Source organism: Urocitellus parryii, chromosome 6, assembly GCF_045843805.1.
Source record: "Urocitellus parryii isolate mUroPar1 chromosome 6, mUroPar1.hap1, whole genome shotgun sequence".
NCBI lineage: Eukaryota > Metazoa > Chordata > Mammalia > Rodentia > Sciuridae > Urocitellus > Urocitellus parryii.
In genome coordinates, this window is record NC_135536.1 from 198,141,473 (window position 1) to 198,281,043 (window position 139,571).

Genomic DNA, 139,571 nt, shown 5'->3' on the forward strand with positions numbered 1-139,571 from the left:
ACCCCCATCTCAGTGGTATAGGAATTAGGACATTTAGAGGCCTGGGACCACGCAAGCTCTGAATCTTGCGCTCATGCAATCACAGTTTGGAGTGCTTTTTTTTTTTTTAAACCGTCCCCTTTTTTTGTGTGGTACCAGGGATTGAACTCAGGGGCACACCGCCACTGAGCCACACCCCCAATCCTATTTTGTATTTAATTTAGAGACAGGGGCTCGTAGAGTTGCTTAGCATCTCGCCTTTGCTGAGGCTGGCTTTGAACTCGGATCCTCCTGCCTCAGCCTCCTGAGCCGCTGGGATTACAGGCCTGCCCACAGAGCCCAGCTCAGTCCCTTTTTTTTTTTTTTTAAATAAATGTAACATTATACTACACTTGAAGTTTTATAATTTGCTTTTCTTTTTTTCCCACCTAACATATCCCCAGTGGGAAAATGATGGACTCCCAATAAAGGCTATCAGGACAACTGGTCACTCATTTTCAAAACTTTTAGATTATTCTTGTTTGTTTGCGGTACTGGGGTTCAAACCCTAGGCCTCATGTACGCTAAGTACTTTACCACTGAGCTATATTACTCAGCCCTTTTTATTTTTTGAGACAAGGCCTTATTAACTTGCCCAGGCTGGCCTGGAACTTGTGATTCCCCTGCCTCAGTACCCACCAAATAGCTGGGATTAAAGGCATGTGCCAGTACTCATCCCCCTTAGTTTAGAGCATATACTTCACACCTAACATAAAAATTGGTTTCAGATGATTGCAGTAACAACTTTTTCAATCAGAATTATGAAATCATTAGCTATACAGCATGATATTTTAAATTCTTTGAGGCAGAAGATTGTACGCATGACACCAACGGGGACCACGCATGCACAGACACGCCCTGGGGATCTTGTTACAAAGCAGATTCTGATTCTGGGTTGGACCCTTAACCCTGTGTTTTTAGCTGGTGCTGGTATGCTCAGAAGAGGGAAAATTGGGCTGGGTTTGTGGCTCAGAGGTAGAGTATTTGCCTAGCATATGTGAGGCCCCGGGTTCAATCCGCAGCCACACATATAAGTAAATAAAGGTATTATGTCCATCTACAACTAAAAAAATTTTTTTTAAAAAAAAGAAGAGAAAAATATCGAGGTCAGTTCCAATTTGGCTTTCATTTATTGGAAAAAAGCACTACGGACTCCTACAGATTCTGTTTCTTGTTTTGGGATGGGAGTTGTGAAAGCTCTCTTATTTAGACATAAAACATGAGAACAATCTGGATTTACTGGAGTTTGCCTAGAAATAAAATATAGAGAAGGCTGGGGTTGTGGCTCATTGGCAGAACGCTCGCCTAGCACGTGCAAAACTCTAGGTTCGATCCTCAGCACCACATAAAAATAAATAAAATAAACGTATTGTGTCCAACTACAACTAAAAAATATATATTAAAACAATATATAAAGAGAATACTGAACATGCTTGTATAAACCCCAATATGGCTCTGCCTTTGGGAAGGTAGCCCTCTGGAGATAAGAACCCTACTTGAGCTGGCCAAGGATTTGAGCAGAATACAAGCAAACAGGGGAAAGACCCCTTTGGTCAAAAAGCAGTCCCCTGCTCCCAAATATGCAAGGGGGAAAGAAAAAAAGGAGGCAACTATGGACCATTGTAAAATCCAACAGGGCCAATAAAGAAAGGAACCAACCTTCAAAGACAGGAAAACCAGGCTCTGGGTGGGGAGGTCATCTAGGTGGAGGCTCACAGTGGGTCAGAAAATCAGATTAGTGGCTCAGGACCAACTTTAAAATCAAAAGCCAAGCCAGGTGCGGTGGCCCATGCTTATAATTCTAGTGACTCAGGAGGCTGAGGCAGGAGGATTGCATGTTTAAGACCAGCCTGGGCAACTTAGTGAGTCCCTGTCCCAAACAAAATGAAAAAAGTGCTGGGGGTGTTAGCTCAAGGGTAGAGCATGCCTGGGTTCAATCCCAAGTACCAGAAGGAAACAAAAAAGCAAAACCTTCAAGTGAACTGTGTGCAAGAGGACCAGTTCTGAGCAGGAAGATACGGTGCGAATACGTGTGTGCACCCCGGTCACTGTGTACCTAATGCCTCTTGTGTTTCGCAGCTACCCGCTGGTTGGATGTTGGAATAGTAGGAAGTCCCAGTTGTGGATGAAACCCAAGGTTGCAGGAAAGTTAGTTACAACAGAATGGCATGCTGACTTGCAAAAAGTGAACTCCTGACCTCCTGACCCTAAAAAGATGTCCCTCTCCTCTTCCGTCACAATATACTTCTTCCCATGCACTCTGGGAAAATGCCCACTTCCATGTCTTAGAAGAGGAAAAGTCAGGGTGGAGCTGGAACATCAGATGTTGGCCAGAAGCAAGGCTACTTTTGAAGACACCAAGGGACGAGGACTCCCAATGGCCAGAAATGAGGCAATCTGCTCCCCAACTAGAAAATAATTAGGTGCTTGTGAAAGATCAGGGTCTATATTAATTCACAAAAGAGACAAATATGATCTCTAGCAAGACCTCTGTAAAGGATAACTACAGGTTATGTCTCTCTGAAGTGGGAACGACCCCAAGATTAGGAAAGACCAAAGGAGCATGCCGTCGCAAGAGCAGAGTGGTGAATAGTAGACACAGAGCAGTCCAAGCTGAATTAGCCCAAGGCAGGAAAAGAGAAAACCCCTCTGAGAGGTGACCCTTGAGCCCCAGGGCATATGTTCACATGACGGACAACAAGGTGTCGCCAAGTCTTAAAGGTGTCCAGTGACATCGACCCCGGACCAGTCCATCCCAGTGATTCCACAGTGGGTCACGGAATGTCAGCCATGCAGAGCTGGAGTCATGAAAAGTGAACTACTGCACAGGGTAACATATCAGGGTTCAGAAGCAAAAACCAGTGAGGAAGGCAGACTTGAAAGAACTGGGGAAATGGCAGCAGCAGTCACCCAAAGTCACAGCGAGAGGAGAGCCAGTGAACGGAGCACAGAGAGCTGCAGGATGACCTCTCACCACGGGGACTGCAGCCTGGGCCAGGGGGCCAGGAGGAGCACAGTCCAAGAAGTAATGACCGACTACAGACCCACAGAGCCCAGAGGCTTGACAACCTCGAACAAGAAAAGGATGACTAGACCCCTAATCAAATGACTGAAAGTCAGTGAAAAGCACTCAAGGGAACTAGCGAAAAAGACGTGATGTTCAGAGGAAGTCAGGCACAGGTTGGGTTAGGCAGAGCAGTGCAGGTGGGGACTCATGGAGTGACATCTGGAGAGTGTGAAAGGAAGACCGCACCTCATGTTCTGTTCCCAGCAAGACATTTTTCAAGAACAAGGCAAAATAAATACTTTTTTGAACATGCAAAAACTAAGTGAGCCTGGGGGTGCAGCGCAGTGCTGAAGGGCTGCCGGGCATGCACAAGGCCCCGGGTCCATGCCCAGCCTGGCCTATCCCCAGCCCTTCATAGTCCATCCTAGTGGACTTGTACCCTGGACACGTTACGGAGGTCCTCCAGGACCAGAAAGGCAGTGCTGGATAGGAATCTGGACAACAGAGCAAGGGGCTGGGAAAGTTACCGGCACTCAGCACGGCCCTAAAGCCCCCTGTGAACTGACAGAGACCCTGTGACCATGAACACAGGAGGCAGGAAAAACGGAGAAAATGGAACAAGGAACAACCAGGAAAAGTGAAAACTAAGTAGCTCATTGGAAGGTTTAAAATCCGCAAAATCACATAAAGTGTCAGTGGCGTAAGTATGAAAAAGTAGGAATGACCAGAGGGGACCAGGGGCCGATGGCAGGACATCGACGAGAAGGGCAAGGAGAGGGAAAGTGAGAGGGTAGGAAAGGCACCTCGAGCTTGCACTGACACAGAAAACTGCAGGGATGGTATGATTCACCACAGTAGGTGTCACAGCCAAGCGCCCTGCGCAAGATGAGGGTCCTTTTGGTACTGCAGCAGGCCCGTTCATCCAGGTGGGGGAACACTTTCCTCATTAGAATGCACTCAACTATGTGCAGTGGCCACAGCCATCATCCCAGCAACTGAGGAGGCTGAGGCAGGAGGATCCCAAACTCAAGGCCAGCCTCAGCAACTTAGCAAAGCCCTGTTTCAAAAATAAAAAAGGTCAAGGGTAGGGCTCAGTAAAATGCACTCAACCAGAAGCATGAGAGCATCGGGAGCAGGGAGAAGTGGACAACCCTCAGGGAGAGTTGGAGGTGCCAACACCCGCCTCAGTGACGGACGGGACAAGCAGTAGCCAGCAGGCTCCTCCGGTGCTATTCCAATGAGGCACCTTTTGCTTAACATTTGAAATTCAACTAATGTAATTTATTATATTAATAGATTGAAAAATAAAAGCCATGTGATCATCTAAAACGTGGGGGACAATGTATTTGATAAACCTAACATCTGTTTCTGATCAAAACTTTGCAAATAAGGGCCAGATGTGGTGGTCACACCTGTCATCCTGGTGGCTTAGGAGGCCAAGGTAGGAGGATCGCATGTTCAAAGCCAACCTTAGCAATTCAGTGAGGCCCCAAACAACTTAGTGAGACCCTGTGTCTAAATAAAATATAAAAAGGGCTGGGGATGTAGTTCAGGAGCTGTTTCCCTGGGTTCAATCCCTGATAGTGAGGCTGGGGGCTCTATACACAAGGAATGGAAGGTGGCACCCTCAACCTCGTAAAACACATGTAGGAAGTAACTGCTACCAATGTGGTCTTGAACTTCCAGTCTGCTGACTGTCTTTTACCCTCGAGGTGAGGCACAAAGCAAGGTAGCCACCATCACCACTTTCATTGGACATGGTACTGAAAGTTCTACTCGGTGAAACAAGGCAAGAGAAAGGAAAAGCATTAAGATTAGGAAAAAAAAAAAAAAGCACAAAACATCTTTCCTTGCAAACAGCATGATGACCTATGTAGAAGATCATGTGAAATTGTAAAAAAAGCAGGCTGGGGGCTGGGACTAGGGCTCAGTAGCAGAGTGCTTGCCTAGCATGTGTGAGGCACTGGGTTCGATCCTTAGAACTGCATCAAAATAAGCAAATAAAATAAAGGCATGCTGTCCATCTTCAACTATAAATTTTTTTTTTTAAGAAAAAGCTAATAAGTTCAGATTTTACATGTTCTATTCTTGAAGAATACAAGAACATGGAAATATCAATATATTTCTATGTGCTAACAATAATCATGTGGACACTGAAATTAAACACAATAACATTTACAATCGCTCAAAAGTATGGTTTGGTATTAATCTAACAAAACGTGTTAGGACACACACACTGGAAGCTACAGAACACTCATGGGCAAAAATCAAAGAAGATCTAATAACAGACACAGGGATTGGAAAACCCATTCATCCAGGTGGGGGAACACTTTCCTCATTAGAATGCAAATAGATTTGTAAATATAAATGTAAATACATAAAATCCCCCCCAAAGGATATACAAGTCTAATGAAATCCCTATCAAAATCTAGCAATATTTTGTTCTAGATACAGACATGATAGCAACAGCCAGATTCATTTTTTTTTAAAATCGATGAACCGGACTTTATCAAAAGTAAAACCTTTGGCTCTGAGAAATGAGCCTATTAAGATAATGAAAAGAAAACTCAGACTAGGAGAAAATCTCTGCAAACCACATTTCTGACAAAGGACTCCTATCTGGAATCAGTGACCATTAAGGACTGAGTCATCGAGGTTACATGAGGTCATCAGGACTGATGTGATACAGCAATCTGTATACGGGGTAAAAGTGGGAGTTCATAACCCACTTGAATCAAACCGTGTAATATGATGTATTAAGAACTATGTAATGTTTTGAACGACCAATAATAAAAAAAAAAAAAGAGAGACTCAGGGGAGGCGCGTGCAACCCTAGCAAAGCAACACCGTGTGATTTCGTTTACGTTGAAACAAAGAACTCAGAGAGATGTGTGACACACAGGTGGTGGCCAGGGGTAGGCCCAGCAGGGCGAGCATGGGGGACACCTCTGGGGTGACAGGCAGCTCTTTGTGCTGCTGGTGATGGTGGTGGCTGTGTGAACCCACAGGTGATAGATGGCATAGTCCCCAGGTGGGACTGTGCTGTTGTGATGAAGATGTCACCACTGGGGAAACGGGGAGAGGTGCAGGGGACTCACTTCCTGGGAACCTATGGTATCTCCAAATTTTAAACTTTAAAAATCCAATTGCATTTTTATAAAGTAGCAAATTCCAAAATTGAATTCTTTAATATATATATATATTTTAGTTGTATATGACACAATACCCTTATTTTATTTATTTTTATGTGGTGCTGAGGATTGAACTCAGTGCCTCACACATGCTAGGCAAGTGCTCTACCGTTGAGCTACCAGCCCAGCCCCCAAAACTGAATTTTTAAAATATGTCACTTACCATAAAGAATATGAAATTTGGGAGGCTGGGATTGTGGCTCAAGTGGTAGAGCGCTTGCCTAGCACGTGTGAAGCACTGGGTTCGATCCTCAGCACCACATAAAAAAAAAAAATAAAGATATTGTATCCACCTAAGACTGACTAAATAAATAAATAAATATTTTAAAAAAAAAGAATATGAAATTTGGGACTGGGGTTGTGGCTCAGTGGTATAACACTTGCCTCGTACTTGTGAGGCCCTGAGTTTGATCTTCAGCACCATATATAAATAATCAAATAAAATAAAGGTATTGTGTCCATCTACAACCATAAAAAACCCATGAAATTCAATCATGCATTGCCTAATGAAGGAGTAGATTATGAGAAATGCATCAATAGGCAACTTGGTCCTTTTATGAACATTAGAGAGTGGAACCACACAGACCTGCGTGGAGGGGCTGGGGCTGGGGCTGGGGCTCAGCAGGAGAGCGCCCACCTAGCAGGTGAGAGACGCTGGGTTCCATCATAAAAATAAATAAATAAAAGAGGTGTTGTGTCCAACTGCAACTAAAATATATTTATATAAAACCCTAAATGGTGCAGGTCAGCCCCTGTTTGTGGTCTTTTCATGCACTGAAGGGACACAGTAAACACAAGGTATGCCAGGCCTGCTGTCATTGTCACGCATCACTCTTCATTGTAAGTGTAAGGAGGACACTCTAAAACAGTGGTAAGGCCCAGCACGCGGCACCCGTCCTAGCTGCCCAGGCGTCTCGGAGACAGGAATTGTCCAGCTCTGTTATGATTCTTAGGGAACCACCATGACACATGCACCCATCGCTGACTGCAATGACATTACACAGCACATGAGTGTACGTAAGGATGAATCTGACAAAAGATGTGAAAGACCTGTACAATGAAAACTACAAAATATTGTTGAGAGAAATAGAAAGATACACAAAGGTAGAGCTATACCATATTCATGGTTTCGAAAGTTTAATAGCATTAATATGTCTGTTCTCCCTGAAATAGATGTATTCAATTTCTTTGGGATTTTTTGTTTGTTTTTTGGGTACCAGGGATTGAACTCAGGCACTCGGCCACTGAGCCACATCCCCAGCTCTATTTTGTATTTGATGTAGAGACAGAGTCTCACTGAGTTGCTTAGTGCTTCACTTTTGCTGAGGCTGGCTTTGAACTTGTGATCCTCCTGCCTCAGCCTCCTGAGCTGCAGGGATTATAGGCGTGTGGCACCATGTTGGGCTGTGCCCAATTTCAACAAGACATTCACAGTGCCTTAGTCTATTCAGGCTGCTATGACAAAATAGGTTAAACTGAGCAACTTAGAAACGACACTTCATTGCCTGCAGGTCCAGAGGTGGGGCACGGGCAGCCCACGGTCAAGGCTCCAGCAGGGTTGGCGTCTGGTGAGGGCCTGTCCCTGTGCTGCACCCTCCCATGGCATAAGGGGTCCCTGTCCCCTCAGTGAGGGCACTGATCCCACATATGAGGGCAGAGCTCTCTTGGTCTCCCCTCCAAAGTCTCCACCTCGTAGTACCACCACTTAACCCACCAAGGGGATTTGGTGTGGACCTCTCTGTCTTTTGAAAGACAGGCCGACTGTACCAACAGGGTCTGGTCTGGTACCCGTGGCAGGTCGTTGCAGTCGCGCTGCTGGTGGCTTATCTGTTGCTGCCCTCACTGGTGTGGAGCAGCAGCCAGCCCAGCAGCAGCTCCCCCTGCTCCTTCAACCTGGGTCCAGTGGGCGGGCCCTGGAAGGTGGGGTGGTGTTCTGTGGGGCAGAGGCTTACTCTGGACCCAGCTTTGTCTTGCTTCCTGCAGCCCTTCTCTCAAAACCACAGTCCACGGGGCCACAGGATGCTGCACCCACCATGGTGGCACTCAGCAGAGCAGTGCTCTGACCTAGCAACCAACTGCAGAGCAAATCAAAGGCAGCGGCAGCCCTGCTCACGGAACTCACTGGATTTCCCACGTTCTCCGTCTTGTGGCGGTCACGGTGAGTGGCGGGGCCTTGCTGGCCGAGGCAAGTCTCTGGGCGCTGCGGGTGCTCCCAGCCAGCAGCCGGCACAGCACTCCTCCTGCAGCCAGCACCCGTGGGCCTGGGGCCGAGGGGGTGATGGAGGGCTCCTCTCACTACTTCTCTCTTGCATCTTAGTTCCTGGGGGAAGAGGTTTGCTGCAGAGGATGCAGGAGCTGGCCACTGGGAGGTCCTTGTGCCAGTGGACGGGTGGCAAGGAAGGGGTCACTGAACTGGCGAGGGCGCCTGACTTTCAGGGGTGAGTTGGGTCCTCAGTAGAGGATGCAGGAGAGCCCCTGGGGACCTCTGAATACTCCCAGATCCTGTGAGTAAAGTCAATAAAAACGGAAAACAATGCAGTCTGGGCTGGGCTGCTATGCCCCAAAGGTTGGGGCCACCTTCCAGGTGAGGAACCATGACCAGCTGAGGGGCCCTCAGGAGCGGAGGGTACAGGATGAGCGTGGTGGAACTCTTTGAGGAAGCAGGTCATCAGGCCTGTTCTGGAAGGGTGTTTGTCTTGGGTCCTTCCCTCCCATCTCTGCCGACCGGCTGCAATGCTCTGCTCCTCTGTGTGCTGCCACCATGACGCTCTGCCTCGAGTCAGCCCAGAGACCGCAGGGCCAAGTGACCATGGGCTGAAGCCTCTGAAACTGAGCCTAATCAGTCTGTCTCCTCTAAGCTGTTTATTTCAGGTACTTTTCACTGTGACGGAAAGCTAACACAGTACCCTTCCTTCGAGATTTAATTTATACACAGTAAAATCTCCCTTTCAGGGCACAGGACAGTAACTTCTAGCACATGTAGACTCACTTATCAACACTACAACCAAGGTGTTCAGCTGGGCACCATGGTTCACTATGCAATCCCAGAGGCTCAAGAGGCTGAGATAGGAGAATCACAAGTTCAAGGCCAGCCTCAGCCTCTAAGTGAGGCTCTAAACAACTTAGTGGAACCGCGTCTCAAAATGAAAAAGAAAAGTGGCTGGGGATGAGGCTCAGTGGTTGAGTGCCCCTGGGTTCAATCCGCAGCACTAAAACAAACCAACACATAAATATTACAGATAAAATTTAAAAATGTCCAAACTGTGTGCAGTGGTGCACCTTTCATCCCAGAGACTCAGGAGGCTGAGACAGGAGGATCACAAGTTCCAGGCCAGCCTGGGCAACTTCACGAGGTCCTGTCTCAAAGTAAGAAATATAAAAGGGATAGCCATATATAGCTCAGAGAGTGCCCCTGGTTCTATCTCCAGTACTGGAGAAAAAGAGATGAACTTTTCAAAAGTGAAAAAATGTAAATTCTCCTTTTTTAAACACCTGATAATCAATTTATTAAAATAGCTGATAATGGCATCTGCAGTGGTGACTTCAGACTTCATTCCTGGATCAGTACTGATGGAAGCAATCTGCTCAGCAGCCTTAGGAAGGCTCAGCATGAGGTTTCTCTGGTCTTGATCCCAGAGCCTCAGCAGGCTTGTGAGGAGTCCCCTCACTTGGAAATTCTGCAGTTCTAGTTCCAGGAACTGCCACCTCTGTTTCCACAGGTGTCTTGCAGCTCTGCCTGAGCTCTGCCTGCCTGACTCGCTCCTCAGCAAGAGAGGACCTGGAGAGCCAGAGCAGGAGCGGGGGCAGGGGAACAGAGCCCGGCTGCACCCACAACCACAGGGTCCTGGAAAGACGGCGAAGGACACTCTGATGAACACTTACTCGGTGCCTTCAGGAATTACTCAGGATGTGACAAATGAATGAAAATCCCAAGAAGTACGCAACCGAGTAAAAGGAAAAATCAGTTGCAGAGAGGGAAAGGGCTTGGGGGAAACATCTAGAGCATCAGCAGGAGTTACTGCTGGGCTGGTTTTGGCCTTGTCCTCTGTTGCAAGTGTCCCAAAGGAGGCAGGTGCTGCTGTTGGAAGTAGGCATGGACCACTGCCCACCTGGCCCTTGCCACCTGCTGCAGGAACCCATGCTCATGGCCTGGCTCCTTCTCTCCCCTTCTGTCAGGCCCCCCCCAGAGCTCAGCCACAACCAGGGTCCCGACTGCTGCCCCTCCCCAGGGCATGGCCACCGTTGTTGCTGATGCTGTGGGGTCAGTATGGCCAGGGGCCGGGTGCGCAGTGGAGAGGCAGGAAGGGTACCCTGCCTCCTTGGCATTCCCCTCTGTTGACAGAGGCCTCAACCTTTGAGGTTTCCAAATGGCTTTTGCCATTTTCCCCAAAAGCTGCTTCTGCAGACATGCACACATCCAAGTGACCCTGTCTACCAGTGGTCAAGACTCTCGGGCCCCGGCATGTCTGTCTCATGTTGTGGGCAGGCTGGAGCTGGGCCTGTCAGTCGGGTTTCTGAAGCCCAGGGGAGCGCGGCACACCTGCCTGTACTGGGCAATGTCGGCTGACGGGCCAGGGCTGGGGCAGTGGGGCTGGTCCGCGAGGTTAAGGGTGTGCAGGAAGACCGCGGAGCCTGAGGCTGAACAGCCTGCAGGCCAGACAGGGCTCACTCACTCTGTAGTCGGGCTCTGTGCTGAGATGGCTTGGCAGAAATCTCGACTTTTCCTACTGGGCAGCCCCTCGGCTGTCCTGGGGTCATCTGACCTTCCTGGAGTGAGGGGCCATCACAGGGGCAGTTCCCAGGGCCACAAAAGTGGCCTGCCAATGGCGTGGGGCTGCTGGCCAACACAGATGCCCTGGATTGCCCCTCCTTTTTGAGTCTGTTTTCAGACTTGCTTGTCAGCACAGGGTGCCACCAAATACCCCACCAAGCAGGTGCTACAGGTGCTGCCTGCACTTTGGGTCTTGCCCTGGAACGCCCCCACTGTGCTTAGCAGAGCTGTTGGATGCCTGTGCCTGCTGAGCACGTTACCAGCAGATGACATCTGTGGGCAGGCACTCAGGCCAACTGCCCAGCCAGCTGTGTTTTGGCCAGTGTGGAGGCCATAGCTGCTTTAATAGGGAGCCACGGGCCAGGACTGGGCTTGGGGGGAAACTCCTACCCAAGCAGCACCCGCTCCGACAGACCACGGGCCTTAAGCCCTTGCAGAGGCCTCAACTAACTCCAGTAACTGCCTGCTTTATGAGCAGGGCCAGCAACAGGTGGAGGGAGGGCCCAGATCCGCTGAGGGGGCCTGGGGGCCAAGGCCAAGTGAAGACCCCGAGACAAGAACTCTCCGTAGATGTTTATTCTACTTCAAGTAACAAAACCTATGAAGTCCTGTGTTTTAATATACAGTGATATAACACTCTGCAATACAAAATACGATTTACAGAAATTTCTATCAAGTAAACCTAAAGAAACACACTTGATTTTTACATTTGTGTATTTAAATTAGAAAAATTTGCTTTATATGTAAAAAAACCCCTTCACATCCTATTAGATGTTGGAACTTGACACCTACTTTAATGTAATTTAACATACTGACACTTGGTTCATAAACATCTCAGACTGCTAAGTTCTTGATGTTTTCTCAACTTAAAAATTTGTGCTATAAAGTGAAAAATCTGTAGTGATGTACAATGGAATAAAAGACTCCAAAGAACAAATGGAAGTCTCTAATTTTATATCTGCAAAAGTAAGCTTATGAAAATATAAAAAGAATTATCAAAGTGTATTTGTACAGTCGAACAGGCTGCCAGGCTCCTCCACTGCCTACTGAGCGCTGCCCAGAAGCGCCTGACGAGCAGCACCACACTGCGTTCCGGGGCGGAAACCCTGTCTTGCTCCACTAAGAGCCACTCTTCTGCTCCCTTCATACAAAGACCCTCCATTCCTGTAACAAACTTCCAAACTGACACCCGACTCATGGCAGCTGGGCCCGCTGGCCCAGCGCACGTCCCTGGGATCTTAGGATATGAGAGTGCTGCTCAGAGGCAGAATTTGATACCGCATTCCTGATTGTGCATATCGAAGAGACCCCCACCCCCTTAGGTATACTTAATTGGTTTATTTTTTCTTTCTTTAGGCTGGTAAAACGTAAACATTTTTCATTAGATTGTTATTTAAAATGCAACAATTTCTGCTAGGATAGAAGCTGCTTTTAATTTTTTTTTTTGAAAAAAAAAAAAAAGGTGATATATAAAAACTGAGAGAAACTAAGAAACATGTTTGGCTTCTGGGTTTAAACTTGAAACTCAATCCCTTTATGACTAAAGAAAGATGTATTTGCAAGTTCTGGGCTTCTCGACTCCCCAGGGGAGCTGCTAAGACTGTCCTCCACAACCCACCCTCAGCTCCCAGACAGCAGCGGAGGGCCCTGTGCACAGCCTGGGAAAGGGAGACCGATGAGACGCCAGCTAAGGTATGGCTCTAAGGTCCACTGAAATTCCCTTAAAATTTACAAGTCGAGTTATTGGAAAAGATAACTTTATAATCTGAAAAAGCAATATGCTTTTGTAGACACCTTCCCATTTATCTAAGTTAAATGGAAATACTAAGAGTTCTTAGGTTTTTTAAAAAAGCATCAGAATTGTAAAGATGTGAAATCTTGTTAAGAAACCATTATACACAAAATTACAGTAATTTTTGAAGTCCAGAATATTCTATCCTGCATCAAGTTCATAGCTATTTCAAAAACCGTTTGCTCGATACATTTTATGAACTTGGCTTTTAAAAAGGATTTCTGCCAGGCCCACACGTGCCTGTGCCGCGCAGCCTGGGGGCAGGGCCCTAGGCCTGAGCAGAAGTGCCATCTGTGTCGGGGGCCCTGGTGGCCTCGGGCTTTGCGTCCCGGGAGCTCTCTGCGCTCTTGCTGCGATCTTTGCGGTCCCGGCCTCGCTCACGCAGCTCCCGGTCTTTGTCACGGGCCCTGTCTCGGTCGCGGTCCCTGCTCCGGGACCTGTCTCGGTCCCGCCTGCGGTCCCGGTCTCGGTTTCGGCTCCTCTCCCGGCTCCGGTCCCACTCCCTGGCCCGCTCGGCCTCTCTCTCCTTGTCCCTGTTGGTGCCCCTCTCGCGGCTCTTGTCCCACTCCCGGCTGCAGTCTTTCTCCCGGTGTCTCTCCCACTCGCGGCTCCTCTCCCAGTCTCTCTCCCGACTCCAGTTTCTGCCACGCTCCCGCTCCCGCCTCCGGTCCTCAAAGACGCGGCCAGGCCGACTCTCTTGCACTTGGGCTTCTGGCTCATCTGGTGGTTTTTCTTTGGGCCCAGATTCAAACCGCTCTCTCTGCCTCGCTTCAAAAGTCTGGTTCCTATACTCATGGCCTTTGCCCTCACGGAACTCAGACACCCACTGGCCCTCGGCCTCAGGGCCGGGTCCTGATGCTGTACTGGAGGGCACAGCTGTGGTGGGACCTGCCTCGTCCCACCTGTCCTTCCTGAGCTGCGGGGGGTGGCTCGGAAGCTCCAGCAGGGGTCTGGGGGGTGGCTTCATCGCTTGCGGGGACGGGCCTTGGAAGTGAAACCGGGTAGGTGTCTGTTCATTTTTTTCAGTAAAGGGAGCAGAGCCCCTTGGTCCCCCAAATGGCAGAGGTGCTGGTGCCCTCTGATTTGCAAACCTGGGTGGGGAGTTTACCCTCTGCTCTTCAAACTGCTGAGGCTGAATGCCTCTGGGGCCTGGCATGAAACTCGGTGCCTGGCCTCTGGGGCCTTCAAACTGACTGGGGTGGGGGCCCCGGGCAGTTTCAAACTGGCTGGGATGGGGCCCTCTTGGGCCCACAAAGTGGCCAGGGGGTGGTCCCCTCTGACCTCCAAACTGAGCAGGTGGGGGGCCTCCTCGGGGTCCTTTCAGCTGAGTCAGTAGAGGCCGCCTCTGGCCTCCAAACTGGAAAGGCGGGGCACCCCTGCCCCCCATGAACTGGGCCTGCTCAGGTCCTTCACACTGGGCAGGGGCGCCAGCCGTGTCACTGTACGGGGCCTCCTGGAACTCTCTTTTCTCCCCAGGGAGGTCCTTGCGCTCTTCAAATTGTGCTGGGGCTCCTCCTCTGGGCCCACCAAGGTAGGAGGGCGAGGGGCCCCTGGTGTCCCCGTAAGGAGGTGGCCCATGCTGCCCTGAGAATAAGGAAGGGATGGGCCCCTTCTGGACTCCAAATCTGGTGGGTGGAGGTCCCCTTGGACCATCACTGTTAGGAACAACATTTTCCTCTGAAAATGGAGGGACTGGCCCCCTTGGTCCCGGGAAGCTGGGGCCATGAAGTCCTGACATCCCAAAAGTGCGAGGTGCAGGTTCGCGCTGTCCAGGAAACTGGGGCAGAGGGGCCCCTGCTTTCTGCCCAGGTGGGGGGAATAGGGCACTGGGCTGTGGCTCTCTGCCTGCCTCCGAGTCACCTGCTGGGGGGTCGCTCTTCCCAGCAGGTTGGGCGTTTCTTGGGTCCTCAAAAGGGGAGGAGCCGAGAGGCTTTTCCTGAGGTGTAAACACTGGCCCTGAGAAAGGCTCTCTCCCTCCTGAGGGGTTAAAACTCTGCAGCTCATTCTGTGGAGGGAAGCCAGGCTGAAAGGCTGTGCTCGGGGGTGTGGGCAGCAGCACTCTGCGGGCAGGTCTGGCCACGCTGTCTCCAGCTGCCTGGGGCTGGACACTCTCTAGGGCCTGCTGGACAGAGTTTCCAGGGTGCTCACACCTCTGGCCATCCTGCTCAGATAACAGAGGAGCAGTCTTTTCCCCCACTGCCCATGAAGCAGCTGATGACTCCTTGGCTTCCTGGGTGGGCACAGGCACCTGGCCAGCTGGAGGCGCTTCCCTGGGGGGCAGGGTGCCCTGTGGGACTCGCAGGCCTCCCGCTGGGGCCCTGGGGAGGGCTTCACTCTCACAGTTCTCAGCAGCCAGCCGCCTGGCCTGCCGCGGATCTCGGCTCTGCCTGGCCTCTGAGCTCTGGCTTGCCCCAGAGGCTCCCTGACTCTGGTCTGGGACCTGCTGCTCCTGTGGGAACAGCTCGGCCTTGCCCAGGGAGGACTTGGGAGGTGGCGACATCAGTGCATCTGAAACAGAGAAGTGGGCCATGGAGACCCCGACAGCCGCCCTCTGCTGCCTCAGCGCCTCCTCCTGCTCCTCCAGCTGCCTCTTCTGCTCCTCAATTTGTTTGTTCAGTTCTTCCAACATCCGCTGTTGTTCAACCAAGGAGGGAGCGGGGCCAGCGGTGGAGAACTCCACAGGCCTCTCTGCAGAGCTGCTTCTCACATCCACGCACATTCTGTTGGGGAGGTCATCAATGGTCACTTTGGCTTCTTCCAAAATTGTTTCATCTTCGGGGTCATAGGCCACCTCTTCCCTCTCTGCTGTGTCAGGAGCTTTTTCCCCGTCATGGTGACCCCCTCGCTCAGCCAGGGGGGCGTCAAAGGCTCGCTCTGGGTCATACTCTTCCTCCGGGTCATAGGGCCTGTCATCTTCTTCCTCCTCCAAGGCCTTATCTTTTGAGAACTGACCAAACTGCTGAACAATTGGATCTAACAAAGGAGCCGCTGACACTCCGTCCTCGCCCTTGGCTCTGGGATCCTGCTGGACAGCTTGAGACGGCCCAGCAGACTCTTTCACTGGGGGCTCAAATGATTTCTTCTTTCCAAAGAGAGTCTGCAGGATGTGCTCCAGGGGCGAAGCTGTTTTTGCGGTGGATGAAGTGATGGGGGAGGCTGCCCTGGGAGCTGCTGCTGCCGCTGCAGGTGCTGAGGTGCTGCTGGTGGCTCCTGGCTTGAGGGATGACAATATTTTCAACACTGGGGGTTCAGGAAGAGGGGGTGGGGGTGGAGGGGACCCAGGGGGTGTGGTGCTGATGGCCGTGTCTGCAGAGTAGAGTTGGTACTTGGGGGCTTTCTTCTCGGGTTGTGGGGCTGCAGTTACCCTGGGGTAGATGGAAACATCCATTTCTTCTTGCTGAAGTCGGGCTCGCTTCTCATCCATCTTGTCTAGCTCTCCAGCATTTGAAGGACGTTTTATTTTTTGACAGATTACTAACCCAAGGATCATATTTGGACGTGGGGACTCAAGACCTGAAAAACAAAATATTCGTATAAACTTTAGAATCTGAATCCAGCTTTCATCCTTCAGAGACAAAGTGTGTTAAGGTTTTTTGGGGGGGCATGTTTATTAGCTAGAAGAAGAGCTTCTGTGACAAAATAAAACCAAGAGTTTGATTATTATGGCAAAATACCAGCAGCTTTAGTCCCTGAACACACCAGTGTGCCTGCCCGGTCCTGATAGCTGCTGTCCTAAAGGGAAGAACGATTAACTCACTAGTCACAAATTACAGACCCAGGGCCCAACTCCTGAGCACATTCATCCCATTTTCAGAACTCAGCTCCATTTTAAAAAGTCTGATGCTGGGACTGGGGATGTGGCTCAAGCGGTAGCGTGCTTGCTCGCCTGGCATGCGTGCAGCCCGGGTTCGATCCTCAGCACCACATACCAACAAAGATGTTGTGTCTGCCGAAAACTAAGAAATAAACATCAAAACTCTCTCTCTCTTTAAAAAAATAATCTTAAAAAAAAAAATAAAATAAATAAATAAATAAATAAATAAAAAGTCTGATGCTATAGCATCCAGAAGGAGGTGGTGGAAAGGCCCTCTGCAAGCTTATGCTGGCTGAGCCACAGGGACCAGAGGTCCCAGGATGAACACCAAAGCTTTGCTGTGCTTTTGCTTGCCCCTGCTGCATGTCAGAATAACCCTTTGTCTTTAGTGTATGAGGTGAACTCAAAGGCTACACATGCTAGCAGTAAATGTCAGGGGACCAATTCAACTCCATTAATAATGACCAGCGAAGCACAAGCTGTCAATGAGATCCTTAGTCTCTGGTGTCAGGTTTGCAATTAATGAGAAAAATGAAGTTGCATGAAATGGCTGATTACCTTAAAGTTAGAACAGAACCCAGTGAGCAGTGTGTCAAGGAGTACCTGGTGCTCAAGAGAAGCACCCAAGCAGCCAGCTCTGGGCTCCGTGGGGAGAAAACAAGTCCATGGCACAGTGTTTCTAAAAAGAGTTATTTCTTGAAAAGGGGCCATTCCAAAAATTAAATTGTGGCAACTTAAATTAGATCAGAATGCTAAGGGCTGGGGCTGTAGCTCAGTGGTAGATGCTTGCTTAGCATGTGTGAGGCAATGGGTTCACTTATCAGCACCATATAAGAATAAATAAAATAAAGGTATTATGTTCATCCACAACTGAAAAAAAAAAAAAAAAAAGAAATGCTGGGCTGAGGTTGTGGTTCAGTGGCACTGCACTTGCTTAGCACACGAGGGGCCCTGGGTTCGATCCTCAGCACCACATAAAAATAAACAAAACAAAGGTATTTGGCCATCTACAACTAAAAAAAAAAAAAAAAAAAAAAAAAAGCCAATATTCTAGTAAGCACCCCTCCCTGACATAAAAAGTCAAGAGTAACAAAAAGAGGAACAAAAAGTCCAAGTCATAAGACAGTAACTTATGGGGGAAATAACACACAAAGGTCAAAATATTGTTTCATAAACATATTTGAAATTAATCTATTTGTATATTTGATTTATCTAACTGAATATTACTGAGGTACACGAGAGGTATTCATTGTATTTTTCTTATAATTAAAACCAGTGGGCTGGGGATGTGGCTCAAGCGGTAGCGCGCTCGCCTGGCATGCGTGTGGCCCAGGTTCGATCCTCAGCACCACATACCAACAAAGATGTTGTGTCCGCCGAGAACTAAAAAATAAATAAATAAATATTTTTAAAAAAATAATTAAAACCAGTACCAAAGATTCTTATTTTTGTGATTTTACAGACAACCATAAATCATTTCAAGTAGCTGTTTTTGAATACTATTATGCTGTTCTCACGGGAGTTAGCAGCTTTCTAAGTACCAGGAAGGAGGTCCACCAGCAGGCTGAGCACAAGGGGATGCCTCTCCCTCCTCCCAGGCTGAGAGCTCCTGCCTCCCTGGCTGGTATGCAAGAGCTGGGGGCCACAACTGAAACCAGTCCTGGGCCTTGCCACCATCCTTTCACCAGAGAAATGGCCCAGTGGGCACCAGAAGAGACAGGCAGAGGGGACAGAAACCGGAAAGTCAGGAAGGACACAATGAACATCACACTCAATTTTCTACAGTCAGCAAATGTGAAAGGCAATCTTCACATTTCCTATGAAAAATGAAGTAAAGATACCTTAACTTGAAATAGTACTATTTTCACCATAATTGCCATTAATTTACTGAATATAACATACTGGAATCCATGGTGTTGGGATAGGGTCAACTGTTAAACTGGCTATCACGGCCTTTCTGTTTCGAACGTTTGTCGAGGCTGGGGGGTTGGGGGTGTAGCTCTGGGAGTAGTGATTGCCTAGCACGTGCAAGATGCTAGGTTCAATCCCCAGCACCCTGGTGTCAGGGGAGGGTTGCCTGCTGAGCACCTGTGGGGCATTTCCCTGGAGCAGCTCTGCAAGACGGGCTCATTCTGGAACCTGACACCAAGAGCACAGGTGGGAACGGGATCTGCAAGCTGTGAGGGTGAGGGTCCTTGGTGCGGAGAAGTGGAGGAGGTCAGCTCAGTGCTGACCCCTTGTCCTCAACATGGAGGGGCTACGCTGCCTCACTGTGGGAAAGTCCAAGTTCTAAAAAAGGGCCTGTGGTACAGATCAATCTCAGGTCAATAAAGGGTGTATGATGGGCACATCACCACTCCGACTAAAGCCTGGAGGGCTCAACAGACTTGCACCAGATTGACCTCTGCTGCCACAGTCCTCCCAGTGAATTGAGTACTATTTGTGCTGGTTGTGCGCAGCAGGCATCTCCAGGTTGACCAGCTGCTGGTACTCTAAAATACTGTCAACTCCTGACCATCCTATTTACACACCATGGGAGGCCAATCAAGCTTCACACAGGTCAGTGTGCACTCAGTTTCCCTCTCATCTCCTCCAGGAATCGATTTTAATCCAAACGGGGCTGTCCCAAGATGCTGACTCCTCTTCTGAAACAGACCACCTCACCACCTGCCTTGTGTCTCGATGCTGCTACAGACACATGGACATCTGACATTCAGCTAGCCCTGGGAAGCAGCTCCTGCCTGTGTAAGAATGCATGCATTCACTTTGGGCCTGGAAACATGCTCACTGAAAGGCACACCCCTAATTTGAATTTAACTGTGCTCTACTGATAAAGTAAAAGGGTCCTGAGTGCCTCCAGGTGTGCCCCATGCACGAGGACCAGCTCTCTTCAGCCTGCCCCACCCTAGTAGCTGCCATGTTAAGGGGTGGGGTGTGTCCTGAGAAGCAGTGGCCACCAAGATGCTTACCCACCCACCTCCCCGAGGAGGGCTACTGTGGGATATGATATGCAATTGATACAGTAGGTAATAACAAGCAGTTAGGTGGTGGGATGCTGAATACCAGCTGCAGTTGAAACATGCTGTCCTCCATTTCTACAAAGGTCAAGGGTGCCAACGTTTTCTTTCACAGTGTAGCACATTGAAAACAAGCACTTTGTGAGTCTCCAGTGTGTTGTCAAGGTGCAAGGGTCTAGCCTCATATACAGTGGTATCAGACCTCACTGACAGGAGAGAGGCAAACCAAGGACAAGTGTGTGGTTGAAAAGTGTGTGCCAATTAATCTCCTTAGACAAGACCAAAACCAGGACCCGCCTCCAGGTGTGTCAGCAATGGGGACTGTGAGATGATGTGGCTGTGCCTCCACAGGTGCTGGGCCGCAGCACTTCTGTGACTGCCCCCACGTTGTCCCTGATGTGTCACAGGTTGGTGCTGTTTATTATAGAAAACTACCTGAAAGCTGACTCCTGCTAACCCCACAGCTATCAAAATCCTTAATCTACCTGGCACATTCAACTATTCATTACTTAACAATGAAAACCCTGTCATGGGTCTGAATCTGCCAAAACACATGTTGGAATAGCAATTGTGTGGAAGTTAATAAACAACAGTTCTCAGACATAGCTTGGATAGAGACCTTGCGGACTTTGGGGAAACACTGCACTCTTCCTGACCGAGAGTGTGCATGCACACTCAGAACCTCCCCCTCTTTTGCACTCTGAATCCCTAAAGCTGATAGGAAGCCTCTGGGCCATGCATGTTTCGGGCAAGAGGAGGTGCTGCTGTCCATCTTCTTCCAGGTGCTTGGGTGTGGGCGACGCCCTGGAGCAGCACTAGCCCACATGCCCTCTGCTGCTCAACTAACTGCCTGGTAAGCCCCTGGGAGCTGCCTGCATGGACAAGTAGCAAAGGTGGACCTACATCAGGTAGCCAGGAGCTACCAAACAGTTCCAAGTCAAACAAACAATGACCAGTTTCCATGAAATATTTTTATTGATTTAGAAAGAGAAAGCAGTACATTCCATTCAATACTGCACATGACTTTCATTACAATTTCTGTGCAAAGCCACTGATACAAACACATGAAAACTAAAGAACTGCTTACCTGCCAATGTTTCAAGGCATAGAACTTCCCTGCTAAATGAGACGCAGTAAAATACAAAAAAAAGATATGGTGGAGTTTGCTGCTCCTCTAATGCTTCCCTGTGGACAGGGAAGGTGGCTCAGGGAGGACTGTACCAGCCTGAGGTGGGCTGGGCTGCACAGCAGGCACCGCATCAAGACCAAGCCAGGTTCTCTGACCTGGTGGTGGCCCTGGTGAGTACCATGGGGACATCCTGGTTTCAGGCCCAGCACTGCCAGGGCCACACAGATAAGCAAGATGAACTTCCCCTGACTAGTTTTGCTCCTGTTACTGAGACCCAGACCTGCACTGTGACTCCAAGTCCTCCCAAAAAGTCCTGCAGAGCTAATGTCCAAGTGGAGAGGGCGCACAGATGGATTAAGCATCCCAGGCATTCCAGCTGTTCTTGACACTACAAGACCACCTACATCTTTGTGGAGAGGATCATTAAAATGCACCAGGACAAAAGTGTCCTACAGAAAGCGAGTGGGCTCTGGGAATGCACTGAGCTCCCATGGTCTGTATGTGGTTGAGCCCTATGGGAGCAGCTCCATAGGGGACCAAATGCTGGATGGCGGGCCAGCCAGAGCCTTGGTACCTCTGGGGTCTCAGCTTGCTTTCCAAGTGTGAAAAGCAGAGCTTGTGAGGGACCTCCAGTGATTCTCTGTGGTGTAAACTGGGGCAGAGGGACAAGTCGGTCACTTTCCTGCAATCACCTCACCTCCTCACCCACTTCATGCCATCTGAGCATACTGGGCACAGAACCGACCATCTGCTCACACTACCCCTGCCTGCAGAGAGCAGCTCAATGCTGGGGTGCCACAGTCTCCTTCAGGCCTAGGCTTCATATGCTGCACAGACCGTGGAAGGGCGGCAACCATGATACTGAGCAAGGATCTGGGGCAAGGGGGCCTGTGGAGACCCCAGCCTCAACACTTCCTAGGCAAGGGACGGCAGGAAGTGCAGGGACCACTGTTTGCCATATGGCAGATGTTCAGACGGGACTGTGGGTCTGCTGGGGAGACACTGTCACCAGATTCACATGGGGTCTGAACTTTCAAAGGCTTCTGCAGAGACTAGATTTGGTGAGGACAGGGACAGAGGCCAGAGTCCTTCTCCTGCTAGGCCTTCCACACACACTGCACCACAGACCAGGACACACTTACACACACACCCCTACTTCTAGAAAATGCCAAGCCAAGCCGTCTGCATAGGGCCAGGTCCAACAAGCCCAGCCCAGGCCAAGGTGCTGCTGCCCGTGTGCAGGCGCCACGCGCATGCTGACAGTGGGCCAGAGAATGGAGAGCAGCTTGTCAAAGCCCGCGGGCTAAAGTCTTCACAAGTTAACAGGCAATACTTCATTGGTTACTTTACTAAAACCCTCCTTTCTATTTCAACAGAACACAGTTGTTCTTTATTGTGGATGGACATATGCCTATCTTTTCGAGTGTCCCCTCCAGTCAATGTCATGCAGTGGTGAGTGTGATATCCACTGAGTCACTGAGCAGAGAGGCTGGGTGCTCGGCACCCAGTCACATTCAGTGGCGGACCCCTCCTGCCCCTACGTCGTGGAAGTGCTCTCCTACAGCACTGCACCATGTGAGTGGCTGCTGCAGCTCACAATGGAGGCGCTGCTTGGTTTTCTGGTGGCCTCCCTTGACCCTTTCACTGTCTGCTGTTGGACCCTCCTTTAATTCCTGTGCTTGGTAGGGACTGTTGAGGGCCCCATGTACCCCAGCCCACACTAACTCCAGGTGGCTCCACGTCCCTGATAATCAGTCCTCATCTGGCACGGCCAAGCTGGAGATGAGGCAGAGTGCAAATAAGGGTGGAACCTTCATTTTTTAGCAAGGGATCCAACTCACATTTCTCTAATAAAAAAGGCTTGTGGCAGCACAGCTCTGCGTCACAGAGAGTCACGTGGACTCCAACTCCCACACGTGTAACTGACCGGATGCTCTCCATAGGTGTCTGAGGGTCAGCTTCTGGATCTTCACTCCCAGGAGGACTGGACACCTCTTTCCCCTGGTCACGATGGCACTGGCCAGTGCTCTTCACATGGCTGCCACCAATCACCTTCAGGGCTCTTTCTGCCACCCAGGTCATATTTCTTTACCCAAGTAGGATTTGACAGGACATGCTAAAGCACTCAGCTTTTAAAACATGCTTGGCATTAAAATGACTTCATGTACCCTGCCAGTTAAATTTTACTCTGGAATTACTGATACTAATCAATACCTTTATGGGCATATAATTCCAGAAAGCAGGTCCAGGCTGAGCCCAAGCTGGGACTAGGGGCAGCTCATTGGGACGAGCCGTGCTTGGGCAATGACTCTGGCCCCCCCCAGGACCCAGCTACCTCGGGCACATGGGTTGAGTGTGCCACATGGATTGAGCAGCAGGAACACTGTTCCAAGGCCTGGATGGCACAAGGAGGCAGGGTCTAGACTGCAGCTGGAAGTGCTCGCGGCATCCAGTGGCTGCCTCTACAACAAAGCACTCAAAGAGCCATTGAGCATGAGATATAGACACATCAGATTTTAGGTAAGACCAGCCTCAGGGGACTTCGTAGTCCAAATGTGGGCATCTGGTGACACTCCCCTTCTTCAAAGGGACTAAGAAGAACTGGACACTACTGGACCAGCCCCCCTTTAGAATAAACCTCATCTTGGAACAAACCTGGAACACTTTCCAGGTTAATTTATAAATAATCCTTTAGATACCACATTTTCTAAGGAAGGAGTAAGCACAAAGCAGTTGACGAAGGATGAAAGGACTTATTAAAATTACAGGAGTATTCACTGGGAGGAATGTTCTTGCAAGTCAATGCTAACCGTCACACCCCAGGAATCATCCCTTTGGAGAATCCATACTGATCACTCCAGAGGTGAGCAACAGTGACGAGCCTCCCGGGGTGGGGGGGTGGGGGAGAAGGAGGACACAGGAGCGCTGCCTTTCACTCCCCCCAAGGCTGGCCCTTGGCGTCACCAACCCGAGACTCCGAGACTCCAACAGGCAGTTGGAAGTGGTGGGCTTCTCCCTCTTCTTGAACCTCTGAGACAATGTCTACACTAATGGGGTCCTTCCAGGGCCATGTCTGTGTCACAGAGGATGGGCTCCCAGGCCAGACAATGCTTTGTTTGCTCCTCTAACTCCAGCTCCTGGGAAGACCCAGTGTGGGGGAAGTGGCAGGTCCACCATGTCACAACTCTGTGGGACTGTGTGTTGGGGGAGAGGGTTGTGTGGGGACTGGACATGCCTAATGACCTCCCAGAAGGCAGTGCTTACCTGGTCCCTCAAAAGGCAAGAGTTTGGGTGGCACTGGGTCCTTAGCACTCAGTGGGATCAAGTAGAGGTCCTTGACATGCCTGTTGTTATTCGCTACAACACCAAAGCGGCCACGGCTGCTAAAATAGGAGTAGAGAGAAATGTAGGCAACCTCTTCCTCCTCTGTTGCAGGGTGAAAGCGGATCAGACAAAGCTCCTGCAAAGCAAATAGCACAGGGCAAAACAGTCACTTGTGGCTGCCCTCAAACAAGCATGCCCTTTATATCTAAAGTCTGAGCCTAAGTCTCACAGATTCTAAAACAGAGGGTTAGGAATTCTTACTTTCACAGTCCTGTGGTCCACATAAAGAAAATAAAGGTTCGAGTTTTAGCCTACTGGACTGAACTCTTCAGCACAAAATCCTTTAAACCACTGCACTCGGCCTTGACCTCTTAGTGAGCCCTCTGGGTGCAGGTCAGTTCAGCCGTGTCCTACACAGCAGGCTTGCCCACGGATGACAGAGGTCATGCTGAACAGGGTGTAGGAGTTGCAAGAGTTGCCTAGTCATCTCCCCCTAGGAGGGTTGCCTGGATCAGAGGGTTTAGCCTTTCTGTGAGTCTGATGACATACAGACCCCCCCACCCCACCCCAGGAAGCTGCGCAGAGGACAAGCAACTACAGATAAATCTCAGGGGCTCTCAGGAAATTGAAGCCGACTCAAGCTTAGGCTAAGTGTATGGAACAGGCCAGGCCACCTCTAGTTCCCACCTCTTCTTCTCCTTCAGCCATGAAAACACGAGAAAACAAAATTCACACATTTCTTACTAAAATCTAAGTGCACATACAACAAATCAGAAACCCCTATTACCGTACAACTTAAATACATCTTCACATAATAATACAACTATAAATTTAGACATGTTAAATAGCTAGGAAGAACACAGACAACACCTTCTCCACCAGCAGAGATCATACTATAAATGGATACCTTAGACACGGAAGACTTGAGCTTGCCGACATAATCCCAGACCGTCTTTGGAGCGATTCTCCCACCAATGTGAATTGTATCAGGCAAGTCCTAAACAGGAAGTGCTGGGAGTCAACAGCTAGTGCGGCTGTGGTACTCAGAGGCTAAGACAGGGGTCAAGTACCCAACCACCCAGGGTGCAAAAACAGCAGGACCAAGGACTCAAGGGAAATGCTAGTGGCTAAAAGGTGACTGGGAACCACTGATCCCACCAGTGGTACGATAACTGTCTCCGCCCAAAGAGACTTCACTGTTCCACGCTTCTAGCTTCAGCTTTTTGGTGCTGGGGGCTGCATCCAGGGTCTCACGCCTCCTAAGTGAGCTATATTCTACTCCTTTTTTATGGTGGTGGCGGTGTGTGTGTGGGGGGCACCAGGGATAGAACTCAGGGGCACTCGACCACTGAGCCACATCACCGGCCCTATTTGGCATTTTTTATTTAGAGACAGGGTCTCACTGAGTTGTTTAGTGCCTAGCCATTGCTGATGCTAGCTTTAAACTTGGCAATCCTCCTGCCTCAGCCTCCCAAGCTACTGGGATTACAGGCATGTGCCACGGTGCCCAGCCACCAGTTCTTTTTGAGACAGGATCTCCATAAGTTGCCCAGGGTAGCCTTGTGATGGATTCTCCTGCCTCAGCCTCCTGAGTAGCTAGGACACAGGTGTGGTCACCATACCAAGTGGTTCCAAGTTTTTATGACTCTTTCACATACAGTTAAATTATAAACACTAGTCAGGAAGACTGACTGGCAACTCCTTATTAAGGTCGTAATTGCCAACCAATGCTGTGTGTGTTCAACTGCACCAACAGAAGACCTACTACACGGTCATTCATGCCACCCACCCATGCTGAGTCTGGGCACCTCATACCCTTGGCACTGCTCTGGGTTACAAGTCAACCACTTGGTCATCTCTGTCCAAGCACACTGGTTGACCTGATGCCCTGTCAGGACAGTCTGGTAGGAGACAGACAGACAGACACACACACTCTCTCTCTCTCTCTCTTGGTTCTAACCTCGCTGAGATAATCGAAACACCCAGAGACAGGATACGCCTTGGTGACAAATTTTGCCACACTCTGCATGTTAATAAATCCTTTCCAAATGGTGCTGAGCCGAGACAAAAAGAGAGTTGTGTCTCCTTCTGGAGGAGACCGTGATTCTGAGACGCTGTAAAACAAAACCATAAGGAATATGTAAATCTTTTTGCACAGTGGGAATTCCGAAAGTGTGGTGGACACTTTGAGAAGTAAAAGTGGACTTTCCAAGGTTGGCAGCTTGCTTTGGCCAATTAACCACATAAATTGTAATGATTTAAACAGACATTTGGGCCAAAGAAAATAAGGTGGATAGACAATAAATCTGAATGATTTTAAGTTCAAATTTCACCCTTCAAGATCTGTACCTCCCCAAATGACAATCAGGCACCCTAAGAAATTGAGCCTTTTTAGGACATGAAGGTACAAAGCTGATTCCTGGATAAATTTGGGAGTTTAAGTATTTGATTCCTTTTTAATGTAAAAGAAACAAGTGTCTTGGCTTGTTCAGGCCCTAGCTTGAGTACGCACCTGGTGTTTGGTGATGGTGGAACTGACAAGTACCTTGGGTCTGGAGAAGAGGATGGCTTAGCCAATATGGACTTGGGCACCGTCACAGAGGTTAAAGCAGGCTTCAGCATGTCTGGTCTGGCTTCCACCGTGTGCGTGCTGTCCAGGTGGACTGTGGTGGACACTGTGGCCATGCATGAACCACTCAGAGCGGTCCTCGGGTCCCGACCAGACACTGTGACTGTGGTGACCACCCCACCCCCACAGGAGGCTGGGCAGGGGGACAGGTCTTCCAACAGGGAAGGCTCAGGGCAGCCCTCTCCTGGAGGCCCAGGGAGGTGCCTTCTCTCCAGGTTTGCACGAGGAGCACTTTCTGGCTCTGGCTCCAAGGTGTTTTCGGGCAGAGTCTCTGTAGTTCCTTCATCAGCTGAGTTGGGAAGCGGGTCGGGGGGAGAACTGTCATACTTGGGTTTTAAGTCTTCTTTCTTGGCAGAAGCCGACAGCTTCTGTTTTTTAGGGGCTGGTTCGTCTTCCGAGGATGGAAGCTGACCTGAGGAATGTAAGGACAGACATTCAAGAGCACAGCTTGCTCCTGGGCAGGCAACGGCTTCCTGGGAGAACAGAGATGATGAAGGTGGCTCTTCTGTGAAGGCCAGAAAAGCACTACCATCTTTCTGTCCGTACAGACTTTGGGCAAATACAACTGCCTCTAAAGAATAAGTGATTCCAAACAAAATCCAGGTTTCTCCTTTCCAAGGCTTCACTCCACCACAAGATATACTCACCAGTACAAATTTTACAGTTTAGATCAAAAAGATGGGCCCTGTGTTGACTCGTGGTGTCCTTTAGCATGCTGCTGAAGACATCAAGAAGGGGTGCTGCACTCTTCTCAGGGGCTGCCCGTACTGACTCTTGCTGTTCCTAAGAGTGAAAGAAAAAGAAAAAGGAGGTCACTTCTTTTCCAATCCACCCCACAGTATCAACACACAGGGAAGAAAGGTACACCATCAAGAGCCTGCAAGAAGGGCCATTGAATGCTGAAAATGTATGCACATGTCTCTCTCTCTCTCTCTCTCTGTCTCTCTCTCTCACACACACACACACACACACACACACACACACGGAGGCTACAAGCCCGAGGGCAATGGAAGGGGTTAATTTCAGCCTCTGCAACACTGAAACCTCGAATGCTCACATCTGAATCTGACACAGGTGGAGAATCTTCCATGTCAGGAATGGCTTCTGGCTTGACAGTGGTCTTCTTGCTTTCATTATGCAATTTAGTTCTGGAATCCATGACCTGATGTGAAGAAGACAGAAGTGAGGCCTTAAAAGTGAACCCTGTTTTCTGGGCAGAAACCACATTTTCTATAAACAGCATGTGTGTTAACTTCTGGAGAAGGGAAGCCTCCAGGGCCTCAAGCACTGCCCCCTTCACACTCACAGATTTTGCTGGCCTCTCTTTCCACATGGAAAGCTCTTTAGATACAAGTTCCTCTGGCTTCATTCGCACAAGTTTTGACAGAGAGATTTCTTCACGTAGAACACGATGGAAGAGTCCCTACAAACAAACATCTTCCATTCATATTCATTCAAAAAATGTTTTAAGCAACTGCTTACTCGAAGGTACAGAGAAGCAGCAAAGAATCACAAGACACCCTGCCAGGGAGCAATAGTCACAGGAGCAGCCCTGAGCAATAGTCACAGGTACTGCATAGCTCCCTGAGGTGGAACCCCACCAAGCTCCCCAACAGCATCTCAGAGGAAGCACTGGGCCACCCCAGCTGAGCTATGACAGCTCCTCAGGAAGACAAATCATGTGCAGAGTCAGCAATAAAGACAGGAAAAGCATTTCTACTACTAGAGGGATGCCAACCTTGGAAGATGTACCCAGTGCATGATACTTACTCTAAAAGGCAGACAAGGGTTCAGGAGGGGCCGTGCAAGGCTGGTGGCTAATCCTTACTACCCACAGCTACTCCAAGGACTAAGGTGTGAGAACTGCAGGTACGGTTCTCTTTGTATCTAACAAAGCCTCAGTAAATGAGGCTTGCTCAGAAAACAAGGGAGAAAAGGCTGCCCAAACCAGAAGATGGATATCCCATCTGCCAGGATATAAACCTCCAACTTTATTTTGGAACAACAGTGACAAACACATGATTTTACAGAAATGTTTTGGAGACTATAATCCAGCAGAGTGGTGATGGTGAGGGTAGCAAGTGAGATCCCAGCAGGACACCAGTTCAGACAGGGCAGGGCCCACGAAGGGGGAGGGGATGCTAGTGTCTCAGAATGTGGCATTTGCTGTGGACTCTGAGACCTGGCTAATGGAAACTAGAGGGCATCTCCTGGTCAGGAGTGTTCCAACACCTAGGTGCAATGCACACACACCTGATTCTTAGGATCCTTGAGGTTGAACATGATGCTGCGGTATTTGCTCTTATAGCGATTATCTGTAACTTGGAACAAGTTAAACATCTCCTTCTCAATGTGGAGGGCAATTTTTCCTACTTCATTCTCTGTCATGATTAAGTCATCACTGTCATTGACTCTGAACAGAACGAAGAAAGAATGACATAAACCACTTGCATTTGTATATAAACAGGAGGCGATCTTGAAATGATCATGTTATAAACAAACAACCTCCCACTCAACAGATCAGACACGAAATAGAATAGCCCACCTTTTCCACAAAATCTCTTTCAAAGAACGTCTTATATTTTGCCGAATTTGTGAATTTGGCTGGGATGGGGCAGGGTTTGCAACTCCAATGCGTCCTGGGGCTGGTGAGGCTGTAGGGACAGAAGTTGCCATTGGCTTCCGGATGGCTCCCACCACAGCAGCAGAGCCGGGTGACTTCTTGGAAGCAGCTGCCACAGTAATAGGTGTTGGTCCTGCAGGCCTGGCAGCTGAAGCACCTGACTGGGCGACTGAGAGCCACGGCCTCTTGGGAATGGTGCCCTTGAAGCCCGAGGGTGACTTTTTAAAGGCTGGTTTGGCTCCTGCCACATTCGTGAAAGGAGGTGGCTTCTTTGGGACTAGACTTCTAGGCGAAGCTTGCCTGCCCACCGAGGTGCCCGGATGGGCGGTTTTCCTTGGGGCCGCCGCTACTGCCACTGCTCTGTCCTCTGCTCTCCTGTCATCCTTCACAGCTGCAAAGCAGAGCAAAGGCACATTGAGTGAGACAGCGGGTAGCATGTGCGCCACCTGACACTCTCCCCTGGATCAGCTTCACTTCCTGGGCCCTTCCTTGAGAAGCAAGACACTGAGAGAAAAGGGTCTTTTAAATCTTAAAACTCAGAAAGGCAATTAAGAGCTGCCAGGTAGTGTAGTGACCACACTTTACTAAAGAAAAATGCTTTATTATTACATTAAGCCTTTCAGTTCTACCAACATGCTTATTGCTAAAGGCTCCACTTAATCACCAAGCTGTAAAACTGAAGAACAAATTTCACATTATCAAAAACAGGTAGATTTACAGTAGTGCCTTCAGTAAGAATTCCAGCACAATTTTTTTTTTTTTTTGGAAATTTGATCCCATCAGTAAGGTGAAAATGGACAAGTTCTTCCATGTATGTCCACCCCGTGAGGTTGGCCCCTCCTGTTAGTGCGAGGTCCTACGGAGGAGTCCATTGGGTGACAAATCTGCAGCATGGGGAAGATGGATCTTATTTTCATACCAAGAATCAAGTGCTAAGATCAGGTATGCTCTCTACAGACATCCCCAAGTACAACTCTTGAGTTAGTAATTCTATTTGTGACTGACAGGACAACTTAGTTGACAGCTGAAATCCCTCAACCTGCAAAGTTGGTCAAAGGTCAGTACCTAATCAACTACATTGAAACCCTTATCAGAGCACCTCAATCAGAGCTCAGCACTGCAGCCTGACGTACCAGGTAGGAGCCCAAGTGCTGAGACCCAGGAGGGAGATGCCTGGAGACACATCCAGCGAGGGCACCAGGAGCAGGGAGCCCCAGACTGTTATGGAGTCAACAGCTGCAGACATCCTGAAGCAGGACCCAGGGACTGCAGGTGAGTGAGTGATTGCTCCCAGTGACCATCTCACATGGTTAGATGGGTGGGAAACTCAGGAAAGGGAAGAGGCCCCAACTACAAGCAAGGCCTGATTCAACAAACTCCTCCTGAAGCCTTTGGGCCCAGGGTTCCTGTGTGGCCCTTTCACAGACCTGCTCATAATGCCAGGAGGTTGGGGTCACCAATACTGGAGCAGACCATAATGCTGCATTATGACCGATTCACCAAGAGGCACTAAATGGCCTCGGGGATACGCCACTTCACAGGGGGTAAAAATCTCTTTTGATTTTATAGAACCTGCAGCAGAAACACGTGGACCTCCAGCTGAGGACGGCGTGTTCATAACCGTCAGTCCCTCTGCAGGGTCCACATCCCTAGCCACTGCACCACCACACTCCTCAAAGGCAACTCCCTCCCTGACTGAGCTCAGCAGTCGCTCCCAGCTACCACGATGGGCACGTCTAGGACTGCTGCATTCCTCTCAATCAAACAAAGGCTACAGGGGGAGCAGGATTTCTAAGTGACGGGTACTATATAGCAATGACAAGTCTGGCAAAACTGGAAACAAGGACACACTAGGAACAAAGAAAAAACTGTTCTTCACTATCCAGAACAGTTAAAAAAAAAAAATGACTGTTCAGCTTTCCAGGTGTGGTGGCCATACCTGTACTCCGGTAAAGCACCCCTGGATTCAGTTCTCAGTACCCCCTGCCCCCCAAAAGGACTGTACAACTTTTTCCACTTTAAGGCAGGCTTACCAGAACATAACGCCCCTCAAGTCAGGAAGCATATGTGTGATCCTGCCAGGTTAAATAAAACCAGTGAAGGCCCGTTCTTGGGGGAAGCAATGGGGAGGGGCAGGGAAGAAAGAGATGACAGTTCCCAGCACAGGGGGAAAGAAGCGCTGCAGCACGGTATCCAAAGGACTGTGACAATGAGCAGGGGCACCAGGAATCCTCTGCTGTCTGCAGAGCTGTGTACCTGACCACCAGCCAGGACACCTACCACCTGGCAGTCACAAAGAGAACGACCCTGTGTGAAGGGTGAGTTCCCAAACCAGCTGAAAACTTTGCTGAAAAAAATCTTAATATCACACTATTAAATAACTCTAAAAATCTGGCCTAAGGCATTTACAGAACCTCAACATAACCCTGATATGCTTGTGTGGAATGACCTGAAATAAATCTGAAGGGACATTTGATGGTTTACCTCGTTTCTGGTTACAAACACCTATGGGCTTCAAAACCATAAATTTCGCCTCTCCAAACCGAGCTTCACCACATGTCTAGATCAAGACCAAACCCTCTACTGCTTTAACTTTTCTCCCCACCAACCCCCTTCAGGGCAAACCTCAAGAGAATATTTCTAGGATATTCCTGGCACATGTGATTAATGCTCAGGAGTGGAGTCCCACCTGAATGTCATCTACTACAAAGCAGGGGACAGAACCAGTCACTTCTGCTGTTAAAAACCCCTTATAACCCTTAGTATGTGAAAGGTATCAGGCAAACACAGAAACCACTAAGACATCCCCCAAATGCATATGCCAACAGCTCCAGTTCACCTGCAGGTGTCCTGCCACACCAAACCCCCTTCACTTCAGAGGGAGATGTGTAAAACCCGTCAAGTGTCCAACACAGAAAATGTTCCAGAGCCCTCCACACACCCTGTCCTCAAGTGGGAGTTGCAGGGCTTAGTCGAATACTGATGAATGGCAGTAAGAGCCCCCATATTTATTCAAGCAAAACTGTAAGATTTACAATTAATAAAAATTTTTTGCAAGAGCTGGGGATGAACCCCGGGCCTGGTGTACACCAAACTCTACCCCTGAGCCACACCCCCATTTCACTTTTAACTGTATTGTGCTGTAAGTTTACAGAAGGGAAAGGAGCATGTGTAACCATCCAAAGGGAAAGCCCATTCTGGAAGGAACAGGTCTGTCCTCCACTGTCCTGGGGAGAGGGGCAGTGCCCAGTCCAAACTCATGGGCTTGCACTGAGGAGGAGCCATTCTGTCAACACTGCCTCTTTTGACTCCTAACCGTGGTCCTGCTTGGGGGGAGGAAAACTACCACCCTGTAGCTTAGTAGCCACAAGTCTCCCCATGGGTCGAGCCTGTCCCAGGTCCAATTCTTGCTGCCAGGTCGGGCCATTTGTTTGTAATGGACATGTATCTGGGGTTCAGCTGACCACAGAACGTGGCAGATCACTGTCAGATGCTTTGTTGCACTGAAGGCTGATAGGGAGCTATAGCATTGCTGGTCACTGGGTGGCACTATTGGGCCTCAACAGAGAATGGGAGAAAATCGGGCTTCCAGTGGAGGAAACGTGTCAGTGTGCCTTTGGAAAAAACGCGTGTAACTGTCCAAATGGAGGCTGTGGCACAAGAGGGTGCAGGAACACAGACACAGGGCAGGAGACCATTTGCAGAGCCCCAGCCGCCCAGACACCCAGGGCTAGTGACGGCCCTCTTCTGGGGCTCCTCAGGGAGAGGGACAGGTGGATCACTCGCCTGAGCACAGGGCCTTCCCACCAGCTGCTGCGAGGGAGCTGTTCTCCCTCCCATCCTGTCCGCATCCTCACTGCTTTGAGCCTGTACCTGGAAACCAGGCCTGGCCGTAAAACCCGCTCCTGGACACCATTGCCACCTCAGCTGAGAGCCACGTGGACAACGTGGTTTCCATTTCAACGGTTTCTTCACTTCAAGATCTTTCCTAGTATGAAGACTCAAGTGACAATGACAAGAGAAAATGTTTTGCTTTTGCTCCTTTCAGTATGCTTAAATATTTTCAAATGAATTATCCTCTTTAAAGTACAGGATGTTACCAATTGGCTTTAATACGAGAAACAAAATGTGGATAACAGGGAGAGGCCATACTGTGGGTACCTGTCAGGGCAGATGGCCACTGTGATGGCAATGTTTCTGCAGGCCCATGGCCCCTTCACCATTTGGGCTATTAAGTTTCCCTAGGTCACCCCACCCCACCTTATTTCTAAAATTTGAATTACTTTAATCTTAACAGAGACATTCTAACTCTAAAGGAAACTTGCAAAAACAATTGTACACCTAGAAACAAATTACTCTTCTTTGGTTTAAGTTTCACAGTCACTTATACTGAAACGTGATTCATGTTGGGTTGGCAATGAAGAATTGGTCAAGTTACACTTCAAAGTGAACCACAACTGGAGTGTGACGAAGGAGCCCCCATGGGCATTTGCTGTCAGCACCACAGTAAGACAGCCTGTGCCTGGTTACCAACAAGGGACTCACAGGCAGCAGAGCTGGGGGAGCAGGCAGTAAGGTTAAATTTTAGCCAAATGACTGGAGCAGGCTGAAATAACCCACCTACCCTCCCCAGTACCTCTAGATCCAAAGGGTTCTACTCAATGTGTAAAACCCCAGAAGCTGATGGCACTGTGCAGACCCCAGGTGAAGTGAGCCGCCCAGTTACCTGATGTTCTTCTTGCAGAGCTCGTCCAGATTTGTGCAAATCAAAGTTGCCCCAACCTTCATAAATTAAAGTAGTAAACATTCTTATCTTTACTCCTCTTTTAGAAGCTAAGAATATAACTATGTGCGTGTTGATGGGTAACAGCAACGATATACTAAGTATGTTACTTTACATAAATATACCTGAAACGTGTGTATCGTACTGAAGTTATAGCAGCCATCTTCAGAGGTGACCTTTGCACTCTATGACATCAGCAATGCCACCAAAGGGCTTTTCCTGGAGTATTAATCTTTAGAGTATTAGAGTAGATCCACAGCTCCCAAAAGTCCCAGAGAGGTGAATTTAGCAGGACCAACCCCACTGAAAACTTCCACCCCTCACTGCCTCCCCAGGGAGGCTGAAGAATGAAGAGGAAGGGGTCAGCTGCAGGACAAATTGGACAATGCTGTAGGACAGTGCCGAGGGGCTCACCTGGCAGGTTCAAGTTTACAGAGTTATAACTGTAAGGTTTTCTGAATAGGCTATTAAGTTATAACAATACTTTAAAATACCAAGATTGTCATTAAAAAAAAAAAAAAAAAAAAAAAAGGATCATTGGATGGACAATACTACAGCCAGTTATCAAGCCCAGTCTTCACCCCATGAGACTGGGTCACAGGACAGTCAGGCTCCTCCCACTCCCACTTTATTGCCACAGACAACTGTGAAGAGGACAGAAACTACTCAGGAGATGGTAAAAGAAGACCCACCCCCAGCTTTGGATTTCTATACACCTGGGGTTCTAGAATCCCCCATGTTACAAGGAAATCTGTTCCACTTATGATTTTAATGAAATGTGCTTCTGGAGCCCAGAGCCCAAGTTACCCTGGTGAAAACCTGTGTTCTCCTGGATCCATTTCACCACACCACCTGGCCCGTCTGTGTGGCACGCACGCATCAACGAGGAAACGCTTCTACCTGGGTAAGATGCACAGCAAATCACTGGGATTTGGGTCTGCAGGGGGTTAAGGTTTTCCTTTTCAATTCTCACAGCTAGATGACATGTTTTCCTGTCAAAATCTATTTGGATCCCCAGTTACTCAGTGAGCCATTTATCAAACCCAATATACTAATAATTGTGTCTATAAATGTAAATACCAAAATTAAATTCTAAAATTCTAATACACCAGGAATGTTGTAGGAAAAAAATGTTCGGCCCATTTCATGCCTTGACGGTAATGGGAGGTGCGCTAATGGTGGAAGTAAAAGGGAGAAACCCATGGAAGGTATGACAACAGCACCACCATCTCTGAAAAAACAGAGTGAAAACTCTTTTCATAAACTACAACTGTACAGAAATTCTAAAAAACAATCTTAAAATACAGAGGAACTGTGCATGAATCGCATCACCTGGAGATCATGAAGCAGCAGTAGAGCTTCCCGCACAGCGAGGCCTGCCTGGCCAGCCTGCATCCACCTGGGGCAGCACCAATGCCACAAGGGCAGGAGGCTGAGACACCTCCAGGAGCAGCTGCAGCGGTGCGCGGCTCAGCCACGCAGGTCCTCTCGAGAGCGATGGTTGAATTGACTCCAAAAAAGTGAACTGGAAGTGTTCCCAGCGTCAGCTTCGTTCAGAGCCTCCCCGCCCACCCCCAGCCCAGGAGTGTGCTCTGCAGCCAGTGGGGAGGCGTGCCCACGGCTGTGCATGGGACCCCTTCCTTCATGCCAACCGGGACTCGGGACTCTTGCCCTGCTACCACGAAGGTAAGGAAATGTTTAGGGGAGAGGCAGAGACATATTGCTGCTGCTCACCAGTGTTGGGTTCAGAGGACTTTACCATGACCCTACTCTCCTCCCAATCATTGTTGGGAAGACATTATTTCTGGAATAACAGTAAAATGATCATCAGTGACCAGCTTGGAAGGATGTTCCTCAGGCACGCTATATTCTGGATGTTCATCAGTTGTAATTTTGAGATGTCGATGTGCTGGGAAGGTTATTCAGGTAATCTGTCCCAACTTTCTGCCACTGGATCATACCCACTCCATTGAGGAGCCAATATGAAAAAGGTCAAAGAAAAACCTGAGAGGAACCAGCTCCTTGTTGATCCCGTGCTCCTGTCCCTCCCTTCCCATTAGTGAGACAGGAGACAGCACCTTGGTTAGCAGCCCACCATCCCCCACAGAATACCTCACCCCCGCCCCCCTTGTGCAGGGTCTCCTAAAACACTTCTTTGGGGTTTTAGGGGCAGAGTTCCCCTTCTGGATGCAGATGGAGGTTAACTGAACTGAAAACAATCACCCAGCTGTCTGTGCTGTGGTTATACCCTGGGTTTTTCTTTCCTTTATTGTTTAATGTGCCTACAACCGATTTTACCGACTAAAAGTGGCTACCCTTCTGCCCATTCACAGATAGGTGGTGCTCATTTTGAAGTATATTCGTTAGCTCAATAAAAGTGCTATTTACAGCATTATCTTTGATGAGCATTTGAGAGGCATCATCTGCTAGTATAAAATCCACTGCACAATCTAAGGTGTCCTGAGGTCCATCATAATGCACCAGTTGGTGAACTCAATTTACCCATGATTCCATTTCCTTGCCCTTTTACCTTCTCATTTTCTTAGCCACCTGAGATCTAGCACTTCCTGCAAGGTGCCCGCAACTCAGGGCGGGGGGGCACTGAAAGCAGACTGAAAGGGAAAGCACCACACATCTCTGCTCTTGCAATTCAGAGATATTTCACCTTTCAGTGCTTTTACAAAGGCACAAAATGCAGAGAAGGCATGATGAAAACTGAATTGAAAAATTTTATATGGATCTAATTTAAATGTCTGAGACTTAGCTTTTGAGTGAGGCTGAGACAAGAATGAGTGCAAGGTGCATGATCTTATCTGAGGTTCCAAAGGTCTACTTGAAGCATCTTCATTTCACTGATCTGAAATCTGGGGCAGGGTAACAAACACTTGAGAGTCAAAAAGTCGCCACCCTGTGACACCAGCCCACAACTGTCCCATTGTGAGGACATTGCTCTGAGTGTGAAGGACACCACGCTCACTTACCGTGGGGTCTGCTCAGCAGCAGCAAATAGCCTTCAAAATCTGGACGAGGATTTATGATTTATACAGATATGTAGTTATGTGAACTGGACATGAGCAAAACATCTGTCTAGTCAAAAACGCTAACTACTAAAAATCCTATTTAGCCTGTCCACCAGATCAACGTTTAGAGAAAGAGATGTCACAGCATACAAAACGGAAGTGATTTTATATGCAGAAGGTAATGTGGAAAAACTCAAGTTTTATGCAGGGCTCTGATAAAGCTGATGGGACAGTGGTGAACTGGGAGTCGGGGCAGTGCATTGATACAATTTGATTTTGCTGGAGATAATACAATACTTACCAGAGCCTGATAATAAAGCAAAAAATTAAAGAACTGCACCCCCAAAGTGAGACACTGAGCAGTGAGGCTCGTACAGCTCTTTGGAGAACACTGAGAGGAAGTCCCACAGGCTAGGCATGGACACCTGGTCCAGAGGTGTCCTTGACATGACGGTGAGCCGGTGCCTACCATCAGCACTAAAACACAGCTGCAGTTCCTAGTCCTGGGGGCTGGGAGGCCAGCCCCTGGGTGATACGTACATTTACACAACAGCGGTGGCGAGAGAGCAACGGTCTTCTCTGGCTTCACTGCATTGTAGTTGTGGTCACTTGCCCAGGATGGAGTGCTGCTCTCGCAGGGGGCCTCCTTCCCCAGGGCTTCGCTCCTTGAAGGAGCCACCATCATCTTCTTGGCCAGATTCTCCTTCTTCTCTGGAGCTGGTCTCTTGTGCATAGAAGAGATTTTAATCCCTGCCTGGACAATCAGTGAAACTCAAATCATTAAGGAGACCAAAAATGACACCTTTGTTTTGTTTCACTGGGCAAAGAAGGTCATATCACCATCTCCTTCTTGAGTCACCCTAAGACCCCTTGCCCACCCAGGCTTATATGCCACATTTGCTCAGTGTGGCTATGTCTATATGCCTAGCAGACCCTCAGCATCCCCACGGACCACTTGGGTTTCGACTGTTTATGTTGACACAGGGGTCCCTGTCGGAACTGTTGAGGCATGAAGTTCCAAAATGACAGAAGAATGAACCCCTCAAGTGAACCACTGAAATAAGCCAATACAAGGTGGAAAGAAAGCAGAGAACAAATGGCATTTCTACGTTCTCTGCTACAGCCTGGAGACAGAAAACTGGCAGGGTCCCGGCACTTTCAGTTCTGGCATCCTCTGGGTACAGCAGTCATTGCTTCTTTGGCAGCTCCAGGATTCAAAACTACCAGCTTTAGAAATCATCTAAAGGCTAATAAGCAAGCATTCAAAGGTAATCCCCACTTCTTCTCAAGTCACAAGAGAATAGAAATGGAACCACTCAATGCCTTAAGTGAGACACAGAACCTTGCCCAGAGCCTGCTCCATTCCTAGCCGCTGAGTCGACTCTGTACACTCTTTGACTACTGGCTTTGGCAAGACTGGTTTGCATTCTGAGATTTGAGGTTCTCCACAGCAGCCAGCTGCCTGTATTTATGCTAATGTATCCATGCAAACCAGCCCTCAGCCAAAAGAGGACAACAGAAGCAAATGGGACATAATCCGCATTGCACAGACACCCACCATGCCCTATGCTCCCAAGTCCATGGGAAAGCATGTACACACACTTTTGCTTCAAGGGTTCCAAGGGTGATCTTGGTCTGCTTACCTGAAGACTACATTTTGGAAGACTGAGCTTTTCTGGCTTCATCTTGACCTTTTCCTTAGGTTTTGGTTTTTGTTCTTTACCTGAACTTAGAAATTTCATAGTAGCTGCCGCATGTTTGAGAATGCAGTCATTACTGCAATACACTGAGTCAGGCTGCGCCACACTGGAGCACCCAGGGCCAATGCATCTTGAGGCACCTGGAGCCTCTACAACCTGCAGAATGAGACAGGTGACTTCAGATGAAATACATGCCAATGCCAGCAGTTATAGCACCTTGTAATAGCGTTACAAAGTGCCAAGGTCACTATTTTTAATTGAGAGACACAAACAATATTTTTGATATGAACAAAAATTCATTTTTACTTTTATAAAGTACCAAGTGAGGCATTTGCATGTCAGCTCTTCTTCAAGCCTGTGGTGGGCAGGACTCTGCAGGACCCCTAGCACACACGCTCTTTAGTCTTCCTTACCCTTGAGGCTGAACAAGGAGAGAATGGGCCTCTCCTGAAGAGAAGACTCTAAGAGTGCTTTTGGGGTAAGCTGCTGTTCTGAGAGGGGATGACCCAAGGCTATGACGTGAGAGTAAGGCTGACAAATACAGGAAACCCAACTAAACTTGAATTTAGATAAACTATAATTTCTTTAATATGCCATGAAAATTGCATAGGACGCCATTCATACTAATTAATGTGAGGGCTTTCCCAGCCTCTGATGGGACCACAGTTCCAGTTGCACCCTGGCCACAGGCTCCTAAACCCCGAGCAAAGGGCACAGCTAGGCACGGCAGTCTCTGATGCCTGGAAACTGCTAGCATTAGTGCAAGAGCTTGTGGTGACCTATAGGATAACTTCATGCAGAAAGAGGAAATGAAGGGGCTGGGGCTGTAGCTCAGCGGCAGAGCGCTTGTGCCCACGTGAGGCGCTGGGTTCAATCCTCAGCACTACATAAAAATGAATAAACAAAATAAAGATAATGCATCCATCTAGAACTAAAAAATATTAAAAAAAAAAAAAAAAAAAAAGAAAGAAAGAAAGAAAGAGGGACTGAAGACACCACCAGAGGCACCTGTGGCTGCCCTGCTCAAAACCCCTGAAGCACACGTGACGGTCAAGACCAGATTCACCACAGGCACATCATGTTCACTTTAGAAAGATCTTACTTCTCAAATATTTAACATAATTGCTTTGTCTTCCATTCATAAGTTTCATGTCAAACATGGGCTTATTGATGATCCAACTACAAGTTAACAGTTAACGTCCTATTTTCCCGCATTTCCTCAACACTTCCGCCACACACTGATCTAAATGGCCTAGTCCTCACATACTCTCAACTTGGAGACAACACAGTGTGAAAATGTTAAGAGATGCTTCCACACATAGCAATCTCAACCCTCTGCAGGACCACCCAGGAGATCCAGATTTTAAAAGGTGCTGAGCTGTCTCCCTCGTGGGAAACAGGGTAGAGCCTTGTGAGCACAGGAGACGGCTCTCAGCAGCAGAGGCCAACAGTGTTATGGCCCCAGGGGCATCAAGCCAGGCAGACAAAGATGAACCCGAGTGTGCCACACTCACTGGGACAAAAGTGCTAAGGCGTGTCATCAACATACATAAAAAAGACTAATTTGGAAGGTGAAAGTACTGGGGATTGAACCCAGGGTGCTCCACCACTAAGCTACATCTCCAGAGCCCTTTTCATTTTGAGACAGGTGATGCTAAGTTCCTGGGATGATATGCATACACCAGTGTCCAGCAAGAAAGGCTATTTTTTTTTAAATTTATATTTTAGTTTAGGTGGACACAATCTTTATTTTACTTTATGTGATGCTGAGGATCGAACCCAGTGCCTCATGAATGCTAGATAAGCGCTCTACCACTGAGCCACAACCCCAGCCCCAAGAAAGGTTAAATTTTAAAAAGTCAGTACCAGAAAGTAGATAGGGTATTTTTTAAAGAAAAAAAGGACATCCTTGAGACAACACAAGGTACAAACAGAAGTAGAGTGCTTTCCTGTTAGGGCCCAGGAAGACCCTAACTTATTCCCAAGGAAAGACACCTTCCCAGTTCTCAGTGCTTCTGCCCCCAGCAAGTCTGTCACCTGTAAGGTCAAGCCCTCCTGTTTCCCTGGAGAGATATACTTACAGGCTGGAATATCTTGAGTTTTTTCTTGCCACTGGGATTTGCAGCCTTCTCAATTCTACCCTTTATGCCCTGGTCTTCACTAGACTTCTGCTCTATTGTCCCTATACTTGTGCAGTCCATGCCGTCCACACTTCCAGGTCCACATCTGGCTTCTGGCTCTTCTGCGGCATCAGAATTTGTTTCATCCTGCACTTGCAGAATGGTGCAGTTCGGGCAGATGTAATCCTCCCCATTCCTTTCAAGGAGTCGCCCTCGAGCCTCAGAAATGCCCACACAGTCGCCATGGAACCACTCCTCACATCGGTCACAGCAGATCATAAACCTGAAAGGACAGGACATGGCATCAAGCACTGGAAGTCAGTGACGTACTTTCTGATATACTGCAAGGTCAAATTGGCTTTAATGTCCTATTATTTTAAAAAGAGTGCAAATAGTTTGGTTTTCCTTTTGACTGGAGCTTTTTTTTGGGGGGGGGTACCAGGGATTGAACCCAGGGCACTTAACACTACTGAGCTATATCCACAGCCCTTTTTATTTTGGGTCTTGCTAAGCTACTGAGGCTGGCTTTGAACTGCCTTAGCCTCCTGAGCTGCTGGGATTATAGGCGTGTGTTACTTCGCCTGGCTTTAACTATAGCTTTTTTTTTTTTGGGGGGGGGGCGTTTACTAGAGATTGAATTCAGGGGCACTCAGCCACTGAGCCACATCCCCAGCCCCAATTTTATTTAGACAAGGTCTCATTGAGTTGCTTAGCACCTTGCTTTTTCTGAGGCTGGCTTTGAACTTGTGATCCTCTTGTCTCAGCCTCCTGAGCCACTGGGATTAGAGGTGTGTGCCATTGTGCCTGGCTTGACTGTAGCTTTTAAAGAGTGAACTAGAGGCTTCAGGGTGATCTCTACATGACAGCAGCACCTTTATTCCCAACTAGGCCACAGGGACACTCTACCACCACCCAGCACCCAACCCCAGCACAGGCCTACACTAAGTGCACTTATAGTCTCCACAGCAGCCAGGGCTGAGAGGGAGCTCTGGGTAGCCCCTCCCCACTGCCTCTGTTGGTTCTTTTCACAGTGACTTGATCAGACTCACTCATCTTTCCAACACTCTGATGTCAACACATGGCAGATCCCCTGCTGTTCCCACCCCTGGTGCGTCCTGAAGGCCCACAGCTCCTGTTGTCAACTCATGGCCACCCCTGCTGTGCTCTGGGACCCACCTGTTGTTGTGAGGCTGGCGACAGATGCAGTACAGTGCGTTGGGGTCATAACCCTCACACTCAGGCTTAGGCCTGCCCAGGTCTCCTGGGTCTTCATCTAGAGTCCTCTGAGCCGCTGTCCCCTCAGGTTGACTCTCTCTCTCATTTTTCGCTGCCTGGGACACAGCAGTTTGACCAGGGTCAGGCTCCTGCTTGCAGGAAGGTGTGTCCTCGCCGGCACTGCCGGCCTGCACGTCCACGGTTTCTGTAGGGTCCTCCTCCCGACGTTTCTTCCGCAAGCGGTTCTGGATGCCTCTTGGAGGCCTCTCCACTGGTTCCTGTTCACGCTTTTTCCGAAGGCGATTCTGAAGTTCTTTCAAAGTGAGGCCATCGCTGTCGCTGTCCGAGGTATCATCCTCGTCATCGCCTTCTTTTGCCTTCTCAGAAGAGGCAGGGCGCTTCTTTGCCCCTGTGGAACCAGGTGCAGGGCCACCTTTCACCTCAGAGCTGCTCTCGACGCTCCCTTCTGAGGCGGTCTCCACATCTGTGACTGGACAGGAGGCTGGCTCACTGGAATCCTCCAGGGAGACAGGCACATTCCTTCTTCCTCGACGACGGACTGTGGTAAGGAACTCTTCCACCCGCTCGGTGCGCTTCGGCTGCCTCCCGCTGCGGCGCAGGGAGAGGTTGTGCTGCTGTGGCTGCTGCTCAGCAGGGTCCACCTCGGCATCTCCTGCGCCCTCACGCTTTGCAATGGTGGTTCTCCGAAACCCCCAGGTTTTCCTGAATTCTTTGCTGGTGGGTTTGATAGCCTTCGGCGCATCTTCATTGCCTGGGTCCCCTTTATCATCCATACCTAGTGATGAGAGAGAATCACACAACAGCCCAGGTTCACATACAGGGGCATGCACCAGCAGGAGCAGTGGAACGGGGCAAGTGGCTGCTCACAAAGGCAGAGCTGTACACATACTGCCTGCTTCTGACCAGTGTCCCAGGAGTCATGAGGACAACTTGGGATTCGTGAAGATTAAGCCGCAGAGCAAATGCTTAGTATAAGAAAATCTGGGTAATAGAGCGAATGTGTGACTGCCCTTTACCACTTAAGACACAGCTTCACACAGGGCAGGAAACCATGAGCAAGGAGCACCCACGGGGTCCAAGGACTTGGCAGGAACAGTGAGATCCAGAGATACTCAGCTGGTGACCAGAGGTGTACCAGTCCCATGGCACTTTGCATAGAGTCTGGCTAGACACAGGGTACACAATGCTGTGACACTTCTGTCCAGATCTATCCTGGGCTCCTGAGCCTTAGCTTGGGTCATCCCCATGGATGCTTGTGAAATTTTTATTTTTGTTTAAAAATGACAAAACTGGAAAAACAGGGCTGGGGTGTAGTTCAGTGGTACAGCACTTGTCTAGCACAGGACAGGGGGAATGACACACACATGACAACACTTAGAAAAAGACAGAATATACCTTAAGAATTATTTTCCAATTTGTCCAGGTTTTAATCACATTTAAATTTAAATGACAACTCTGAATTTATGCCATGCTCCATCCTAGGACTGGTATAAAATGAAGACCCTAAAAAATGCAAAATATACAAAATTTGAAAATCACCAGCAACCTTTTTCTTCTTAACAGATATAGTCCCTCAGCTATGGATGCTGCCTCACAGGGACTCCACCACTCTGCAACCCTGACCCACACCACTCCTTGGTCACCCAAGGTGACCCCAACTGCCCAGGAACACAGCTCTCCCGTCAGGTGCCAACTGCAATTCCAAGTCAGAGCACAAACTCCTGAGGATGCCTCAGGAGGACCTGCTGAGTGGGCACCATGCTGACTGTAACTGCCTGTTCATTCTCATCACAACATTTTTTAAGAACGATTTCCTGCTTACAAAAACCAACAAGTTTGTACCAAGTTTTAACGATCAAACCTAGTGCCCTGAGCACCAATCAGCAAGCACTCTTTAAGCCACTAAACAGGCAGCCTACCACTGAGCCACACCTAGCACCCAGGGTATAGCAAACCTGATTTTTAAAAAGGCTGGGTCCTAATTTCCATAGAGTTCTTAGAATTTTTACTCAAAAAGCAGTTTGAGGGGCCAGGACCAGCCTTCCCCAAGGGACCCCAGGAAACTCACTTGGGGCATGAGACACTCTGGTGTCTGCCTCTAAGGGGATGGCTCTCTGCAGGAAGAATTCTCCTCTACAAAATTTGGCTCTTATCAGAGAACGTACAATATAAAAGCATACTCTCACTAAGAACACAAAAGTAAAGAAACGCTGTATTAAATTCTCAACAGATGCTTAAATATTCACCTAAAAACCTTGGGATAAATTCTAGAATATTTCAAATAAATACAAATGGTACATTACATCTCTTTATAGACAAGAGCACTTTGCAAATAAGAAATATAAACTTATTAAATGAACATTTTGTTGGTACTATTTAATATGATTGATGCTTTACCTGCCCCAGTGAAGACTTTTTTTCTCTGAAATCCTGAATGTGACACAAGTCCTGGCCAGCAAAGACACTTGAGTCTAGTGGATGGCTAGGCCTCGCCAGGCCACAGCCAGGCCACAGCCAGGCCACAGCCAGGTCACAGCCAGGTCAATGCTCGCTCGCTCGCTCGCTCTCTCTATAGAGAATTCGAATTTTCAACAATCCAGACGGTCAAAGAGTTGGCTACCGAAGTACACTCCTAAAGGAAAGTACAGTACAGGTTATAGCTCTTCAGTAACTGTAACTAAACAACATATTAGTAATTAAGAAACAAGCAGACACCAAACTTTCCAAGTTATCTTGTTATGTGATCAAAGAGTGGAGAGGCTGAACTACAAAATTGTTAATTATTCAAGATCCCCCAAATTAAAGCTCTATTATTTAATTTAAAAAGCTAAGAAAGTCAGAAGGCTAGTGTTTCTGTTTACTGAACTTCAAAGTAGCAGTCTATGGATGAATATTAAAAACAAACATCACTCCTTCCATGTCCATTTCGGGTAACTATCACCTCAGCATTCACTCAGATGCTGTTCTAGATAGATCCTCAAGAGCTGCCTTTGCTACCTGTGGCCCAGAGCCTTCTCTGAGAGCAGAGCCCACATCTTACCTCCTCCTCCGCCTGGCTCCAACTGCCTTCCCTCTAACTGTGGTCTCCCTGGTGACCCAGAACAAAGGACAAACATTCTACCTCCTTTAAAGGGACAGTGACACTTGGCCCTCTATTCACATGACACCATCACAGCCACAGCTCTCCTCCCATCCTTTAGTGTGAGAAATCCATCCTCCAAATGATGGCTCCAAGAGTTCAGAAACCACTTCTCAGGAGGAAATATTTACAAAGGCAAAGAAATCAAGATATTCTTAGGAATGAAAGACCATTTAAAAAACTTCAATTCAGGGTTGGGGTGCAGCTCAGTGGCATAGCACCGGCCTAGCACACCCGAGGCCCTGGATTCAACCCCCAGTACCACAAAAAATAAGTAAACATAAAAGTAAACAAGCTGGGAGCAGTAGCGCACACCTGTAATCTCAGCAGCCTGGGAGGCTGAGGCAGGAGGATTGCAAGTTCAAACCCAGTCTCAGCAATGGTGAGGCCCTAAGCAACTCAGTGAGACCCTGTTTCTAAATAATATACAAAATAGGGCTAGGGGTGTGGCTCAGTGGTTGAGTGCCCCCGAGTTCAATCCCCAGTACCCTCCCACCAAAAAAGTAAATAAAGGATATTTCAAAGAGCTGATCACTTTATATCCAAACTGTTTTTATAATTTTACCAACACAGAGAACCAAATGTAAAAGTTCAGTTAAACTGTAAGATAGAAACACACACAGATATATCAAGGCAAACGTGAAAACAAAATAAAACACATGCCTAAGGTAAAAGTTAAAAAAAGTATTGTTTCTATGGCGACTTATTGTGCAGTGTGTAGAGCTGTATAGCACGGCACATGGGAAATATGGTCACAAAACTGCAGGCATATACTAGTGACAACTTCCTACCAGAAAGGAGAAAACTGGGCATCTCTCCAGGTGAGAAAGGGACACTGCAGGTGAACACTGATGTACTGAATTTATAATCACCTTTCTACATTTCTAAGTACATTTTTTTTCCTCAGTTAAAAACTGCTTCATTCACACTAAACAGTAATAGGAAGATCTATGAAATATTGGCATTAAATCTGTTTATGCCAGCCAACATTCCTCACCAGTTCTGCTAACAAGAGCCTGTTGGGAGCCACCAAGAGTGGGCCATGTGGTTGTGCTCCAGCACAGCTCCCAAATTGCTGGATCTCAGCTGATGACTCCAAAGAGCTTATTTATTAATGTGGGATTATTTACTGATATTTCCAAAGTTTTAGGCATTTACTTAAAAAAATAAATCCATTACACATTAAAACTTTATTAATGAGGGGCTGGGGTAGTGGCTCAGTGGTAGTGTGCTTGCCTAGCATGTGTGAGGCACTGGGTTTGATTCTCAGCATCACATACAAATAAATAAAATTATTAATGAAAAAGTAATGTTATTTCCAAAACAATCACAAAGAAATTAATGTTGAATGGTGTTTTATGTTTTTGCAAATCTTTGGCTTATAAGAAGATAGCTGGGGCTGGGGATGTGGCTCAAGCGGGAGTGCGCTTGCCTGGCCCGGGTTCGATCCTCAGCACCACATACAAACAAAGATGTTGTGTCCGCCGAGAAATAAATAAATAAATATTAAAATTCTCTCCCCCCCCCTCTCTCTAAAAAAAAAAAAAAAAAAAAAGAAGATAGCTGGACTTTTAAAAAAATTCTTACAGTGCTGAGGATGGAGCCCAGGCATGCTCTCCACTGAGCTGAACCCCCAGCTCTCTTCACCTTTTGAGACAGTTCTTACTAAATTGCCTCTGCTGACCTAGAACTGTGGTCTTCCTGCACAGCCCTCCCAGTACACACTTATATGCTCTGCATTCTATTTACTGTGCAGAGTTTTAGCTGAAATACCTGAAGAAAGCTTTGCCTTATGCAGTTTGTCATTAGAAAATGGAGAAGTGTTTTAACAATCTTTTCACTTAATTGTGGATGTTCTTTGACACTACACAAAATCTGGACAAGTAGCAGTTTCATAAAAGTAGCTGCAACCAGGAATCTGGAACCAGATCAACGAATGTTTCACTGTCTTACATTGAAAGCCGCTGGTCTGTCTTGCACTTGAGTGCATTTTTATTGGGGAGCTGTTTTCTTAGAAAACACTGGCATGAGTTTCAGGTAGAGGATATAATAAAAGAAATGCATTTGTTAATGTCAGCTGGCATCTCCTAGAAGTCTATCAGGCAGGGATCATGCTCACAGTGGCAAAAGTTTAGTTTTCCAGAAGACAAACTTTTCTTAAAAGTGCAAATTTTATCTTTACCAACAAATATTGTTAGCTGCTTTGAGACATGTATCATTGGATTTGGGGAAAACACCTGCCAAAAACCCAGTGTGGCAGCTGCCTGTGTCTGCTCTCAAGAAAGTGGCTGGCTGGCTGAGCTCATAGTCCAAGCCCCCAAAGCTGCTCCTGGACGCAGCCCACTTGTGGGGATGCAGAGGTGCGGCAGGTGCATTTGCTGTCTTGTCACAGGCAAGGATAAACTGGTGAACGCTGGATGCTGAGTTTATGAAATCAATACTTTCACTGCTTCATCAAGGACATTCACCCTTAAAGAAAACTGGCATATTTCAAAGGTGCTGTGCATGGTAGAAACATTGGAGCTCTGCACATGGGTCCAAATGTCAACTTGGAGGAAAAGGCTCATCATTATTGTGGGAAGTTTTGACCTTAGCTCTAGGGAGGGCTGAGGACCCCCAAAGATCCGGGAACATATGTGGATGTGGCTACATGTCATTTCTATTAGTTTAAGAACACACGGGGTTATGTGGAAAGCAGTAACAGCACATTGATGATGCACAAACATTTCCTTCACAAAGGCTCAGCAATGATCTCACAACCCCTTTCAGATTCCCTGACTTGGCCAAACGCTAGCTGTCATAGCAATTTTTTTTTAAATTTTTTTTTATTGGTTATTCAAAACATTACAAAGATTGCAGAATCACATCAGTTACACATCCACATTTTTACATAATGCCATAATAGTAACTGTTGTATTCTGCTACCTTTCCTATCCTCTACTATCCCCCCTCCCAACAGCAAATTTCTTAAGAACTAAATACACCCTCTCAAAATTTTATTTTTATATTATTACAAAAAAATAAGCTTAAGTATTAATAGTGATGCATGACTTTAAAACCCCTGTACAGGATTGTGGCTCAGTGATAGAGTGCTTGCCTAGCATGTCAGGGCCCCGAGTTCAATCCTCAGCATCACATAAAAATAAACAAAGGTATTGTGTCCAACTACAACTAAAAAATAAATATTTAAAAAATTCAAAAATAAACAAATAAAACCCCGGTACATCTAAATGTGCAACTGTTGCTATTCTAACTCTGCTTTAAGTGAATAAGGAAAGCAAGCTGGTTTACAAGTATCTAGTTCCACACAGTTGAGAATACCTTCTTGGTGATTAATTGCTAAGACACCTTAAAATAAGATACACAACCATGATGAACTTATATTCATTCTAGACAAAAAGATAATAATCAAGTATATATTTTGCCCCGTTTGGTGGCAAAACATGTTTTTCAAATGTCATTTTCCCCTAAAACAATACTCAAATTAACAATTTTAATTTTGAAGCAATTCTATCCTGTTAGTCAGAAATCACACTCAATGCTATTAACAAAACCTCATTATTTTGTATTCTAGTCAGAACTTGTTAACTGTGGCAGATTAGGCCAAAGTTCACGCTTACTTATAATTTCTATTAAGGGTCTATTGTGTCAGCAATCCTTTGTAATGTGGAAGAAGAGGGACTGAGAATATATTAGCTTTAAGTTCTTTATTAAAAACAAAAAAATCACCTAAGAAAGGGCTCTTCTACAACTCAGTGTTGCTTGTGGTACTAGGGTTTGATAGAAGGGCACTTTATCACTGAGCACATCCACAGCAGCCCCCACCCCTTTTGTGGTGCTGGGGATTGAACCCAGGGCCTTGTACATGTGAAGCAAGCGCTCTATGAACTGAGCTACATCCCCAGCACCCCCAGCCCTTTTTATTCTGAGAAAGGGTCCCCAAGGTACCCAGGCTGGCCTCCCCGTTGTGATCCTCCTCAGTCTCCTGAGTAGCTGAGATTATAGGCCCATGTCACTGCACCCAGCTGCAACTCAGTTTTTACTAATGGAATCGTCAACTCATACAGACATGTCTAGAAATTTCATAAACACAAAAGCTTCATGTCCTCTTGCCTCAGTAGCATCTGCTTACGGTCCATAGGATACCTGCCCACAGCCTGCTCTTCGGCTCTCTTCTTCTGGGGCCCCAAGTCTGCAGCAGCAAAGGTTATGCTTGTCCATCATTTGCTCAGGCCAGGTTTGGGTCCACAAGGGAAACCAAGAGAAAAAGACTTGAAGACTGATGCCTTAGCCAGGCCCCTGCCCCAGGATCCCCTCTTTTCTAGTTTCTGGTGCAAGCAAAGGCTTGAAACCTCAGTGGCAACTCAGGTGGGAATTTTAAGCATCCAAGTGACTGCCAGGAACCAGAAACAGTAAGCTGTCAAGGCAAAGAGAAAAATGCGAGGGTCTCACTGCTTTCTATTCAGTGGAAGGCTACATAGTCTCTAAGTGGCCACTTGTGCTGGGCTCCCCTCCCCTCTTGTCTCTTCCACACTGTTCCAGAGACACCCAGTCCCAGTCCCAGGGTGAATGTTGCTCTTAATGAAAGGTCACAACCAAGCCTCAGGGGTCACTGCAGTGTAGTGTACAGGTTATGAGGTTCATCAGGAAATCTGGTGTTGATAATGCGTCTTGAGTCAACCACCCAAACTTTAATGCACACAATGGGTCCTCCTGTGGGCGTTTCCAGGACAGCTCTACAGGCTAATGCAAGGGCTCCAGAGACTCTGAATCTGTGGCTCTTGCAACTCTGATCACAGGATCTTCCTCTCCACTGGCCACTGTCCTCCCAACACTCAGGACCAGCCCTTATCCAGACCCTCCACTTTGCACAGCTCCAATAGGATCCAAAGGCACACCCACAGTAAGTGCACACATGAAGGTGTGCTCCAGGCAGCAGTGTCCAGAAAAGGCCACAGCAGGAATCCTGGTCCCACCTTGGGCCTGAGACACACCTCAGACTTACTCCACACTTTTTCCAAAAAGCAAGAAATTGGTTGAGCCCATGAGCATACTTCAAAGACACTGCCTACCTTCTTAAAGGTAATGCACTTCAGATGTTTACAGCCAACTGTATTTTACACTCTTACTTCCCAACAATAACAGGATCTCCAAAAGTTAACTCTCAGGAGGTGGCTGGTGCCTCCCCAAATCTAAGCCATTTGCACAATACTAAGACTTTATGTGCCCTGTCTACCATCACTCACAAGAGGGTATGGACAGTTATCCGAAGCTTAAGCTGCTGTCAACCAAACAGATTTACAAAAGCATAAATGTCACCTTTCCCATTAAAGGACTTGGGAAGCAGTTCCCCTAAAATGCTATTTATGTTAAAGACTATAAAGGCTTATCACCCTAAGTTTTAAAATGAGTTAAAAAATTAAATGTCTCTTTTCTGGCATCATCATACATAGTCTAAACAAGAACTGCTGCAGTCTTCAGGGCCTTTTTTAGGAGTACGAAGACATCCTGGGTTCATCTAAGAGTGGCTGGTGTGGGGCACAGAGCTCCATGGACAAGACTTGAAGGGGCCCAGAGACATCTGTGCCCTATCCATTCTGTCAGGACTCCAAGGACAGTGATAAAACTGCTGCAATATTTGAGTTTTTCAGATTCCTCTCACAGTTTCCAGTGATGGCTCACTGCCACCTAAATTCAGGCAAGACTTCCCTCCCCACATCTGCTCTGTGAGGTGGAGCTGCATCTGAGGGAAGCATCAGTCTCAGGCCACAGCACTAGGGACCTTGGAAACTAACACCAGAAATGGACTGTGCTGAAGGCTGGACTCTTCCTTCCCCTCCATGGGGCTGTGGAAGGTCAATACCTAATTACCTTTTGTGGGATGAGGGTGGAGGCGGAAGGTTGGAAAGGATTTCTGGCATGATTTAGATTTCCTGTATCAACTTTACAGATCCATGAAGTGCTGAATTTGAGAGTCAAGCCTAAGAAGCAACTTCCTGTATTTACCGCACGGGTGGCAGAGAACCAGAAAGGCTATTTTACTACTCAAGAAGTGCTGTAAAAGAGAAAATACTATGGGGCCTGCTGTTTCCTTCAAGTAATTTTTACTGATTTTGTGTACTTTTAATTGTGTTGATGGTGGTCTGCCTGGTGTATCTGATATGACAGCTCTGTAGTACAAAAGAAAAAGATTTATAACTTTAAAAAAAATTTAATAAAGTTACAGTCTAACAAATCCAGAATCCCTGGCCAGGACCTACTTGGTGAGGACCTTAGTATTTCTCAGGAGAATGACCCTCTTGATATAGGTTTCAAGTTCCTGGTCTTGCCCCTGCTGCCAACAGTCTCCCGTGCCCAGCACCACAGCAAGACTCTCCCCAACCCAGACATGTGTGGAGTGGGAGCTCAAGGAACAGCCCATGAGTGAAGAAGCAGGCCCCCAGATCTTAGTTCTAGCTGAAAGCACAACCTCTGGCAGTATGCCTAGTGCAATGGGCCACACTTCCCCATGTGTGAAATGGGGACAATGCAGATGCTTTCCAAAAGGTTTTCTGAACCAATACCATATCAAGCACCATATCAGTACTGCATTTGGCAAGTGTGCAACAAATGGCCAACGTCTCCCATCAAAAGGACAGCACAAGTGTAGGTGAGGGTTTGCAAAACAAGCTCTCTAAGGTTAAGTTTCTTCAAGTATTTACCAAAACCTCTTATGTGCTGGGCACAAGGGGGCAAAGCGTCATCCCTGTTCTCACAGAGAGGGGGGCCACTTTCCCTTTGACAAAGAGAACTCACAAGGGCACGCACTGGTTAGGTTTTCCCAAGAGATGACAAACTGAACACAAACTAACATTTATCATAAGATAACTAGAGTGAAAAAATCATGAAACACCCAGAGGGTGTTTAACACCTAAATAAAAAAATCAAGAGTCCTAAGATTCAGTGCCATGGGAGTTTCACAACTCGGGAGTGAAACAGCAGGGACAACCAGCCCAGGCAGCAACCACATTCTCTGAATACCCTTGGCCACCCACACACATCCATGATCACCAACAGGTTACAGCTATAGTATGTGGCTCCTTTCTGGTTTTATTTTCATATTGTTTACATTTTCTGTATGTATATTATCTTTGTAACCAAATCACACAAAATCCAATTTTATTTTTGAAAAAACTGACTTATGCCACCCCTACCCTTTCTGAGACAGGGTCTGGCTAACTTGCCCTAGAAGTCCAGTCTAGAATTGGTGGGATAGAAGGACTCTCCCACCTTAGCCTCTCCATAGCTGGGACTACAGGGGCAGCTACTTTACCTTTTTATAAAGGTATGTGTGGTGATTCACCTTTTTATAAAAATATGCACATAGGGTGTGACTCTACATCATGAGCAACAGAGAAATGAAATTTCTGCAATTGCTGCAATTGTGTATAATGAATCAAAATGCATCTGGCTGTCATATATACCTAATTAAAATAAATAAATTTTTAAAGTTAATAAAAAAAATTGGGAAGGGATTGGCTGGTAGTCTGATAGTACTCGCTATTTCTGCGATAAAATGAAACAAATACAACTTGTTTAGCATATCATTCACTGAATATTAAAAAGCTACAAGTGGGGGGGAAAGATAGAGATATTTAAGTGGTAGTTAGCCTATCAGCACATGAAAAACAATCCCGAGTACCTAAGTTTGATGCTCTGGGAGAAAATGTCTGCCTTATAAATTGCCACACAACACAATCACCACCTACTGATAAGTTTGATAGTAACAGCTAGAGAATTCTTAAAAAATAAGTGCGACTACCAATTTAATTTCCCCTATTAACTAATCCTCAAATTTACTAATCAAGAGAACGGAACAGAGCCGGGCAACAGACGGTGAGAAGCAAGCATGTGCCCGGGCTCGCTCCGACTTGGCGCTCGGACCCTCCTCCCGAGGAGCTGGCCCGCTGCGGCCGGCGGGTAGCACACACCCCGGCGCCTGATGAGCCTTAGCCTCGGACACCGGCCAGCCTCCGCCGCTTCAACCAGAGACTCAGGAGGGAGCCCTGTGCGCGGACGCCTTCCTAACGGACTCGGGCGCCCGCCGGCCCGGGAGGGCAGGCCTCGGCCCAGGGACCCCGGGGCAGCGGCAGGCGTCCGGTGAGCGCCGCCCACCGGGAAGCACCCGGCACCCACCCCCTGCGGCCTGCAAGGCCGCCCGGCCGCCCCGCGGGGAAAGCCAGCAGGGCGGCGACTGCGGCCTTCCGCCCGCGCGCTGCCAACGCTGCCCGGGCGCCCGCGGCGCGGCCTCGCCCAGCACGGGCCTTGCCCGCCGGCCCGCGCCGCCCGTGATTCAGCTAATCGCGCCGCCGCCCCTTGGGGTGCCGCGCCAGGGCCGAGACCGACCGCCATCTTCTCGGCGGCAGCGGCGCCTCGCAGGGCCGGCTCCGCCCTGCTCCCGAGTGCGGCCCGCGCGGCACCCGTCCCTCCGCCGCGCCCCGGAGCACTCACCGCGGCCGCCGGACTCCCGCGGCCATTTTCTGCGTCGCGGCGGGGCTGGCGCGCGCGACGGGCGGGGGCCGGCGAGACGCGGCGGGGCAGAGCGGCGCCCCCGCGCGGCGGGCGGGGAGGCCGGCCACCGAGACGCCGAGCGGGTAGAGCGGCTGGCCGCGCAGCCACGCCAGGCCCCGCCCCGCCCCGCTCTCCGGCGCGCCCTCGGGGTCCGCGCAGTTTTGCTAACGATTGCTTCCGTGTCTCGGCCTGGGGTTCCGGACCCTAGGTGGCAGGCCCCGGGGACTGCCTGAGCAGGGAGCCCGCAGCCTCGGGGCTGCACTTCACTCCTCAACACTTGGGGCCAGCAGGGACCGGTGCTCCGTGGCGCCTGTGTCAGCAGCAGCGGGGAGAGAGGATCAGGAAAGGTCCAGTGTTCCCTTCTGCAGGCCGCACTTCCCTCCCTGGAGCACCAAGGGGTGTGCTGCCGACGCGTTTTCCCCTGGACCCGAACCGCGCCCCACTCGATGCCAGCACGCTGTGCCTGGGCGTGTGCGCCCCCAGGGTTGGGGGTGGACCAGCGGACGTTTACTGCCGACAAGGCATTGAGGTCTTGCGGGTGTTCAACTTTCCACCTGGCTTTCCTTCATTTCGCTCACTGCTAACCCCATCATTTCTATCCCTAAGTGTCTCAGGAATGGGCGCACTGCGGTCACTTGCCTTGAGCAAGCCCCCTGTCTCTACCTCGCTATGAACAGCCTTGCAAGCCTTGGCAGGCACACACCCCACCCCCCACCCTCAGCGCGGGAGATGTAAAGTGTCCAGCAACCCTATGCTTTCATCCATCTATGAGATGTGCTTTCTAATAAACATCTCCCAAGATTACAAGACCCGCCCGTTCCTGAGTGACTTTTTTCCAAAAGAAAACTTAGCTATGAATGGGGAGTGATAGAGCGCTTGCCTATCAGGAACAAGGCCCTGGGTTCAATCCCCAGTATGGGGCGGAGAGAAAGAAAACTTTGCTGTACAATCAAAGCTGTTTCTGCTGGTGTGAACCCTTAGGATCAGAGGAATGTGGCAGGGAAGTACTCACTCACCCCCGCCCCCCAATGTGCCCTAGTAGAGGAGGGTGGGTTTTTGCCCCCAAGGTGTAGTGGGAGTACAGCAACCACAGTGGGGGCTGGGAGTGTAGCTCAATGACAGAGGGCAAGCCTAGCATGGCAAGGCTGAGTTTCATCTCCAGCACACACAAGGCCGGTAGTGTGACCTTGGGCAAGCAAATGGTAGAAAGGGGACTCACTGAAGGAAGAAGGAGGAAGAAGGCCACAGGAGGTCTCCCTAACAAAGAGAGAGCCCCTGGGGAGTGGATCTGGGAGAGCCTCTGGGAGGCTACTAGCTGAAGATCTTTACAACAAATTTTTTACACAAGTGTGTGATTTTAAAACACTTTAACTCTGGGGTGCAGTTTTAGGAGGGGCATTTGGAGAGGAGATCAAAGAGGACAAAGAAGCAGCACAGAAGTCGGCAGGACTGAGAGAAGGGTAAAGGGGGGGCGCATTGTTGCAGCCCCTGGGTCCACCCACGGGGCTCCCCAGACGGCTGCAAGGGAACTGACTACACTCCTCCCCTTTTACCTGTGCTCACTACTCTTGGGAGTTGCTCTCCCAGGTGAAAAGAGTAGTTGGAGAATTTAGTTTTGGTTTAGTGGTACTGGGGATTGCACCAAGAGGCACTCCACCACTGAGCCACACTCCCAGCCCCTTTTACTTTTTGAGACAGGCTAAGTTGCCCAGGCTGCCCTGGGACTTGCCTTCCTCCTGCCCCTGCCTCAGAAGCCTCTAGGATGATAGTGCAGCCATCAGGAGTGGCTAGTTTGGGTATTTTAAAATGAATACTTCCTCCTAACCATATTTCAAAGTAAAACCCAGAGGGCAAAATGAATAAACAATCTCCAGTGGTCTCCCGAAATTCTTCCCTAAATGCCCTGAAGTAGCAAGAAAACCCCAAAGATGAGCCAATGGGCAACAGAGCACTTTGCCCGGCCAGGAGCTTCAGAGAGGCCCCAGGAGGCACTTGCTCCTGGAAACACCGGTTTGCGGTGGTCGAAACCGGTGGAGCGGATGGCTGGAGCCACCCAAAACTCTCCACCCTTAATGCAGGCGGCTGGGGGGGGGGTGGTGGGAGGGGAGAAGAAAGGGAGGGGGAGTGGGGACCAGCTGCCCTCTGGCCCTGTTGGCCCCTTCTCCCTGGCCTGCCCCCCAAGTTTGGAGATATCTGGCAGGACTCCCCAGTACTCAGGCAAGCAGGGGCAGCCTTTGATCACGCTGCTCAGGCCACGTCCACTTGCTGCAAGTCCTTCGCGCACTGCAACCCAGGGTCCTGGCACTCAGGCTGTGCCAAATTCTTGAGGACTCAGAGGTGCATGGCAGAAGCCCATTCCCCAGGGACAGAAGGCAATCCCCCTCAGCCCCCACCCCAGGAAAAGACAAACCTAGCACACTGTCCAGGTATCCTCAGGGTATGGAGGGGGCAGGGTCCAGGATGCAGGACACCAAAATTGAAATGCTCACATCCTTACATAAAATGGTGCAGTATTTGCCATAACCTGTGCACACACCCCCATACACCTTAGATGGTTTCCAGATGGCTTACAATACCTGATCAACATAAGTGCTCTGTGAACAGGTGTTGCTCGCTACTATTTGGGGGAATAATGACAAGAAAAAAGTCTGTACATGTTCAGTATTGAGCAATTTTTTTCCTGATATTTTTGGTCTGCTTGGTTGAGTGTGTGGATGCAGAACATGTGGAATCAGAAAGCCACGTGTATTTTCTTACAGCCCATGAAAGCTTAGACCACTATGTTTTGTTTTACTTTTTAAGAAACTGGTGAATTTTTATTACTTTTACACATATAAGACCAACAAACTTAAGGACTTTTCCCCACTTGGTGATGGGCATGAACCCAGAGCCTTGTCTATGCTAGGTAAGGCTCCACCTGAGCTACATCCTCAGCTCCAACAGTTAACTTTACAAAAGCCTACTTGCACAAGCAATCAATTCACCATCAAATCCACCGCTGCTTCTTCCCCCAAAGCAAAACAGATAAGTACTAGTCTTTGGTTCCAATAGTGCCAGATCTTTGTCCTTTGGATATTGCATTTGTGCATTACTGAGGAAGAGTGTCATCAAAAGGGACAACTTCACAGCAAGCAGTGGTTCAATGCTGCTGACACAATGAGCAAACTGTCACAGTGAGCAGATTGCAGAGGCGGTGGGTAAACTAAGGAGATGGCAGGATTGAAAAGAGGAGAAAACCAGACTAAGAAATCCAAGGTGAAACTTGCTCCCACCCCAGGGGCGTATAAAAGCCAGCTGTGGAATGTGATGGCTCTACAGGGTACAAGGAACAGTTGAGAATCCCAACTTTGTCTAATTAAACTTTTATTTTAATTAGAAGAATAAAAGGTAAATATTTCACCCCTTATCCTCTGGAGGTTACTCAGGACAAGATAGCTATGGCCTCAAGACATTATCTACAAAAGAGGCAAAAAGAACTACAGGTAAGACAGAGAACTAAATCCAGATGTGCTATTCCCAGTTGTATCACTTCCCGGGGATTCTTAAACAGTGTGTCAAAAAGTGTCTTCATATCTCCTGCTATAGTAAAACCTGGTTACTTAAATGAGTGAACACATTAATGCAAAACCACAATGACTGCTCCTACCTCCTAGGGCGCTTCATAACATTACCGAGATGCCTGTTTTTCTTTTTTGAGTTCAGTGAAAAGTAAATACAGCCAGCTTTAGAAGAAAGTGATGTTTTAATAAGTATAAAGCAAGAAAAAACTATTTCCTATTTAGTTTTATCAACAGTCTTTAAAGGTGTACATCAAGTAAGAAAACCAAAACTATAACGCCTTTCTCAGAGTGGGACAGGAAAGCAGTCTAGGAGCTCAGCAACTGTGCCAGAGTAGGCCCTTTGCCCTCACAGCTCACCCACCAGCACCTGCCCCAGAGCCCCAGCAGGGGAGAACAGACAGAAAGAGGTGGGACCAGCCAAAAGAAGGTGATCAATTTACATTTAAATTCTAGACATGCAGAGGCCAAAAGCCACCAGGTGCCTTCCCCCAGCCTGAAGCATCACTCTGGGATAGGGCAGACCACATTTGCATTGGTGACAATTAATGATCTTTGTTCCTCAAATGAAAACACTTAAAAAGCAAGAAACCAGTGACCTTCTGGAATAGGAATACAGGTTGAGCATTCCTAATCCAAAAATCTGAAATACAGAATGTTCCAAAATCTGAAACTTTTGAGCTCTGACAAGATTCCACAAGTAGAAAATCCCACACCTGACCTCACATGATAGGTCCAAGTCAAAACGCAGACACACTGTAATTGTCACATAAAATTACCTTCTGGCTATGTGTATAAAATATATATATAATATATATATAAATATATATTATATATAATATATATACAAATAAATTTTGGGTTTGACTTGGTCCCATCCCCAGGATATCTTAGTGTGCACACACGTGTATGCAAATATTCCAAAATCTGAAAATATCCAAATTCCAAAATACTTTTGGTCCATAGCATTTTGGATAAGGGACACTCAACTTGTGCTGTATAAATTAACTGTTTTTGCTTAGCTCAAGAAACAGAAGGGGGACTGGGGTTATGGCTCAGTGGTAGCGCCTTGCTTAGCTCGTGTGAGGCACTGGATTCATTCTCAGCACCACATACAAATAAATTTAAAAAATAATATAAAGGTCCATCAACAACTAAGAAAAATTTAAAAACAAACAAACAAACAAACAAACAAACAGAAGGGCAAGATTGAATGGGGGGTATCTGCAGGAAACTGCCACAGGAATAACAAAGAGGCTGAGCTGTGGGGCGTCCTCAGGAATCTAAAAGGGGACTCTACTTTTATTCTGAATCTAAACAAAAATCACCTTCCTGTATCAGAATCCTTTTTTGTGTTCCAACTGAACCAACTACTTCTAAAATTCAGAAACTGGTGTGTCCACAGGAGAAATAAGACCTACACAAATCTGCTTATGGAAGGGGGAGGCCAGTGACACTGTGTGGCTGTGCAGAGAAATGAAGAACTAGATATACCAAAGTTTTTCTCCACCCCATAGAAAATGATCATTTAAAGAGTAAATGTGGGGGCTGGGCTGTGGCTCAGTGGCAGAGCACTTGCACTGGGTTCCATCCTCAGCACCACATAAAATTAAATAAATTAAACAAAGGTAGTGTGTCCATCTACAACTAAAAAAAATAAAAACAAAGAGAATACATACGAATATTCTTTAAAAAACAGAGAGCGAGTAAATGTGGGGCTGGGGTATATAACTCAATGGTAGAGTGCTTGCGTAGCATGCAAGGCCCAAGGTTTGATCCCCAGCATAAAAAGAAAAAGAAGAAAGTAAATGTGAGAGGATAAAAAAGATGACTAAAAGCAAACTGAACACAAGGCTGCCCATCTCTGCTCAGTGCTCCGACCTCCCAGACATCTGATCACAGCAGCTGTGCCCATGCCAAAGCATGTGCACCATGCACAGGTGTGCAGACACATTTATATGCTGTGAATTAAAAAAAAAAAAAAAAAAATCACATCCAAAGCCAGTGAGTGTATGTCAAATCCCTGACCGGCCAGGGCATTCTATCAAGCTCAATATGCAACTGTACATATTGAGTACATATTGAAGTATGCTGACTAGGTAAATTAGGGGACTGCCACTCAAAATGGTATCTGTTTGGACTTTTCCATAAAAGGACTACCACTCCCTCAGGTGACTGCACGCTGGACCCAGTGTGTGTCCCAACCCCAGCAAGCACTAAAGAGGACCCTCTTTTATTTTTTGCAGTGCTGGTGACTAAACACAGCGCCTCCATGTTAAGAAAGTGCTCTACCACCCTGAGCTACATCTCCAGCCTTAGGAGTTAAAGGTTTTAAAAAAGGAGGAGGAAAGAAGGGAGGGAGTAAATTACTGCTGGGCACAGTAGCAAGTGCCTGCCATTCCAGCAACTTAGGAGGCTGAGGCAGAATGATCACAAGTTCAAGGCTAGCCTGGACAACTTAGCAGGACCCTGTCTAAAATAGAAAAGACTGGGGGGTGCAGCTCAGAGGTAGAGAACCCCTGGGATCAATCCCCAGAATGGGGTCGGGGGAACTACCCTTACCAACCAATAAAACATGATCAGTGCTTCAGGGAGAAGGAAGGGAGACCATCCCTTCCTCTAAACTGCTGTGGTTTTACACACCTGGTGCCAGGATACGTGCAGCAGAACCAAATAACAGCAAACCCTCTCCTCTTCCTTCCACATCTTCATAAGAAGAAACCATAGATACGGTGGAAGGCTGTTTGTGGAAATGGGCACCTAGGTACTCACTACCTATGGTGTGAATGACCTTGAACAGCAGCAAATGATCAAGTTCATAAATTATCCTGAAAATTCAGAAGGTCTGTTTTGCCAAATCTCTTTGAAAGTCGGGACACCAGAGAATAAGATTTATACTTTTGGGTTTTGAGAGTAAAACAAAAACATCTGTTGAAATAATGTGGTTATATAAAACATGGCTTTTGGACATTTTATGATTTGAGTAATGGAAGCACTCGGTATTTTATTCTCAAGAGACTTTTCTCTTTAAAAAAAAAAAAAACAAACCCACAAAACCACTTCATTAATGTTCTTGTAAGAAATATACCTTTAGGAGGTCAGTCAAATAGAGGAAAGGGATCAGAGGTAAGAAGCGGGGGAGTGGTGGGAAGGAATACTGGCCATGATGTTGTATTGTGTGTATGTATTAACATATAACAACAAATCCCACATCATATACAACTATAAAGCACCATTTAAAAACATGGAGGGAAAAAATATATATACCTTGAACACTGCTCTTTTTAAAGAACTGTTGATCTCTTTCAAAATGAGACAACTTCTCAGATTCAAAGTCACACCTTGGCTTGCAGAACAGGGGCATCCTGAATGCCCAGGGGCCCCTCCCAGTCACTGGCCAGGTCCTGTGGCTTCCCTCTTCCACAGGCCATCCCTTCCACATCAGAAAGCTCAGCCAGTTGATGAAACCACTAGGCTGACATCTCGGTCAAGTTGGTGACTGCCACAGATGGGAACGAGGTGGGCCTCTGTCCTTGGCCATTCTCTCCCTCACCCCTGGTGCCACTGTAGCTCTGTGTGTCTCCAGGGCTCTGGTCCAGGCTCTCCTATCTGCTCCAGATACTCTGGACAGACACCTCTGCACACCTGGCTGTGCTGTCCGTCACTCTACCTGAATCGAACCTACCCATTCACCTGTTCCCCAGCAACTCCACTTTAGGCCTCACACAGCACCACAAAACCTACACATGCAGAAAGGAGTTCCTACCTTCTGTCCCTATGCCCAACCCGTTCCTACCTTCTGTCCCTATGCCCAACCCGGGCCCTTCTCTGGTGTTCCCTTTCAACCAATGGTCTCACCCTTTAAGTCCAGAGGCACCAGCCAAAAGCCCAGCAATGGACCCGCCCAGCCACACCACCTGCTGTTGTCCCTTGTGTGGTGTTTCTCCCCACACCTGCTGCCTGTCTCTAGGCATCTTCAGCTTCCCCTACTCATCACATTTGACTCCTTGCTCTGCCACCAGTACCACAAGTGGTCAGTTCTGATGACTGTTGCCTACATCTCCCTGCTACATGGACACCACTGCTCTCAGTTTCTTAAAACACCACCTAACAGCTTTGGGAAAAGCCCTCTGGCCAATGTGCTACTGCCTCAACAGGCTCCTCTTCCTTAGTGAGAAAGAACATGTTGCCTTTCTCCTGGATTCTGGGATTAATCATCCCTCATCTGTAGGTCTCTCTCTGAATGCATCTATCAACTCTCAGTTGCAGCCCTGATCTTCCCAGGGAGCTTTAGATGTGTCTGGCAGGCACCAAATCCAACACAGCCCACACTGAGCATGTTCTCTTCCCCTCCTGCTCTATCCACATCCTTCATCAAGATTGTTCCCTCAGTGCTGGTACCCCAAAGCAACCAGGCTGCACATGTGTGCCCCACTCTAGGCTTCTCTCCCTGAGCTCCCACAAATTGCCCATCACTAGGGACTGTCCATTTCCACCTCCCTGAAGGTCTCCCTCCCCTTTCCATTTTTGCTCCTGTCGCTTCTGATACAGGTCCGCAATGCTCTTCACTGATTCATTCCTTCATCTACTCAGCAAGTTCATACCAAGCTCCTACTAGATGTTTTAGCTGTAGTCAGTACACCCTATACCTTGTAGTTTTTTGATGGTAAATCATGATTTACTACTACAACAGGAACATGCGATATGGTGTTGAGAGCCAGAGGGAATGGTTTAGAGTCTCAAGTGGGAACAAGGGAGAGGACCAAATCCAGCTTTGTTGGGGAAGACTTCCCAAGGAAGCCCCATGGCTGTTGAGAAGTCAAGGGAAGCCTTTTCCACAGGCCCATCTTGTCAGCCAGGGACAAGCAGCCTTGGTGAACAGAGAACCACAAAAGGTCAGGATGGTTGGAGCAGGCAGGGTGGGACTTTTAGCTGCAATCACTTTAAGTGGGCAACTGGGGAGTCCAAAGGGTGTTTAGAGGAGAGTGACCGGGAGAGATAGTGTTGGAAAGATCAACCCGTCTGCATGGTCTTGGGAGGGGAGCTGGCAGGACCTCTGTGAAGGTCATGGGTTAGGAAGATCCTGTGATAATCCAAAGAGCAAAGACCATGGTCTCAATGTTGAGGCTAGGAAACACTAAACCAGGGACGGTTTCTAGGAAGGAGTAAGAAGGAAAAGTAAGACTTGACACTGGTTGGCTGCTGGGGCTAACCCACCACCCAAAGACGGTACCAATGAAGCCTCAAAATGACCACTCTCTTCTCCTTGGGCTTCCCCCAAGCTTTTCCCTGGGCACCCCTTGCACACTTTTGAGTTGACACAGAGCTAAACCTAGGGTTATGCACGGCAAAATACGTCTGCATTGCATATGCATTTAAACAGCTTTGGGTCTGCAGATTTAGCTTATTCGGTTAATGGGAAATGTCTACTATGCAACCTATTTGCCGAACTGGATTTACTTTCAGTGAGGAAAAGTCCGACCTCAATTTCCCACGACTTCGTTCGCTTTTAAGAATCACACCACACCATCTCACCGACTTGTAAAGATTTCTTCCTGAGTCTTTGCTAAGTCTCGGCAACGACCCATGCAGTGATGGCTCTGCGTTCTTCTGGAGCAGGCAAACAATAACAAGGGACTAAATACTCCAACGCCCACTTCCACCTCCCGCCGGGCCGCTCTTCAGGCCGCCCCGCGCTCGAGGCGCCCTGGGCGGGGGTCCCCTCGGTGCGCGCCCGGGAGCAGGGTCCCCTCCGTCGATCCTCGAGGTCGGCTGAGCCAGACGCCCTAGGCTGGGTCGTTCTTACTACCGCTCTGGCCTCAAATGAGGACGCGCTCGGCAACGTCCGCCTACTAAACCCGGGGACTCGCTTCCACCCAAAGGGAGAGCTCCAGCCGGGCGGCCGTGCTGGGCCTCTGGGACGCAAGCCAGGCAGGCCGCCAGCCGCGAGACGTCCTCCTCGTCTCAGGCACCGGCGCCTTCCCACCCCGCCCCATTCCCTCCGGCCTCACACAAACGACGGGAAAGGAGCCGGGACCTTCGCCTCGGATTCAGTCTAGACGTCGCCATCCGGGCAGTACGACTCCGCACTCAGACGCCTCCGCTGCGGCCATCTTGCGCAAAGGAGGCCGACGCCTTTTGACTCTCGCGCCAACCCGTAGAGCGAGGGCGCCGCCGGCGAGTTACGCGCAAGAACGGAAGCTAAGGCATCAGCTTCCGGGGACCTCTCGTTCCGCCCCCTCGCGGGAGCGCCCCATTGGCTGCTAGCTCGCTGTCTCGTGGTCTCGCGAGAAGTGACTGAGGGCCGGACGCCGGCGCGTCTGCCCTCCGGTTCCCCGCCCCGCCCCCGTCTCCGCCGCGGCCTCCGCCTCCCTCTGCTGGGCGATTGCCGCCGTCGCCCCTCCCCGGCCCCGGGAGCGGCCGCGGAGCCGCCGCCGCCGCCCACACTGCGCTGCGCGGGAGGCGGGATCCACAAGGTAAGATGGCCGCGGAAGGCCCCGGCGGCCGGGCTGCGCGTCTCCGTGGGACCCGGCGAGCTGACCGGGGGTCGGGGCGCGCGAACTGGGGTCTGGGCTGGGCCGCCCAGCAGCGCCTTCCTGCCCCGCGGGCTCCCGACGGCCGTCTCTCCCGGAAGGGAGCATGCTGCACGTTGGCCCGCGCTCTGTCCGGGGCAGGGTTCGGGAGCGTGCGTCCCGCTCTGCCCAGGACGACTTTCGTAGTGGCACCGCGTTGGAGCCGCGGCGGAGCTGCTGCGTGCAGAGCCGGCCCTGGTCGTGCGCGGGGGCCGAGATGCGGGTCTCTGGTGCCTGTGTGCCTGCTGGGGTCCAGGGGCTGCTGGTTTCTGGATGACTGCTGGTTACGTGTGGAAACTCACACGAAGGTGTTTCTTCTGGGGGCTTTTTAGATTGCTCCGTAGCTCGCTAGTTTGCGAATAAGAGTTTTTGGTCTGGCTGAGTTCTGCAGTTGACCTGTAAACCACCTGAGAGACCTTAGTGCCGGTGACAGCCCGCCCACTTGACCTCCCTTCTTCCTTAGTGCCCCTCTGCAAGTTCCAGCTGCTGGCGCCTTCACGTCTCTGCTTGGTCTCTGGAGTCCGTGCATCCCCTGAGTGTGTAGCCCCTTGTTCCCTGTCTACCCTCTCCCTGGGTGGTCTTTGCTGAACTCTTGGCTTGGATGTTTTCCTCTTCACCACAAATGTTTCCCTAATTAATGTTTCCAGCGTGGGGCTCGACCTGTAATCCAGATGCCTGCTAGACTTCTCCAGCTACTTAGTAGTCATCCAGACCTGCCCTGCTCCTCAAACCTGTTCTGCTTACAGTCCTGCCTCCGTGTTTGTGGTGACATTCTCCAAGGTTTTTCTTGCTTGGAAGCTGATCTGAATTCTTCCCTTGCTTTTGTCCCAACACATTCAGTCCAAGAGTAGCCATTAGCTCCATGACCAAAGCCTTGATCTGAGTGTCTCTCGTCTCTGTTGCTGGCCTGCCTGCTCAGTGTCCAGTGTTCACCCCACTTTCACCCTGGAAACCTGTACCATCTTCTAATTTAATTTATTGAAGCAAATTAACATGAACTTTGCTGGGTATAAAGTAATATCCATACATCCATGTCAGTGGCATTGTATGAAAAGTAGCCGGTCAGGGCACTCTGTCTCTACCTCAAAAGCCAGCTAGTGCTCTGGAGCTAGCACAGCAACCCCTGTGGTCCCCACCATCTCACCCTCCTACACAGGTAACCTCCTCTGAAGTGTCAGTTTTCACACCTTTAGCTACTAATACAAAACAAAAACACCTTTTGCCACATAGATATTTATTGTCTTATATTTGTTCTTTCCAAAACTCATGCCTTACTTGGGTCTCCACTGTAACTTGCTGTTTGCATTCAGCATCGTTTTGAGTCATCCACATGACTCTGTGGTTTTATTTATTTTAATTGCTTTATTAAATTTTGTTGTGTGATACATGACCACAGTCCCTTGTCAAATATGAATATTTCTGAAACCAAAAGTTTTGATTTTGTTTTTGTTTTTGTTTTTAATCTGTTTGGTGGCAAAACCTGACTTAGTAAAGTCTAACGATCTCCATTGCATTTAGTGTGAATACGCTTACATTTCAATGAAGAAATAATACCTGATTATGGTGTGGTGCCCCAGGCCCTGGAGAGGCTGTCATAAAATATATGTTAACTTATACTATGTCATCTGTGTAGAATCTGAAAAGTTTTGAATTCCAGAATATACTACCCAAGGGTTTTGGATGTGGGCTCTATATACTAAGGTTTGTTTGCCCATACTCCTGTTGAATGACTGTCCAGGTAGGTGGCTTTCATGTTCTTGCTGTTTTGAGTAGTACTTCTGTGAGCAGGGTTGTCTGCACTAGGAACATGCAGATGAGCTTTTCTACGGTATAGATTTAGCAAGAATGGAAATGCTAGGTTCTTAGGGGTACCACATGCAGGTTTACAAAAAATCCTGATGCGCTTCAATGAATCAGTCTTCTGGCAGTACAGTAAAAGAGGTCAAGAGAAGTGTCTTTGCCAGCAAGTGGCATTGTTGGATTTCTTTGCCAGTCTGGTGGGCATAGGTAGGCTGACAGTCTCATTTTGCTCACGTCATAGCTTATAACCCCCAGTAGTTCCCATTACACTTAGCTGGGACCCTAAATATCTCCCTCAGCTCAGAAGGCCTCTACTCTCTGATGCCACTGACCCTTTGCCTCTGAACTCTCAGGCCTTTGCTGCTTTCTTGCATCCGCTCTGCTTTCGGCACACCTAGCCTTGGTGTTCTCTACATGTGCATTTGGGTCTCAGGTCCTTTGTACTTGCTATGTTCAAGGTTGACAGCACCTTTCCACCCTCCCACCCCCACCTCCTACTGCATTGCTGCATTTGCTTTCTGAGAGGATCCGCTGGGCATAAAATTCTTCACCTTTTTTTTCTATAGAAATAAACCAGAATGAGTTATGCAGAAAAGCCTGATGAAATCACAAAAGATGAGTGGATGGAAAAGCTCAACAACCTACACGTCCAGCGGGCGGACATGAATCGCCTCATCATGAACTACTTGGTCACTGGTAATGGCCTCTGTGGGGACAGCCACTTGGGCACAGCACTCCCTTTTACTCCCTTGTACTCAGTGGTAATGCCACATCGTGTTCAGGCATTGGGAGATGCAGTGCTCACTTGACATACTGGTAAACTGTGTTAAATACAGCCTTTTCAGGAGATGAGATATGTACTCCAGGTCTTTGAGAGCTAAGGCAAAAATCAGTGTCTTGGCCTTTGACAGTTTTGTAGTTAGGTAATCCAGATCATTAAGACCATTCTGAGCCAGGTGTGATGGAGCATGCCTGTCATCCCAGCGACTTGCGAGGCTAAACCAGGAGCATCCAAGTTCAAAGCCAGCCTCAGCAACTTGATGAGACCCAGTCTCAAAAAAAAAAAAAGGACACTGGGGTTGTAGCTCAGTGGTTAAGCACTTCTGGGTTCAAGCCCAATACCAAAACAAAACAGAACAATTCTGAATTGGACTTAAAGGTCAGATAATTGATGTTTTCTGGTGAGTCTGCTTCTATAAGGAGTGCCCAACTCAAAAAAGAGAGAATGGGAAGCTGGGCACTGTGGCACAGGCCTATAATCCCTCCTGTTTGGGAGGCTGAGGCAGAAGGATTACAAGTTTGAGGCCAGCCTAGGCAATGTAGCAAAATCTGTATGGAAAAGAAAAGAAAGGAATGGGGACTGGGAATGTAGGCGTCCCTGGGAGATTAATCCCCAGTACCACAAAACAAACAAGCAACAAAAAAAGAGGGAAGGAAGAGAGCAGGAGCCTGCAGAAAGAAATAGCACCAAGACCCCCTCCTCTTGGCAGGAAGAATATCACTGACAGCTCTAGTGAGAAAAATCAGGGGTTTTCAAAAGACAGGAAATAAAGTTCTCTCCTTCCCTCCTGTTCATCCCTTCAAGTTAAAATCTTCCTCTGTTAATCCCCAGCCATCTCTTTAAGTTGATTTCTTAAAAGTTTCAGAAAGTTGATGAGGAAATCAGCATCTGTCCTTGTGGTGTGGGAGAGGGGGACAAACACTGCGCTGATGTTGGTGAGGGAGCAGTTGGCTCAGGGCAGGTGAAGCCGGTATGGGCACAGCAGCCCCTTGGAGGCACAGCCGGTGTGTCTGCCTCACCAGGAGCCAGGGTGAGCTCTGGTGTGCTAGCCTGCAGTCCCAGCCTTCTTCATCTAGTGGGTCTCACTAACCTCTTGGCTGGGAAGGTGGGCTGTTTGGATGGGATGGAAGGAATGAAGTGTGCTGTTTTTCAGTTCTGTGTTTGGAGAGCATAGCCTATAAATCACAGAGACAGGAATACCAAGTCCCTAAGAAAGTGTGGTTGGTGTCAGGGCTTATCTAATTGAGGCAGCTGGACGTTCTAGAGGTATGAAGGCTGCGATAGTTCCCTGCTGCCTTTCCTAGTGGTAAACATAGTTTTCATTTCTAGAAGGCTTTAAGGAAGCAGCGGAGAAGTTTCGCATGGAATCTGGAATTGAACCCAGCGTGGATCTGGAAACTCTTGATGAGCGAATCAAGATTCGGGAGATGATTCTGAAGGGTCAGATTCAGGAGGCCATTGCATTGATCAACAGCCTCCATCCAGAACTCTTGGACACAAACCGGTACCTTTACTTTCATTTGCAGGTGAGTGTTATTGGATGTGGATCCTTGGTAAATTAAGGTTGTTTGCAAAGACAAGTAAGCAGGCTACTTGGCATTAATGGAATATTGTAGTTTTTTGTGGAAATGGTATTAGACTTATGTCCTTTACTTATTTCAGAAACTCCTTTTTGCTTTTAAAATACATTTTTTTTTTTTTAAATACAAATTTAACAACCTAGAGGTATTAGAAAAGCCTCTCCTTGGAGTTGTACCTTTTTTTTTTTTTTTTTTGGTGGTGGTGCTGGGGATGGAATCCAGGCTTTCCACACATGGTAAGCAGGTGCTCCACCCCTGAGCCCCACCCCAGCCCGTGGACTGTACCTCTGACTGGAGCCCAGTGCTCAGTGCTGCCTGCCTGGGTGGTCTGCTGAGCGTGTCTGTGTTTACCATTGACCAGCAACAGCATCTAATTGAGCTGATCCGCCAGCGAGAGACTGAGGCGGCACTAGAGTTTGCCCAGACGCAGCTGGCAGAGCAGGGCGAGGAGAGCAGAGAGTGCCTCACAGAGATGGAGCGAACACTAGCCCTGTTGGCCTTCGATAGCCCCGAGGAATCACCTTTCGGAGACCTTCTCCACATGATGCAGAGGCAAAAGGTAGTGGTCTATAAAAGGGAAAATCCTTTTACCCTGGTGGATATTAGAGAGGGGGTCCAAAAGGGTGGCATGTGTACTGCATTTGTGGTCTGGGGTGGGACAGGGCTCTGGCTTGTGGCTCTTTGGGGAGATAGTGGCGACTCCTCCCTGGAGTTTTCTCTTTCATCTTGTTGAAGGAGGAGCAGCAGAGGTGTGATGGCCTGACGGTGTCCAGACCCCTGTGCTCATTTTTTTTTTTTTTTTAATTTATCTTAACCTTCCTCCTGTTTATTTGAAAACTTCTAGAAACAGGTGTCCTAAATTGTAATTGTGTTTTCTTCTGGGACTGCTGCTGCTCTCGTGTCCAGCCACAAACTACAGCTCAGGGCTCCCAAACCCAGGCCCCTCTCCTCCAGGGCCCGACTGGTTCAGGGCTCTGACCTCCCTACACCACATTGGAAGGACTACCTCCCCCAAAGGTTGCCTGAGGGAGCCATGTTGCCACTGTACTGGCCTCTGCTCTCTCAGTCCCTGCGGCACTTTATTTGAGAGGCTTGCAGCACTTAAATGACCTTGAGGCTGGAGGTGACACTTGCTGACCAGATTGTAAAAGCTACTCTGGGCAAGGACTGTGTTTAATGCCTCCAGAATGGCTCATAATTATGGGTTTGATATTCATTTCAATGAATAGCAAACTTCTCATGAAAATGGTTTCCAAGAACATAAAAGGCGTATTGTTAGTAGACGTGGCGGTGCTCTGTGTGTGTGACCTTCACTGGATGTGTCTGTTTTCTAGGTTTGGAGCGAAGTTAACCAAGCTGTTCTAGATTATGAAAATCGCGAGTCGACACCCAAGCTGGCAAAATTACTGAAACTGCTGCTGTGGGCTCAGAATGAGCTGGACCAGAAGAAAGTGAAGTATCCCAAAATGACAGACCTTAGCAAAGGGGTGATCGAGGAGCCCAAGTAGAGCCTGTGCAGGCCCATCGCGCCACCCCCCACAGGACTCGCCTTCCCTGGCACAGCTGAAAGGTTCCCACTGCAGTAGGAAGCTTTTCCCCCTGGTACTTTTTTTTTGACTCAGCATCTTTCTTAAAAGGAAAACGGCTCTTTTAAATGTTGGAAGCCCCTTGGTGAAGGGTGCCATCTGGGAAGGCTGTCTGGCTGTGCACTGGTGTGTCCTGAGGACCTCAGCGCCTCGTGTCCCTGTCGGGGTGCTCTTGTGCCTGGCTGCCATCGGGGCTGGGTTCCTAGGGCTGCTGGGTCGACCCCGGCCTCCCTTCGAGGGGCATGAATAGCACCCGTCACTCTTGCTTTCTGCTGGCTTGTAGGCAGACAATGCCTTTGTTAATTTTCCTAAGTCTTGTCAGGCCTTCATCTTCAAGTTTTTCCTCACCCATGTTTTTCATTTTTTTTTCTTTTCCCTTCTCTAGGAAACAATATATAAATTTGTAAATCCTAATTCAAAGATGACTTTCGTGTGAGGGTATTGAGTTGGATTTGTTTTTCTCTTTTAGTCTGGGTTATGTGGCTTTTGGGGAGATGTGTGTAAGGGGTGGAGCTGTGTGCATTTTAATTTTTTATATATATATATTTTGGTGCTGTATGTGATGAGAGACGAATCAGTGAACCATCTCTTGTAGGCAGTTTTGTTGAAAATAAAGGTTTCTCTTTGATTTCAATAATGACCAGAATGGCCACTGAAAAGCACTGTCCTTTCAGCCAGCCTCTTGCTGGCACTCACTTCCCTGTGCTTAAGTGTGAGGCAGCCCTGGTGCTATGGGGATGGGCCTCAGCAGGGTGCCCAAGGCTCTCTGTGGAAGTGCTGCTGCTGTCACGACTGTGTGTCCAGACTGTGTGTCCATCATGTGACATGTGTGCAGGTCGGCCCTCGGTGATGGGCATGTGCACACACGAGTGCAGACATGAAACCTCTGGTTGCAGAGGGGCCTCTAGGGCCGTGCTGAAAGCCAGTGTTGGGGGTGGTCTCAGCAAGTCTGGCGGGCCATGGAGATGATGCAGGAACTATCCAGGGGTGGGAGCACTCACTTGCCTGCAGGGACTGAGACTCCGCTGAGTCTCATCAGTCCCTTGGCTGAGTCCTGATGCTGGAGTAGAGTGTTCAGCAGCCTGGGGCCCGCAGGAGAGTAGTGTATTCTGCTTGTTCCGAGCAGCACAAGGCATCTGGACCAGCAAGGTCTGACTGGGGAGCAGGCACCAGCTTGCCAGTGCTGGCCAGTCAGGTGATCCCCTGCTGGGGGGCTGCTCTGCACATCTTTCTCCTCCACCTGCAGCCTGGCAAGGTGTTCTCAGCCTCTCTCCTTCTATTTTCACTGGGTAGAAGCTTTTACCTAGCTGGTTGGTTAGTGAGTCAAAACAGTAGAGCTGTTGGCAGCCATGATGGAGCCACTGTGGCCCCCAGACTGCCCCTTCCGCTGTGTTGGTTTGGGAGGTGGAGGGAGGGGAGGTCCGCCCCGGCCTCTTCGTCACAGTGAGTTGTCTTCAGGTGCAACCTTTCTTTAGAACTTTGCTTCCTTAGTTTTGAAAATGAAAATAAGAGGGGAAGGGAGCAGTAAAACTGCATATTTTGAAAAGCCCTGGATGACTAGCACATGATCAACTATCCTTTCTCAGTGTAGATGAGATCGCTTCCGTGGACAGTGTTTGCACTATCTGGCACATGTGTGAAGTGTCGTCAGGTGGTGACGAGACGATGGTGTTTTATTTGCCCATTTGGTCAGAGCAGCTTCAGCAGCCACCGCTGCTCTCTCCAGGCTGGGATGTCAGAGTGCACTTCTTCAGGTGTCCTGCCTTCTGCCAGCGCCCTAGAGAACCCCTCAGGGCTGCTTTGCTCTTAGTCTCTGCAGCAACAAGTGAAGTTAGACTGCTCTGGGATGGTGGGCGCCCAGTATACTTTGGCTTTTCTACTTTGTTTCATTCTGGAGCCCACTGATGTGTTCATTAAGATGTAGTGTTATAGCTGGCGCTGTGGCACGTGCCCATAATCCCAGGAACATGGGAGGCTGGGGGAGGAGGATGAGTGGCTTGGTGAGATCCTGTCTTGAAATGAAAGTTAATAGAAAAAGTGCTGGGGTGTAGCTCTGTGGCAGGGTGCTTGCCCAGCATGCATAAGCTCTTGTGTTGGATTCCCTGTGCTGGAAGGAAAAAAAATAATTCAACTGTTTCACAAAGTAGTTATTTCTTCTTTTTATGCCTTCTAATGGGAAGTGCCTTGAAATAAAGGAAACTTTGAGAATATTCTGGTGTTCTGTTCCCATATCATGAAGTCGTGGGAAGAATAACTCTGTTCTGGAACTTTCTCAGTCATTGGGGTTATTGCCAATTAATAGAGTACTTGTGTGTTTGCCACTTGAATTAAGTTTTCAAGTTCTGGAAAAGGCAGGTGTTGACCATGGCCTTGCCTGAGACGTGGCTGAAGGCCGAAAACCAGAGTCTACCCCCAGGGTGGGGTCGAGGTTGGGGTAGCACACTTTATTTCCTTCTTTCTATGCACTTTTGGTTTGGAGAATGGAAGAACTCGGAATCCAGGAAGACTCTTAACATGTTTCATGATACAGATACTGACGCCTTCAGGATAATGGAGCAGGACTCCCTTCCAGGTTGTTGCTTTCCAGTCTCAGTATGAACAAAAGACCAAATTAAAAGCCTCAGGCGAGCAGAGGAGTCTGTCTGCACCTCTGCTGGTGGAAGGTGTCGAGTGGTTTTGTGGGACACCGTGGCATGGGTGAGTCTGTCCCTAGCCTTCACTCGTCACTGCTCTGTTGATGATTTATTCTGATGCCACCACATGGATTCTTGCAATGGGATATGTTTTGGTGTCAGAAATAGGTATTGCTGTATCAGATGGACAGTCAGTCATTCTGTCTGCAGCAGCCATGTAAAATCCTGCAAAACGCCCTCGTCCACCAGAGCACTGTGTTGTGTGCACATTGGGTTCTGTCATTTCTTGTTCCAGGGAGGCATTTGAGCCCTGCCAAGCCCGGTGGAAGTCAGTATGTCAGAACTGGAAGAGTAGAAAGAAACTGGATTCCTGTTAATACACTTTGGTTTTAATCTTGCCCCACTCCAGTAGTACTTATCTTTGTACAAGAAAATCTCATAGAGCGCTTGCCTAGCACTGGCGGGACCCAGGTTCGATCCTCATCACCACATGAAAATAAAGGCATTGTGTTGTGTCCATCTATACCTAAAAAAGAAAAAAAAATTAAAAAAAAAAACAAGAAAAAGAAAATCTCCAAGCATATCCAACATAAAAGCCCACCACTCTGCCGGGAGCTGCAGCTGTTGCGGGGCTGCTTCCTGTGCTCTCAGCCATCATGGTAAGGGCTCAGGCTGTGGAGGGCTGTATGAGGAAGACGACATGGGGTCAGCAGTGGCACCTGGGATGTGACGTCATGCACTTAGTGCGTGTTGGGTGTTTCAGCATAGGAAAGGAAGACCTTCCTCCCCATCACTGTTCCTGTTGACACGACAGGACCTGGTGTGTGATCCTGATGGTAGCTCGGGTTTGCCTCGTGCTTGCAGAAGGCAGTGCAGTGATTCATGACGGTAGGTGCCACTGGAGTGCTGGGATGTGTGTGCCAGCATGGCAGTCCAAGAGGCTCCTGGACAAGCTGTGACCCGCTTGTCTGGGATGCTCTGCCTGTGTCAGGGTACCATCATTGCTTGCAACTTTTTACTCATGTAAAAGTAAAATACGGCATTTGCATGGCCCTTGGTATAGCTCATTGTGTTGGACTTCTGGTGCCTGTGCTCCATTGGGTAGACTGTCCTGACACAGAATGGCTCTAGGCAGTAAGGTCTGGGTCACAGACCCATGGGCGTGAGGCACTTGATACAACTGGCTCACGGGTAGATGTGGTTCATGGGTGATGACTCCACCTGTGTGGGGAAGAGGTGCCCCATCTCAGGGTGCCTGTGGATACTCGGCAGGAACATGGTGATCCAGTTCATCTGTAGCTTCTCCCTGACTCCTAGTTGGAAGACCAGGTTTAAGGTTCCAGTGTGACCTCAATACAAAGAAAAACTATCTGGAGGAGCCACAGGCCTGTTTGCACCCAAAAGGTACTGAGATGTGACTGCTGGAGATGAGTGGGCACTGTGCACGGTGTCTTTGAAGGAGTGTGTTTTAGATGCAGGTCCAGTGTGAGCCTGCCCAGCTGCTGTGTGTGCTGGGTGGGAGCCTCCTGGCTGGCATATGGATCTTGGGAGGATGACCACTAGAGTGCAGTTGCTTCCTATGCCGGCATATGTGGCCTCCAGCCAGCTCTGTCTTCTCCCTTCCTGCAGACACACTGACAGCTTTGCTCACACACGATTTTCTCCTTCCTATGGGCCAGGAGTCTGACAGTTTCCCTGCTGGCTTTTGGAAGTGAAATAAGCTGACCCATCAAGAGTTGTGACCTGGAGTGGCGGCAATCAGCCATAACCTGCAGGACTTCAGCTGCTCAGGCCCAGGGTCCCTGTTTGGCTACAGACTCAGGACACCATGGTCTCTGCCCTCTGCCCACTCAGAGATCTTGCCCACCAGTATTTTTAAGATTTAAACTAAAGTCACAGCACCTTGAAAAGCTTGAGTGGCCAGAGCTTCAGGGTCTCCACGTACAGTCCCAGCCGCGCAGAGCTGTTGGCATCTCAGAGAGCCTTCCTCTGGCTCCCTGAGGAGTCAGGTGGGCCCTTGTCCCATTTTCTTCTCTGCTGAACACAGTATGCAGTCCAGAAGGTAGACGCTCCCTCTACAGTCATCCATGCTAATGTGTCCAGCATCAAGATCTCCTTCATTACATTGCCTGTCAGTAACAGTCCACTGATTTGGATGTCTCATCTTTAGGGCTGTGCTCGAAAGTTGGGCTGGAGGGGTGGAGTTAAGTGGGTACAGGGAGGAGACCCAGGCGGCATGGGTTTGCCTTTGCCATCTGGATCCACACCTGCCTCCCTCCCGTGTAGTGGCTGCTGAGGAGCAGGATGGCAGCGCCAGCGCAGAGGTGGGTATTAGTGAGAGGAGATGCCCAGCTGTCTTCCTGCAGCAGCACCTGGAGTGCACAACAGGTAAGGTCGGCTGGCCACCTGAGAGCAGGAAGCCATGCTTCGTGACACAAGACCCAGGTGTTCCCCATTCTCATCTTCTCTGTAAGGAATTTCCCACGTGGAAACACCATTTGTTATTTAGGTGTGAGAAACTCAAAGAATTAGCAGGAAGCTAGAGTGTGTCCGCCCTGGCCACCACCAACACCTGAGGTGTGGCCCTCCACCTGCACCATGCCTCTGCCTTAATGGGACAGGGCCCTAGGGCCTGGATGAGGCAGCAGCCTTGTTCTCCCTGTCACCACGCTGCCATGACCTGTACACATGCAGCCAGGGTGGTCTCTGAACCTCTGGGGACTTCCTGACTTCTTTCTGGCCTCTTTCCCCTGCCTCAGCCCCAGCCCTGTGGGCAGCCACCCCGTGTCCTGGCCTTGGTCCTGAGCTGTGTGCCCACCACCGTGGCTCACTCACTGCGCAGGTGTCTCCTCACCCAACCTATTTGAAGTAACATCCCTTCTTTCCTTTTGTCCGCTCACCCCAGAGCATCAGCTCTAAGAAGAAATGATAAATATCCAGTACATTGTGATTCCGGGACTTAAAATTATCATCAAAGAACTTCATGCAATGGATGAAAGTCAGTAGGAAGAGAACAGAGTGTTGATACCATAGTGTAGGAAAAATCCTCAAACCCCGTGCAGTGGACTAGGGATACTGAGGGAATCCTCTGCCAACATTTCTATCCTGCTGAGCACTGATATAGAGGAGTAGCCTTGCTTTTAGGTCCTGGGTTTTTGTTGTTGTTGTTTTGTTTTTTTCCTTTAATTCTGGAGATTGAACTGTGGGCCTCACACATGCTAAACATGTAATCTACTGAGCTACACCCCCAGCCCCAGATCCCATATTGTTTAGACCTCTACTGCTAGTGTGTATGGAGCTGGGCAGTGCACACCAGGAGGCGGACGCTGGGGGCCCTGCAGGGGCTGGGCTGTTGAAAGTGCAGGTATCTCAAGGCTGCAGGGAAATCCCGCTCTTTGCCTGTGAGTGAGCCTTTTGGAGGTTTCAGCGCGGAGCTGGTGTTTAGAGAGACCCCTGGATGTCCGCCACCTTTTTCGGCCGGGTGTGCCTTGTGCTGAATTGTCAGTGTAGTGCCGGCACCTCAGCAGCAGGCTTGAGTAAGCCTCGACCCATGCCTAGCCTCTGGCACCAGCCCAAAGCCTGACCCACACTGGTGCTCGATACTAGCTGTGCCATGGGCTCAGAGGTGCGTGACCACCTTCCTCCTTCAGCACTCTGTGGACACCTGAATCACCCAGCTCTTACCAGCCTAGCTTGGGGGAGTTCCACAGCTGGGGCCTGCCCCAATAAATTCATTTTAAAAACTGGTTACCCAGCGCAGCTTTGCTGTCTTCCCACTTGGCTAAGGATTTTTCCCCAAGCTTGATTGAATCAGTACACATCCCTGTGGGAACTTACTTCATCCCCAGTTTGTAGACAGGAACAGGGGCCCCCACTGCTCCAGAGCCTGCCCAGGGTCGCTGCAGGGCTGGCACATCCGGGGCCAGGATCCCCCCCAGGATTGGTCTCCTCCACAGCCCGGAAGTCCCAGTGCCAATCCTGGGGGCTGCATGGTGGCCCAGCCCTTCCTGTGGGACCTTAGGGAGGTCCCAGCCAACCTCCCAGGTCTTCGTTGGTGGGGCGGGGACCCAAGCCCCAGGGCTACTGACAAACACCTCCTGGGAGGGCCAGACGGAAGTGCAGCGCGGCTGGGACTGACACGTGGACTTGGGCGGCGCTGCCTGGGAGGGAGGTGGAGGGCAGGGCACTGGGACACTGCTGTGCCCATGTTGTCCTAGCGCCCAGCCTGATGCAGCCACCCCCAGACGAGACCCGCAGAGATGCAGCTGAAAACGCCCAGTGGTCCAGGTGGGGCAGGGGCAGCTGCGGGGGAGGGGGTTGCCCAACACTTGGGGAGGGAGCGGAGATACTGCCACAGGACGTCCACTCAGGAGTGGGGAGTGCTGGAGTAGGGAGACTGTCCACCAGCCCTCTCCTGCCCCATTTCATTCCCCCAGCTCTAGCCCCTAGGACAGAGGACACAAGCATCCACCCATCAGGGGCTGCCCCTTCCCTCCAGTCCCAGAACATGCCAAGTGGCCCCTGAACCCTCCCAGCTGGTTATCCTGGGGGTGTTCCAGACGGGCAGTGTCCTCAGGACTGGATGGGTTGGGACTGCCTCCTGTGGAGGACCCCAGCTGAGGCTAATCCCTAGAATGCCTGTGCTAACTGGGTGCCAGGCTGGGGCAAGCACCCACTGGCCTCTGTACTGCAGAAGGAGCACTGTTCATCCTGTTTCCACTGTCCCTGGGCATATAGCACCCACAGAAACCAGGAGGGAGATGGTGGCAGCTGGCCTTGAGCCAGCTGGCAAGAGAGTCTAAGTGGGAACCCCAAGAGGAACCCCCCCTGCTCTGGTTCTGTGGGCTGAGGCCCCTTGTCAAGGCACCGGACCTGGGGCTCAGCATCAGGCCTGGTGTATTCAAGAGCTGACCTGCCACCCAGCACCTCCAGTGTCCTTGGAATTTCTGGGAGGCAAGGCTGGGGGCCCAGGAGAGGACACAGCGCCACAGGGTTTGGCCGGAGGAGATGAGGAGGCAGATGAGCTCAGTCCTGTGCAGAGCCCACCCAGTTCCTAGCTTCCAGCCCCCAGGCAGGCTTGTCCACTGTGCTGCCATGAAGCCTGAGGACTAGTGCCACACTGGACACAGTGAGGGTCAAAAGAAGCCCCCAGACTGGGGCTTTGTGAGAACATAGCTAGCCGGGATGTGGAGACCCCCGCTGGTCAAAGCCAAGTCACAGACCTGCAAGCACCAACTAGAAGGGAAGGGCTGTACTTGGGTGTGCCAGCATTAGGGCTGCGGCCTGCCCCCCCCCCCCCCCCCCTCATGGCCTTCCTCTCCACCCTGTGTACCAGGCGTCTCTGCCCAGTGCACTTGGCTCCTGAGGTGTGACCAGAGCCTGCAGAATGTGCTGCAAATGTCACTGCAGGGTGTGACTCGGTGGCCCTGCCTGGCATTTGCATTGACTGCTTCCCTCCGTGCCTACCATGTTACTTGCTCCTTAGGCCTTTCTTGACTAGATGGTCGCAGAGAATTTGGAGTGGAGGGACTTCTGGGTCAGGGCCATCCACAACCCATGCGTGGGTTTTAATTATGGCAGTAGATGCTCCCTGGGTGCACGTGTCCCCTCCAAGAGCCCTCTGCCTGGCTGGGGAGTCAGGCCTCTTCAGCAGATCACGGGGCCAGGAGGGGTGGTGCTGGGGTGCTTGCGGGCCCTTGGCCCCTGGTATCCACACGTCAAGGGCCACTCTCCCACCCATGTGCTCAGCCACATATGCCTCTGTATAGGCCGTCTGCGGAAGCAGGGCTTTAGAGACTCACAGGAAGCACCTGCCACTCTGGGAGTCTCCACAGAGGCACAGGCCCCAAGTGGTCCGGGTAGTTGGACCTTTTCAGGCAAGTTCTGCCCCAAGCTCCTGTTCCTAACCAGCCCCCAGGCAGGATGGCCGATTCTGAGCGCAGGGTCCTGAATGGCCCTCAAGTCACTGCTGGCCTTGGGGTTACTACCTCTGGTCAAATCCTTGTGTCCCCAGCACTCTGGGAGTCCCTTCATCAGCCTGGCCCACACTTCGAGCTCAGGAATGAACAGGCGGGTTCCGGAGAGGAAGCAGACCCCACAGTGCCCGCTGGCCTGCCTATGGGCCCTCCCTCTGGTGCCTCCAGCTGGATATACACTGGAAGCTGACGGGTTTTGTTGGACCTCTTGCGGCCCAGCACTGAGTTCTCGGTATGGTACTGGCCTTCTGGAGGGGGTAGGTCCCAGCTGGTCCCCGCTGTTTCTAAGTGCTCTTCCCCAGAGAGCATCAGGGCCAGACTGCTGCAGTTGCACCCAGGGAGGGATAAGTGTTGTGCTGGGTGGGCCCTTCCAATGCAGGTGGTGCCTTGGTTGCTGTGACCTCGTAGAGGATACAGCTCCTTTTTAAAGCCACCTTTGGACTCTGGCTTGTGGTGGTAAATCATGAGTGCTGCTCCCACACCCCTGTGGCTGCGTCCTGCATCCACTCAGTTAGAAATAAACCCCACTTGAATGTGTGCACATAGCTCACCTGGGATGGCTCTGAAGGCCAGGGCAGACTGGCCAGCAGCAGCTTGGACTGTGTCCCCCTGTGTTCTAGTACCCAGTAGTAATGTTTACTCAGGACAATGTCCCCAGAAGGGATGGAGGCCAGGGGACTGGGGTGGACCACTAGGAGCCCTGTCAGGGCAAGGCTTTGTCCTCGAGGAGTCTTAGGAGCCCGAGCTGGGCACCTCAGCCCCTCCCAGGGGTCCCATGGTACAAATCCAGACTGGAAGGGGAGGCTCAGAAACCCAATTCCTGGTGAGTGACAACCACTCGTCCACACAGCCCAGAGTGGGAGGGACAGAGCCTTGCTTGGACTAATGGGTTTGCAATTTTCCTAGCAGACCAAGCTCAGACCGACGGAACTCACCTGGGTCCTTGCTGGCCAGAGACCCTCTTCCCACCTAATCAACCCACCTAGCACCTGCCTTGTCCTCTGATTCTATAAAGGAGACTATCATTTGATGATACAAACCCCTGGGAGGGGCAATGAGCTCTGGGTCCACTGCCTTCATGGGACAGCTAGGTTTGGCCCCTAAGTGGACACCCACTGAAGGTGCAGGGACCCTCCCTGCTTGCCATCCTCTCCCAAGGTCCAGGGTCCGTGTCAAAGGATTCTGATCTTCTCAAACCAGTTGGAGGGGCCATATTTCTGCCTGAGGGACTCAGAGGCCCTGATCCCAGCAGGCGCCATGTCGAGTATCATCAGACCTGGGGCCCCAGGGGCCGCTTGTCACCTTGGGGGGAGCGTGGTGAAGCCTCCTGCTCTTCTAGGAAGGGGTGGCCTCAGCCTGCACTGTCTTTCCCATAGCGGCCCTGTAGATGGCCCCTGGGGAGGCTGGAAAGGTGGGGATGCTGCCCACAGGTCCTCTGCAATCTCCTCCAGTAGACGCTCGACATCTCATCCAAGGGCTGCTGCCGGTCCCCCAGGGCTCGGACACCTGCCTCTCGGGAGGATGGAGCATGACTCTCCAGCTCCCCACCTCATTCGCCATCTGAACCATCTGGTCATCTGCTCATCTCTATTCTGTTGACAGCTCTTCTCAGAGGCCTGTGCTGCCCTTTCCCAATGGATAGCCTGGGGCACTGACTTTGAGTCCTAGCATTTCCTTGGTGACTGTGCTATCATTTGATGATACAAACCCCATGGGCTTCCATCCAGCATCCTGGCCTTCATCCTTCCCCTCCCTCTGCTGGCCCTGAGGGGCTCTGGTCTCCATCCAGGCTTCCGGCACTTATGCTGGAACTCCAGCTGGGTCCCCACTGCCCCCCATCCTGCAGCAGCTGCTCTGAGTCCTGTCCAACCTCCTACATGCCCCACTCTTAGAGGAAGTGCTTCCTTCTGCTTCCTAGGTGGCCCCAAGGACTCCCCGTTCGCCTCTCCAAGTGCCCCTGCTTATCACAGGTCCCACTGCACGAACCGTACTCAAATTCCTTTATGAGAAAGCCGAGTGTGTGTGTCAGGATCATTCTTAAGATGGTGCACAGAGTTCTCAGCTCCCTGCCACCACTGTCCCCTTCCAATACCTCCAGTCCCTCCTCTTCTCGAAGGAGACGTTCACACAGAAGCGTCACCACCAGCCCACTCCACGCTCCTCTGGCTTCCTCAGCTTCTCCTTAGTGTCCCCACCTAGGGAACTGCCATTCAGTCCTCCTGCCTTTCAGTCCTCACGTCTCCGAGGCTGCTCTTGGCTGTGGCTGCTCCTTCCGACATCGTGACTGTCTCTAGGAGGACTGCGGTGCTCTTGGACTGTTGCTGCTGGTGTTTGGGGTGAATGTCTCACTGCTGGCTGAGGGTGTGGGGCCTCAGGAAGAGATGATGGGCTTCTTGTCGAGGCCTGTTGCTACTGAACCAGGACCAGTTTCCCCCAGGGCAGGAAACCCGTCACTGAACCGGTGGCAGAATTTACTCACCAGGCCAGGAGAGGGACAGCAAGTCTCAAGCTCACCTACCCGAGGGGAGGGTTTGGGGCTGTCTGTGGGCTGAGGCTTGGGGAAAGGTGATGGGAGGGTCGGTGTGCAAGGTGATCCAGCCCATCAGCTGCTGACCCTCCTGACCTGCTGTCTGTCAGAGGGGTTCTCTCCACCTCTAAGACTGCTGATGTCAACCAAAGCAAGGGACAGTGGGCAAAGCAGGTTGAGTGGGGTTTATTTGGGTCCCTGGTTTCACTGTCAGGGTTCCTGCTGTCAGCAGGACTCACCAGGGTGGATGTTAACCTGTCCAACATTGCTTGCCCCCCCACTCGTCCCCGCCAGTCATCTGAGCCCCGCCTCACCACTCCCTTCATACCCCTCAGGCTCACCCCAAGCAGGTCACAACGCTAGGCCTGCAGCCCCTGAGATGTGACCCTGGGCATCCAAGAATGTCCTCCAGCTTTCCTCTGGGCGGGCTGCCTGGCCCCAGGACTGGACACACAACCCGCCTCCCTTCTGCCCTGGAGACTCCACCAATGTCCCCGAGGCTCTTCGTGCTCACCCCACTGTGATGGTCATTGCCACAATCCAGCCTGACCCTTCCTGAGCCCCTGCCTGGCATCTGACTCAAGGAGGCCCAGCGCTAGCTACTGCATCTGTTTCACAGCCCAGTGAAAAGTGGGGGCCCCTCGCAGTCCCCACATCCAGGCCACGCCAGGCCGGCGGACACTCCTGACTCTCAGTCTGTGCACTCGCTCTCTTCCCAGCAGAGCCCATTTGTCTGCTCACCCCACAGGATGTGTCAGAATGGTGGGGTCACCCTGCAAAATGTCAGGTGGAGACAGATACTCAGGAGGCCCCTCCCCGACTCTGCACTGCCCATTGGACCTTCCTCCTCTTGAACTCTGGTGGGTCTGGATCTAGACCCCCATCGCCATCCTGGACTCCCTCCCGGTCAGATCGACCCCAGCCGGGGTTTCTGTTTGGTTGGTTGGTTTTTTGGTTTCTACTGGTCACTTCAGCAACCAGGAGCTGGGTCTGCCTTCACTCTCAGGTGTGTGGGGCTGGCCCCGAGTGGCTTTTGGCGGTGTGGAGGGAGGAAAGGTGGACAGAAGGAAGGGAAGCCTGGACAGGAGGTGGGCAGAGACACGGCCTCCTGGCCCCTGAGCAGCGGAACCTCCAGGGAGGATGTTTCTGGAGTCTGGCCCACAGATCCCCCAAGCACTGGGCAAGGGTAGCTGCTTACTGGCTCCTGAACAGTTTTTACTTCGTCACCTGCAGAGCTGGGACCTAGAGAGCGAGGACAGGGACTGCAGGTCGTGCTGGCTGCAGGCTGTAGGCAGGGCTGGTGTTCTAGAGGCCTGTGGCTCTGAGGGCCCCTGGCCTAGAGGTGGCAGCAGGGGGTGGGGGGGACAGGGGGGGGACTACCACTGAGGGCTCAGGTGCTAGTCATAGGAGGAAAGTCTTCCCAGAAGGGGAGCAGCTGTCCCTGTCTTCTTCCCCAGCTCCTCCTCCTTGAAGCCCGGTGCCCCGGGTCCGTGAGGGCTGCCATCCTACCCACCTGGTCTGTCTGCAGGCTGGCTGCGGCCCTGTAGTGTAGCCTCCTGCCTAGGCCCCTCCTTCCCTTCCTGCTGCCCCTGCCACCTGCCCGTTCATTATCAGAACCTGGTGCACAGAGGGTACAGCTGGTCACCTCCTGCTACATACATGGTTGAATGATTGTCACTTCTTGCAGTCTTCAGTTGCTTCATGGCACACAGTGGCCAAGCCTGCCTGGGAGCCGGGAGCCGGGAACTGGGTGGGCTCTGCACAGGACTGAGCTCATCTGCCTCCTCACCCCCTCCGGTTCCTGCTCCTGCCAAACCCTGTGGCACTGTGTCCTCTCCTGGGCCCCCAGCCTTGCTTGCTCCAATGTCCTCTGCTGGGCAGGCCTGGAAGCTTCCTTGGGAAACCACTGGGGGCTCCTTGCTGCTGGCTGGGATCCTCCTATCACACCTCTGGGTCCCCGTGCCCAGCAGAGTGGCCCGCAGCAGGTGGTTAGTTGTCAGGTCTGCCTGGCCTGGCTGCCTTCCTGGGACCCTGTGGTCCCAAGGAGACCTGGGTACTGTGTGCATCCCTTCCTCTGTGTGGGTCCAGCTGCAGTCCTGGTGGTCAGCAGCACTGGCCCAGTATTTATCTGGCCTGCTCCTACTGCAGGGCATTGGGCATTCCCACTCTGCCATCATGCCCGGAACTGGCCTCTGCAGGGAGTGAGGGAAGGTGTGTGAGGACAGCTCCGTACTTGCCCACTGCCTCCAGAGATGTACCAGCCCCAGTGCTTCCCCTGCTTGTGGCCACGCCCCCCAAACTCAGGGGGTCTCTGAGCTCAAAGCTGCCTGTGGGACCTCTCCAGAGCCAGACCCTCTGCTCCTGCCCTGCAGGCCTGAATGCCAGGTGTGGACGGGGACACTGCTCTTGGGCACCTGCCTACTCTACTGCGCCCGCGTCACCATGCCTGTCTGCACCGTTGCCATGAGCCAGGACTTTGGCTGGAATAAGAAGGAGGCCGGCATTGTGCTTAGCAGTTTCTTCTGGGGCTACTGCCTGACGCAGGTCGTGGGTGGCCACCTCGGGGACCGGTAACTGTCTTCCCTACTCCTCGTCACTCAGGCTGAAGGGGGCTGCTCCATGTGGGCTTCTCAAGGGGAGGTGGGCTAGCAGATCTTCTGTGTACATGGGGAGGAAGGGCTCCTGGGCTAGGGCCTGGCAAAGAGGGCAGAGGCCCTGTCCAGCATTCCAAGGAGCAGCTCTGGGGCTGGGGGTGGCTGTAGGGCTGCTCTCAGCTCTGGGTGCCTCCTGCTGGCAGGTTCATGGCAGCATGCTCATGGCAGTGCCCACTCCAGAGGACTCCTCTGCACAGAGGTGGTGTGCTCAGCCTGCCTGCATGGCCACCCCGTCCTCCCCTCTTTGTGTCCACTCCAGCATCGGAGGTGAGAAGGTCATCCTGCTGTCTGCTTCCACCTGGGGCTCCATCACCATGGCCACCCCGCTGCTCGCCCACCTTGGCAGTGCCCACCTGGTCTCCATGGTCTTCTCCCGTGTCCTCATAGGCCTGCTCCAAGGTAGGGGTGCCTCTGGACACTTCCCTCCTGCTGCTGGCCTTCACCTCTGTCGCCAGGAGTGCCCATGGGTGCCTGCCTTCTGTCCTCTGCTGAAAGTCCTTTTGGCGGCCTCACATTGTCTGTGTGTATTGTCCATGGCGGAGGGGAAAGGCTAGCAGCTCCTGACCCTGAGGCTCCCGGCCTCCGGGCCTCAAGCTCCGGAGAGGCCCCGCCCTGGGCCAGTGCCTGACAGAGGAATGGGACCTGGCTCCTGAGCAATTGCATTTGGTGCTATGTTGAAAAGTTGGGAGGGGGGCTGGGGATGTGGCTCAAGTGGCAGCGCCCTCGCCTGGCATGCGTGCGGCCCGGGTTCGATCCTCAGCACCACATACCAACAAAGATGTTGTGTCCGCCGAGAACTAAAAAAAAATAAATAAATATTTATAAAAAAAAAAAGAAAAAGAAAAGTTGGGAGGGACCCAGGTGACGACTCCTGGGTGCCACCCTCATGGACCATGATGACGCAGAGTGCAGACTCTGCGCCTCCAGGCCAGGCCTAGGACCCTCTAGAAGCAGGGGTATGGGTTATGAGGTGGCTTCCAAACTTCGCGTGCTGAGGGCGGGTGTGAGCAGCTGGTCTGAGGTGGAGGGTGTGTGTGTCAGCCTGGGCTGCTGTCCTGGGACCATGCCTTGGAAGCAGAGGCTTGTCCTGCAGATAGCCTCTCCCACACTGAGTCCTTTCCTCAGCCTGTTGGCTCCTTGGTTGGGACAAGTCAGGGGGGACAATGCACATCTTCTGGCCTGGCTCACTGGCCCTCACCAGAGGCCCTGCTGACCACGTCCTCTGCTTATTCCAGGTGTGTACTTCCCTGCCCTGACCAGCCTGCTGTCACAGAGAGTTCGAGAGAGCGAGAGAGCCTTCACCTACAGCACTGTGGGGGCCGGCTCCCAGTTTGGGTAGGGCCTAGCTCCAACAGGGGCTCGGCCATGGGTGGCGGGCTGGGGGGCCTTGAAGGCTGTGCTGCCTGGAGGTGGCTCTGTGGCACTGGCTGCAGCTCCCCAGGCCTGTGTGGGCATCTCTGTGGCTCACAGTGATGTGGGCTATGGCTCTGGCCGTGGGCTGGGCCTGTGGCTTTGGGCTGGGCAGGTCCCTGTCCTGGGTGCCGTGGACCAGGGGTGTCCTGCCCTTTGTTGCCAGTCCCCAGGTGAGTCTGTGGGCGTGGGCGCAGCCCCTGAGACCCGGGCCCTCAGATGTTCCTGCCTCGCCCACCCTCAGGCATCTCCAGAGCCTTGTCCTGGAGAAGGGCTACTCGAAGAGGGTGGACAGAGGCTTGTGGGTGTGGGGCTCAGGCCCTCAGCCGCTGAATTCGGGGACAGGAATCAGAGAGCAGGGGTCCTGTGGAGGGACAGAGAACCCAGTGAGGTCTAAGTGTCAGATAAGCCCCTGGCTGGCCTGCACTTGGAAGTCACCTGGAGGGGCTTTGGTGGCTTCTGGAGCAGTGGAGGGTGGAGCAGAGGGCTCTGTGTGAAACCGCGGGGGCAGGGGAGTGCTGTGGTCCCCAGGTGAGGTGCTGCCCCCTCTGCAGGCACAGATGGGGAGGTGGTGGGCTCAGGGAGGAGGCAGCTGGGCCTCAGCTTGCAAGAAACCCCACATGCAGCAGGAACCGTCCCTGATGCTGCCTCGGTGGGGAGTACTTCAGGGCAAGAGGGGTGGACAAGGGAGGCCTGGGCTTGCCTGGGACCACAGGACCCTCAGGAGGAGGAGGCGGGTCTGTCATTAGAGCTCCTCCCAACACCGTGTGCTCTGCTGGGCGATGAAGAAGGAGCAGGGCACAGGCTTCGCTCCAGCTGCCCCGAGCCCGCTCTCCTCCCACAGCCCTTTTTAGTGTAGGCCAGTTGGAAGGCCTAGAAGCAAGAAATTAAAACAGCTCAGGTCCCAGTGGTCTCTGTGCCCTGTCCCCATGGCTGGTTCCCAACGTCCCTTGCCCTGTGGCATAGTCTCTTCCAACACTCGGCACCCTTAGCAGAGCACTCTGGGGCCGGGCTCCAAGCACCTGTTCTCCAGGTGACAAAGCCCACTCTTCCAGGGGCTCAGGTGGCATCGGGAATGTTCTCTGGTGTCTGTCTGTGGAGCCCAGCCGAGGTCATGGCCGTGCTCCTCCCTGTCCCCCCAGGACGCTGGTGACTGGGGTCGTGGGATCCCTGCTCCTGGACTGGTGCGGCTGGCAGAGCGTCTTCTACTTCTCCGGTGGCCTCACCTTGCTTTGGGTGTGTTACGTGTACAGGTACCTGCTGAACGAGAAAGGTACCGTGGCCACCTGGGCGGGTGCCAGGGCCTCCTCCGCTCACAGCTGCTGGGGGGGGGACATGCAGACTCCTGGAGCCCGAGAAAGAATGAGTTCTCAGCCCCCTAGGGCCACCAGTTCGGTCCCCAAGCTCTATTTAGGGTAGGGCAGAGGAGGAGCCCTGCAGGCAAAGGCAGGGGGCTGGAGCAGGGCGGCTTCAGCTGGCCCCAGGGCTCTGGCTGCACACTGAGCTGCTGAGGACGAGCCTCCTGGGGGAGGGTGACAGGTCTGTTGGCCTCTGGGACCACACCGTCGCTGCCTCTAGGGATGGATGTGGGTTGGCCCAGTCCTGGGGGCCACTGCTGTGCCACCACTTCTTCCCTCAGACCTCATCCTGGCCCTGGGGGTCCTGGCACAAGGCCTGCCCGTGGCCAGGCCCTCCAAAGTGCCCTGGAGACAGCTCTTCAGGAAGCCTTCTGTCTGGTGAGCTGGGGCTGGCGTGGCCAGGCAGAGTGTGGGCCAGGCTGTGCCTGGAAGGGCGCCCAGGGGCAGGGGTGTGGGTCTCACAGGCCCTGCCTGGGTGGGAAGGGGCTGGGGCAGGCTGGAGCCCTGAGCCTGTGTCCCACCCAGGGCGGCGGTCTGCTCCCAGCTCTCCTCAGCCTGCTCCTTCTTCATCCTCCTCTCCTGGCTGCCCACCTTCTTCAAGGAGACCTTCCCCCATTCCAAGGTGGGTCACCCTGCCAGTGCTCACACAGCTGCGGCCCTGCCCCTGCACAGCGGGTGGGCCCCTCGGCATCCTGTGGCTTGAGGCAGAGGCTGACTTTGGCCGTAGGAGGGGCAGGTGCTGGCTCCAAGACCCTGAGGGCTGGTCCCTGTGGCAGTGGCAGCTTTCCAAGCCCATGACCTTGATCTGCTGCTTAGCAGACCCCACCCTCAGGGCAAGGCCATCTGTTGGTCTGTTGATGCCATTCTGGAGGGAAACCTGAGCAGGGCGGGATGGGGACCTGACCCCCTGTATCTGCTGGCTTCTCCACTGAGGCTGTTGACCACCCCCCTGTTCTGGTGACCATGATGCCCTGGGCTGCCCATTCCAAGGGTAGGGGCTGGGTAATGAGCAACCTGGGGACCTGGCTGCGTGGTGAGCCACTGTGGGCCTGGCACTCCTGGGGTGCCATGGGACTGGTGGGCATGCTGGTAGAAGCTGCCCTCCTTCAGGCCCCTCTGCTCTGGGGCCCAGGCTGTGGGGTGGGCAGAGCTCTCCTGGGCAGCAGCGGCCTGGGGCAGCCATCCTGCCTGCCCCTCCTCCTTTCAACGTCTGGCTGCCACTTGGCCACCGCTCAGGCCAAGCTCCTCCCTGCAGGGCTGGGTCTTCAACGTGGTGCCCTGGTTGGTGGCGATTCCTGCCAGTCTGTTCAGTGGGTTTCTCTCTGACCACCTCATCAGTCAGGGTGAGTCCTGGGGAGGGACAGGCCTTCAGGAGACACACCCTCAGGGGCCTCAGCAGGGTGAGAGGCTCCCCTCTGGGGGTGCAGCTGCAGTGCTAGGGAGAGGCCAGGCCCGCTGAGGACCACCTGTGATAGAGAGGGACCCTGGCCTCCAGAGCCAGCCAGGGAATGGGTGCAGCTGGGGGCTGGAGGAGCCTGGGGCAGCTGGTTTCCCCAGAATCCCCATGAAGGCTGCAGCTGGGGAGAAGCGGGAGGCCGGAGAGGGCCTTTGTGCACAGCACCTGTGGGCTCTGCCCCGGGCCTGACAGTCCTGACCCTGGGGGGGAGGTGCCGTTGGGGTCAGAGGCCACAAGTTTTCCTCTTGCAACTTCCAGAGCTGGGGGTGGGGGCTCTGGGGCCAGCTGGAGTCCACCACACACTGGCCACACATGAAGCCCAGCAGCACGCTCGTAGGTGCCCATGCTCGTGCATGCTCACTCTCAGAACGTCAGTGTTTTCCCTCAGTACAAGGTGGTGCACACTGTGTGGGTGACTGAGGGGACAGGGAGAGTTTCGGGGACACCTTCACAGCTGCCCACGTGGCCCTCCTGGGCCTTGTGGGATCCTCTGGTGTGCACGTACCGTGCTGGCAATGACCAGCCTGCAGCCCCAAGGGCCACCCTGGCTGCCATCCCCCTCTCCACTGTCCTCTGGGTTGCCCAAGGCTAATGGGGCCGCCTGCCTGTCTCCTCGCTCAGGTTACGGGACCATCACGGTGCGCAAGTCGATGCAGGTAAGAAGACCTTTCTAATGTTCTCCCTGGACATCACTGCTTAGTTCTTCTGGGACCTGAGGGTTATGACCCCCAATTGCCCGAATTCTGGGACCATAAAAACGTCCAGGTCATGGGCTGGGCCAGCTGCAACTGCTGCAGGGAAGGCATTTAGGGCCTTTGTGGCCACAAGAGTGTGGACAGAGGTGACAGGACCCAGAATCAGCTGGTTTAGATGGAGGGCACTCTGGGGTCAGTGTTGGGGACTGACCTGAGACTCTTCTCTGGTCTCTGAATGGGGCTCTCTGTGCCTGTGGGGTCTGGGCACCTAGGTGAGGCTTGTGGCCTCTAGTCCACCAGTAGGCCAGCTGACCCGTGGAGGGCCCCTTCCAGATGTTCTCTGGGTGGAGAGCCCAACCCTGCAGGGTTTTTTTGGGGTCAGGCAGGCCAGGTTCAGGGCACTTGGGTGGCTGTGTGACCAGTTTTTGACCCTAAAGCCTGGGTCCTTTGTCCCTCCTGGGATTGTGGGACCAACAGCACCAAGACAGAGCCAGGGGGGAGTGGTCAAGACTTTATTCTTGGCCAAGGTAGAGTGGGAATAAGCCCTCAGGTCCATGTCGCACCTGGATTGAAGAGATGAGGGGCAGGGGCTCAGGAGGGCGGGTCCCATGTTTCCATCATCTGAAGGAGAGGAGGTCTGGGTCCTCTGGCAGCTCTGAGACCTGGCCAGTCTCAGCCCCCTGTCGAGGGCCTCCTGGCCTTCAGGCTTCCTGCTTCAAAGGCCAGCAGGATTACAGGGTGGGAATTCAGCCGGGTGCCTGGGCAGTGCAGGAGCCTGGCTGGTGGCACAGGACGGCCGCGGGTGGGCTGTGCTGCCCCGATGCCCTCACCCACACCACCTGCAGGAGCAGGGCTGGTGGCACAGGACGGCCACGGGTGGGCTGTGCTGCCCCGATGCCCTCACCCACACCACCTGCAGGTGATGGGCCTCGGCCTGTCCAGCGTTTTCGCACTGTGTCTGGGTCACACCTCGAGCTTCCTGAAGGCTGTGGTCTTTGCGTCTGCCTCCATTGGCCTCCAGACCTTCAACCACAGGTAAGGGAATGGCCATCTCTCCGAGCTGGCGACCTATGTCCCCAAATCTGACTTTTCCAATAACTTAAAAAACGGCAAAGAAAGCACGCCAACTCACAGAAGTACCTTTTCACAATCCAGGGATGGCTTGGTGACCTTAGGGGTCTGTGGAAAGAGAGAGAGCCACTGGAATTCCTTATTCTTATATAGGGGACCCACAAGGGGAGGTTCCGTGGAACATTGTATCCCAAAGAGGGCAAAGGGGTAGGATTCCAAAGGAACAGGTGGGTGTAATTCAACCCCACCGGGTGACGCCCACCCCTGGAGCCACACCTTCCTTATCCGAGCTGGAGTAAAGCCCAATGTATTGTGGGGTGCAATAACTGTTCAGCACCCCTTTACTCAGGACTTAAAGGTGTGCACATAGCTTCTGTCCAGAGTGGCTCCTGACATAAGGGACTGCTGCCCGTGCACCAGTGGCTAGTGCTGTTGGGGGCAGCCCAAGCCTTGTGTCCTGGCTCATGAGTGGTCTCGTGGACTAGCAGATCTGTGTATCCAGACAGTGGGGACCAAGGCCCTGAGGGAGGGAGAGGGCCAGCAGCAACGGCCTGGGTGCCCTGGACATACTCTCAGTCTGCTGGGGTGGCATCTAAACATGGCTGCCTCTGACCTCACCCACCATCAGTGTCCTTCAGATGAGTGGACAGCAGATGGGGTGCCTCTGTGCAGCCTGTCTCAGGTGGCTCGCAGGTTGAGTGTGAGGCCAGTGCCCCATGGGGAGGCCGCTCACCCACCTGCCCTCCTGCTTCCCACAGTGGCATCTCCGTTAACATCCAGGACCTGGCCCCATCCTGTGCTGGATTTCTGTTTGGTGAGGACTTTGCTGAGTCCAGCTTCGCTCCACCTGTCTCCTGGCCAGAGAGCCACTCCCAGGCAGGCGGGCAGCCATGTGGCTATTCTCTGATGTCTTTTCTCTGGCCTGTTCCCAGGTGTGGCCAACACTGCAGGAGCCTTGGCAGGTGAGGGGTGGGCATCTACACCCAGAGGTCCTCCTGCCCTCTGGACTAGAGCCCACTAGGAAGCAAGCCCAGCAGCCGGCTGGCTTCCTGCTCCCACATCACGGGAGGGCAGGAGCCTCAAACTGGCCCGAGCAAAGCACAGGGCTGCTTTGGAAGTGTCCATTTAGCTCTGCTGATGGTGGGCAGCTCACAGGCCCCTGCCCTGCCCACCTGCCCCCAGGTAGGCATCCAGCCTGGCAGGTCAGGGCCCTTGATACCTCCTGGTCCCTCTCCAGGCAGCGCTTCCTGCCACTTGTCCTTTGCTCTGTGTCCCCTTGGAGGGACGGGGGCAGGGGGCCCATCGGGGTGATTGTTGGTGGTCTGTGGGGTTCCTACCCCCCAAGACCTTGGATTCTTAGCCTGGAAGGCTGTGCCCCCAGATCCCCCGGGAGCCGGGGTGGCTGTGTGCCAGGCCCTGCCCACTCTGCCTGGCGCTCCGCCTGACTGTGCCTCTCTGGGGTCTAGGTGTGGTGGGCGTGTGCCTGGGCGGCTATCTGATCGAGGCCACAGGCTCCTGGACTTGTGTGTTCAACCTGGTAGCAGTCATCAGCAACTTGGGGCTGGGCACCTTCCTGGTGTTTGGACAGGCCCAGAGGGTGGACTTGAGCCCTGCCCATGAGGACCTCTAGCTCCCCAACTCCACAGTCCCACCTGGATGCTGGCAGTTTTCGGGGACAAGTGGACCTCATCCTCAGTGCTAGGAGCCGAGGAGGAAGACCACAGCAGGGCACCCAGGAGGAAGCAGAGAAGCTGGGGAGGGGCTCAGGCACCCCACGGGCCTGGCCAGAACTGGGCTCACCTCTCTGAGCCTGTTTCCCTGCCTGCCTGTGGGCATGACCCTGCCCTCCTCACAGGGTTAGTGTGATCACTGCCTGTGGCTGGCTTGTCTGGGGGACACGGCTCTTCTGGCTGGCGCCCTGATGCTGGGCCACAGGCGCTCCACCTCCGTCCGCCTAGCCTCATTCTCTGACAGCCACTCTCAGGTGGAGCTGTGGACTGTGACATATTCAGGAGGACCTGCTCCGTGCCAGAGCACCCTCCTGCCCCCTCCCCTCCAGGCAGGACAATCAGCAGTGTCTACAGAGCACCCCATGTTCCAGGGAGCCCCTCTCCATGTTTCTGCTTCTCCCAGCAGCCCGCTGTCACCCCAGAGGGCTGGATGGGCAGCGTGCTAGAGAGGCCTGGCCCACCTCTGAGAGCCCCAGGGCCCCAGTTCCCTGATCCTGTGGATTTCGGTAGGACGGATGTCTCCTGTGTAGGCACCTGTGTGCCCCTCAGGCCCTGCGGGGATACCTCCTTGTCTTTCTACCTCCCTGTCAGCAGGAGGAGCTGGAGTTCTCATGAATCAGGAGTGGATTCTGTAAGAAAAGAAGCCACAGAAATGTGCAAAACCACACCAAGCCTTATTTAAAGGACTGTTAAACGATCTAAAAAGAGGGTTTCTGCTTGATTTAACACCTCTCTTTTGACTAATGAGCACGTGATAAGATGTTGTATGACCCATTCACGAGGAGACCAGTGAGGAGTCTGGCCCAGCTCCGGGCAGAGTCCCCAGACGGAGGCTGCCCGGTCAGGAGCACTGGAATCCATGTGAGCACCAGAGCCCGGCCCTGCTTCAGCTGGTTCTCCTCTGCAGAACTGGGGACCTGCCGGGGTGGTATACACAGCTTTCTAGAGCCAGGTGGCCTGGAATCAGAGGTGTGCTAGGAAAGGACACAGAGACACCTTCCCGTGGTCTCCCAGTCTGATCAAGAGAATCTCTAGGGAGATTCTTGATGTGAAACAGGGCGGCCTTCTTGAAGTGGGCCAATGACTTGCAAGGTGGCGTGGGGTGGGCTCTGCTGGAGGTTCCTGTGAACCTCAGGCGGGGCTTCTGGAAGTCTCCGTGGCATGGGTCCTGAGGCTGGGAGCCAAGCCAAGAAACCCCTCACCTGCGGACTTCAGAGCAGAGCCTCCACTGACCAGTCCCTCGCTCCCCCTCTCCTGGGGCCACATGGCCGCTCGTCAGCCACCCGCCTCAACCTCAGCCACAGTTCTGTGGTGTCAAGCACATTCCCGTTGCTGTGTGACCATCACGCCACCCATCCACAGAACCCTGTCATCTCACAAAACAAGCTCGGTCCCTGCTAAACATTACTCCCAGGCTGCGGGCCCTGGCCCCGGTCCACTCCTGCCCATTCCACTCCTGTCGGGCTGGTGGCGACTCCTGCCAGTCTGTCCAGTGGGTCTCTCTGACCACCTCATCAGGGTGAGTCCAGGGGAGGGGCAGGCTTGCTTCATGCTGCAGCAGGCCAGAATCTGGAGGCGCCACTTTGTCCCTCCCCCCCCCCCCACTGATGGACCCGGGGCTGCTCCTGCCTCTGGGCTGGGTGGATGCTGGGCAGTGAGTGTGGTGAGAAGTAGTGCCCCACTTTGTGTCCACAGCTGACTGTGGAATCGGTGGGAGGGAGGTGTCCTTCTCATGGGGCTCTGAGTCCCCCGGGTCTCAGTGCCTTGAGCTGCTGAAGCATAGGCAGGCTGCCCTGTGTGGGTGGGCCCTGCTGGTGACCCTCAGGGGCTGAGACCCCAGAGATGATTTCTGGGTCTCATGGAGCTTTGGGGCCCGACCTCTGGGGAGGCCGGGAGAAGACACAGGCGAGTGTCCAACTGCCCCATACTGTTTTCCTGGACCCTCACCAGGCCTGCGTCCTGCTTCCCAAGGTGACGTGGGACCCTGGGCAGATGTCTGCTGGGAGGAAGGGCACAGGTGGCCAACAGAGCAGCTCTCCCCACTCCGCAGGGAGATCCACATGTCTGCTATCTGGCAGGCTGCCCCAGCAGGTTTGGGGAGGCCCCTCCACCCGACTGTGAGCCCTGGTGAAACCAGGTCTGCTGTCAGTGGGCCCCCCACCCCATACAGCCAGTGGGCGTCCTGGTGAAACAGGTCATGACCCTGCCCCTGCGGGCCAGTCCCAGGCCCTGAAAGCAGCTGCTGGAGTTTGGAGGTCCCATGGTCATCCCTAGGAGGGCCAGACAGAGGGGTCTGGGACTGGGTGGGCAGGGTGGCCTCTCAGGATGAGAAGGAGCGTGCATGGAGAGATCTGAGCGGAGGGTCCAGGCCCTGAGGTAGCCATTTGAGGAGGAGGTTAGGCAAAAAGGGCCATGGGGTACGAGGTGGTGGGACCTCGCAGGCAGAGTTCTGAGTGAGACCAGCACAGGGGGCCGGGTCTGGAGGCCCTCCCAGCCCTGCACTACACAGGCAGCCTCGATCCTGCTGTCAGTGAGGGACTGTGGAGGCCAGTCCTCCATCCCCGGGCTGACACTGGCCGCCTAGAGCTCCAGTTTCTAGGAGTGAGTCTTAGAGTCTGAGGCAGCTTCCTGGGCCGCCAGGGTGACTGGCCATCCAGGGGCTCTGGTTGGGGCCTGATGGAACCTGCCAGGGCACCCGCTCTTAGGGATTGTGTGAGCAGGTGTGGCCCCGGCCTCCGCACAGCTGTTGTTGTTCCCCCTCTGGCTGACAGAGGGTGCTGTTGGACAGGACGTGCTGTCCTCTGGGCTCCAGTGTGGCTGACCCCACCTGGCCTCCGCAGACAGAGTGCCCAGTGGGTGCATAGAAGGGGGTGGGCAGAGGGAACTGTGTGCGATGACAGGGGAGAGTGACGTCCACTTCACCGCTGGGCGAGGAGAAGGATACTGGAAGCGGGCTGATGGGAGCCTGGACCCTCTCAGGGGGCTAGTGATGGGGGGGTATGGGTCCCCCAGACCTGGTGGCATGATATTATTGCAGCCCAAGCCCCAGTCCATCTTCCTCCCCGCCAAGCTGGGCATGTGCCCTGGCCTAGGGTGTTCACTCCCTGGTCATCCCCATCAAAGCCACAGGGCAGGGTGATGGTGGGACCTAGGGCTCAGTGGCTGGTGGAGGGCTGTCCCCACCTGGCACTGTGGGGCCACTGAGACTGCAGTGTTGAGGTGTGTGGCCACCCACCCATGCCCTGAGGGGACAGGCCTTCCTCTAAGACGGCTCTGATCCCCCAAGGAGAGGGAGGCAGATGCCCCAGGGGTACGGTCCGGCTGAGCACCGCCCTCTGCTCCTGGTCTGTGGCCCGGCCTCTGCACACTGCAGGAGCACCATCGCAGTGTTCCAGGGAGGACAGTCCCATGTGGCCTGTGGTCCTGCTGTGGCCCTAGGCCCATCCTGGACATCCCAGTGTCTTCTCCGGCCTGTGGGAGTCTCCCGTCTCCCATCTTTCACTTGCATACCGTTCTAGAACCAAGGCTGGGCCTGGCTCCAGGCCACCCGCCCATACTGTCCCCAGGTGCTAAGCAGCCCTGCCCTGAATCTCCAGCTCAGGTAGAGGGTTGTCCCCTCCTAATCACTATAAGTGACATTTTTCTGTCTTTCTTTAAAACAGGCTCTTTAATAGCCACTTAATATTCCTAATTCGTATGTTAATGTCCCTCCCACCTCTTGGGCTGCCCCCCCAGTTAGGGGTCATTGTCTTTTATCTGTAGGACAGCAGTGCCCTGAGGTTCCTATTGCTCCCTTGGGGACTCCAGAACATTTGTCCCTGGGTGGGGCCACTCTGACCTGGACAATGTCCTGAGTGGGGCCTCCCAGTCCCCAGCCACACTCTGTCCACTGTGTGCCATGGACAGTGACCAGCTGGTGGTCCCTCCCCCTCCCGGTTCCTGCCAGGCAGGGGAGGGAGGAGCCGGGGCCTGTGAGCCGGATGTGCGCTTTTGATGGGTATTTACTTTATTATGTTTAATTGAAAGCCTGAAGCTGAGGCATGAATATTCAGCCTTGGAGGCTGGCCAGGGCCAGTTCTCTGTGATGCAGGACGCGCCCAGCACGGGGCCTGTCCAAGGGGGAGCTGCGGTGGGGAAGCTATTAATTGAAATAGCTTCATTAATTAGTAATTAGCAGCAGGGTAATGACTATGTCGCCGTCTCGTATTTCAGCGGACGCCCTTCATGTGTTGCACGGTCTTTAATTAAAGGACGAGGATTTTAATCAAAGGCAAGCTTGGCCCTTTGGCCTTTGGAATACAAAAGATGCTCCTGCCATTCAGAGAAGCTAGTGTGGAGGCAGGGGGCGAGGAGGGTCACAGACCAGTGCAGGAACCGCCCAGCTTAAAGGAGCCACAGAGGGAGGCTGAGAATCCCGTCAACACCCACCCAGCCCCCAGGGGTCCCGGAGTCCTGAGGGGGTGGGAGCTAGGCTTTGGAGGAGGATGGAAACCCATGGGCCAGCCCTTCCCCGGCCTCATCCTGTGCCCCCGTGAGCTGGGCCATCCGCAGGCCCAGGCTGAGTCCAGCTGCTTTCTCTTCCTGTTCCCCTCCCGCAGCCTTGAAGCCAACGGCCACGCTGCCGCGCCTTGGGGAAAGTGCCACAGCAGTCAGGAAGGGCTTCGTGCCACAGCCTCCTAGTTCCCACCACGTAGCAACCGCACCTGCCATGGACAGCCCTGAGCTCCACCTCTCCAGGGACTCCCCGTGCCTGGCCTCCTACTGGACAGACAAGCAAACAGCTCTCCATGTCTGGCTCCTTCCTCTCTGTGCTGTGGAGCACATTCACAGCAATACACACACACACACACACACACACACACACACACACGTGCGCACAGGCCGTACTCCTGCCTGCTCAGTCACCCACACCGCTGTGTGCATGTGCACCCCACACGTTGCACGCACACACGTGCCCACTGCAGACCCGGAGCTGTGTGTGGTCTGTTATCCATGCACACGCACACACATACCTGTCCTCAGGACTCAGTGGATGCAGGGTGAGTCTACGGAGTTTCTGCGCGCAGCTCTGCACACCTGCCCATCCCAGCATCCCCAGGTGGTGTGGTGGGCGGGGCTCCCTGTTGGATGGGGTTCATATCCCAAGCTTCTTTTGTCCTGGTGGAGGGTGTCAGCTGAAGGATCAGGAGCCTCTTGGGTCATAGGAGCCCTCATCCCTGCTTCTCCCCATGTCTCTACCTGGGGGACTAGTGCAGCTTCAGGATGAAGTGGGGACACTTGTCCCATGCTGTCCCAGCCCTGATGGGCTACCTTGTTGTGCCCATCTCAGGCAAGGTGGGCAGAGGGGAGGGGAGGGCCCTCTGCATAGGATGCTTCGGCTATTTTAAAACCTGGCCCCACATTCACCCTCTGCCCCAAGAGGTGGATTCTGTCTCTCCCATCGAGCCTGGTGGCTCTGAGCTGGACTGGGATACCTGCAGATTCAGCCTGTGCCTGGACACTCACTCCTGGGGCCCAGTGCTGTGCTGTGAGGAAGCCCTGTCTGCCCATGCAGGACACCTGGAGAAGCTGGCCAGCCTCTGCTGCTCCAGTCTGGCCAGCTGACTCCAAGACAGGGTGGTCCTTTGAGCCTCCTCAGATTTCTGACCCACAGAAACCCTCAGAGACGAGGAAAAAGAACCAGGTCTGGGGGCAGATTCTTCCACAGCTGCAACAGCCATAGGCTAGAGCTGGACGCAGTCTCACAGGAGGGGCTGCCGCCACCGCCAGGGGCAGGACGAGGAGTCAGAACAGCTAGAGCTAAGATCACGGGGTGCGAAAGGGAAGGGGCGTACTGATCCTGGCAGGACACTGGGGAGAGCAGCCCCAGGGGCCCCTCAGTGGCTGGGAGCTTGGCGTGATGGGCAGTACGGGCCCAAGCACCCAGCCCTGGCTGTGGCCACCCGCGGGAACCCCCACCGCCCGGTGGCTGCTGAGCTTTGCTTCGGTGTTGCTTGCAGCCAATTTCCCAGTGCTGAGGTCCCTCTTCCGCAAGCAGTGTGCCTGGGTGAAGGGGGGCAGCCAGACCTCAGTGTGCCTTAGGGAAGAAGCCTTCAGTGGCAGTGTCCCTGGCAAGGTCATACTGACCGAGAAGCCACTGAGCACTCCAGAGACGTGTAGCGTAAAATACTGCCTGTCCAATTAAACTACTTAATGCATTTAACATTAACTACCACCCTCAGAAACTGCCAGCGATTCCCATTTCCCTCCTTCCTCAGGCTGGGAGACCCTCCAGCCAGGGGGAGACAGGAGATGCACCTCAGTATTTTCCTTTCAGAGGACGCCGGAGCACTCCCCAGCACAGGTGCCACAGGGACCTGGCTGTCTAGCTGCAGAGGCATGTAAGTCCACATAGACTGGCCCTGTGCCCAGCACCAGCTGAAGCCAACAGAGGCGGTGGGGATGGGGGCTGCTCTCCTCACATTGTCGACTTCCCTCCTGCCCAGAGCCAGGGCAGGATGGGTCTCCAGGAGCTGCTGGAACACAGGACACTGCGCCAGCAGCATGAACAAGAAATGCCCTCCCGGTCCTGCGGGCTGCGGTCTGAGGTCAGGTGTGGGCAGGCGGGCTCTCCCAAGGCCTTTCTCTTTGGCTGGCTGATGGCCCCCTTCTTGTCTCCTCACGTGGCTGTGCTCGAGTGTCTGTCCTGGTCTTCTCATTAGACACCAGTTGTGCTAGAGTAAGCCACCCAGTGGCCTTGTTGTGAGACTCGGTGAACTCTGTGAAGACCCCAGCTCCAGGCAGGGTCAGACTCCAAGGTGCTGGGCGGGAGGTCAACATGTGTGCTGGGACAGGATTCGGCCCATACAGTAGGGCTCCACATTCCCACTTCATGTAGCAGGGCTCCACTGGAGACTGTCCTGAGGCTCCCTGGACACTGCCTTGGCCCCTGGCTCACAGCAGAGGCCCCTTGTGCAGGGAAGAGGCCTGTGCAAGAGTCGTGACTTGTCAGATGGAGGTGAAAGCCTTGAGCTTTGGCCCCAGTTGGGACATTCTGAGAGCTCCCCCAGGTCCAGAAGTCCGAGGACCACCCTCCGCAGATCTCCCCCTCATGCAGTTTGCAGAGTTCTGGTCTAAGGCGGCCCTAACCCCCTCGGAGATGTGCTCCCTGCAGCCCCCGCGCTCCCGAGACACCATGTCTTGTCAGAGACTCTCCCTGTATTAGAAAGGAAAGAAATGCCTGATCACAGGCCATATGCAGCACTTGCCTGGGGCTCATGACCTCCGATGAGTGGCACCAGGTAGACTGACGTGCAGGCCAGTCCTTCTGGCCACACGCAGGCCCACACACAGGGTGCTCATCAGCATTAGCCCTCAGGGGAGCATGCCTGGGTGTCTGCCCCAGAGAGACGCGAGCAGGTCTGAGCAGGACAAGGACAGGAGTGCTCACAGCTCACGCCAGCCGGAGGTGGGAGCAGCCCACAGCCCAGGGGGGCAGTGCCAACACCTGGTCCATCACACAGGGGAATCATATGGAGAGGCAACCAAGACACACCGGAGAGCGCTGCTCATGGAGAGGAGCCACAGGCCGCACGCGCTGCGGCTCCCTGGGCATGCACTGCCCAGCACAGGCAAGGCCACCTTAGGACTTCACAAGGCGTGGCTACTTGGTTCATGTGAACACTGGCCATGTGTACCCTCTGCCCTCAGGGCCTCTGTGTCCTGGGCAGACTTCCTTCTTCCAGCAGCCTGTTGTGGACAATAGATGTGACCCTTGTGCCCAGCCAGGAGTGATGGGCAGCTGAGAAGACTGGCCAAACACCTGGGCCAAGAGTGACATCCCCAGGGTGCTCCAAGCCTCCTGAAGGGAGATGACCGCATGCCTGGGCCTCTGCTGCCCTCCCCGAAGGGTCCACCTCAGTCGTCCCTCCCCAGTGAGGACCAGTGAGCACGGGCTTTGCCTGTAAGGGAGCCCCTTGCCCCTTCCACCTTGATATTTGGTCCCTATGGAGTGAATTGTGGGCAGTGAGTGGCCTCAGGCCAGTCTCCCTCCTGGCCCATCTGTTGCTGGGACAGGCAGGGACTCTGGAGACAGATGGACACTTCTGGTGAGGAGGTGCCCTCTGAACTGGCCTGGCTCTTCTCTGGCTCCTTAATTAGCACCCCCTGCCCACTGCCCTGACCCCAGCCTGGGCACATGGTGTCTGTAAGGAGCCATCTCCGGAACTGGCCCTGATTGGCAGCTTCTGGGCAGCTCTTGCAGAGACTGAGGCAGCTGCTGCCTCCTGGTGGGCCAAATGCTGGGCTCAGTGAGTGAGTCCAGAGAGTTAGGGGAGGCGCTGAGGACAGACAGGGCAGGGCGGCCAGCCCAGCCCCGCCCAGCCTGCAGGACGGGCCACTCTCCACAGCAGGCCACAGAACTCAGTTCACTTACAGAAAAATGAAGGGTAGAGAAAGGCCCCGGGCACGCCCACAGTCCTGGTGCTGGCAGGTCCTGTTTGGGGCCACCCCGCAGGGCAGGGACAGGTGCCCTGTGCCCAGGACCCGGCATCCCGCCCAGGAGGCGTGGCTCTCTTGTGGCCTCGCCTTGCTCTTCGCAAACTGCATCTTCCTCTGGTGCGGAGAGAGTTGGGTGTCTGTTTGCTTGCGGGCAAGATTCAAAGGGTTTGAAGAATCAATGTTTCCCTAAGTTTTAGCTGACATTCAATTTTAATGACTTTCTAAACAAAGTAACCACTGGCTGCTCGCTGGCTGGTGTCTGACAGGTGTTGTGCCCATGTGGGAAGCTGCTGCTGCAAACGTGTTCCTAATCGCTCATAAATAACAGGCACTTGGCCGCTCCCTTTGTAGGTGGCACTGCCAACAGCCAATTTGTTCCTCAGAAGTGGCCACGCTGCCTGTCAATCAGCTCTTGCCGCAGGCACTTTTTGGTGATTAGAAGCCCCTTGGAGAGCGAGAACTCCAAATTAGTTTTAAATAAAAAATAAGAATATTCATGCTGCTGAACATCTGAGGGTGCGGAACGATGAGTCCAGACCGGAGGCGGGTCCGGCTGCCGCTGGGGAGGGGCCGCAGGCCAGGCCTACCGGGGGTCCCAGGGGCCAGGCGTGGGTGGTGGCACACAAAGGACCGCCAAGGCAGGATGCCAGGCGGCACTCCCTGTGCAGGAGGGAACGCCATCCCGAGACAGCCATAGGAGAGCGCGGCCCTGGTGGGGGACTAATTGGCAGGCTGGCGACCGGAGGGTTTCATGTCCCTGTGCCTTTGCTGGGACATAAAAGCTCCTCGGAGGAGCAGCGAGGGAGACGTGCCGGTCTCCTTGAGAGGAGAACAAATGTTCCCTTTGAAGAAGTCACGGTGAGCGGGCCGGTGTCAGAAGGAGCAGCCCCAGGCGGCCACTTGGCAGTCCTCCCTGGGACCCTGGTGGCCAGGCCCAGCTGGCTTGGTCCTGTGTGCCTCCCTCCATCTGGGGTGAGTCATGGCTAGCTGCTGTCCCCTCTGCAGTTCAGGTGCCCACCGGGATGCTCTCCTCTGCTTCAGGCCCTGTTTGAGGGGCCAGCGTTCGGGTCCCAACCAGACGCCATCCTGCCCAGCCCATGAACCACAGGAATGAGCCGCACCAGGGAAGGCGTGTCCAGCCTGGGCCAAAGGAGGTTGTGCTGGCTCCCCAGGGAGGTGAGGCCAAGGAGCAGTGCTGAGCACAGGCTTGGGGTCCTAGGTAAAGTCCCGCTGCCTCTGTGCACCGGGCACAGGAGTGTTTCAGCAGAGACTGGAGAGAGCTGGCTGCAAGGAGACCTCTGGAATCTCCCGTCGTAAGTTCTCAGAAGGTCACGGCATGAGGGCCGAGGGGGATTCAGGGGATGCAGTGGTCAACCCACCTTGGGTCACGGGGGTTGCCCTCCTCTCCTCCCAGAGCCTGTGGACAGAGGGTGTAGGCAGGCGCGGGGCTGGGGGCTGCAAGCTAGGTGAGGGCTGGGAGGAGTGGGACTGAGGGCCTGCTGAAGCTGTGAGCAGGCCCTGGCAGCCTGGGGACAGTAGAGGGCCTGGGGCAGTCGGAGAAAGGGATGGCTTAGAGCAGGACAGGCCCAGGGGAGCCAGGAGGCCATGGGGCAGGGAAGCTGTTTTGGCCACCGACCAGGAGGCATGATGCTCCGAGTCAGGCCAGGCTCCTGGATGGGCCCAGGGGCCCAGCCCGAGTTTCCCCCAAACACACGTTACCCCCCGCCCACCTCTCTGCCTCCTCCCAGGAGGGACCTTCCAGTGGCCACGGCTTCCCCTTGGTCCAGGATCTGCCCTCCAGGTGTGGCCTGACACCACAGGCTGTCCTTGCTGGCCTGGCACCTCCCAAACATACTCCCCAGTGGTCTGGGGCAGGGGACGGGAGCCTGGAGGAGGCCATGTGTTTAGACCGGACCCAAATGAAGTGCCCTCTGCGTGCCCTGTCCACAGCCCCCTGGCCATTTTTCGGGCTGTTGCTCTTGTCTTCCCTGGCTCTCCAGCTCCTGTGTGGTGACAGGCAGAGATGAAGCCCTGTGTGGCTGGACCTGGCTTCCAGCGAGGGCAGGAGGATGGTGGACTAGCCCCCGCTCTGGGGAGTCGGCAGGGGAACTGGGTGCCCCGTGCTGCTCCTAAAGGGGTGGGGAGGCTGCCAATAGAAGCAGTGACCTCTGAAGGTGACCCCAGAGAGGGTGAGGAGAACCCCTCCTGCCTGCCCTCATGGAGCACCAGTCTGTGGGGCCGCAGGCCCTTGGCCTCCTCAGGCCCCACAGGGCTGGCCCGTGCCTGCCCCAGGCCTCCCGCCTTGGTGTTCTCCCTGGAGCTGGGCTACTGCCTCCTCCTGCCCACCCTTGGTGCTGGCCACTGCAGCCCATCTGGGGTCCAGGCTCAGACCCAGGCTCAAGGCCTTGTCTATGGAAGTTACAGACTGGGCCAGGGACAGGCCCACTTCCTCTTTGAGCCTCAACCTGCCCACAGTAGGGCTGGGCAGGCAGGGGGTTTAGGTCCAGCAGGGGAGCTGCTGTGGGTCATCCCCGTGGGAAGACTCCAGGTGGTGGACGTGCTCACTGATGGTTCGATCTAGCCAGAAGGCGCCTGGCATTATTCTTCCCAAGCTCCCTGTGGCCCACCTGACATTGTCCTCTCCTTCCCCGAGCTGCCTCTGGCCCCCTGGGCACCCCTCAACCCCTCCTCCAGGAAGCCCTCCTCCTCTGGCTGCTCTCTACTTCCCGCCAGGCTGCTGCCCACTGGATTCCACCAGGCATGGCCAGGCGCCTGGACACGGGCCTTTGCCCTCTGTGGCTGAGGCTGCTACGCCAACATCCACATTCTTTTCCCGGGAACTCAAGTTTTTAAAAATTGTAAAATGCAAAAGCGTGAACTTGACCTTGGGGGCCAGGGTTGAGGGTATGTGGAGTGGCGCCCAGGACCTGTGCGCTGGCAGCATTGTCCACCCACACCTCCTCCACTTGCCCCAGACCTAGGGTGCCCAACAGCAGCAGTCCCAGCCCCCACCTGACCCGTGGCCTGACGCTTGCTGCTGCCCCAGGCTGAACGGCGCTGGACACCCGCAGGGAGGAGGCGTGCTGGGCGGTTTCCTGTGGGGCTTCCCACCCAGCAGTGTTCAAAGTCCCCTGGTGGGGAGTGGGGTGTGTCCGCGCAGCTCCTTCCCAGGACTGGACAGTATCCCACTGCTGGTGGACCTTGCTGGGTCTGTCCACTCCCTAGCCATGTACTTGGGCCGGCCCCGCCTCCTGCACACTGTGCACTGTGGAGCCCTCAAGGGTCTGTGACACAAGTATGTGAGTCCCTGTCCCTTGTGACTGTGTTGTGTTCCCGGGTCTCTGGTGGCCTTTGGCTGCTGGCAGCTCAGAGGGGGCTCCAGTGGCCCATCGATCCTGCCCCTGGCAGCAGCACATCCAGACCTGGGCAGAGAAGAGCGGTTCCTGCCAGGGCAGCGCCCGACTCTTGCCACGGCTGCCCTGCCTCCCCTCAGGGCCAGGTCTCTAACACAGCGCCGGTGGTTCTTTGCTTCAGTGGCTGGGTGCAGCCCTGCCTGACACCCGTCTCCAGCTAAGCCCCTGTCACACTACTAAATATTTCAGCAAAGGAAAAAATTTTAAACGTGTGGCCAGATGTCCAAGTTGACAAAGTGCTTAAGGCGTTTGACTGATAAAAAGCCTGAGCCTCGGGTAGATGGGATTGGAAACCTGCCCGAGGCGAGTGTGCCATGTTAAGAACATCCCGGGCTCTTTTGTGTGGGCTCAGCACACAGAGGTTTGAAGCTAGCGTCCATCTGTCGCCGCCGTGCGACCTGACATTCAACAAAGCCCGGATCGAACCTGGAGCGGCCGCTGCTGGGCAGCAGGCCTGAGTGGGACCACGTGGCCGGGAGCTGGCTCAGCACAAAGGAGGCCCCATCAATATGCATGAGCCAGGCTGCTGGCGGGAGCTCGGCCACGGTGGAGAGGACCTGGTAGGCGCCTCTCTGTGGCACTAGCTCCGGCTTTGCTCCTCGGAGATGGACTGCTGCCTGGCACTGCCTGCTGGGCCCTCGAGGGCATCAGCAGGATGGGCGGAGCCTGCGAAGGTCACACTTCTCTCCTAGGCACAGGGTTGGCGTGACCCAAGTCAGACACCTCCCCAGACTGCGAGGGAGAAGGGAGAGAGAAGGCCCAGGCATGGAGGCCTGGAGGGGCTAAGGCCCATGGACGCACTCACTTGCTTCTCACTCCAGCTCATCTAGCAGAGAAAGAGCTCTCCTCCAGACAGGCCGTGCCCCCCACAGAGGCCCCGGGGACTGGCGAGGACCCGGGACAGGACGTCCTTCCCCACAGAGGCCCCGGGAATGGTGAGGACCCGGAACAGGACGTCCCCCACACAGAGGCCCCGGGGACTGGCGAGGACCTGGGACAGGCCATGCCCTACACAGAGGCCCCGGGAATGGTGAGGACCCGGGACAGGACGTCCCCCACACAGAGGCCCCGGGGACTGGCGAGGACCTGGGACAGGCCATGCCCTACACAGAGGCCCCGGGAATGGTGAGGACCCGGGACAGGACGTCCCCCACACAAGTGCCCTGAGGCTTCTGACCCGTCTGCCTTCCTGTTTGCACCGTGGACGTGCGGACTGGACCACAGTGACAGCGGTAGTAAGGATGGTCCGCATCCCTCCTGTGGCACCCTGCCTCCTCTCCCTGACCCTGACGCAGACCACCAAGACTAGCACAGTGTCTCTGGCCTCCCACAGACGTGCCCAGCCTGGGTGGGGTGGCTCAGCTCTGGAAGGGCCTGGTGCCTCGAGGCCTGGCTCTGCACCCTGCTCTGGGAAAGGAGGCCTCCGTGCCTCTGCCTCGGTCGGTTGATGCATTTAGCCCCAGGATCTACAGACCACCGTCCAGAGTGAATCCTGAGTCTCATACTGGCCCCTGGCCCACAGGGTCCCAAAGCCCTCAGATGGTGGCCTCCTCTGCCCACACTTGCCACACGGTGGGTGAACACATCCTGCTTTCTTGACTTCCCAGGACTTCCAGACCTGGAGACAAAGCAGCCCTGTTCACAAGGTGCTCAGGTGAGGCGCTCAGGTGAGGCGCTCAGGTGAGGAGCCCCTGCTCAGGAGAGGTGGCCCCGGGCAAGCCCCAGGGTCTCAGAACCACTGTGTTTCAGATGCCACTTGGCCTGGTCCACACCTCACTGGCTCTGGCCCAGGCAGGGGGACACCCACTCACCTGGAGTCCCTTCCCAGAGGCACCTTGGGTCATCCACAGGAAGTGATGCCATGGGAGGGGCTGTCCAACCTGTGTCCAGCTTTCTGCTGGGCCTTGTCCGTCAGTAGACTCCTCTCCTGACCTGGGTCTGACCAGCAACAGCAACAAGGCAGCCAGGCTGAGGGCAGGAAGTCGGAGTGCAACTCTGCTGCTGGCACCATGTTGATGAAGAGCCTGGGGGTGCAACAGGGTGCAGGTGGGCCGGCACAGGTGGGTAGGTGGGCAGGCACAGGTGTATAGGTGTTCAGGTGGGCAGGGTGCAGGTGGATAGGTATACAGGTGTGCAGGGTACAGGTGGGTACGTGTTCAGGTGGGTAGGTTCATAGGTGGGCAAGGCACAGGTGGATAGGTGTTCAGATGGATAGGTTCATAGGTGGGCAGGGTGCAGGTGGATAGGTGTACAGGTGTGCAGGGCACAGGTGGGTAGGTGTTCAGGTGGGTAGGTTCATAGGTGGGCAGGGTGCAGGTGGGCAGGGGTGCAGGTGGGCAGGCACAGGTGGGCAGGGTTCAGGTGGGCAGGTGTACAGACAAGGTGGGCAGGGCACAGGAGGGCAGGATGCAGGTGGGCAGGGTGCAGGTGGATAGGTGTACAGGTGTGCAGGGCACAGGTGGGTACATGTTCAGGTGGGTAGGTTCATAGGTGGGCAAGGCACAGGTGGATAGGTGTTCAGGTGGATAGGTTCATAGGTGGGCAGGGTACAGGTGGGCAGGCACAGGTGGGCAAGGTTCAGGTGGGCAGGTGTGTAGGACAAGGTGGGCAGGGTGCAGGTGGGCAGGGGTGCAGGTGGGCAGGGGTTCAGGTGGATAGGTGTACAGATATGCAGGGCACAGGTGGGCAGGGTGCAGGTGGGCAGGGGTACAGATGGGCAGGCACAGGTGGGCAGGGGTGTAGGTGGGCAGGAGTACAGGTGGGTAGGTGTTCAGGTAGGCAGAGTGCAGGTGAGCAGGAGTACAGGTGTGCAGGGCACAGGTGGGCAGTGGTGCAAGTGGGCAGGAGTACAGGTGGGTAGATGTGCAGGTGGGCAGGGCACAGGTAGTCAGGGTGCAGGTATGCAGGAGTGCAAATGGGCAGGGTGCAGGTGGGCAGGGGTATAGTTGGGCAGGCACAGGTGGGCAGGGTGCAGGTGAGCAGGGGTACAGGTGGGCAGGGCACAGGTGGACAAGAGTGCAAACGGGCAGGGTGCAGGTGCGCAGGGTGCAGGTTGGTAGGTGTGCAGGTGGGCAGATTCACAGGTGGGCAAGTTCACAGATGGGTAGGGTGTAGGTGGGCAGGGTGCAGGTGGGCAGGGTGCAGGTGGGCAGGGTGCAGGTGGGCAAGTTCACAGGTGGGTAGGTGCAGGTGGGCAGGTTCACAGGTGGGCAGATTCACAGGTGGGCAGATTCACAGGTGGGCAGGGTGCAGGTGGGCAGGTTCACAAGTGGGTATGGATGGCAGTGGGCAGGGGTGTAGATGACCAAGCGCAGTGAAGGTGGTTGTCAACCTGGCCGAGAGGCTGCCCTGCTGGGTGGTTGTCTCAGCTGGGAGACGTTTCCACAGGAGAAGATATATTCATGCCCATGTTGGGATCACCTTTCTGAGTGGTGGTCAATCAGTTTCTGTGAGCCTGATCCTGTCATGCATTCTGATGTTGCATTAAGGGCCCACACTTCCTGGGGGTTTGCAGGCCCAGGGGGCAGTGTGCTCTGGCCCAGCCTAGATCAAGGTCTTAAAACCCATTTTGCAGACCAGGATGCTGAGGTCAGCTTGTCCAAGTCTCTTGGCCATTGATCCAGACCCTGGTTGTTGCTGTCCCAATTTTCTGCTCACGGTCAGTCCAGAAGGATGAGAACTCAGCAAGACCCTGTCTCAAAATAAAAGTTAAGCAAGCCTGGGGATGTGGCTCAGTGGAAAGAGTCTGTCTAGGGGCATTTTGGGATCCCAGGATCTGTAGTCTTCTGTCCACTGCATGGAGATGCTGAGGGCCATTGCCAAGTAGGAATGATGCATCGAAATTTCCTTGCCAGCGTACCCCATGTTGCTTAGAGGAAGGACTCGTGGAAATGGACCTGCCTTGGACATTCGCTGTGACATTGCATGTATGTTTGAGAAAGGTGACCCTGCTCAAGGACCAGGGCGGATCCAGGTTTAGGGTGTATCCTGCAGGTTTTAGGGAGTATCCCCCTCCTTGGGTTTAGGGCGGTTCCAGGTTTAAGGTTATTCCTGCTGGGAATAGGGCGTATCCTGCTGCCTGAGTTCCCGTTGAGTTCTCGTGGGATTCAGAAAGTATTTGGGAAAAAAAGCCTGGTGGAGTACGTGAATTTTGCAGGCAGAACTTGGATTTCCTGAGAACGTGTTTGTAGAGGGCCGGTGTGAGTTCGGGAATAAAGAATTGCTGTTTGAATCTACAAAGCTGTGAGTGGCTCGTGATCTTGTGCCCAGCCAGACTGCGGCATGGAGGGAGGGTTCAAACCTCCAGCATCCCTTCAGAATGTTCTAGCAGAACTTTTGCTTTGTTTTAAAACAATAGAAGCTTAAAGTAAACCACACAAAAGAAACTTAATATGGTGATTTCTATATGGGACCCGGCATGGTGCCCCGTGATATGGTGGTCAGTGGGTTAAGCCATTAAGTTAATTAACATGGGCGTTTATTATTGCTCATAAGAGACAGTCTTGGTGGGCAGATGAAACCAGCCTAGCTGTGTCTCCCCTCCCAAGCATTTGGGCAGGGCGTCTGGGGACAGGGGACTCAGTACAGATAGGTAGGGACACAGAGATGGAAAGCTCACCCTCCAGGGGCCAGCAAGTGCCACTCACACCAGCCACACCCAGCATGCAGGATGCCGGTGGACAGGGCTTCTGGGCAGGTGGACCCAGCCCCAGACAGCATGGGTGTCAGCCAGCTCCTGAGGGGCCTGGAGAAGCAGGTGTGCCACTCAGCAAAGAACCTGAAAAGGGTGGATGAAGGAGACTGGCTACCCCTGGGGACATCCCCATGCAACTACAGAGGCCGAGTCTCAGTGTCCAGTGCAGACCTGTCACTATTTCACCTGTGGTAGGGATCTCTGGGTGTTTCCTGTAAGTCGCTGTCAAGGAGCTACTGCAGTGTGAGGGCTTTAGAACAGGCACCTTTTCTGTTTTGGGGGCAATCCTTCTCTTGAGCAGGTGTGGTGGCCTTCTAGTAAATGGGGAAAACAAGGCACAAGGGTGGCTAGGCAACTTCCAGGCCAGCCTAGGCAACTTAGGAAGACCCTGTTCAAAATAAAAGTTAAGTCAGGCTGGGGATGTGGCTCAGTGGTAAAGCGCCCTGCATTCAGTCCCTGGCACCAAAACATAGGGCTCGAATGCCCATACTCCGCAACTTACTGTTGGAACAGCCTGCGCCCGATTCCTGGCTGGATGCTGAGGCTCCCTGGCCACTGAGGTGCAGCCCATGGACAGCACTCTGGCCCTCTGGCGCAGCCTCTTCCTGGTGTTCCGACATGCCCACCACCTCTGGGTGCCTTGGTGCTCCACGATGGGTCTCCTGAGCAGGGGAGAGCTTGGCACTTTGCTCAGGGCCACATCTTGGGTACGGGCAGCTGACAACTTTCCCTGTGAGGCCCCAGTCCTGATGTGAGCAGGCAGGGGACGGGTGCTCTGTGGGAAGCTCAGGGGGACTCCAGCCGCGGTCCTCAGGCTCGGCGCTCCCACCTGGCGCCTGGCCGGCACTCCTTCTCTCCCCCTCTCCTTCCACTTCTGCTCTTGCCTCTGTATCATCACTAAGATGAGCACCCCCTGGTGTGAAGAGGGCATCTCCATGGTCCGTGATCCAGCCTGCAGAATTCAGCTGGGGCTGCTGGGACTTTGTACCGAGACCCGGCGCTCAGAGGCCCTGGGACCGAAGCCCTACACTCAGGAGTCGCAGCACCATGTCCCTCCTCCCGGGGCTCCACAGAAGTCCTCCTCACCTCTCCTTCCCCTGGAGAAGGCTGTCAGTCCTCAGCTCCTGGCCACACCGCTCTCTGCTGTCTGTCACCCCTGCCATGTCAGTCTGTCCCTGAGTCCCTCTTACTCTGGCCAGGGTGTGTGTCAGGACCCAAGCCTCAGCCTAGTCACCTGTGTCTCCATAGGAGGCAAGATGCACAGGTTCTGCAGATTAGGATGTGAACCTTGTTCTGGAACAACTGAGCCCCTGAGCATGAGGACCAAGGTGGCCAGAGACTGAAGACAGGCAGCCAGGTCCAGGGCCACCAGGGACCGACCTGCTGGAGCCGTGGAGATGGAAGTGTGGTCCTGGATGGTGTGAGAATAAGTGGCTCCCTCCAATTTGGGTGAGAAGGAGGGGTGTGTGTATTGGTCCCCCAAGAGTGACCCCATCCAAGACAAGAGCACCTGACTTACCTCAAGCAATGCCAGTCGGGTGTCCACCGAGGCCAGGGCCCGTGTAGATGCTGCATGCCTGCTCTAGTGGCATCCTGGGACACCATGCAGGGAGCACCGGCCAGGGTGACTCAGGGACCTCACACAGCTAACGGTGGCTGCCTGCAGGTCAAGCTGGACCCGTGCAGACCTATCTTCTGGGGCCACCTCTCAGTCCACTACTTTCTTGCTTTAATTAGGAACACTCCCCTTGGTGGTGGGGGGGATGCAGAGACGGCTCCAGCAGGCGAGAAGTCCCCCCACGTCCGGGCTGCACCCTGCTCGCTCGCTGGGGTCTATGGGACATCATGGGTTCCTCCTAGAGGCTGCAAATGACCGCCCTGCTGAGTGTGGCCACGGTGTTTTCTGCCCCTGGTGGGCTCTTGCCATCCTGTTAGCTGTGTGGACAGCATGGCTCAGGCTGGGCTGAAGGACAGAGCCCCACAGCAGAGCACTCAGCACCTTCCCAGAAGGAGGGAACAGCCTGGCTGCCTCTCCACAGAGGCTGAGTGGACGCTGCTCCCAGGGACAGGACAAGGGTGACCTGTCACCACTTCCCAAAGCAAAAATGTCCAAATGGAAGTGTGTGCAAGCATGCATGTGTAGATGTGTGTGTGTGTGCACCTGCTTGAGTGGATGTGTGAGTGTGCATCTGTGAGTGGGTGTGTATGTGTGTTTGCATGTGTGTGCTTTAGTAGTGTGTGTGTGTGTGTTCATGAGAGGGTGTGTGTGTGTGATGTGCATGCACACATGTGTGAGTGGGGGGCTGGGCATATATGCATCTGTGAGTGGGTGTGTGAGGATGTGCACAGGCATGCTTGAGTGGGTGTGTGACTGGGCATGTGTGTACATGTATGTACATGTGAGTGCATGTGTGGTTGTGATTTTGCATATGTGGGTGTGAGTGCATGTGTGCAGGTGTGAGTGGATGTGTGAACATAAGATTGGGTTGTATACGTGTCTTGAGGTGTGGGTGGGTTTATTGAGGTGTGCAGATGTGTGAGTGGTTGTGAATGGGTGTGTGCACAGATGTGCATATGTTAGTGGGTATGCACATGTGTGAGTGGATGTGTGTACATGTGCATTTTTGATTGGGTATGAGTATGTACATGTGCATACTCATGAGGGGATGTGTACATGTGTGATAGAATGTGTGGGTGTGCATACAGGTTCATGGGTTTGAGGGTGTGCATGCATTTGAGTGGGTGTGTGTACATATGCATATGTGTGAGTGGGGTGGGTGCAGGTGTTAGTGGGTATACATACATGTGCTCATGTGTTAGTGTTGGTGTTTGAGTGTTCATATGTGTGAGTGGGTGTGTACTTGTGTGTGTGTCCAAAGCATAGGTGGGTGTGTAATAGTGTGTGAGTGTGCATGCATTTTTTAATATGCTTGTGGGTAAGTGTGCACATGTGTGGGTGGGTGTATGTGCATGCATGGGGAGTGGGTGTGTGGGGTGTGCGCATGTGTGAGTGACCGTGGGTGGTTTTCTGTACATGGAAGTGGTTGTATGTGTGTGTGTACATTTGTGTGCTTGAGTTGACTTGTGAGTGGGTGGGTGTGAATGTGCATGTGTGCTGGTGAGTGGGTCTGTGTGCATGTGTGTGCATGGACACATGTCACATGTGGATGTGTCCACACCTAAAATCTTTAATGATTTTGGAATAAGGGCTTCATATTTCATTTTGTGCTGGGGCTGCAGATTCCATGGCCAGGCCTATCCCAGGAAACCTGGGGGGCAGGCAGGGAGCTACCTTTTGGAGGAAGGGTTATCAGGTGGGTCTCCACTGGGTGTTTCAACCACATGAGTTTTCCTAGTTAATATGACTTGGGGATTTTGGGGGCTAAGTGTATGTGTGAAGGGGAAGGCAGGGGGCAGATGTTGCAAATAGCACAGGAAGCCCAGTGAAATTTGAATTTCAGATGTGCAACAACAAATACAATTTTGGCATCTATGTGTCTCATGTAGTGCGTGGGATTTATCTGCTGTTTTTAAATCGCACCTTCCTAGCTGGGTGTATCTGGGCAGGTATCAGGCAGTCGTCTCCAGGAGGGACTGGGCAGAAGGCCCCACTGGGCCTTGAGACTGTTCACCTGGGCAGGAGCGCTGCTCCTGGGTGGAGTGGGCCTTCCCTGCACCCAGAGAGCCTTCTAGGCAGGCTTCTTTCAGAGGCCTGGGGAAGGGCCATGCCTGCCCTGGCCCTCAGGTTGCAGTTAGTACGTGGGATGTGTGGAGAAGCAGGTCACCCTTGCAGATCGGCGCCCAGCATGCAGGGCAGCTGCTTCTGTCCATCTGGATGCTGATCTGCTGATCTGCACCTCCGTTCAAGGCTCAGCCCCAGGCCTCACCCATCCACGTCTGCTGGTCTCTATTTAATGAGCGATTTTGGATTAAAATGGGAGTCAGCAACAGGGCAGGGATCTATATTTATTCTCAGCAAAATGAAAATTGCAAAGATGTACTTAGGGTCATTACAGGAAATCTAATCACGTGCATCCTGTCGCGCCTGAGGGATAACTGCTCTGCCACAGGGGATTATGAGCGCCTCCCTGGAACCAGCCTCCGGCACAGGAGGGGCCCCCCCATAAGGCTGGAGGGGCCTTTGGGGTCTCCAACAGGGCACTGTCACTCGCCCTGAGGACTTGTTTGGCGTATTAAAGACTTCTCCACCAAGAAGCACAACAAGAGGAGAAAGTTGAGACAAGATGTGAGAAGAAGCCGCAGGTTTCGTGAGGCCTGTGATCCCAGCAAGGGCAGGAGGAACCCAAGTTCAAGGCCAGCCTGGGGCACTTAGGCCCTCAGCAACTTAGTGAGACCCGGTTTCTTTTCTTTTTTCTTTTTTGATTGTTAATTGAATTATCAAACATTCTATGGTGTTTTTTAAAAAATATTTATTTAGTTGTAGATGAACACACAGTATCTTTATTTTTATGTGGTGCTGAGGATGGAACCCAGTGCTTCACACACTCGAGGCAAGTGCTTGACCACTGAGCTACAGCCCCAGCCGGAGACCCTGTTTCAAAATAAAAAATTAAAAGGGCTGGGGATGTGGCTCAGTGGTTAAGTGTCCCTGGATTCAATCCCTGGTAACAACAAAAACATTGTGAGTAGGGAAAAGCCCCCATCTTCCCACCTCACAGACGTAGGCTGGGGGTGCATCCCCCAGGCCCCGCTCCCTCCCCAGGCCCCACTCCCTCCCCAGGCCCCGCTCCCTCCCCAGGCCCCGCTCCCTCCCCAGGCCCCGCTCCCTCCCCTGGGCTGGATTCCGGAGCCCCTGCTCATTTGCTCTGTTCTCATCTGTATGTGCATTTCCTGTCCCTTCTGCAGATATTCCACGACTAATTTTTATTCTATGGTTTCTGACAGGTCTTCAGTGTCCATTGCCACACACTGGGCAACCCTGAGCTCACCACCGGGGTGTCCCTGTCTCCTCTGGGGCTACCACTGTGGCTTCTGCTTATCCAGTCCTCCTGGCAAGGACAGCAGCTGACCCCCACCAGCCTGGACTGGCCCACTTACTCTTCAATACCCAACGTGGCCTGGTGTAGGGTATGCTGAGGACAGGGCCTGGGGTGCTGGGGGCGGAGCCCAGGCCCCTGACTCACCCCAGCAGGGTCCTGAAGCAGCCCCTCCCTGCCCAGGGTGGGAGCCTGCCCAGCAGGGCCTCGACCTGGCTCAGAAGGCCCATGGGGGGAGAGGTGCAAGGTGGGGGCCGCAGAGGGCCAGTCTGCTGCTGTAGGGAGGCTGCTTAGTGGGTCCGTGTCCTTGAGAGCTCCTCCATAGCTGCGGTAGTAATTAACACAAAGCCCTCACCACCCTCCAGCAGTCCACCAAAGAGCAGGCTGAGGAGAACTAGGACCTTCAAAAGCGCCCTTTAAGTCAGCCATAATTAGTAGGAAACCAGAGACCACGTGGCCACCCCTGCCCCTCTTCCAGGCTTCGTGTCCTGTGGGTGGGCCGCCCGACCTCTTGTCCAGCACAGCAGACAAAGAGGCCCAGACACTGGGCAGTGGGGAGGTAGCCAGGATGTGTCGAGGTACCAGGGGTAAAGAAATGGAACCCAGAAAGTGACCACAGCCCAGGGAATGACCTGCCTGCAGAGTCCATGCTGGCTGTGGCCACATTTGTCTGTCCTGGCTCTCTATAGTTCTACAATGAGAATGTCCCCCTGCACCGGGCGGATGCCACCTCTCTTGGGTCCCATGAGTGGTCCTGGCTGTGTCTCCTGATCTGCACGGAAAGGTCCCACGAGACTTCAGAGCAGCCACGTGGGCAGCCAGGCGCCCGTGAGAGCTCCGGCCTGTATCTCCAGGGGATGCCCCTTTCCCCTGGGCCTTGGTCTGGGGCCACGTTTCTGTGCTGTGTCTTGGGACAGTGCACACATGGGGCTCCTGGGGCAGAGCGGACTGGGTCAGAGTCTGAGCTTTGCTGTTTGGGAAGAATGGCCTCCCTCCAAGCCTCTACCAGCAGCCACCCTTGGAAATCATGGCCAGGATGATCCTACGGTTCCTTGCCCAGGACCACAGTTCTCAACTCCAGAAAGCTCTGGAAATGGGACCTTTCAAAAACGCATTTGTCAGCAGAGGCCGAGGGGGGTCAAGTCTCACTCCCCGTGGGCCTCAGGTTTCAAGAAGGCCTGTCGGGTGGCCTGGGCAGTGCCACAGCCCTGGTCACATGCCCCGGTGTGAGGGTCCTGTCCCCAATGGCTCCTGCAAATGCTAAGTGAGAAGTCAGCTGCTTGGCCAGATGCCCAAGACCACCCTGGGTCAGCCCCCTGGCCGGTTCTGTCCTTGCTCGGACTTCACCCACGGGACAGGAAGCTGGAGGCTGGCTGTGGCAGCCAGGCTGTGAGCTGTCCTCCTCGGCTCTGCTGTGGTCCCTGTACCCTCCACGCAGGTCCCTGAGGCCTCCTGCCAGGAGACCATCAGGCTGGGTCGGGGCAGGCCCCTGTGCTTGGGCGCTCTGGCCGGGGTGGGGAGCCTTTGCCCTCTTCTCTCCCTTCTCCCCACCCCAGGGGCCATTTCCTCCAGAGCAGGGACCTGGGGGGACCTGGGGGGACCTGAGAGGGAACTGTGCTCCCTTTTGTCCATACGGTCCACTGAAGCTGAGCCACGGTGACCTGTGAGGGCCCGGGCTCAGCTGCATCTAGCCCTCTGCCTGACAGTCGTGAAGGCTCCGCCCTCGCTCCCCCCTGGGCCCCTTCTCCAGGGAGCAGCACCTGGTGAGAACACATGCCCCCTGAGCAAGGAGTCAACAACAGACAAGTTAGCTGGGGAGGAGGCTGAGGGGAGGGCTGGCCACGGGAGGCCTGGGGGCTGGCCTGGAGAGGGGCCCAGCTGCCCTGCTGGCCCCACCCTGGCTCTTTGTTTCCCAGGACGATCTAGGTTTTGAGGCTGTAAGGCCTTTGATTGGGAAACTGGGGAGGTGGGTCCCCACATAACCTCAGTCAGACGCGCAAGGCCAGATGTGGGCAGAGGGGAAGGGGGCGCAGGCCTCTCAGAGCCAGGCGTCCTGGTGGGATGAAAACAGTCTGCTCAGGACCAGGGCCCTGAGTCCAGGGGCTCTACGGGGAGAAGGCGGGGCAGCAGCACGGGCACCCAGCACCGTCAGGACACACCACACACAACACGTGCCCACACACAATGCCCATACACAACACGTGCCCACACGTGCATACCGTGCGACTGTGCTTATCATGGGCACGTCCAGGCAGCACTGGGGGTAGCACTGGGGCAGAGAGAAAGAGGGTGCCCCGCCTCAGCTCTATGCTCCCCCCACCCCCCTGCTCTACCTGGCACAAGGCCGAGAGACGGCTGACCAGCAATATGGCTGGGCAGCGCTGCCTTTCCAGACCAGGCCTCCCTGGAGTTGGTAGGGTCCGCGCCTGCGCTGGGGCAGCGACTGACTTGAGGTCCCATAGTGCACATGGGGTATCTTCAGGAGCACATGTTGGTGGACGGAGCTTCGGAGAGCGGAAGGGTACCAGGGCACTGGCTCCCCGCCCCACAGCCCTCCAGCAGAGCCCGCCCTCAGTCGGTGCCCTGGGAGTCACCGAGGTGTGCAGGAGAGTCACGGTGGTGTGCGACATCACTGCTGACCCCTCGGCCCAGAGAGAAGACCTGAGGGTGAAGAAGTGGATTACTTTTGAGTTTCAGCAGCAGGTGGAAGGCACTTCCTTTGGAAACTCGGATTCTCTAACATCAAAAATATCTTGCCTCTCGTCCTGGATGTTGAACAGAAGCTCCAACCTCACTGCGCTGCACCGAGGGCTTGAAGGGCCCTGGGGGTTGGAACAGACCTGTCCAGCGGCTGGTCAGCACTATGGTGGGGTGAGGCACTTCCACCCAGGGCCCTTCCTTCAGAGCTGGCTGATGCCCAGACGCCCTGGGCACCAGCTGGGCCCTGGGAGATGGGAACCTGGGTGCAGAAGCTCCTGGGTGCTCCCACCCAGTGACACACACAGGTCCCCTTCAGTGTGTGTCACTGTGACGGTGTCTGGGCTGCTCCACAGGCGGGGCCTGGGAGCCTTCAGAGTCCTGGTTCCTGCCCACACCATGCCAGTCACGCCCGTGGGCTGCAGGGTGCCCCTGAGGTCATCTTTGATCCTCGTCAAACACCGGCGCTGGGCCCCCTGGGCAGAGGCGGGCTGAGGACGATCGGGGACTGGTGTTTGCTGGAGGAAGATGGTTTGTCCTCATGCATGAAGCTCAGAGCCCAGCTGTTCCCAGGGGTGTTGTGATGTCAGTGTCATCTGTAGTCAGAGCTGGAAGTGCCGAGCCGGCAGGGCACGCAGCTCTCAACACCACCAGCAGAGGCTGCGAACGTTGGCAATGAGGATGCGTCCTGTCAGATGCCTCGTGGCCGTGGTGAGCACCCCGTGTGCTGCGGCCAAACGTCCAGACCGGCTGAAGCCTCATCAGGACAGACAGGGCTGTGCGCGTGGACCCGGGAGATTGGCCGCACGTCAGGCTGAATCAGGGGTTCCCGGGAGGGAGACTGACTGTGGGCTCATTGTGTACACAAAAGGGGACTCCAGGCAGAACCAGCCGGGCCGGGAAGGGGCTGGAGTTCTCTGAAGCACCCGGACTGTTCCTGGGAACTCCTGAGCCAAAGTCTGCTCCCATCCCTGGTGGCCCAGGGTGAGCAGGGCTGCCAGGGGGCCTGAGTGTCATGGGGAACAGAGGCCACCTGCGGGTCCACGCAGGGCTTGGCGTGGCATTCTGATGGCTTCTGGAAGCCCAGATGGCAGCTGCTGCCTTTCTGTTCGAGTTATGGACACAACCTGGGGAGAGAGGAGGCCTCCCCAGAGGCTCCCGTCCACATGGGCTCCTCACACACACACCCTCCTTTACCGGAGACTCAAGAACACTCTGAGACCAGAAGCAGCTTCTCTAGGTACACAAGCAAACACTCCCGGCCACTTGGACCTGGAAAGGACCACATTGGCTTCTTTTTTTATTATTTAAAAAAATTTTTAGTCGTAGGTGGACACAATACCTTTATTTTATTCATTTACTTTTATGTGGTGCTGAGGACTGGACCCAGCGCCTCACACGTGCTCCGCGAGTGCTCCACCACTGAGCCGCAACCCCAGCCCCACAGTCAACCTCTTTTTATCCCAGGTCTCTTTCCTCGCCCCCTGACCTGCGTGCATTAGCAGCAACCGGGCTTTGGTCTTCCAGGGTTAAATTTGCAACCGTGTATCAACTTTCCAGTTTTATAGAACAGACTCTTGCTGGGGTATTGGAACACAGTGGCCAGGGCCACAAGTCCAAAGAGGCAATTGTTGGAGAAATGATTTAATACAGAGCAAATCCCTCTATCTCCATCCCTTCAAATGGGATGCCAAAAGAGATTAAAGACTAAAAACATATCACAAACAAATTTACATTATAAAATTGCTGTAATCATTCTCTGCTGGATTAACCAGGGCTTAGGGGATGCTGCTAGGGGTCCCGCTCAGGGTCCTCTTCAACAGCCGATGAGAAGCCAGAGTGGCTTTGGGGCTGGGGGCATGTTTGCGTGGTCTGGCCCCCCTTTTAGGAAGGCTGTATTTGTCCTTTACAGGGAGGCGCCTCTTCCGTTAACATCCCGGCCTCTTGGCTGAGCCCCGTCTGTACTGGGATGCTCTTTAACTTGGTCACAAGGTGAAAAGGTTCCCCAGTAACCAGGCAACACCTGCACTAAGGGGAGGGCAAAGCTCCTCTTTGGGATGAAACTGACAAGAGGAGCAGCGGGAGGCCAGCCTGCTGGTAGGAGGGCGGGTGGACGGAGGGTGCTGGGGACCAGCGGGGCCAGCCCTAGGCCCCTGGGTGAGCCCAGCTAGGGTAGCTCTGCCCCAGTTGGAAGCCTGCTGCCCCTGTCTGCAAGCCAGGGATGTTTGTCTGCAAGCCAGGGAACAAAGGCCTGTGGGCGCAAAGCACCCTGGGCACCTGGGGGCTGCAAGTGCAGGGGCCTCCTGGGTGGATGGCCAAGGCGGCAGGCTGGGTTGCACTGACCACAGGGCACCAGACGGGAGAGGAGAAGTGTGCGGTGGCCTGGGTGTGTATGTGAGGAAGGAGAGCAGAGGCCGGGAGCCTGCCTTTGTCTTCTGACCTGTGTGGGGCTCTCCACCTGGCAGGCTAGAGGGTGCCCAGGGGTGAGGAGGCAGGCCAGAGGTCAGACAGTGCAGGACCTGGCTGGGTAACTGACTCTTCTGCCCCATCTAGGGGCGCCTCCACTGGGCTCAGAGAAGCCGGCCCCAAGCCCCCATGAACCAGGATTGTCAGGAACCATCCCCCAGACAGGCCAAGCCAGGAGCTCAAGACGGGAGATGAACCCTGGTCAGCAAGGTGCGGAGAGCTTCACCTGGGTGGTTAGCAGGGGCAGGTGGCCCTGCTCCAAGACTGCCCCTCCCCAGGGTGGGGGAACCATAGTTGTGACCTTGCATATGCCTTCTTTGGTGGGGGTGGGGGGGGGATTTTGCGGCTGCTCAGGCTCAGGTGTGGTATCCAATGTGAGGCTGGAGGGCCGGGGGAACCTGAGACCTGGTAGAGGCACGGCCCCCATCTCTCTTGGCAGAAGCACGGTGAGGGCTGCTTTTGCTGCCTGCCACAGCCCCACCTACGCTTTGGAGGAAGACTACTGCCTGTTTGCCTGGCTCTAAAATTTACTCCCCGTGTCAGGGGACATTTCTGGTTACTATTAGGTAAAGAGGGGAAGGAACAGTCATTTCGGGGGCTGTGTACACAGCACAGACGGGGACCTGGCTAACCATGGGTGGCTACTGAGCACTGGACACGTGCCTGTCCAGACGGAGGCAGGCTTTGCACATAGGACTGCAGTTCGAAGACTTGGTACCAAAAAGAGTAAAAGATCTCACTGATCATTTAAAAACATGGACTTTTCCAAGACATAGGATATGGTAATATTTTGGATATGTTGGGGTGAATAAAAGTAATCAACAGCTACTTTCACCTGTTCACTTTTTATTATGTAGCTCTTGGAAACGGCCTGCTCAGCTCCATGGGGGACGCGCTGATTCAAAGGGCCGTAGGACAGCCCGGTCCTGTGGACGCGGCCTCACCTCAGCACCTACACCTGAGCTCTGCACAGGACTGGCCCCACTCCCCTCAGAAGCTAAGCTCTTTCCCACTTAACTCACCCCCTGGTGCTGGAGAAGCCAGCCCTGTGCCAGGGAAGCTCTTCCCAGGTGACCCACACCTTTCTCCACACACCCGCAGGAGCACAGCCCTGGGGAAGAAAGACAGCCAGGGCCCCACCTAGGCTACTGCAGAAGAGCTGCGGGTTGGGACAGGCTCCCCTTGCTGGTTGAAGTTTGGCCAGGCAGTGGTGGTGGCGGTCTGAGAAGAGGAAGTTGGGCCTGCAAAACCCGGGATGGGGAGACTGGATTGCTGCCTTAGCCAGCACTATTGAAAAGCTACTTAATCTCAATATGAGAAACCACTCAACACGGATGAAAGACTTGCTGACATTTCAGAGAACAACAGACCCACAGCTTGGGAATGCAAAAGATAGCTAAATTTAATTTGAACTTTTATTTCAAGCTGTTATCCAAAAAATTTTTAACTAATGAAACGATTCTTTTTAAAAAATCGATTTTACCCAACAGGGGAAGATTTTCCTTCCCCTTTTCTTATTTCATGTATCAGCTAAGGAGTAGTGTGCTGTGGATCCGTTTCAGCCCCTCAGAGACTTTTGGGCCTTAGAAGCAGCTGTCCCTTAACACATCTGAAAATTGAAATTATGATTTCAGTCACAGATGGACACTATTCAATTTGATGCTAAAATTTAATCATGTTATTTTTGTAAAATAAGTTGATTTCAAATACTTTATTCTGATGGTATTCACGATGTACCACACATCTGTCTTAACTGAAACACATGACTTTTAAATTACAACATGGAAGTAATTTACAGAGTTGATGTCAGATGGCTTTCAAATGACCCCACAAGTAAATAACATAGTCTTCCTGCCTTGACTTACCAAAGGGATCTGGAATAGTCTAACACTAAGCTTTTTGGATGGGCAAAACTCATAAATTGAACTATTGAGGGGAAAGAATGTTGAAAAAATAAAAATGGAAATTAGCAGGAACCAGTATTAGCATATGTCTTCATGAATACGACTCAATCACACTTCATTTTGCAAATACAAAAAGGCCTTTTAAAATATATTAATTAGAGTTTAGCGCCTTGGACAGGCGCTCCCCAGGACGGAGGCACTCTGCCGGCGAGCACAGCATTGCCAAGAGGAATTGATTGATGGAGCCGTTTGGTGCAAACAAGCGGGGACAGTTCTGTGCCGGGCTACCCTGTGGGCTGTGCGCTGCCCAGTGGACCAAGGAGAGTGGCAGAATTCTGAGCTTCGTACCAACTCTGAGAGGCAGACCCGCCACTGCTTACCGCCATGGGGCACCCGAATCCTAACAGATTACTCACCCATAGCCCGGCCTCCTCCCTCGAAACGGTCCAGAGTTGGTAGGGAGGGGACTTTATTGGTCCTGGGGCTAGATCGGGGTCCTGCGCTGACGGCACCGCACCGGCTGTGAGGACCTGTCTCCTTCAAGCAGTCCTCCTAGGCAGTGGGTCACCAAGGTCTCCATCCCAGCGGGCAGAAAGCGGTAGCTGAGGGGTCCCGGCATGTTCAGGGATGAATCCGCGGACTTCAAAGAGGCCTCCTCTTCCTGTGCCTCTTGGCAGGAAAGAAAATAATACAACTAACTCAGACTTGGACAAGGCCGGAAAGTTGCCCGAGGTCCTTCTGCGCACTGCCGCAGCTCCTTTGCACACCGCGGTGGTTGAGTCTTAGAGCGCACGACGGTACTCGCTAGGGGAGGGCTGAAGTCTTGGAACCCGCACAGGCGGGAGGTGCTGTGAGACGCGCGTTCTTGGGAACGCGCCCAGAGGGAGCATGTCCCTGCAGTGTGGCTGAAAAGGCCGACCAGGCCTTACCCACCGGCTAACCCCTCGACGCTGGGAGCCTGCGCTCCTGGGCCGGCGCTAGGCAAGACGCCGTCCTGGGTGGGACCAGTATCCGCCCCGCTGCGGCCCTGTGACTTTGCCACGTTCTTCTTTTGGAAGGTAGTGGCGGTGGCCGCCACCGCCTGTACCTAGACTCCATGACCCCTGGCCAAGATCAGGGAGAGTGCCCAGCAGGAGCTGAGGAGTCCCAGTCGTGAATTTCGGTGCCAGGTCCGGCTTCGCGCTTTCCGCGGCCCCAAACTGTTCAGCGCCCACGGTCTGGAAGCGAGATCCGGCTGCCTTCTCCACTTGGGGTCCAGTCAAGCATCTCCAGTGCTGGCAACATGACTCAGGGGACAACGTAAACGGGAGGACGCTGCCAAAGGGGTCCCGGGTCTTCACGGCTTCTCATTACAGTGTTTGCAGAGCGCTGAGGGCGATCCCGAGAAGGCGGCGCACTTGTCGGGGCAGGGCCCCAGCGTGGCGCTTGCCGAGAAGGGGTAGACAGCAGCCTGGCCGAAGGGTGTCAGGGGCGCGGCGGCCACGGGCGCGGCCAAGCCCTGGCTTTGGTTGAGGTAGGCCACCAGGCGCCGCATCTCGTCCAGGGCCTGCGCCTGCATGAGGATGTAGTTCTTGGCCAGCAGCAGCGTGGCGATCTTGGAGAGCTTTCGCACCGACGGGCTGTGCGCGTAGGGGATGACCGCGCGAAGCCCGTCCAGAGCGTCGTTCAGGTCGTGCATGCGCCGCCGCTCGCGCGCGTTGATGCTGAGTCTCAGCGAGCGCTGCTCCCGGGGCCGCCGCCGCCCGTCCGCAGCGCCCCCCGGCCCGCGCCGCCGCCGCCGCTGCTCGAAGGCGTCGTCCTCATCGCCACTCTGCTCGCCGCTGCTCTCGGCCGCTGCGGCGGGGGCGCGGGGAGCGGGCACCGCGGGGAGGTCGCCGCCCGGACCAGGCGCGCCGTAGCCGCGGGCCGCCTCGGGGCCCCTCACCGCCCCGTAGGCGAGGCCTGCGGCCGCCGCGTACCCATGGCTCAGCGCCAGGTATGCGTCCCCTGACAGCGACTTGAGCTCGGCCATCGCCCGCCGGAGCCGGCCGCCGCTAGTTCCCGGCCTCGTGAGCCCCTCCGGCGGTCCGTCTGCTCCAGAGCCTTCGCGCCCGGCCTCTCCGGCCCGCCTCCGCCCTGCCGCCGCTTCCTCCTCCTCCTCCTCCTCACCGCGGCGCGCGGGCCGGCCCGGGGGCGGGCTCTGGCTCCCACTCGCCCCCGCCTCGGTTTTAAGCTGCGGAGGCGCCGGCTGGGACTTCGAGCCGTCCAATCAGAGGGGACCTGGTGACTGCCTCTCTCGGAGCCCGGCTCCACCGGCGGCTCAGACGGTCAGGAGGGCGGGCCAGGGAGGCAGAATCCGGGGGCACTAACCTGCCTCCCAGCGACCCGGACCGCGGCCTCCTGGTGTCCCGGGTTTGGCCGCCTCCAGACGCTTGCGTTCCGCGTGGACACCCTCTTAGTTCTTCCGTCTTGTTCCCTGTCCTCGCTCACAGGAGCCCGGGAGCGAGCGGAGCGGTACCGTTGTGCACCACCGTGGGCATAGCGTCTGCCCAGCCGCTGCCCGTGCTGTGTGGACCTACGCTCTGGGGGTCTCGCTCGCAGTCCCGGGTGGGCCTGAGCAACGCGTTCCGGGGCGATCCGTGGCCAGGTTGAATCCTCTGGGCTGTCAGCGATCTGTGAGCAGGGGCCCTTTCCCCGACCTGCAGCTGCCCCCCTGTCCCCTACAGGTGCCAGGTGCCTGCTGAGGTGATTCCCACGTCCCCCAACATCCAGTAGTGATTTGAAGCAGGATAACACCCTGGCTTAGGAGAAGCCCCTGCTTGTAGTTATTTGGTGTTTTGTGTGAAACATTTCCCCACACTTTGTCCTGCCCGCAGGGGAATTTTCTCTCTGCTGGGTGGGTGGAGGGTCGATGGTGGAACTGGGGAGCAGAACAAAGGGAGCTGGGGCCTGTCACCTGGGATCCTGCTTGTCACTCTTGGAGCTGACCATAGGCTGGGTGTATATGGGGGATCCTCTGTCCCAGCCAAGAAGTCTTTGGGTCACTGCAGGTGGCTTCACCAAAGGTGCTGTCCAGACACCTGCAGGGGTGGCCGCTGAGCTCACCATACCCAATCCTGAGATTTCTCTTATGAGCTAGGAATGGGTCTGGGCTCAATGGGTCACTGGACACAGCTTCCCTCAGGTGACAAGAAGTCTTCCCCCAGGGAGTGGAGGTGGGGCCAATGCCGGCCAGAGAGAGGGTGGGAGAGCTGGGTGCTCCCTCTCCTATTAGGAGGGCATGTGGAGCTGGGTGCATGCATCCACCCCTGCTGGCAGATGCCAGTCTTTCTCCCACGTGGGAACTGCCTAGAGACTGGGTGGAGTTAGTGAGGAATGGCTGCTCCTAGCCCAGTGACTGGGTCGCCCTGGCTTCCAGCAAGATGTGGAACCACTCAGGAGTGAGCTTGGCAGAGTTGCTGATCTCTGTTCTCCAACTTCCACCAGGAGAGGGACAACAGAGATGACCCAACTGAGTGCTTTGGGAAGGCATCACATCTGAGGAGTGAGTGGGTGGGAGCTGTATGCTCTTTCTATCCACAACAGGCCCCTCCCTGGACCCCATGCTGGGTGGTCATCTCAAGAAGACAAAACACAACATGTAAGTGATCCTGGGGGGAAGCGGAGAGGAGCAGCAGGGTCCAGCTCCGTCCACCCTGCTGGCTTTCCTGTCCAGCTGACTGTGTTCTGGAGGGCTGGCATCTGCCAGCAGCACATCCTGTCCCCAGGTGTGAGGTGCCCTTGTGAGAGCCCTGTCTTTTCCCGGACCACTCTGGCTGTCATGCATCTTGGGGGGAGCTCTTCCTGCAGGTCCCCTCCAGGATGGCACTGCTTCAGCCAAGGCTGTGGTGAGCAGGGCATGTGGGGCCGTGGGGCTTCCTTGGTTCCCAGGGCCGACAGGCTCAGCAAGGGGGTACACCTGCCCCCAGGGGGCCCAGGACTCAGGGCTGTGGGCGGGGATGAGTTGCACTGATGGTGGGTTGTGGCCCTGAGGGCACCTGAGGCCAGGAGGTGCAGAGCTGGCATTGACGAGGGCTCTGAGGGTTAAGGTAGGTTTGGGAATGCACAGGCGTCAATGCCTCAGGCAGGGGTTGACCTTCACCCAGAGCCAGCATGTGACAACCGGGGAGAAATCACATCAAAGTCAGAAGCTCCCTCCATGAGCTTTAGGAGTGGGGCTTGGGGCCAGTCAAGAACTTGCACTAGCATCTACCTGTTCTGAAGGACTGTAGGCAGGGGTGGGCCACCAAAGGGCTTTGGGGAAAGCCACCTGCTGGGCCAGGGTGGACCCTGCAGGGTCCTGATGCATTGAAAGCACTTTCTGGAGAGGCAGGTTTTCGGTGTGATGCTGCCACCTGCTGGCCTGAGAGGAGATCACAGTGCCACACCCCGGGCCCCTCCCCATCCTGCGCAGGTGGGGCTCACCCTCCAGTGCTCCTTGTCCTGGGCTGGAGAGGGCAGGTGAGCCTCCGAGGCTGAGGGTTGTCTGCAGCTGTCGAGGCAGAGCCCTAAACCTGGCCCTGGTTCTGCGCCTCTCCCAGGCAGGGGTAGGGAATGGGGTGGGGAGGTAGTTCTGCTCTGAGGCAACTTCCTGGCCAGGTGTTTAGGGCCTGGGCCAAGTGGGGGTCACTTGTTCTCCCACCAGGGGGACAACTCGTGGACAGCTGGACCAAGTCCTCTCTCGGGAGTGCTGCACCACTGCTCAGGCAGTCAGACGTGTGCACAGCTCGCAGTGCTTCTCCTTGTCCCTGTGACACACCTCCACTGAGTCCGTGCATCTACCGTCATCATAGAAACCTGTGATTATTATGTGAAATAAGCTTTCATCTGCTAGATCAGTGAAAGAGAAGAAAAAGGATTTTATTTTACCTTTATTTTATACTTTTCTACTCTTCTTTCTGTAGATTTTTAAAGAACACTTTTAGTCATAGATGGACCCAATACCTTTATCTATTTGTTCTTATGTGGCGCTGGGGATGGAACCCAGGGCGTCACGTGTGCTAGGCAAGCGCTCTGCCACCGAGCCCCAGCCCCAGCCCCTCCTTATGTAGATTTGAATTTCTGACCTACATAATTTTCATTCTTTTTGAAAACTTCTTCTAAACACTTCTTCCAAGGCAGATCTGCTGGTGATGAATTCTCTCAATTTTTGCTTGAGGAAGTCTCTATTTCTTTACAACTAGTGACTATCACTTTAGTTTTTTTTTCTTCAACAAATTAAAAATTAGACTTCTCTCTCTTCTTGCTTGCGTAGCACCTGAAGAGAAGTCGGGTGTGATTCTCACCCTTACTCCACGGCAAGGAGTTTTTCCATTTAGGATTTTCTCTTGCCTTTGGCTTTCTGAGGCTGGACAGGAGGTGCCCGTCACAGCCTTCACTATGACCTGCTTGCTCTTGTCTGACTCTGTATCTGAGTTTCCCAAGACTGCCACTTGTCATTGCGCAAACATTCAGGTCCCTTTTTCTTATTCTCTCTGGTATTCTCTCTGTTGGGTGTTCTTGGGTGTTCCCTTCTGTCATCTTCATTTTTTTCCTCTCTGCACTTGGGTTCCAGAAGTTTCTATGGACGTTTCTTCAGGACGTTTATTCGGCTGTGTCCAGGCTGCTGTGCCCACTGAAGGCATCCATTTCCACTACAGTGTTTTGATTTCTAGCATTTGCTTTGGATTCTTCCGAGTTCCCCTGCCTGTTCGTGGTGGTCTCTGTGACTCGCCATGTCCTGTAGAGAGAGCTCCAGCATCTCGGCATATCCGTGTCCGGCTCTCGTGCTTGCTGTTTCTGCAGACTGTGTGCCTTGTAATTTTTTGTTGAAAGGCAGACGTGATGTTCTGGGGAAAGGTAAATGAGGCAAAGAGGCCTTTGGTGGACGTTTCACCTTTTCCTGGCGAGGGGCCAGGCGGGTTGACTGCAGCTGTGGTGTCAGAGAGTAATGCTTCTCTGGAGCACCTGTGTCGGATTCCCGTTGTGTCCAGGCTTCCCTAGGGGTGTCTTTAATACCGCCGGAACCTTGAGGCTCCTAACTGTATCGTGGCGTGGGGCCCCCAGACATGGTGGCCAGGTTGTGGCATGGCGTGGTGTGGGGCCCCAGACGCAGTGGTCAGTCGTGGCATGGTGTGGGCCCCTGGACGTGGTGGCTGGGTCGAGTCGTGGCGTGGGGCCCCGGACGTGGGGGTTAGGCATGTGGGGACAGGAGGTGCTCCGGTCCTTTGGTGACATCTCAGTGCCTTAGGTTACATCTCACTTAGCTCCAGGCTGGGAGCTCCTCGATTCTGTTTTGTTTTCTGCTTGGGGGAGACCAGCGCAATAGAGGAGAATGGGCTGGGCCTCCCCCGACCCCCAGCATGGCAGGCTGGAGGGAACTGGAGTGGGCATCCCTGGTCGGTCAGCTCTGATGGAACCCCAGGGGTGGGCCTGGTGAAGGGTCTCTCCTGGGGGAGGGCTTGGCAGGAAGAGGAGGCTGCAGCACAGTTCAGGTCCCCGTCATCCCTCTGCCCAGCACGAGGGGGCCCTTCTCCAGGGTCTGCAGGAGAGCAGGACAAGGCACGGGCCCCTTGCTCAGGGAGGACCTGCCAGGGGCTGTGGAGGTTGAATTGGTGTGGGGGGGAGCCCTCCTACGCCTGGCGCCTGTGCCGCCGCTGACCTGCCTCCTGGAGCCGGCGGTGATTCCAGGGAGTGTGGTTCTCCGGCCTGGCCCTGGTTCCCAGGAGGTGCTCCTTGAGGGACTGTGACTCCACATCTGCCCGTCTCTCTCCAAGTTGGGGGACAGCGATTGCCTGAGACCTCAGCCTCCGGTGGACCTGAGGGCTGTGGCTGGTTTGTCCAGCTGTCTGGGGAGGAGAGTGAAGGTCCGGGCTCCTGTGTCCTGCATGGGAGTGGGCTTCCTCTGTGCATCCCTTCTGGGTTTGTGGCATCTGGAGTTTATGGCCTGAGCCTTCAGCTGGTCCTGGACATTGCGGTCGTCAGCGCTCACCCAAGCCCCGCTAGGGTTCCAGGCGCCGGGGCTGGCCCTTCTCTCTGCTCCCTGTGGTCTTAGGCCCTGGGTGTTCTCACCCTTCCCTCCAGGTGCTGTCGCGGACCAGCCGTCTGGTTTGCTCATCTTCTCCTTAGCTGAGTTTTCTGTCAAAGGCACTCACTACCTTTGATTCATTTGTTTTCAGAGGTCAACTTCTCGTGTGTTTGAAGGTCTCTGCTGAAACCCAATCTCACCTTCCTTTCCGGACACCGAGTGGTCAGGTGGTCTCCTCCTGTGTCTCTGCTGCACACAGGAGCTGTTTCCTTTTCCGTCTGTGCCAAACGTCGGGTTGTGAAGTTCTGCTGTGGCCATCATAGAGGGCTCTTGTTCTCCTCCAGTGAGGCGCGATCGCTTCTGAAGATGTGGGCGCCAGGGCCCAGGCCCTCCTTTGTCCAGCTGCTGCAGTGGATCAGGAGTGGGTCACCTGGTGCCTTTGGAGCCTGCCGTCCACTCGAGCCTCTAGGTACAGCTCTTCCTTGTCCCAGCTCCCAGCAAGGAGCCACCAGCTCCCCCTGAGGTGGCCTCACAGCAGTGCTCACCGCGTCCCAGCATCCTGATGGTCACAAGCCTGGGAAACAGCACCCTGGTGCCCCTTTCAGAGTGCTGTCCTTTGGAGCTGGTGCTTTTGCAGAAGGTCTCCCAGAGGATGTCTTCTGAGAGAGGCGGTGGGCTCAGCAGCAGCTCCCTGGTCCCCACAGTGAGGACATGTCCAGCTCTTGCTGAGAATGTGCTGGGCAGACTGGGAGCAGCAGGAGTGGGAGCCAGACCCACCCCTGCCCCACTGGGGAGAGCAGGACACGTCACGTGACCCCTGTGCTCAGCTGCACTCCGGTGAACAGCGTGGTGGGCTTCGAGGATCCTGAGCGCAGGGCTGGATATGAGCGGTCCAGGTGCCATCTCTAGCAGCCAAGTGGGGCTGCCGTCCTTGCTGGGCTTTCCTGGGCAGGGGCGCCTTAAGGCTGTGCAGTGTCCAGCCAGCGGGAACGCAGCCAGGCTCCCACAGCCCCTTCCTGTGTCCAGCAGAGGGTGTGGGAAGTGGTTTCCCTAACCTACCCCTTTCTTCCCCTTTGTTTGGGGAGGGGTGTGCCTCTGGTGGGGGTGGGTCCAGGTTTGCTCTTCTCCCTGGGGACATTCCTGGTTCCAGGTCATGGCCCTCAGAGGCCCGGTCCCGCCCCACGTCCTGGCTTGCAGGCCCCCAGGCCAGGCTCCATCTCTCTTGCTGCCCAGGTGGGAGGCCTGCTGACCCTGCGCTGTGCACCCTGCCTGGTGTGTTTGAGACCCACAGGCTGGGCTCTTCCTTCCACACCCACCCAGTCCTGCGTCACCCTGGCCTTCAGCCTGGGCCTGTCTTGGTGCCCTGGCCTGTCCTGCCAAGAGCGGCCACCATTTCCTCCCACCCACCCAGGCCTGCAGCCCCCCTCCAGGTGGTGGCTCTCTGCCCATCCCCTACACGCGGGCTGGCCCGTGGCCACCTTGCCCATGAGGCACAGGACCCGGTCAGTTCTGGTGTGGTGCCTCTGCCTTCCATTCTCCCCCTGGAGCCTCCAGTCCAGGTCCTCTGCTGAGGAGCGGCCATGTGGAGGTGGCCTGGCCTAGAGCCTCCCAGGCCCCGGGAGTGTTAGTGATCTGCTTGGGACTTCCGACCCAGCCCAACCCTGACCACAGAGAGCAGATGAGCTGCCCCCTCAGCCCTGCTCCCATTAGGGCCTCCCAGAGTCTCAACAATGAAATGGCAGCTGTTTTGGAGAGTTGTTGCTGCAGTAGGCGACCCAGACGCTCCAGCTGGTCCCCCTGTAGGTGACTTGCCCTGACCACGTGGGGTAACCTGGGAAAACATATCAGACCTCCTCCCTTCTGAGTGGCCACCCTGGCCCTCTGTGGGGCCGCCACCTCCCTTGCAGCTGGGTCTCGTTCACCTCTGCCACGTGAAGCCCTCAGCCTCAACGGCACCTCGGGCAGGGCACTTCACGTGTGGCCTCGTCCACCCAGCCCCAGCACCCTGGGCAGGCCTCAGCCTGGTGCTGCTCCGGACTCCCCTGCCCGTTTCCAAGGCCCCCCACCTCTACCCTGTGAACCAGCTGCAAGCCCTGCGCTGGGGCCAGGGTAGTCCTCCTTCTGGCCTCCAGGGGGCAGCAAGCCCTTGGGTTTGCACCACTTGGGCCGATTCCAGGCGGAGTCTTGGGGCAGCAAGAGCATGGCCAAGTTTGTCTTTGGCAGTTCTTGGGGTCAGCTTACAGCCCTGGGCCTTCAGGAGCAGCTGGGATGCAGCCAGGAGGCGGCCAGTGCTGGGCTGTGCAGGGTGGGCCAGAAGGAGGCAGGTGAGGGGGTGGACCTGCCCTCCCCCTGCCCACAGCTCCCTCAGGCCCCTCTGGGTACAGCAGGTGAGCTTTCGGGTGGGCACTTCAGAGGGGAGTCCCAGTGTGGGAGAGGACAGGGAGGGGCAGACTGTGGCTCTCATAGGAGCTGGGTCCGGCACAGGAGGCTGCCTGCTAGGACAGAGGTCAGGGCACCGGTCCCTGCTGCCTGGACCCCAGCTTTCTCCTCGCTGTGAATGAGTAACCAAGGCCCTGTCACACTCCTGCCTGACGAGGCCCTGTCCCTCGTGACGCATCCCCTGCTGGGAGACGGCACTGAGGACCCACGTGTCCCCGTTCTGCTCTGGCCTCCTGAGTGTCCTTGCAGGAGCTCTGCGGGCGGGCAGCTTCCCTCCGTAACATGGGGTGTGCAGCTCCGTGGGCCCCTGGAGACAGGTGGGGAGTGCCTCCCGACCGGCGTCCCTTCTCCTTGGTCAGTCGGTCCCATCAAGCCTCCTTGGACTTCCAACCAAGTCCCACCACGGTGCAGGGACTGGTGTTGGGCCAGTGGGCATGACATCCCGTGGGCAGGGTGAGCACTGTCCCTGGCACCACAGTGCCCACCTGAGGCCGTGGGCAGCGCCTGACCTTCACGTTAGCAACACAGCCCTGGGTCAGCGGGTTGGCCTGAGCTGCTCCTGAGGGTCCTCCTGGCCTAGCAGGGAAGTGCCACATGATGGGCCACCTCCGCCAGCCTCCCTGCCCGCCTCCCCTGCAGGGCCTCCTTCCGTATCCACTCACCTCCCTCCTCCTCGCCTCTTTGAAGTGAGATTTGGGCTCACCTCTGCTCTGTTGTCTGGATCCCTCTTCTTCCTGTGATCAATGCTGCTGGCCCTCAGGCCTTTCCACTGTCACTGCCCCTTCCCCCGGGGGCCACTCCGGTGGAGGGCATCAAGACCACAATGCCACTACTGTCAGCCATGTTCCCGGAAGGGACAGCAGCTGTGGCTCGGAAATGAGGGGTGTGTGTGAACACGTGGTGCCTCCAACAGGACTGCAGGGAAGTGCCCGCCATCCCGTGCTTAGGCCCGGACGGGCCAGGAGGACCCCCAAGGCCGGCTGGGGAAAGAGGCCCGCACTGTTGTCGGCCGCGGCAGCGCCACCTGGTGGTGATGGTGTGCACAGCGCCCATCTGCTCAGAGACGGATTTGAAATCCCGCAAATTTGAGTGCTTTTTAGGGATAGTCTGCAGAAGGTGAGACCGAGGATGTAGAGATGAGGCACAATGCACTGCAGTGTCTGCGCAAGACGCCCTCCTGAGCCAGCGCAGGTGGCCAGTGACCGGCAGTGCCTGGGGCCGCTGCTCCTCAGCCCCTGGGGAGCAGCTCCACCGGCTCTTGGCCCCAACGCTGCCTGAACACTGGTCAGCCCAGGGGCCATGGAGCTGGGGAACGAGCCAAGTGGAGGCCCAAGGCCCTCCGCGTACCCTGGGAGGCAAAGCCTGAGTCCCAGTTTCAGGTCTTACTAGCCAGGCCTCCTCCTGGGGGTGCTGGCTGCCGGGCTGATCTGGAACCCCTGCTGCTCGCGGGTCTAAACCCCGCGGGAGCTCTGAGGGCTGACCTTCCTTCCCTCCTTCCCTCCGGGTCTCTGCCTGCCTCTGCCTCCAGGGGGGCCTGTGCCTCAAGATCCGCTAGACACTGCTGCCTTCAGGGACGTCCCTGTGGCTCTATGTCCCCACGGCTCTGTGCTGAGGGGCGTCCATCCACCCCACCCACTGGAGGGAACCCTGAGGGCCTGGGGCTGTGGCTCGGTCCCCTATGGCACAAAGATGTGGCTCCTGCCTACAGTTGCTTGCAGCCCTTGGAAGGCTGGCTTTGATGACAGCATCTTGTAACTTGTCCCCTGTCACAGAACTAGTGGCACTGTCCAGGGCCCAGGGAGCCCTTTCAGGGAAGGGCTGAGCCAGGGCCCAAAGGGTCTCCCTGGGGACACTTCAGCCCAGCTGGAGACTCAAGTGCTGAACGGTGGCCTGTTGTGTGACTGCTCTTCCTGGGGACCCTGGCAGTTCTTCCCCTCGGGTATTCTCCTGCTACTGGCAGGGGATGGGGCGGGTGCAGAGGAGGGTGGCTTCTCACTGTCTCAGCTCCCACCCCAGGGCCCTCTCCCTCACTGAGAACTGGAGCACAGCACAAGGTGACCTTGGAGAGGTGCTGGTTATTTCTCAGACAGAAGACAACAACCCCGCAGAACCCAAGCAGCCCGCTGAAGTGTCTGGAGGTGGAGGAGGAGGTCCTGGACGTGTCGGCTCCCGACCACTCTCCCACCCCAGAGGCTGGCTCCAGGGCTGTCCGTGGCCATTGGGAGGGGGTGGCCCACATGTGGGTGGGGATGTGGGCTGTGGGTCCTCTGCTTTGAAGATCACCCGATTTAAACCATCAAAACAGGACAAGGATCTGTGCTGAGAGTGGGCGTGCCCAGCCCACAGCGGCCTCTGACCCTGCCTGCAGCTCCTCCCACCCTGCAAGCACCGGTCCTCCTGCTTCTTGCCTGCCAGAATGTTCCAGAGCTGGGGTGGGACCCAAGAGTGACTGGGGGAGGTTGGCAGTTGGAGGGGCCCCTAGCTGGCTGCTCAGCTGTCACCCAGGCCTCCACTCCCAGAGGGAGGCCAGGCACTGCAGGGTAGGGGCAGCACAGAGGGGGACCACCCACCACACGCCTCAGCTTCCTCCCCAGCAGGGATTCAGCCTCACTGTCGGCCCAGTTGGATGTGGCCAATACCGGGGGCCTGCAGCCCCACGGGCAGCCGCGCCCGCTGTCCACGCAGGCTCTAGGGGCCTGGAGCCCGGTCCGAGGAGGGCACCATGGAGACAGGATCCTTGGAGCAGGAGGCTCTTTTCTCTTCCTGTGCAGGGGCCAGGGGATGCAGGGGCTCTGGACAGGGCCAAGCTGAGGACCTGCAGTGTCCTGGGGCCGCAGTCACAGTGGACCCAAGTGGGTGTCCGAGCTCAAGGATTCAGGGGCTGGCCCCTCTGAGGATGAGGGGTCCACTACAGCCTCACCGGCCTCTGGTGGCCACTGTGACCTTTGGTCTTCCTTGGCTTGGAGCACTGTCATTCCTCTGGGCCTCCACCTCCACAGGGCCTTCTCTGTGTGGTTATGCCCACTTCCCCTTCTCATAAGGACACCGTCACCTTGGACCAGGACTGGCCTGCTGTGTCACGACCTCGTCTTAACTGACTGCCAGGCCGTGGCCCTGTTGCCAAATGTGGCCCTGTTCTGAGGGCCCAGGCTAGGACTCGGACACTCGGATTCTTTCTTTCTTTTGTGGGGCCAGGCCTTGTGCATGTGAGGCCAGCTCCCGCCCGAGGTCTCTCCCACTCCCTCCTGCCTTTGGCAACCCCACCCTTCACTGGTCCCCGGACACTGCGAGCAGGACCCTCTGATGGTGCTGCAGTCGGTGGCCAGGCTCCCAGGGAGGGGGTGTCTGACCGGAGGGTTGGTCCTCCAGCCCTGCCCTGTTCCCAGGCTGTCCCTGGGGCCTCGCTGGGGGCTGGAGGACTGCGGCCCGCTCTGGGCCCACCAAGAAGGCTACCTTGGGCCTGCTCTTATCTCCCGCTGGGGAGGTAGAACCAGCTCAGAAGTTTTATTCTGCCTTAGGCAAAATAAAAAGGAAGACCCTTGTCTGAAACTTGAGAACTTGTAGACACACTGCAGAGCCGAGGACCTGAGCCACCGGCTGGGAGCGGGTGGTGTTCATGGCACCGGTCACCTCCAGCTGTGCCCCGAATCCTGCCCTTGGAAGCAGCTTGCACATCTCAGAGGAGAGCACAGCCCTTGTGCACCTGCCAAGCAGCGCCATATCCCCGGCTGCCAGTGCAGTGGACATGGGCACCTGCCCCTCGCCTTGCCCACACCTCCCCTGAGGGGAGTCCGCACCCAGGATAGAGACCCCTCAGTGGCCTTTGGCAGCTCACCCCTTGAGCATCCTCACGAGGACACCAGAATACTCCACCACCCAAAGGGCAGCCCATGCCCCCCAGCAGCCACCCGGTTGCCCCTCTCCATCCCCTTGCAGCCAGGAATGCCCTTTTTGTCACTGTGGGTCCTCCCATCTGGGCATGTTGGGGACGTGGGACGGTGCCACACCTGGTCTTTTATGTGTGGTTCACGTACCTGTTGAGCAGTCTGGGCACCGTCACCTGACCCAGGCAGGACCCTTGGTGCCAGGCCAGGGTGTTCCAGGCCAGCCCTGGCTCTGGCGCACAGCATGGCCAGTTCATCAGTGTGGCCCTCAGGGCAGAAGGCTCTGCAAGCTGGAGGCCTCCTGAGGACCGGCTCTGCCCCTGCCCACCCACCTGAGTGCTGGTCTGCGGCACGGAGACAGTTAATGTGTGGATTCCATTCTGCTGCTTGACAGGGTGCTGGTGGCCTGGGGGCCCGGGCCCTCCACAGGGCTCTGCCGGCCAGCTACCCTGATGGGCACGAAGCTGCAGCTCAGCGGTGCTGGACAGCAGAACTCGGAGCCCCCCTCGCTCCCCTCCTGGCACACAGTCCTTCCGCAGCAGGCGCCAGGCGCAGTTCTGGCTCCGATGGCTCCTTCTCCGCCATCTAAACCCTTCCCCCAGGTGCTGCGTCCCACGTCCTTTCCCTGGGGGAGCCACCGACCCTTGGTGTGGGCAGTGGACACTTAGTGCCTGTCACCTCCAGGCACCTCTTCCCTGACAGACCCTTTGCCCTGGGACCCTACCGGGCAGGTGGAGACAGCAGAGGTCACCCAGCTGGATGTGACACAGGGTGCGGAAGATGTCCTGGCGGAAGGGAGGTGGGGGCACCACGGGATGCCACCTGCTCTCCCCATGGCACCGCAGCGCGGCTTGGGGACAGTCCCTCTCAGGGAGCCTTCCCGTCGTTTCTGCCCTTAGAAGGATCTCAGCAGTCATGACCACAGGGAAGTGGCCTCAGAAGCTGCCCTGGCTTGCAGACCCAGGGGATGGCCCCCCACTCGGGTGGGGACCGAAATCACGGTGGACCCACCTGGCTGTCCGGCCAAGGCTGGGTTTGTTGTCCATGAAAAGGCTGTGGGCAGGGAGCAGGACTTGGTCACTCTGGCCCTGTTCACTACTGGCTCCTGGGGCCATCCACCCAGATGGGGGGGCCCACTGGCCTAGAAGGAGCAGATGGGGAGGGGTCTCGCACGGCTGCAGGCCTGGCTCAGGACTGAGGGCCGGGCCTGTGGGGTGCGTGGGGCGGGCAGGCAGGACTTCGGGCTGTGTCTTCAGGTGAGCCTCCCTTAACATCCCCGATGCCCAGAGGGAGCCCCGGCCCACGGTGCACCTGCAGCCCCGGGTGCCCCGGCAGAGAGGCCTTCCTTCCCGCAAACCAGACCTGGCTGCAGCGGCGGGAGCCGGCTCTTGAGGAAGCGCCAGCAGGCCCCCCCTCCGCCTGCACTGCCCCTGGGGACCAGCAGGCCTCCTCTGCTGCAGACGGGCACAGGGGCGCCAGAGGTGGCGGTGCCCCGCGGTTCTCCCAAGGGCGGAGCCGGCGCCTGGTTAGGGTTGGTTCTGCCCCGTGTGCAGTTGGACAGAGGGACTCCTGGTGGTGACTTGAAGCTTCAGTCTTTCTTAGAACCACATCGAGACCCCGAGAAGCCCGCGGGAGACCAAAGAGAGGACCGCCTTGTGACCAGGACCTTGGACAGGTGCATCTCCTTCCACAGGTTGCTGCTGTCCCCGCAGGGCTGCAGGAGGGGCAGGCTCTACACGGCACCACACGGCTGGCTGTGCCCACTCCGCGGCGACCACCTGGGTCGAGGGAAGCCGGGAGCAGCCACCTCCTCACCTCCCTGCCCAACAGCGCATCTGGCTGCCATGGACGCCAAAACTCTCCCTGGCGTGGAGTCCTTTCCGCGAGGGACTCTGCCCCTGGTTTACACTCCTTGCCGAACTCTCCAGGAGAAGCAGTGTGGGGTGGGGTCTTGGCACCTGGGCCTCTCCTGAGACAGGGGCCTGAGCCTGGACCCCAGGTGATGGGCAGGCCTGGACACGTCCTGTGGGGGGCTTCTGGCCCTGGAGGTGACTGAGTTCTGGATGGCCGAGTCCTGCTCCTGGTGGGACCCCCCCCTCTGAGCCTCTCCCCTGTCACCCTCAGGCCCTGGGGGGGTGGGTGGGGAAGGGTGGGCTGGCCTGGGGAGAAAGCGCTCACACCCAGGACAGCGCAGACCTAAGGAGGACAGGGAGGCTGCATCTGTGCTGGACTTAATTGGAGGTGGCTGACTCCTGTCCCCACACCAGTGGGGGCTGAGGGCCCCGTGGAATTGGGCTGTCTTCGGTGATCTCATCTGTCCAGTCTCAGGCTGTGAGAACGGCCACCTAATCAGACGCCCCATTGGAAAACTCGCATTGTTATTTTTGAAGTGTTGAATGATCCCAGCACAATCATCGCAGGCGGTGGAGGAGAGCTAGCGACGCTCCAGACAGTGCCTTTGAATTTGGTCACTGGCAGGAAAAAGGCCAGATAAACACCTCTCTGCTTCCTCGGGGCTGGGGGTGTCCCGTGGGCAGAGCCTGTGCCCCGGTCAGGGTGCCCACCTCTCCATGCTGGGTGGGAACCAGCACAGCTTCACCTGGGCTCCAGAGAGGGCCGAGCTGGCCAGGAGACGATCCTGTGTGGCACTGTGGCGTGGCCTCCAGGAACCGTGCCGCAGAGCAGACCCCGCAGCCCTGCCTGGGCCTGGGCGAAGCCCGAGTGCACCGTGGTGAGCCTCTGGTCTGAGAGCGGAGAAGCCGAGGAGCTGAGCTGGACAGCCTGGGAGGCCCTCCGTGGCACAGGCAGGGGCAGGCGGGACGCAGGTCCAAGGCACACGAGGACACGTGCGCTGCACCCGCACCCTGTGAGGGTCCTTGGCCCCGGGCTGCGAATGGCCCTGAGCTGTGGGAGCTGAGCCCTGCTCTTTTCTTGCCTCCTCCCCAGGCCAGCGGCTCTATCTCTGTGGGCCCCACTGTTGACCGATGACCCAGTCCGGACTGCACTGTGATAACTGGCCTGTAGAGCCAGCCAGAGGCCACCTTGTCTTCACTGTGACGGTCACTCTGCCATTGTGCTCCAGGGAGGAGCACTCACAGGCTTCCTTCTGTCCATCTGCAAGCTGCCGCCCACCCCGTGTCCATGGGCTCCAAAGGGTCAGGTGGAAGGATCGCTCCCCTGGGTGGACAGCTTAGCTGAGGGGCCAGCCATCCTCCCAGCAGGGCAGAGAGGAAGCCGGAGGACCCGACTGGGGGGTGTCTGGCTCAGCCGAGGTGCCCCTCCTCTGTCCTTCTCCCTCCCTGGGCCTTCTGGGCCTTGTCCTTCCTGGCTGTCCTGCGAGTCGTGGGGTTTTCCACCAGGGAAAGGACAGGAGAGCAGAGCCAAATCCCTGAGGGGTGCACTAGGGGACTGGATAGGACTGGCATTGGGGTCCTCAGAACCGGTCCTCCTGGGTCACAGAATGTCCTGAGCTTGGCCCAGAGGAGCCGGTGAAGGGCAGGTGTAGGGGCCATGGCACGGATCCCACAGCCGTTTCCCTTGTCAGCAGGGGTCTAGTCCCCGAGCCCCCAGCCTGCCTTCTGGGGCTCCACCGGCCCACTCTCATGTGCTTTCAACAGTGACCAGGGACAGCAGGGCCTGGAGAGACCAGCCCCAGCCCATAGCCTGTGGCTGCAGCTGTACCTGCAGGGGCATCTGTGCTGGGGACTGGGCCCTCCGGTCATCCCTCTGGATGACTACAGAATAGAAATGGTGAGACACACCCTCATCTCCCGCTGTCCCCAGGGAGCGCCATCGGCCACTGGCCTGCGCCCCTTGGCTGTGGATTTTGCTGGGTCTCGCCCGCGTTGGCCGAGCTTCGTCTGTGTTCACAGGGCTGTGTGGCGCCCTCTTCTTTTCTCCTGTTTCTGGCTTTACCCCCAGGTAACCCTGGTCATGGGCTGACCTCGGAGCATCCCTGCCCTCTGCTTCCTGGTCTCTGCAGGCCACATCCTCCCTCTGAATGTCCGGCAGAGCTGGCCCCTGAAGCCCCTGAGCTTGGACCCTGTGTGGACGGCCTTGCAACCAGGTGGGTTCTGGTGCCTCTAGAGGTGTCTTCGTGGTCCCGTTTCTTCCTAAATCCTTTTGGAAATTCGTCTTTCCAAGAGTCGCCCAGGGTTGGGGTGAAGTGCCTCGTAGTGTCCCTTCACCATTCTGTAGCTTCTGTGAGGCCGGTGCCAGGACATGGTCTTCTCACTTTGTTTTCTTTGGGTGGTGCTGGGATGGCACCCAGCGCCTGGGCGGGCTGGGCAGGCTGTCTGCCAGCTGAGCTGCGTCCACAGCCCTCTTCTTACTTTTCTATTTTTTGATATTTGTCTTTTAGTTGTAGTTGGACACATACCCTGATTTATTTACTTATATGTGGTGCTGAGGAGCGGACCCAGGGCCTCCCACGTGGCAGGTGAACGCTCCACCGCGGAGCCACAGTCCAGTCCTCTCTTCTTACTTTTCGATGGTCATTTTTGTTAAACATTAATAATTTTTGTGGCTCTTTTAAAAAAACAGCTTCTGATTTCATGTGGCAGTAGACTGGCTTTCTATTTTCTGTTCCTCGTTGTCCGCTTCGGGGTCTGTGAATTCCTTCCTTCTGCTCCCTCTGGGTTTGATTTGCTCTTTCCCTTTTTTGAGCTTTTTTTAGGTGAAAGATTCTATTATTGATTCAAGACTGTCTTTTATTCGGAACATGACTGTCCCTCTAGGCACAGCGTTAGCCACCTCTCAAACATTTTGATTTCGGTTGTTTAGTTTTCATTCAGTGCAGATTATTTTCTAATATCTCTTGTGGTTTCTTCTGTACCATGAACTATTTATAAATGGGTGGTTGAGTTTGGGACGCACACCGATTCCCTGGAGAACCACCCGGATTCCCCAGATCGCCTTCATCTCTGCTCAGCAGATGTTTCTGCGGATCGCCTGACGCCCTGAGGGTTGTTCAGTTTGCTGTGAGTCTCCAGGGAGTCAGTGTGTGTCTCAAGGGTCTACCACGTGGGGGGTTGATGCCGACCTGATCCCGGGGCTGTGTGCCCTCCACTCCACTGCAGCTGCTTGCCTGCCCCTGCAGAGTGGTGCTGTTGGCTTCCTGTGTCGCCCCATCTCCAATGCCTCCCAACTGGCCCGTGTCACCCCGAGTGGGGCTGGGATCTCCCCACACCCAACAGACCCTCCCGCCCCAGCCCTCACCTGCCCCCTCTGCTTATGTGTCAATCTAGAGCTCCTTGTGGGGACCGGATTAAGGACCTGAGGGCTCATCTTGCCTGAACCTTCCTGGGGAGGGGTCTCCTGTGCTCTGGGCTTTCTCAGCTCCCTCTCCCTTCCCCACTGTGGAATTTCCTGGTGGGCTTTACAGAGTCTAAAAGTGCTCGAGAAGGTATGTCTGCTGCAGGAGAAGAAGGCAAGGAGCAGAGATGTGGGTTTGAGGAGAAGGCAGGGGCGCGACACGGCAGGGGCCACCAGCCCAGAACTCTGCACGGTGGTGGGGGTGAGGATGACAACACCAAGGGCTGTAGCCCCTGGCCCAGCGATGACACCTGCCAAGGCATCCGGGACCCGGTGGTACACCCAGTGGCCTCCTTGGATGTCCAGTGCCCTGCTCTGTGGTGGCCCAGGTGGTTTTCTGTGTAGAAGAGCAATCCGTGGTTGAGACTGACGGTGAAGCAGGCTGACGGGACTTGGGCACCACCCACACTGGGAGCAGAGGCAGCAGACGGACCATTTCATGGACCAGGCTTCTGGGTGCTGCCCACGCTCACCTGGTGGCTCCCTTTTTTTTTTTTTTGGTACCAGGGATTGAACTCAGGGGCACTCGACCACTGAGCCACACCCCCAGCCCTACTTTGTACTTTATTTAGAGACAGGGTCTCACTGAGTTGCTTGGCACCTGGCTTTTGCTGAGGCTGGGTTTGAACTTGCGATCCTCCTGCCTCAGCCTCTTGAGCCTCTGAGATAGCAGCTGTGCACCACGCGCCCTGCCTGGCGGCTCCTTTGCAGGCGGGAGGAAGGGTGTCTTTCTCAGGAGCTGGTTCTCTGGGGCCACCCAGGGGCTGGTGGGCACACTCAGCCTGGACGGGTCCCTCCCCATCCTGCTTTCATGGTTGGGCTTCACGTATGGGCACAGGTGCTGCTTCTGCTGTGGCAGTGGGGGAAGGGCCTGCTGCAGGCTGGCAGCATGGTGGGCGTGTCCACAGCACAGGGCTGCCTGTCCACCTGCAGCGTCGACCTGCTGGGACTGTGTGGGCAGCGTTTTCGCATGTCCCAGTTGCCATCTCTGACCAAGAAACCGGACCCATGCAGC

General features: G+C 53.8%; 4 protein-coding genes across 9 annotated transcripts; 2 read left to right on the forward strand and 2 right to left on the reverse strand.

The window, feature by feature from the left end:
- Positions 1-11,555: 11,555 nt before the first annotated feature.
- Dido1 (death inducer-obliterator 1) lies at positions 11,556-63,544 on the reverse strand. 6 transcript variants are annotated; one of them, XM_026407865.2, is made up of 17 exons: positions 63,458-63,544; positions 44,572-44,806; positions 43,570-43,677; positions 42,115-42,949; positions 40,900-41,221; positions 38,762-38,974; positions 37,659-37,872; positions 29,238-29,706; positions 28,946-29,105; positions 27,999-28,115; positions 27,750-27,854; positions 27,340-27,475; positions 26,576-27,104; positions 26,024-26,177; positions 24,971-25,060; positions 24,004-24,199; positions 11,556-16,292 (listed from the first exon to the last, which is right to left on the reverse strand). In XM_026407865.2, exons 4-17 carry the CDS (start codon positions 42,945-42,947, stop codon positions 13,048-13,050), a joined length of 6,783 nt encoding a protein of 2,260 aa, XP_026263650.2. In that variant the 5' UTR covers positions 42,948-42,949; positions 43,570-43,677; positions 44,572-44,806; positions 63,458-63,544; the 3' UTR covers positions 11,556-13,047. The 6 variants fall into 6 exon arrangements, with proteins under 6 accessions (XP_026263650.2, XP_026263649.2, XP_026263652.2 ...); XM_026407864.2 differs by having other exon boundaries at positions 63,434-63,541; XM_026407867.2 differs by lacking the exon at positions 63,458-63,544 and adding an exon at positions 53,804-53,882 and having other exon boundaries at positions 26,609-27,104.
- A 185-nt stretch (positions 63,545-63,729) lies between these two features.
- On the forward strand, positions 63,730-71,949 carry Gid8 (GID complex subunit 8 homolog). Its single transcript, XM_026407822.2, has 5 exons — positions 63,730-63,896; positions 66,359-66,488; positions 67,903-68,099; positions 68,515-68,712; positions 69,488-71,949. The coding sequence occupies exons 2-5, from the start codon at positions 66,371-66,373 to the stop codon at positions 69,659-69,661; spliced, it is 687 nt and encodes a 228-aa protein (XP_026263607.1). The 5' UTR covers positions 63,730-63,896; positions 66,359-66,370; the 3' UTR covers positions 69,662-71,949.
- Positions 71,950-76,578: 4,629 nt separating this feature from the next.
- Positions 76,579-91,865, forward strand: Slc17a9 (solute carrier family 17 member 9). The gene is made up of 13 exons (XM_026407823.2): positions 76,579-76,659; positions 83,247-83,444; positions 83,788-83,927; positions 84,764-84,863; positions 86,081-86,211; positions 86,578-86,674; positions 86,822-86,918; positions 87,552-87,639; positions 88,374-88,408; positions 89,367-89,482; positions 90,277-90,332; positions 90,451-90,480; positions 90,985-91,865. Exons 1-13 carry the CDS (start codon positions 76,601-76,603, stop codon positions 91,146-91,148), a joined length of 1,311 nt encoding a protein of 436 aa, XP_026263608.1. The 5' UTR covers positions 76,579-76,600; the 3' UTR covers positions 91,149-91,865.
- Positions 91,866-121,232: 29,367 nt separating this feature from the next.
- Bhlhe23 (basic helix-loop-helix family member e23) lies at positions 121,233-121,907 on the reverse strand. The gene has a single exon (XM_026407862.2). It carries the CDS (start codon positions 121,905-121,907, stop codon positions 121,233-121,235), a length of 675 nt encoding a protein of 224 aa, XP_026263647.2.
- Positions 121,908-139,571: the final 17,664 nt, after the last annotated feature.

Bases quoted from the DNA above. Each gene is read 5' to 3' on its own strand.
- Dido1 (XM_026407865.2), bottom strand. From the start codon at position 42,947: ATGGATGATAAAGGGGACCCAGGCAATGAAGATGCGCCGAAGGCTATC. The intron at 38,975-40,899 runs GTAAGTATATCT...CTCATTCTGCAG, and splicing joins AACTCAAGATATTCCAGCCT to GTTGTAGAGGCTCCAGGTGC. The intron at 28,116-28,945 runs GTGTGTGTGCAT...GTTTGTTTGTAG, and splicing joins TCAAGGATCCTAAGAATCAG to GGACTCTTCCATCGTGTTCT.
- Gid8 (XM_026407822.2), top strand. From the start codon at position 66,371: ATGAGTTATGCAGAAAAGCCTGATGAAATCACAAAAGATGAGTGGATG. The intron at 66,489-67,902 runs GTAATGGCCTCT...TTTCATTTCTAG, and splicing joins CATGAACTACTTGGTCACTG to AAGGCTTTAAGGAAGCAGCG. The intron at 68,100-68,514 runs GTGAGTGTTATT...ACCATTGACCAG, and splicing joins ACCTTTACTTTCATTTGCAG to CAACAGCATCTAATTGAGCT.
- Slc17a9 (XM_026407823.2), top strand. From the start codon at position 76,601: ATGCAGCCACCCCCAGACGAGACCCGCAGAGATGCAGCTGAAAACGCC. The intron at 86,675-86,821 runs GTGAGCTGGGGC...TGTCCCACCCAG, and splicing joins TTCAGGAAGCCTTCTGTCTG to GGCGGCGGTCTGCTCCCAGC. The intron at 90,333-90,450 runs GTGAGGACTTTG...GCCTGTTCCCAG, and splicing joins CTGTGCTGGATTTCTGTTTG to GTGTGGCCAACACTGCAGGA.
- Bhlhe23 (XM_026407862.2), bottom strand. From the start codon at position 121,907: ATGGCCGAGCTCAAGTCGCTGTCAGGGGACGCATACCTGGCGCTGAGC.